At 48.1% G+C, this 144,179-nt stretch overlaps 2 protein-coding genes across 2 annotated transcripts; both read left to right on the plus strand.

The window, feature by feature from the left end:
• The first annotated feature begins 11,177 nt into the window (after nucleotides 1-11,177).
• On the plus strand, nucleotides 11,178-83,536 carry LOC144167263 (cytochrome P450 3A24-like). Its single transcript, XM_077696591.1, has 14 exons — nucleotides 11,178-11,354; nucleotides 12,645-12,741; nucleotides 18,377-18,429; nucleotides 25,435-25,531; nucleotides 30,851-30,976; nucleotides 40,258-40,507; nucleotides 43,149-43,279; nucleotides 51,631-51,691; nucleotides 57,904-57,973; nucleotides 58,646-58,754; nucleotides 58,830-58,918; nucleotides 60,178-60,318; nucleotides 77,941-78,106; nucleotides 83,355-83,536. The coding sequence occupies exons 1-14, from the start codon at nucleotides 11,296-11,298 to the stop codon at nucleotides 83,466-83,468; spliced, it is 1,563 nt and encodes a 520-aa protein (XP_077552717.1). The 5' UTR covers nucleotides 11,178-11,295; the 3' UTR covers nucleotides 83,469-83,536.
• A 38,993-nt stretch (nucleotides 83,537-122,529) lies between these two features.
• LOC144170909 (uncharacterized) lies at nucleotides 122,530-129,338 on the plus strand. The gene is made up of 2 exons (XM_077700919.1): nucleotides 122,530-122,585; nucleotides 128,614-129,338. Exons 1-2 carry the CDS (start codon nucleotides 122,530-122,532, stop codon nucleotides 129,104-129,106), a joined length of 549 nt encoding a protein of 182 aa, XP_077557045.1. The 3' UTR covers nucleotides 129,107-129,338.
• The last annotated feature ends 14,841 nt before the right edge of the window (nucleotides 129,339-144,179 follow it).

The following is a 144,179-nucleotide window of genomic DNA, read 5'->3' on the forward strand; positions in this document are numbered from 1 at the left end:
GCTGCATAACAGTACTTTAAAGAACAAGACATCTCCTCATGCACTTCTCTACTCGCAAAAGCTGTTCAAACGCAAAAAAATAATTGCTCGTATGCAATGACCACTCGTTTCCATTTGCGGTGCACCTCATGCCCCAAGTTTAGCTTTGGCACGTGAAAAACCAATTTGAACCTTCAAAATTAAAAAGACTGTAGTCATGTGGCGAAAAGGGTGTTTACCGACTGCAACACGCTTGGCTTTCTGTAGGGTGTTGAAACGGTGTGAAAAAGGTGTTCAGTTTTCAAAAAACAACAGTGCAGCTGAGGGTCGACGTAGTTTATTACGGTGTTGCTAAGTTTTGTTATGTTTGCTAAGCTTTGCAATGTTCTTTCTGAGCTGATATGACCGCGGAGGGGTGAGGCCACCTTTAACCGAATTTTACATGGCTGTTCCTGTGCTGCCCCCCCCCCCCTGACACGGGATCCAAGGGGGAAACAAGCTAGGTCGACCCCCCCCCCTATAGTGTTTCTCCAGCCGTGCACCACTATTACAAGCTGCACCAATTTTTAGCCTTTTAGAATAAAAAAAACTAGTACCTTTGAAGTGGCGTAGTAAGAGGTGCGCATACGCATACGCCCTTGTGCTCACAGTCTAGCAAGCTCGAAAGGCGACTTCACTGTTGTAATACCCTATCTGCGGTGGTGCACCCTCTACAGGGGCCGCAGTTCTTTTTCTTTGTATTTTTTTGCCAACGCCACCGAAACTAGCTCAAGCTTAAACAGCTCCACTGGCAAAAAATTATGCCAATTCATATTGCTTTAAACGTCGATAGGTACAAAACACCCCCGGTTTGTAGAAAATGTTCAGTCTACCAGCGTAAACAGGTACAAAATGCCTGCAATGTTGGAGGTCCCTTCACCTTTTTTCTGATTTGGCGGTTTTTCTTACACCCTTTCTGCTTACACCCTTTTTCTTTACGCCCTTTTTCTTAGTTTCGAAAACCCTAATTTGTAGCTTTACACCCTTCTGGGAAAAAGAGTGTTGTAATAATGAAGACCCTTTGTGAAGGGTGTTGCGGTGGCGGAAAATTTGTTTGGTATTTAATAAATTTCTATGAGTTCTGGAACACAAAAGCTTCCTCGTCATTAAGAAGCTTTTGCAAATCCGCGTGTTGATTTGTATATTCTCATAGTAAAATCCATAGTTCCAAAATTACCGCAAATATATCTGGTTTTTCGGCAAGCCCACGGACAGGATCGAAGGGCTTTTTTCTACCGAATATAAAAGCAAGAATGCACATGTATTGCAAAGTAACTATGCTCTCCATGTACTCCGTGCATCCCGTTGGTTTTGTTGCTCAATTCAATTGTGTTCCAAGTGTAACTTGTGCGTATTGACTGTAGGTGTTGAATGCTGCGCGCTCCGCCGTTCACATTGCCACGCGTAGCTGCTGCCCTGGCCACACCCTTATTTTAGGGTTTTGAGCAACCTTACACCCATTTTAGGGAGTTCCCACGAACATTCTTTCTTCATTCGTACACCTTTTTTAAGTGCGAATGCACTTCTTAAGCGACCCTGAATCACGAGTCCACCGCCGTCCGTACATCCGCACCACATACCCACTTAGGGCGATTGGCCAAGAAGACTTTTTAAGTGCGAAAGCGACCCCACCACATACCCACTTAGGGCGATTGGCCCATAAGAGTTCCTTTGCTACCCATTCGGCATATCTTCGTGATACTAACCACTTCCCACGGGAAATTAACAACATAAAAATCCCTGATGGCGCCTTCCTTGAAACTATAGATGTAACTTCTCTGTACACAAATATACCTCACCGAGATGGGATTGAAGCCCTGGTTGAATCCTATAGCATACATCGGGATCACGAGGCGCCAAGCCCACAAGTCATTCAAACTTTGACCAGGCTAGTGTGGAATTAAAAAGCTTTTAATTCCACAATCAGTATTATCTTAAGCGACCCTGAATCACGCGTCCACCGCCGTCCGTCCGTCCGCACCACATACCCACTTAGGGCGATTGGCCAAGAAGAGTTTTTAAGTGCGAAAGCGACCCCACCACATACCCACTTAGGGCGATTGGCCAAGAAGAGTTCTTTCGCATCACCCGTGCATTCGCACTTCCCCGTGCTCCCCTTCGGGGAAATGCGGGTGAACTTTTTTCGCCAAAACACCTTTTAAAGGTGTTCGCCATGGGACAATATTCTTACACCCTTTTCAGCCAAAAAGGGTGTAACAAAGTTTAGTGTGTATGTTAGTGGAGATGGCCCGAGATTTCTTCTGTGTGGTTATCATGATTAAGGGGGCGATCCCCCTTGGGAATAAATATGACGTGTTATAGCTGAGCCAGAGGCCGACGAAAATGAAGACCAAGAAAGATAATGCAAATTTCCGGCGAAGAGGGTGGACTAATGGCGAGGTGACGCGATGGAGGCGCGTGGAGTAAACGAAGCCAAAACTGACGACTGGGCGAGTTGGTACATAGTCTTGCTTGTTAACAGCGCAAATAACAGCTTGTTAACAGCGCTTGTTAACAGCGCGTGGAGAAATAACCAATGTCGTGGTGACCCGTGCGGTGGACACGTGCACAGCGAATGCAACAGTGCCACGACGGCCGGGCAAAGACTATTTAATCTCGGGGCACAGGCCGGGAGACAGAGAGATCAGAAGACCGCCACAGCAGGAAGGTCAGGTGGCACGAGTCCGAAGAACAAGCCGGGGGTACGAGGCCACTCCATCAACCAGAGCGAAGTCAGCCTGGGCCAAAGTGGAGTAACGTGGCATCGGCTCCTACATCTGCGTCGTACCACCAACCTGCCCTTTGGTGGCCCCAGCGGCGACGTTCCCGGAGCTCCCCGGTGCTACCTGCTTCCACGGCGTCGGCCCCGAGGCCATGGGTTGCTTCCTGCGACAAGGGCTACCACGAGGGGTAGCTGAAGAGCGGTCCACCGGGTAACTACCGCGCACAACTACATCGGTATCACCACCACCGGCTCCGCTGCAGCGGACAACTACGACTACCAGCGTGTCACGGCCACGCTATGGGCACGGCATATCAGCGCCGGAGGCAGCGGTAGGCCCGTACGCAAGGGACTTGGTATTATATGACTATTGTTGTTAGGATTGTTAACATGGACGTTATATAGACTGTAACTTGGACGGGTTTCTTTATTAAGGGACTTCATTGTAGTGACTTTTGGTTTGGTTTTTTGTGAAGCATTAGTAATTAGGAATTTTTTTGGTTGAGTTCTGTCTCTGCTTTGTTGTTTATTTTGCTTAGGGGTAGGAGTTGTGCATAATAAATATGTTCTGTGGTAAATGTGCCAACGATTATTATTATTATTATTATTATTATTATTATTCTCCCGTGTCCATTCTTCTGAGCTGGTCGCGACGTGCCACAAAACGTGACAAATATTCGGCGAGCCTGCCAGGATTCATTTATCCGCATCAAGGGTATTGCTATCGGGCCCAGTCACGTGTCTTACCAGCTTGGAGAATGGATTTGGAAAGGTTGTTGGCGCCGCGTAACACGTTAAGTTTGACAAAAGAAGAGGGCATGGTTATGATAGACAGAATAGCACAGGAAGATGAGAAAAAGGCTGCTAGGGAAAAGGAGCTCTAGAAATGAAATTACGCTTGGCGGAGACTGCTAGTGAACCGTATTCCCGTGGGGACTTGGAGCATACTTTGTCAGGGGCGGTTGCACCGCTTGCGAAAGGCATATGTCCTAGGAAACTGATGGCCCCTTTCGATGATAAGCGTGATGATTTGGGCATCTATTTGCATCGCTTTGAAAAGGTTGCTGTAGGGCAAGGGTGGAATCAGAGCGAGTGGGCTGCGGCCCTAAGCATGTGCTTGGTGGGCGAGGCACTCAGTGTATTTGGTAGGATGCCCGCGGACGAATGCAGAGACTATGACAAGGTCAAAGTAGCTTTGCTACAGAGGTTTCGGCTAACGACAGAAGGTTTTCGTGAAAAGTTTCGAAGTTCGAAACCCGGAGACTCAGAGACAGCGATCCAGTTTGCTGCACGATTGGCCAATTATTTTGACCGGTGGGTAGAGCTGTCGGGGACATAGAAATCCTTCGAGGCCCTCAGGGAGCATATGGTTGCTGAGCAATTTTTAAATTGTTGTAACCCCAAATTGACTGTGTTACTTAAGGAAAGAAAACTGAAATCGCTCGCCGAAACCATAGAGCTAGCAGACAGGTTTTTCGAAGCGCAAGACATGAAGAACTTGAGTAAAATGAAAGACTCGATGCAGTTGCCAGACAACCAGAAAAAATGGACGAGGTTCACGGCAACGGGCCCCATCGACATCCTTTCTATGCAAGCGCGCAGGGCATAAGCAGCCGATCGCCGGGTGGGATTCATCCGGGGTGCCACTTAATATGCAGTGGGCAAGGCTTGTAATAAGAAGGGACACCGCACAGAGGACTGTCGGTCGCGCAGCCAAAACTAAGTGGCCTGCATGCTGTGCCCCAGAGATAGGCCTACAGCGCTTCCTAAGCAGGAAGACAAAAAGGTCTAGGTAGAGGTGGTGGCAGAGCATAATGAGGACCCAGCCACGGACACAGATCCGCAAATGCCGGTCGTGTACGGAGAAATAAGGGGGCAGCGGGTGTCGGTGTTGAGCGACAGTGGCTCTAATACGGTAATTATACGGAGAAGCTTGTTGAGGGATGAGGACTTAACTGGAGATAAGTCCGTTATCATCATGGTAGACTATACAGAGAAATGGCTTCCAGAGGCGGAGATTGAAGTCTGCACTCCTTACTACTCAGGAAAATTGGCGGCCAAGTGCATGGAGGATCCATCGTACGATCTTTTATTGGGAAACATCGCGGGGTAAGGAAGATGTATGACCCAGATTTCAATTGGAAGCCTCAGAGGAAGTTCAAACAGCAGAGAACAGAACAGCTTAATGAGGAGTCTGAAGTGGAAAGGAACGAGATGGGGGAGATAATATCGGCAGTGCAAAGTGGAGCTAAATCTAAAGAAAAACGGACGAGAGCCCTCCAGACTCCCGTGTCGCGAGTGTTGACTGTGACACCAGATGAGCTGGCGGAGCAGCAACAAAAATATGTTTCGCTTAAAGAGTGCTTTGAAAAGGTGGGAGAGGAATTTCGGAGAAAGCGATGTCGTACGGTGTACGAATTTCTGCTAGTGAAGGGCGTCTTGTTTAGCCGATGGGTTTTCACCTCTTGCAGGAAAGTAAGGCAGATTGTAGTGCCAAAGGGTCTTAGACATTCCCTGTTTAGCCTAGGCAACGACAAGTTTATGGCGGGACATCAGGGAGTCAAGCGGACAATTGCCAAAATTACTGAAGAATTCTTTTGGCCGCGTCTACACAGTGACGTGCGGGAATACGTGAGATCATTCGGAGCATGTCGGAGGGGCGTGGATAAGGGGAGAATTGCTGGTGAGATGCAAAGGCAGCCTATCCTAAACCACCACCGGAATGAGACATCGTGCACAGGTAGTTGGCGTGGGCATAAGGGAAACAGAATGCTCGTTCAACCACTACACAATTCTAAAGGTAATATGGCAGAGTGGTGTGTTTGCGGAAGAGTGAGGATGAAGTAAAAAAAACTGGGTGAAATCATGGAGATAACGTGGACCGTAATAGGACCTATAACGATGATGAATACGTTGTGAGTATGGTGAAAAAGCAAGGTTGGGGATCTAATTGAGTGAGTGACAAAGTTCCAAATGAGAAATAGGGATGTCGAATATTAGAAAATTCATGGGTTTGATTTGCTGATGTGATCGAACAGATTGTATGAGTAGAGTCGTGTCAGTGCATGAAGTGTAGGTATAAAAGCCATTGAAAAGTGCTGATGGAGGAGTAGCAGGAGGAAAAGACGTTATTAGGTGTGGATTAGGAAAGTGTGTTGTCCGATAAAAATAATTGAAGTGATTGATTGCAGTGATGTGTTGGAGAAGAGTTTGAGTATTTCGGTGTTTGAGAAAGTGATGTATTGGTGATAGAACGGGAACGTGGTGTGAACCAACTGTGCGTGTTGTGTATACATGAGTGAACTACAGACAAGTGTGGAAAAAGTGAAGGTGAAGTGAAGTGTGAAGTGAAAAGTACGACGAAAGAAGAAAACAGTGGTGGTGAAAAGAAGATACATCGGCAACAATTGAGCGGTTTTTGGGAAAGAACTCTTGAAGAGGGGACCCATTGTCATGATTAAGGGGGCAATCCCCCCTTGGGAATAAAGATGAAGTGTCATAGCGGAGCCAGAGGCTGACGAAGATGAAGACGAAGAAAGGTGGTGGTGAAAAACGTTCTTTACTGAGCTCAAGGGGTAGGGAAAGGGGTGTGGTCAGCCTCCTTTGTCCAGGAGGCCGCGGGCCTGCGCTGCATCCGTGGCTGGTTGCACCAGCGCGAGTTGACGCTCCGGCGCCGACCTGGTCAGCGCAAACTCCCACTGCTCAGGGGATGGGGATGGGATGGGGTGAGGGTGGTGGGGACAGGAGTATACTAGGTGGTAAGTTGAGAGTGGGATGTCACACTGTGGGCAATTGTAGGGGAACAGAGATGGGGAGATGTGGGACAGGATGGTGTGGTTGTAGTATGTCTCGGTTTGCAGTCGCCGGTAGATATACGCTTGATGGTTGGAAAGAGTGTGATGCGGAGGTGGGTTTATCCTTCTTGTGTTTGTGTAGTGAGAGAGAATGGAGCTGTATGTGAGGTCGAGTGGGGTCAGTGCCTGTGGGACAGGTGGGGCTTGTCCGGTTCTTCCTGGCCTTGCTGTTGGGAGTGCCCGGTTGAGGAGGTCGCGGGCTACGGCGTGGGCCGCCTCATTCCATGCAAGGCCGGTGTGGCCTGGTGTCCAGATGATAGAGATGTCGATGTCTTCGGGGAGGTGTTGTAGGATCTGGATGGCTTGAGGGGGTGCGAGGCCGGCTTGGTATAGGCGGCAGGGTTGTTGGGAATCCGATATGATGTTCAAGTAGGGTTTTTGTTGGTGGATAGTGGTGGCGTGAGCGATGGCTAGCGCTTCGGCCGTTGCTACAGGTAGGTTCTGATAGGAGGCTGCAGTTGCTATTTTACCAGTTGAGTCGAGGACTAACAGGGTTGTGTGCTTGTGGTCTGTAGATCGAGCAATGTCTGTGTGCCGTGTGTGAGGGTCTGAGCTGTGTCGTTTTTCGAAGAGAATGCAAATTTCCCCCCAAGAGGGCGGAATAATGACGAGGTGACGCGATAGAGGCACGTGGAGAAATAACCAATGTGGTGGTGACCCGTGCGGCGGAAACGGGCGCAGCGAATGGAACAGGACCGCAACGGCCGGGCTAAGGCTATTTAATCTCGGGGCCCAGGCCGGGAGAGAGAGATATTAAAAGAATGCCACAGCAGGAAGGTCGGGTGGAATGGGTCCGAGGAAGAAGCCGACGGTACGAGGTCATGCCATCTACCAGAGCCACGTCAGCCTGGGCCGAAGTAGACCAACGTGGCATCGGCTCCAACTTCTGCGTCGTACCACCAACCTGCGGTTTGGTGGCCCCAGCGGTGACGGTCGGGCGCGTGCGTACAGCGAGCACGCACCGTCAACTAACGCCTTGGCGGTTCCCACGCGACGACGTTCCCGGAGCTCCCCGGTGCTACCTGCTTCCACGGCGACTGCCCCGAGGCAAGGGGTTGCATCCTGCTACGAGGTCTACCACGAGGGGCAGCTGAAAAGAGGCCCACCGTGTGACTACCGCGCACAACTACATCGGTATCACCACCACCGGCACCGCTGCAGCGGACAACTACGACTACCATTGTGTCACGGTCACGCTATGGGTACGACACATCCGCGCCGGAGGCAGCGGTAGGCTCGTCCACTAGGGACTTGGTATTATATGACCATTGTTTTCAGGATTGTTAACATGGACGTTGTATAGACTGGAACTAGGACGGGTTGCTTTAGTAGGGACTTCATCGTAGCGACTTCTGGATGGGTTTGTTTCTTAGAGATTAGTATTTAGAAATTTCTTTGGCTGAGTTCTTTGTTTGCTTTGTTGTTTATTTTGATTAGGGGTTTTAGTTGTGCATAATAAATGTGTGCGGTGGTAAATTTGCCAACGATTCTCCTGTGTCCATTCTTCTGAGCTGGTCGAGACGTGCCGGAAAACGTAACAGTGGTTCACATTAAAAGGACAATTTCCGTGACCCTGCAGTGTAGCAAACATACACCAATAAAACTTCGGGCTCTACCACTAATTTCACTGCCACCTCCGACATCGCGATTTACGAAAACCTCTTGATTATTTTGCTATACTTAGCATCTATTTCTTACTGGTAAAAGCGGCCGTTGAAATCTTTTATTTCATTTATTTCCCCGGTACGAAACGCAAGTTCCCCGCTTCGCCAATGCATGTATGGGATCTCAGATGATAACTCATAATTTGCATCGTTTTGATTAAAAAGAAACAAGCAACAATCATCGGTCCTTGCTGTCGCTTGCCAATTCTGAGGCGAAAAAGTGATGATGTATGCCGATTCTGCTGCTGTCTACTAATATACGAGAGAGGAAACATACTTAGAGGGTGTTACTTTAAACGGGGGCCTTCGGGGTGGCCTGTATTCGACGACTCTCTCGGTCGTCACTGCTCAGACAGCCCTCTTTACCAGATGCTGCTAGCCAGCGCGGGAAAAGCAGGAGACTGCGAGTAGCAAAAGCTGACATGAAAGAAAATTGTTAGCGGGGGAAATAAGTGAACGTATGTCATCCGCCCATCAGATGATAGTGATGTGGAGTACGTGAAGTAAAGGTAGTACTATCTGCTGGAGGTATGTGGGAGGCGGGTTGTTTGATTCATAGTCCAAGCCTAGTTGCAGAAGTGATATGTATGAAGAGAGGGGGAGGGGGGTTTGTTGAGTTCGCTAACGGTGCGTGCGATGTCATAATACAATATCAGAGACAACCAAGGTGAAGGCTTTTATCCCATATTCCGTGTTAGTAAATTTCAAGGCGGAACTGTTACAGTAGTTTGCTGATTTCGGGAGATGTGCACATAAATGCCTGCCTTCCGTGTTGTAATAGCGTGACGAAAATGGGTCGCCGTATTTTCGGGCAGAGGTTAGGGCGGGGCCACACTCGTCCGTATTCGGGATATGCAAAAACATATTGCTATAAGAGGTGGTCTTGGTGAACAGATGCTGTAGGGGGCAGATAAGACCCGGGAGGTGTACTAGGGTCAGACAGTTGGAAGTTGCGGAATGGCGTAATGGCTGGGGGCTGAGGTGAGAGTCACAGATATATCGCGCAAAGAGCCAGTTGGCGTAGTGAGTTTGTGTGACGCCAAGCATCTGCTTGTAGTCTTCGCAAAAGACACGTATCAAGCTCTTCTTTTACGTAGGAGTGCGCTGTGGTTGGGCCACTGAGGATAAAGCCTATGAAGGCAGCAAGAAAAGGCTTCTGAGAGAAACGTTACATAGGTTGAGTACCGCACCCTTTCCTGCGACGTAGTTTCCAATAGGTTTGGGTCCAAAAACTAGTCCCCGGGCTTGATGTTAGGACAGGAATTATTTACACTAGCTTTATGCACGCAGGCTACATTGCATACAGCTGAGATTGAGGCAAATGTCAGAATGTTTTAGGTTATCGAAGCCTTCCTTGAAGACCAACCAACGACCGCTGTTAGAGAATGACGCCGTGTGGAGCCAAGACTTGCCTTTAAATTTGGAAGACGCCATCTTGCGGAGACAGGATAGGTAGAGATACATTGTCCGAGTATGAGATATCAGGTCCTTGAAGGAAGTCTGAACTAAAAGTCTGAAATAATTTCGAGGCGAAAATGGCCATCAACAATAGGCATGGGCCTCGCACAATGGACGTGTGAACTGGTTTAAGTCCGAACAGAACGAGTAAAGAAATTGAAATAGTCAATAAATCTAGAATCAGACCCTCATGTCTAACATATGTGAAAGGCCCGCCGCAGCTTTACACAGACGTGGACAAAACAAAAGTGTAACCACAAACTACAGGATCGCATGGCTTACTTTACCGAGCAAGGAGATGAATACGTAGACCAACCAGACAGGCAAAACTGGAACCGAATATTCGATCGCTTACAAAGAACGCCTACTACTCAAACAACACGAACAACTCAAGGTCGCTCATCACGCATGTTGAGTTCAAATCCCCGACTGGCTGATACATAGAGTGCCCCATAAAAAAATCTTGGATACTGAAGACGATTTCCTTAAAACTCGTCGGTCGACAAGACCAAATTACCGTAGTTTCGTACCCCAAATACAGCAGACTTCGAAACCCTGACCCTGACTTCTCTTTTACTAGGGCCGAGTGTATTCGCCGAGTGAATGCCGAGTGTAGGGCCGAGTGACTTTGCTCTTTTGGGCTAAGCCCAAAAGAGCAAAGTCACATAACGCCAATGCTGACTTAACTGTGTAAAAAGCTTGTTTTGTGTATGGAAACGTCTCCAAGGAAGTTTCAACCGTAAGCGTTTGCTGAACATATTTTAAATCAATTTTTATCCTTGCACACACGAGGCGCACAGCTCAAAACTAATACCATGTCGACATCGGAATCAGCACGGCACGTAGAGCGCCTACAATGCCGCCTTGTACCAAACTGGCGACATCAGGCCTGCGCCATAGCCAGGCCTTCCTTAGCATGCCTAAGGAGCTGCCTGCTGTTCCTGCTGTAGCGCGGCAGCCCCTGGTGATGACGTAACAGTTTTGGGCGTGACGTCGGGCTGCCTAGGAATGTGCCACTACAGGTGGCCTGAACGAGCGCGCTATATCGAGCGAGCCCGCTCCCTCGCTCTGCGGCGCTAGACCAAACCACCCATCTGCGACAACAACAGTGACGTCAAGAGCCCTGTTTTGTCATGTAATACTAAAGGCCGTGGATGCGCATTAGGTGCTCCTGACGGAAAATAATCCTTTTCAGTTCCTTTCGAGGGCTGCTCTTTGTGAACTTCGCCCCGGAGGTGTTTAATTTAAGTTAAACTAGAAATCTCTACATCGTTTTTATTCCATTCGTTACAGTAACAAAGCTCCTAACATCCGATATACAGCCTCGTGGCGGACGGTCCTAACGGACATTTTACATCTGGAGCAGAAATAATATTTGAAGTAAACAAAATTTAAACTGCAATAAACAAACAAAAGCGACAAGGCAGCTGCTTTTGTGGCAGCAAGTGTGCTCATTTCATGGTCGAACCTGACGTTTATCTCATGGTGCCCGCCATGGCCTTGATTAAAACATCATATATATGTGATCCGGCTTTGCCGAATAACAAGAAACCAGAACCCGTCGTCCAGGAGGGCAAACATGATGATCGCTTCCTTGACGGTGCTGCTATCGGCGCTTCTGTTATCGCTGTGGTACACGTGAGTGATTTACTGGACCTTTTTCATAGTAATAATTTTTTGTCTGTGCGGGAAGTCTGAGCACACTAACTGCCTTGTTTGCCTCCCACTAAAGCCTTTCTGAGAACTTCTGCCAAAGAGGTCTGCGGAACGTCGCGGTGTAGAAATTAATATAGGCTTGTAAGTTTTCCAGCTATCCCGAATGCATACGTAATGATTCCCCAACAAACTTTTCAGGATGCTGTGACTGATGCCCATGTTTCAGTTACGAACTTTATATTCTTTCTGTCTTTTTGTATAATAAATCTACCTTAACGTCGGCGTTCCTACGCACTGCGGTGTTTGAGGTATTGAGCGGAAAATGAAAAACTGGTCAAAAAAACGGAAAGGGCGAAGTCCCCTGAAACGTGGAAGAACGATTCACGGAATAAAGGTTTTTTTAAAGCTGAAGAAAGCGGACTTGATGAGCTTATGCGCAAGTTTTTTTTTGCTTTTCGACCTTAAAAAACGTCGAGTTTTAATAAATTTGCTCCCCTGAAAGGGGGCAAAAATTTCCATGCATGGGCAAAACTATTTTTTTACGGTAGTCCCTGACCCTTTTTTAATTATGCAGTGTCGTTAGTAGTCTCAAAAACAGGTTCGAAGTTCTCTGCATTCTTAGGCGCATTTTTCGTTTACTTTATTTTTAATAAAAGCCGCTGGCACATCATGAGTTCTGAACCCCCGAGACAGGCCCAATCTTTCCAGAGAGGGAACCACAACATCGGCACCTAGGTTTGTTTTCGAATGAAAGTGTAAGATCAGTGTCCGTTCTGCAACGTGTACGGCCCCGAGAATCCGAAAGTTGTAAAGAAGATTCCGAACAACTTCAAAAAAAAGTTGAAAAAACTCACAACTGCAAACTGCGCCGCGTTCAAATTATGCCGTTGCTGCCGCCTTCACGTATAACCACATATTCACTTCTTACTTCATCATGAACATACAATCATATACTCACTCCACACATACCATTGTGGACCTTCGTTTAGAATGACAAGGCGACTTTTTCGGCAGATATACATGCAATGCTATGTTCTCAAGGCCCATGTTGAGAGAGGCCCTCATCCCACGTTCACGAGCTTAGAACGGAGAGAGAATAAATGAAATGTGTCTTCCAGGTGGCATGAATGCCTTCTTGCTGACTTGCTTTTTTTATTCCTTCATTTGTTCACCTATAGCTTGTGTTTTCGTATTAATGCGCTCACCACTTTTACTAGCAGCAATGAACTGTCCTTTGTTTCAAGCCTTAATATTGCATAAAACGTTTTGTAGTTGGCGTCGAAGAAGGTTTTCTCTCTTTGAGAGACTCGGAATTCCTGGACCAACGCCAAGTTTTATACTTGGAAACATCTACGAGATCAAAACGAAGGTGAGTACAAATGCGTCTGAGTATGCGTCTGAGAATGCGTCTGAGTACACGTCTGAGAGGTTATAGAATAGTGTCGTCCCTAACATTCAAGTATAGCTCACAATCCATAGTCATACAGGGGTTGTCTGCTTCCTGGATAAATCAAACACGTAGAAACAGACTTAAAAAAATAGAAGTCTCCACTAGAGTAAAACCGCGTTTATTCGGCCCCGTTAATTCACAAATTCGGATAAGTCGGGGTTTCTACTCCCTCCCTTGAAAAATGTAGAATGCTTATGCCGTGGACCTTCGTTATTTCGGCGCAAATTTATGCGCTGACCGTGGAAAGTGTACCAACGCTTCAGCAACGCGCCGTCTTTCGCACACCCGTTCTCTCCCATTTGCGGTGGTTAGAATGCGAGCGTGCATCGTGGTGAGTAATTAGCTGTAGTGTAAACAGCAGTAAACTGTAAAGTTCGCGGTTTTGAATACATTCTCCTGTGCTAGTCTGTGCAATACTGTATCTGCACACGGAGTGTCGCAAGTCCGAAAACTTCTCTCCACGTCGTAATCCAATAAAAGACAAACTAGCATAAACGAGTCCTTCGAAATCTATAGGCAAGCATAAATAGATTATAAATGTGTTGTTTTTGTTGTTGTTGTTGAGGCGAGAATACGCATTCGGATAATTTGTAGTTTTTCTGCTTCCCCAGAGATTCGAATTCACGAGCTTTCATTGCGCTTTTTTAAGAAACCCCAAAGGAGCCCTATATTATTAGTACTGCAGTTGCAAATAAGTACAGCAAATGTAGACTCAACTGACGTTGAAGCACCACCCGTAGGAACGGGTGTTTTCAATTTGTAGTGAATAAAAAGCGAGAAACCAGATGGTGCAAAATATCTTGGCAAGTCCAATACCTCCAGATTCTCAGAGAAGTGACAGATTATCTACGCGCATGGGTTTAAAGCATGAAGTCCACACAAAAGTAGGGAGTACCGTACACTGTCTTGAATATTTTTCTAGAGACGACGTGAAGCTTTCAAAAAAAAAAAACGTTGCACACTTAATTAGAGGCAATAAAAACATTTTTCGCCCTATTCATGACTCTGCCTTACGCTTAATTCTATTAAGCGCTGACTCCCTGTGACGTCCACTGTTTCGAAAGTAGCCAAGATGAACACTCGGTAATGTGGTTCGCCACAACCGCACGTGATTCTTCCAAAAAACCTTGGCCGAGTACCCCACACGCCGGGTCAAAATCTCTTTGACTCTTCGAGATTTATCGCAGCACCAGCCACTCCCCAAAACTGGCTTCGTAAACGTAGCACTTCTAAAACACTTTTTTTGTCGCTGGAAGCGTAGGCAATGTCGTCAGCATAATCTGGGACCATGACGTCACACTCAATTAGAAGCCCGTAACATTTGTATTCTGAATTATACTAAGTCATAGTGGTCGGAGGTATACGTGAATAATAATGGAGAGAGTGGGCACCCTTGCCGAAAGGCAGATTAAAATATAGGCCGGAGCAGACAGATCCCTAATAACACTAAGGCACCCGCTGCGGTGGCTCAGGGGCTAAGGCGTTGCGCTGCTGAGCACAAGGTCGCGGGTTCGATTCCCGGCCGCGGCGGCCGCTTTTTTGATGGAGGCGAAAAGCAAAAACGCCCATGTGCACGAGATGTCGGCGCACGTTAAAGATCCCCAGGTGGTCAAAATTATTCCGGAGCCCTCCACAACGGCGCGCCTCATCGCCGGCGTTGCGTCGGCGCGTAAAACCCTAGAATCAATTTAGCTAAGGCTTGTGGTACACTTTTTATAACACCACCTCATTCCCTCAAGCAAAACATCCCCAATGTTATGTGGTCAAGTCGAGAAAACCAAAAACCGCATCACACTTGGCCTACCGCGTCTGCGACATCTAGTTTGTACTAGTGCTACTTGATTCATTTATCTTAAATACACTTTAATAGTGAAAGAACAATATATATGTTCCTTTAAGCACTTCGGTTTGGAATTCCACTAGTTTGCTAGTTGATAGGCTCCATTTAGGCTATTTATAACAAGCTGCACACTAAAAAACGTTTAGCAGACATTTTTAATGATCATTACACAGAGAAATTAGACGATATCCTTGGACAGTTTTCAAATGGTTTTCTGTCCAAGGTTTTGGTAGTACTATATTATGAGCAACGTTAAACATAGGAGGTAGGGGATCAACTTCATAGGCTTTTGAAAAGACTGCCAGCAAAACACGTGGAAGGAGCGTACAAAAAGTTTGATAGAATTCGCCATTGCGGCCGTCTGGACCTGGCAGTCTATTAGTTTTCAGCGCCTTCATAGCGGCCTCTACTTCGCTAAGCGTGATTGGCTGTTCAATGAGAGCCTTCTCCTCCCCGCTAAACTGGGGTAAATGATCACGAAAAACTGAAACCATTGCTGCAATCAAAAGTTTTTAATAGTCGTCATGGAATACCTGAAGGATTTTTAGCTATCATTAAAGGTAATCCATTGTATTCAATTTCCAGAATTTCTTTCACTAGTGCAGATTGTCGTTTTTCGCTGAACAGACTCTTTGTTGGCTGATTTCATAAAATCGTTGGGTGCACTACCGCCTTCAAGGCGACCGGCATATGTCTGTGATGTACTGCTGCTTGTAGTCTTTAGCATGACTACGATCATCGACGTACGGCTTTGGCTCACTTTTTACGGATATGTGCAGACTTGTCAAAGTTCTGTCCAGTTATTAAAAGTAATGGGAGCACATTGAGAGCAGTAGAGTGAGAATTGTGATTGTTGTTGCTCTTTTCATTATGCACATGCCCCCTTCGGGTACTAGCCTGGATACGGTAGCTGCGAGGGTATAAACTGGCCGCTTCATAAAATTCACAAAACTATGAAGTCGAAACGTAAACATTGTAGACTAGTGTCTTCCGCATGACACATGAATGTGGGAGCCCATGAGTAGAACACGCACAACTTCGCCCCTGTAGAAACATATTTCTAGAGAAGATGTGCCGTGTGCCAGTCGGCATGCTGACCTACATTTAACAAAACAGCGCAAAGCACGGGACAAAGGAAAGAGAAGACAACGCAAGCGCTTTGTCCCGTGCATCGCGCTGTCTGTCAAAGTTATGTAGCAACTGGCCCAACTACAAACCCTGTTGCTGACTTGATTCGTGCGGCAATGCGAAGAAATGAAAAAGAAACGTAAAAACACAAGGCGTATTATAAATCTACCGTCAAAACACGACGGCGTAAATGCCCAGGGGTCGTTTTAATTTTTAAGAAAACTTTTCCCCTCGCAATGAGCCATCCATGCTTTCATATAAAAATGAGTGTCACGGCCCAGTAACTACACCGGACGCAAAATGCCTAGTATTGAACAGTTGTTTGCTGTTGTAACAAAATGAGCTTATGTGGGCTACTAGCATCGCTGAAAATTAAGGGTATCATCCAGAAGTTAGGTATGTCAAAGAGTTTGAGAAATACATCTAAAACTAACTTTACTACAGAAACAGATTCGGTTCCTTCTACTGTTTCATGTTTACCTTCTCACCGCTGAGTCTGAATAAAGGACAGCGATTCAATTACTTTAAAACCAAACTTTTTTCAATGAAACCATCAAAACCTATATTAAATGCACCTACGAAATCACATCGGATAAATCAAGTTAGTAAACTGATGGCCAATTCACGTGGAACCAAATTTAAACAGTACGAATCAATAAAGGCGCACGGGGCAAAGGCATGTATATCAGAAAACGTTATGTACTCTCGAGCTGTATAATAATGTTATTTCTCTATTAACTGATGAACATCTCTGAGTGTTCAGGGCCCTCTCGTGTAGTCGAAGAGGCTACACACAAAATATTAAGATGTTTAGAATCAATTTTTGTGTAAACGGAGGCTCTAACCTATTATCTCGACATCGAATTGCAATAACACTTGTCGCGCGGGTACAAATGAATACCAAGGAAGCCTGTTCAATACGTCCATACACTGTCACCTGAAAATTTCATTCCAAATAATTTTTCTTTAGAGTGAGAGTGTGTGATGACAATTGGGTGCCTTTATATGCGTGTGCAGAGGTGTGCATATGTGCGTGCGTGCGTGCGTTCGTCGGCGTGAGTGTGTGCGCGTACCTCTGTGCGTGCGTGCACGCAGCGTGGCTGCGGTGCGAGTAATACGACAACTCGCTGGAACAGGGAGACGGCTAGAACGCACAGTCTCTCAAAATCGAAATCAAGGATCAGAACCGGCATCGCTGGCATTGTGTTGGAAAAAGGCAAGGCAAATCTGCACTCGCACCCTCATTTTATTTCAAATATGACATACCTCATTAACTTAAACATACGAAAGGGACCTGGTTGGACGTAAAATTAAGTAACTCTTCGATTGTATTCTGAAACTTCATACCTCTGGAGAGAACCAAGACAACCAAATTTCAGTAGTAGTGCAGTGATAAGAATTTTCAGCCCATGTGTTTCATAGAGTTAACGCAAACGCGCCATATTTCCCATGTCAAAGGCGCTGCGCCAAAGCTCACAAAATAAACTTTTAATCTACTATCCTAAAAACGTCGCTTCAGAGTATTCTCACTCGATTGAATGCGTAATAAAAGACGTGGTTTTTAACGAGAAATTCCAAGTGTGTCATGTGTTTCCTTGCATTTGCCAACCGAATGCAAACACTGCATTGCTTTGTTTTATACTTCACTTCAGAAAACGGTGGTTAGCGCTTTTATGCAGTTAAAAATGTTTTCTGGTGCCGCCTGCGGCACACAGGTTCTCTACACTACCTCCATGAAATCTGCACATGTACATGCCACTTTCACAAGGTGGTTAAGCGCACAGTAAAAACTCGCAGGTTACCTATGGCGACGCATTGCTGATACCACAAAATTGAAAGGTCTGAGTTGGAGTTGAGTGTTTTGTTGACTTGGAAACCTTTGCTACCTTTTTATCCACACCAAGTTCATGTAACCATGCTACCTCATTCTATGCTTTTTTTGTACCACTCCTCTCTGTAATGCCTTTGGCTCTGAGGGTATAATAAATAAATAAATAAATAACATATCACATCTTGCTAGGATGGGTGACGAAAGACAGCGTAGTACAAGTTCTAGAAAAAAATACGGACGGACGGCAGCGGACAGGCGAAACGACAAAGCTATGAGAAACGACATTTGCATCGCAGTCTGGCATGCCAGTTGAAATGAGCTTTTAAAAATGGGCATTGAAATCCAGTTAGACGCACCTGCTTCCTCCACACTTACATACAAGCCGTTGGGCTGCAAGCTAGCTCGGTGAATTTTTTGTTGTTAGGTTGCCAGCTTCGCTAGTTTGGTATGTATGACAACATCCCTGAGTTCAGACAAACAAGTATGCGATATAACCACCGACTCGTTGTGTAACAATTGCATCTTTTACGTGCTGGCCACCAAACGCATCTGCAAGAAAGTGGGTATTCTGTGCTTGTTTACACATGTGAACTCATTATAAACTAAGCTTACTACGCGAAAAATCCCTGAGCCAGAATCTTGATAACTATGTTTCTCGAAGGGGCGAACATTCAAGTAGCACATTGACTGAGCTGTTTCATTTACGTTGAAGTGCACTAAAGTAATTCTCGCGTTTTTTGCCTTCACAAAACCAGGGTGCCGCACGTGCGTTCAGTGACTGGATCGAGCAATATGGCAATATTGTTGGGTGAGTGTTTGTCACATAGTTTGCCAGAGTAGGGGAACCGAGAGAGAGATAAGAAAACTATATTTATCCAGCAGAGGCTAATTCTGGGAATGATAAACGTGGGCGCGAACATAGCGCAATTTCTAAACTCGCGAAACAGTTGCTACTGTTTTTTGTGGTGTACAAATAAAGGTACACCCCGCACAAGTGCCTCAGGATTATATTTTGCACATAGAATGCGTATTCGAATCTTCTTAGCTCTCTTTTATGCTGACAACAAATATGTCTGCGTACCTTCGTAAAAGTAAGCTCAAATCGCATTGAATTTGTGTTACCTGTAGGAATTTGCGTAGAGCGCACAGTGTTATTTGAATTTAAGGATAACCAAAGTTCAATAAATCCAAAATGGGAACCCGATTATTTCAGCTAATTATCTCAACTCGAAGCAAACAGGCAACTTTGGGCAACGCACAATGAAGAACTCCTTAACGTGAAGGTTGCCGCCACGCCATTATGTTGACACAAAGAAAAATTTATAATACCCGCTTCGACTCATTTTAAGTAATTCAGTAAACCTCATATTAATTTTCGAATAAGTTTTGCTTTTGAAATTATTATTTTTATGTACGACACTGCCATTTTATTTTTCCTAATTAATATTTCTTCTGGAATTTGGTAGTGGTTTCTACTTAACTTTGTACATTTAAATACCGCTTGTTGCTTTCCTGAGTCCAGTGGATGGGCCACACGCCTTCGTAGATCTGCCCGTTTATACAGAATTTACACGTGATCTCAATCCGCACCCCCTCCCCTCTTTGATTGAAACAAATATATGGTTCCTACCTGTTATGAAAAATGTTTTTATTGTTAACCGAAGCAAGTTGACAGTCTCTCTTAAAGCGAAGCTTTTTACCTCTACCCCCCCAAGGGTTCTCTCGCGACCGTTGGTGTCAACAGAAAACTCCTGCGAACAAATAAAGTTACTGGCCCGCTAGGAATCGAGCCTGGAACGAATAGAGAAACGGAGTGACGGACCGTTGTCTTACCGATTGCGCTACGGGGCAATGCGGAGACGAGGGAGACAGACGCTGCATTCACCAAGCACAACTGCGGGTTTACACCCTGCCTTCTCACCTAACATCACGTGATAGCGTCACAGTACCTCTCGCGCTACTTTGTGCTCCCCTATGGCACGTGTATGAGCCGTATGAGCTTTGCGTACGCGCTAGGAGTTGGTAAAAATTAAAGGAAGCTCACATCAATGCACGGCCTCTCACTTCTCCCCCGTCTCTGCCGCCAAAATCGTCGCTTCCGTCGGTGGCGGCAGAGACGGAGAAGTAAGATCGCCTAACACCGGGTTTGAGCTTCCTTTTACTATATAAAAAAAAAGACTTTCCACTCATGTGCTGCACCACTACCACTCAACTAACCAAAGAATTGATTTAACCTTAGCAAAGATTATCATTTTGACGTAATAAAGGGTATCAATAAGTGTATTTCGCTTGTCTCTGGTTTCGCTCTTTGGGGAGAAACGTGTGTGAATTCAAGTGACGTCGCATGGGTAATCGTTGTAGGTGTCATAATAGCTTCGTGTTCTAACCATCTTCATAGGTGGATTGGCGCACAAAGTTTTTGTTTAGAAGCAGCTATAGAGGTTTGGAGGTAACTAAAGATATACCCTGTTTTTCATGCATGCCTATATGCCGCGGCTGAATTGATGTTCTTATTAGAAAAATTCCCGCAAGATCTGCCACAATGGCGGCATATTCAAGAAATTTCATATTTTTTAAATGCGCTGCCTGGGTGAACTGGTTGTTCACAAGGAGGAAACAGAAACTACAACCGGTACGGGAGAAATAAGTGTTGTAGCGGGCATTTGTGATGATTACCACAAAATCTAAATATCCAACAATTTTTGTTTGTCAAATTTCAAAGTACAAATTATGAAGTACGCCACTATTACCACTTCAAGCAGTCGGGTAATTCTGGCACAGAAACACGAGTGCCGTAATGCAGTCATCTGTCATACAAACCTACGAGTCTTGCAGGATACTAGCCAGACGAATAGCCTTTGATAGAAATATGGGGAATATTACAATTTAGAATCAGTGTGTCCAGCAACTCCAAGAATGTCCTTAACCGTACACTGAAGGCTAATGGCATGTTGGTTTCAAACAAAAATCTGGTTTATTCAATATCAGTTTCAGTGTTGATTCGGTGCCAAAAGGTTAATTGCTCAGAATCGCTAACCAAACGCTGATCAAACGTGACGCAACAGCGACTGCAGCCGCTGCTTCCGTCACGATAAACCAGAAGTGAGTGAAGCAGCGGATATATTACGGCGAGATTGAAGCGACCGAATACAATGCTACCGCGTACCGACCGGTTTAGTAAGTTTCGGTCAAATCAATCGTGATTTCCGGAACTCCAACCTCCTTTGTAGGTCTAAACCGCTAAGCAAAACGTTCGTTCATGGTAACCGTAATCCGCATTGCCACTTTGTTGAAGAAAAACATTGCCCTTTTAAGACCTAGCGAGTGTTGGCGTAGAGCAACCGCTTGTGAGTAGTTAGCACGCTTCTTTGAAAAGTGGCGCTAACATCGCTTAAGATAGGAACAACTAGCGCAATCCAGCGGTAGCCAGGAAAGGCGTTGCGCAAGCCAGACGTTGTCAGCACTTTCGGTGCAAGATGCGTTGTAAGGACAGTGGCGACGGCAGCTGTCCACGTTTCCGCTATTCTATACCATATTAAAAAGATACACCTGAGAGCGGTATATTCGTGTTTTTGGTGAGCGATTCTATCGAACTAGAGGAACTTTCATCTTGACTTCACTGTCCCTTTGACATTGTAATCGATCAGAGCACATTCAAAACAATACGAACGGTGATGTCACATACTTTTCATTATACCGTCCCAGAGAATGAGACCGAGCGTTCAGCTTTGCTTATTGAATAGTTTAAAAGTTGAGCCACCGCACTTTCACCATACTAATAATTGCTACTCTTAAACCGACACTAATTTCGTAGGCACCACATATTGCGCCTTGTCCTGGAGTTTTCAAAAGACGCGCCCTCTGTAACTGTTGGTGATTTGCCCGCCGTGGTGGCTCGGCAACTAAGGCTTTGTGCTGCTGAACTCAAGGAGGCTGGTTCGATCCCCAGCGTGTTAGCTGCTTTTCTGACGGAGGCGAAAAGACAAAATGCCCGTGTGTCGAGATTTAGGCGCACGTTATGGATCCCCAGAGGTTCAAAATTATAGGAGCCCTCCACTAGGCGGACCTCATAGCCAAGATATACATTCAACATGTAGAACCCCACAATCTATGAAATAGACTGTACGTGATTTGGCCCGTAATATTTTTAAAATGTGCTCCTCTTGCGGACCTTTTGCTGGTATATCCAGTGAGGCTAGGTCCACCTGTTCTATTAACAGTTGGCTTCCTGACTCAATTAAAACGCAGTAGTGTATAGCCTTCGAAGTCCCATTAAAACACAAAAGAACCTCCCATGTTACATGAAGAATATTTTGAGAATTCGTTCCATTTTAACTTGGACAGAATGTTTCTAACTAGAAGGCGAATGGTGGTGCGTTGTCGACGTCGGATAATAAGTTGTTCCGCATTTTGCAACGATACGTGGCCGCTGTTTGCCGTGTAAGTGAGTGAGTGAAAACTTTATTGCATAACAGCCAGTAGTCCTAGACGTCGGCCAAGAGCCCTTGGGCTCTAGAAGCGTCTTCGGCCAGCTGAATGGCCCAGACTTGATCAGCTGGGTCGGAGCTGAGCAATACGGTCTCCCATTGCTCTACAGTAGTGATGTTGCGACCTAACGTTGTCGCCTGTGGACAAGCCCACAGCATGTGGGCTAAGTCTGCCCTGTCCTTACACCGGTGGCACTTGTCAGAATATTGCCCAGGGTAACAGTGACTGTACGCAACCGGGTTGGGATACGAGTTGGTCTGTAGAAGTCTCCAAGCCACGGATTGCCATTTACTGAGGGTAGGATGAGCCGGGGGGAAGCGGGTCCGCTCTAGCCTGTAATGATTAGTTATGTCCCTGTAGGACACAAGGCGATCCCTACCCGAACAGCGAAGTGAATGAGCGTTGTTGTCGTCACCAGATCGGTCAGAAAATCCTCGAGCGGCGTCGTGCGCGCATTCATTCCCAGCCAGGCCGTGTACGTTTTTTTTTTTTGTGGGGAAAGAATTATGTTAGTAGATGATATGCACCCAGGACACTGAGAAGATGGACAAATCAAAGAGTTCAAACGCCTATTGTGCCTTACAATATAGTTTCCGAAGAGCCCCGCTTAAACTTGTAATAAATTAAAGTTTAACGATTTCCTATCGGTACTTGATGATTGAAGGATGGTGCTAGTTTTGTAGAGTTCGCACTAGAAATCTGTATTTCCAATCGTATATAAATTCCTTGTGTTTCATCCCATAGTTTATATCAAATTAGCAGCGAATAAATGACATATTTGTCTTCGAACACTGCGCACATCGCTGCAATTGGTTGTAGCGAGACATAATATACCAACCAAAGGTTTTTATAGCCTTCGGTTGTATGGTTTTATAAACAGCATATAGCGAAAATAACGCCTGAGTGTTATCAGGAGAGCCTAGGAAGAAGAAAAAGGTTATTTCCACCTATTTGGATATCACCCACGTTTGTGAACGTAGTACGCGAACGAAATATGGTGCATGTAAGTTTCCTGACGTTCAACATTAACTTGCCATCTTAAAACCATTACAAAACGTTTGAAATTTGACAAGTCAGAATTCAATTTAAAATCAATTTCTTCAATGCTAATTTCGTAACTGTTAAGGTTCAGTTTTTAGCATCCAACAAAATGCCTTAATAGTTGTAAAACGCGCAAAGAGAAGCCAGTGTTCTAAAAGTAATTTTAAAGAGAAGAGCAGAAGTGCGAACACGGATTGTTGAGGTACGCCTCCATTCATAGGCGGAAGCGAACATTTATTTATTTATTTAAACATACTGCCAATCCCTCACGGGATTCTCTTAGGAAGGGCATATACACAGTAAGTGTCAGAGTTTTTCGAGCACTGTGAGGTTGCACAATCGGTGGACTGTAGTACAAATTATACACTGTATCGACATTTAGTATGAATCATTGCACATGGAATAAATTTAAACAAGGAATGAACACATTTTACAACAGTAACATACCGTACAGGCTTTGATACTACAGGTTGCAATATTCCTGTGCGTACGGGATTACTGTATATTACTCTTCATTACAAACCTTTATATAAATTGATGATTTCGTGACAAGATGATACACAAAATGAGTTCATACACACATTCACATGGTGCTAACAAGTTATAGTCACATCGTGTTAATATTCTTTTCTACCACTCTTAAAAACTCTGCTAAACTCGTGGTACCAGTGATTGAGTGGCCAAAGAATTTCATTCCCTTATTGCTAATGGAAATGAATCATACTTGAAACAGTCTACGTTGGACTGGTATTCCGTTAGCCTTTGGGGATGTTTTAGTCTGGTTAGCCTTCTTCGATCAACGGATATATAGTTTTAGGCCTCTAAATTGAGCCTCGATTATAGACGATGAATAGGCCAGCTTGTTTTATTAGCTCTGTAGAAGAGTCGCTCATTTTATATCTGTTCTAGATAAACCTTACCGCTTTTCTTTGAACACCTTCCAACTTATTGATTAATTCTTTAGTAAAAGGGGCTCAGACGATATTGGCGTATTCAAGTACGGACCGGACATACGTTGTGTAGGCCAATTGCTTTACGTGAGGTGGTTTCTGTCGAAGTCGTCGTCGGAGCGTAAACAGGCGTTTCAAGGCGAAAGACATGATGTTGTTAATGTGAGTTGTATTTGACAAGACTTATATCCCTGCTACACTAGCATCGGAACCTCATTCGAACCAAACGCCCTTCGACACAAATACGAAGTTCTGACGCTCCTCTGGGTTTTGAAATGCCTTTGGGCAAAAATGACATTTGAGCCAAATAAGCACCCAGAGAGACATTTGGGATTCTCGAATGCATTTTATCGCAGTCTCGCGCACAGCGTTCCAAGTCAGCATAAACAAATACATTACTGGCGTACTTAAAACAAACAAGTTATTCTAAATTTTGGGTGTTGTTTAACTCACTTTCACTTAAATCATTATATCATCGGGATGTAATATTTTTATATCTCAGCACCAGTGCGAGCAAGCGACAAACCAGTGACCAGACAACCCAAAATAGCAAAAAGAAACCTCGATCGCGATTCAGAATTGAGCAAGAACCGTGTCACAGCTTACGTTATTCATAATATGATGTCATTTTATTGCCAAAGACTGCCGCTAAATTTGATTGTTGCATTATTGTGTAAAAAACGAACTTGACAGGCGTAGCGCCACGTTGCACGGCGAGTGATTGTTAAAGCTTTCAAATGCCATTCAAATTGCAGTGGAGAAAGGCGGATTACGAATGGCATTCAAATCCACTCGTTTGAGTGGAATGGCACTTGGTTCGAATGACATTAGGACGTCATTATAGCAGGGGTATTAAAGTAGCCTTGAAAGATTTTTTCCCGAAAGCCAGAGAATTTCTTTGAGAGAATTCGATGATTAAGAGTATCCAGTGCCTTTTGGATGCCACGTCGGCAAAGAATTTTGCACTCTTAAAAGCAGATCTAACTAATCCGTTAGGAACAAAACTGGTCGGCGTCAAAAAGTTAGGGACGTATACGAAGTTTGGTACTTCCCTGTGAATTTGGGGATTTGTAGTACAACATAGATATAATATTTATTTAACATAGTGAAAATCTTGTGTCAATATCTAGGTCGGTCTAGGGTCTTGACTGTGTTTTTATGCCGTGATGACCCTTGCTTTTTATGATGGTGTATACGGCAAAGTAAATACGTAAAGTGCGTTCAAGAATACGTAGTACGATAGAGTATGAAAGGTTGGTTGCTAAGCTATGAATAAACAATTGAAGGTCTGCTAAAACCATATGCCGTACTATATTCAAAATGTTCCTTTCTAGGTTCTTTAATGGAGCGGTACCATTCCTCTTGGTCAAGGATATGGAGCTATTAAAGAAAGTACTCATTGAAGACTTTCACGCGTTTCAGGACCGCGGGGTACGTATTCATGGTTAATAACTCAAAATCAGAAACTAATTTCAAACTCCCGTAAACACAGGTGTTCTCACAACTTGGAACTACGCAGTGTGACGACCTTAAATGCAATGAATTATTCTGGGAAAGATACCTTGCAATAATAATGTTAGTTTAACGAGGTTCAAAGTTCCGCTTTCAGAGTCAGTCCCTAGACAGAATCTTAGTTGTTGTGCTAGCCGAAATAACTGTAAGCTTACTTCATCTTAAAAAATAGCAGTTCACTGTTATGAAACTAACTTCATGATATAGCCCAAGTTTATTAAAAGCACTGACGCAAGCGAGCGTTGATGTAGTGAGGGTATGATAACGTGATCAAAAGATCCTTCTACCGGTTCCAAGAATATTCTTTGGTCACCCTATTTTACGACTTACAAACAATAAATCCCATGTCGCCAGCTGTAAGCGTACCTCTGGAGGTATACTTAAAGTGCAGTTCTTCAAATGCACATATATTATTGGAATGTTTTGGCCTTATTCTTGAGAACATTTTGCATCTCGGTGACGTTGAAAACGCGGTCTACCTAGCAGGATGCATATTCTCTTTCAAAGCGCTTTCAAAGTCCTCGCCCACAGCCGCCTAACCAATTCTTCCCGGTGTCATCCATTCCTTGTTTCCATTCTTATTGCCTCGTTAATTCACGGAGTCTTCAGTATTCCCGTACTTCTATCACTCGTGTTTTTATTTTTCGCTTCGTTCGATGTTATATCTTGTCACCGAGTGTTTTTTGCTCAACGTCTTTATTTTGTGGCGTGCCTGATTCACAGCACGGGAGTGAAGATGGTTGCATGCTATCGTATGGGCTTAGCCATTCCAGCCTTTGTTTAGTTGATTGATACAAGCACAAGCGTAAAGATCAGAATATCACAGCCAAATTTCTTTCATTTTAACTGGTAAACTGAGTAGAAAGATGTTTCCTAGAGGTGGCATTGCGAAGTCATCTGTGGATTATTGCCAGCTAACGCCTGAGCGTTCAGAACGTATGTAAGGTTACGCCACCGGTACAAAAAATTTCACGTTATTCATGTCGCAGTTAACCGCGAACCTTTGCTGAGCTTGAGGGCAATTTTGACCTAATATGGGGTCCTATTCTCGGCATCACAAATTCACAGGGAATTCTCTATCTTTTCTTGTGTAAGCAAAACGTAAGCAACCAATTAAGTCTTCACGTATAGCTATGACGACATGTGATCTAATTTTACGCCTCGCTTATAAAGATCACCACCAAGCTATCACATATTGGGCATAAGAAATATGGGCAGCTGAAGCTGGCAACAAAAACACTCTTTAGGGTTACAAGTGACGCCAACACCACAAAGTGATCAAGTAACGTTAATCCAAAAGCGAGCGAAAGGCGCTTGTTGAGCTAATAGCATCCTCCATAAACCGCAGGCCGGTGTGCACCCGGGCGCACAAGAGGGCCTTTTTATTGTGAATCAACAGCACCGCTGTGTGCCATCTGTTATCGATAAACCGTGGCGCACCGTTGCGGGGCAATTTTTGTTTTCTCCGTTCGCGCTCTGCGAGCGTCGACGGAGCGCCGGCGTGCAGTCCCAGGGTGTATCTGACAGGACTTCGAGGAAGCGGCTTCCTCGGCTGTCTGCTACAGCGACGACACGTCAAACACTCTTGTGATGATGGAATCGGCTGTATATTGTTGCTGGCACGAACGGGTCACTTACGAATTCATTGGAGAGCGATGAGACGGACTCAGAACGGGTGCTGATAACGACCGGAGGTTACATTTGAGAGCACAAACATTGTACTCCATGTAGTAATTTCGCGTACTGCAAACAAGGGTGCATGGCTAACCAGTAGGAGTAAATATTGGAGCTTTGCATTTGTTTTGTACGAATGAGGCATCCCGCACAGTTCATGGAGTGCCTTGACCGTCAAGGGTCTACATATCTTGCGTTGCTCAGGAACAGTCCGTGACTGCTGGCACTGCGGTTTGTGTGGTTCTCGGAAGACGAAAAGCAAGTGGCTCTATAGTGGGAATACGTTGTCCTTCATATATGAGGGATATCGGTTCTATATTGAGTTTCGATAAACATGAGTTTGTAGCAGCGCTTTGTCATATCGAGCTGCTTTATTGAAATTTGTCAACGCTTTTATGAGTTGCTCTTTAGCACAGGAAATGGCGCTGGTGTAGTTCCTCACAGTTTGTCCTCGATCAACGGTCTGTATTTGTGCGCACCGTCGTGGGGCACTGCATTGCGCCGCTTTTGGGGTCAACCCGGGCGCGTGTTTATCGAGAACGCTATAAATAACATCACACAATCTTTTTGACGAATCTATTTCTTTCACTACGATTAAGTAATATAGTTGAGCTCACTGCTACAATGCAAATTTTATGGCGTTATCACCTTCCCGGCCGTCACCACCGCCATGCTATCGCCTGCTACTATGTTGCGAGTTTATGGCATGACCACAGAAAAAATTGACATCCCCACCGGTTGTATGACGCAGTAAGGGCAGTGAAACGCAACGCCGGAAAATGCCACAGAGTACTGATGCTGCTCCTTCAATCATTCGTCAAGGTAAAACTCAATCGGCGTAGCAATGAATAAAACAGTCGATTTTTTCGTTATTTTTTATCCTTAATTCGATCGTGGGGCACACTAGCTTACTACGAGGAATGTGGACAAATACCATGCGTTGGGTTCTTTGCAATGTAGATATTTGCGTCGCCCTCTTGTGTTGTTGCTACACCAAACAAATAAGTGCTATTTTATTTCCAAACATAAAGGAAACTACGAGTCGTTATTTTTATGCTACGTTATCGCTCACTTGGAAACAGGGAAAAGTCTTGTTTCTTTCGCCAGAAAACAGTTTTAAACCGCGCATCGTGCGAAACTGCACCTGCTGCAAATTCGCGGAATTTTCACGGTGCCGAAGATCAGTGAACGTATTTGTCCTATTTCATGGCGCCGGTAGCCGCCAATTTCGGGCTGTTTTACGTCTTACTGTTTCACGTCCCTTTTACGCAGGCCGATGATTCCAAGGCGTGATGTGAACGTTCCACCAACTGTTTATATTACGTCATGTCTTGTCAGCCAACCATAGGCAGGGCATAACTCACAAGTCATATTACTTTTGAATAGTCATGCCCGCTTCATTTAGTCTAGTTTTCATTGCCAGCGAAGAATTAGGTGCTTTCAGCAAAGAGAAACAGGGATAACTTTAAAACTGGGACTGGTAAACAACATGGACCCCCCGCGGTGGCTCAGTGGATAAGACGTTGCGCTCTTGAGCACGAGGTCGCGGGATGGATTCCCGGCCGCGGCGGCCGCTTTTGTAATGGAGGCGAAAAGCAAAAACGCCCGTGTGTACGAGATTTCGGCGCACGGTAAAGATCCCCAGCTGGTCAAAATTAATCCGGTGTCCTCCACTACGGCGCGCCGCATCGCCTGCGCTGCGTCGGCGCGTTAAACCCTACAATCAACAATCAGTAAACGCCATGAAACATCACAGTGTGAAAAACACGCAGGGCCGCTTTTTCATCCCGAAGCACGTGACAAAAACTGAAAGCCAATCAGAAAAGACTTCCGGCCAATTCCCAGTTCACAGTGAATTTATGAAGTCGATAGTAGGGCCCATGTACAGGCGATCCGGACGTTAAATGGAGCACGTCAGCGCTGGCCAAACTCGGGAAAACTGCCTGCGAGCATGATCTATGAGTAGACGTACCGCAGATAGCGAGAAAGCCACGGCTAATCCGCATCCCGCAGGCCTATCTTCATGTTCTGCCGTTCGCCTTAACGCCTGCTATAGCGTAGCACCCCTGCTACGTTTCGGAGTCGCCAGGGGCGCTTTTAACGCTTTATACAAGCATTTCTTCGCCGCTTTGTAAGAAAAAAACTTGGCAATCAGCGGCGTGTGTTTTCTACTTCATCAGTAGAGAGCGGGTTATAGGCGTATGCCTATTGTGTTTCTGGCGCTCATATCTCGCCGTGTTTATATATGAGCATAAATGAGAGGTTAAGAACGGCTTTTATGGTGTTTTGTAGTGCGTATAAGTGCCTATTTTGAGTGTCTATGCCTATATGCATAAAAACGCATATAGATGCCTATTTTCTATGGATACTTTCTATGCCTATTTTCAATATGAGCGCTATACAACCACTAGTTATTCTTTAGTTTTACTTTTGGGTGCACTTTCAGATCGTTATTCACGTTACTCGAGAGCATTGGCTGTTCAGAGTTCTATAGGTTTAACGTGTTCCTCTCGTTCAGCAAACTCTGGGAAAACAATCGCTAGCTGCAGTAACGCTCATTCTCAATGACAAAGGCACAATTTTCAATAAAAAATTTGGTGATAGCAGTAGTTTGCTATTGTTTCCAAAATGTTTACAGTGATTCTTAGACTACATTTCGCGTGCACTCTAAAGAGATTTCTTCAAACGTGAGCAGCCACATCCTCGTTTCTGGAAGTATACTCAAATGCAACTGTATTTTCTTCGCAACAGTTAACCATCGAGCGCTCCTTTGTTAGCAGACCACTCCTACACGGAACAGCCAAAGGCGAAACAGGACTGCGCAGCTACATTTTCTTGTGCCTTAAAATTAACACACTGGCGATGGGTTCTGAAATGCGCTTTCCCATCGAAAATTTGTCCCGCTGTAAACACCTGTTGAACAACACTCTTCAAGTGTCTGGAAGAGTATTTTCCAGCGTTGCGACCCCTTGATTGTTCAATCGGAAAATTATTGTATCTGAGAAAATTGATACAGTTGTGCCCCCCCTGTCGTCATGAAAGAACATAATAATGTCAGAATGTATTGTAGTGTCTCTTGCGTATAATATTTGTATCTGTTTCTGTTGCGTCGTAATAAAATTGCTTCAGGCAGACATCAACCGCAGTTGGGTACAATTTAAGAAAGACGACGGAAGTTGCCACGGTGCCTGATTACCGCAGCTGTCGGTTCCTTTATGCTACGCAAAGCACGCCTTATTGCGACCATTTCGAACATTACGCGAGTCATTTCAGTGATTTTGGCCATGGAAGGCAAGGGCAACGTTTTGCATTAAACTGTTTTTTCAGTACAACTACTCAGTTCGACAACCCTTCGCGACATCTATATCAAGAATGGTGAGGGTCAGCTATTAAAGAGGCCAAAAAATATGCAATTTTTTAAGTATTGGGTAGCTTAGCAATACAAGCCTTAAAAATGCCCTACTTTCACATTGAATCCTCTACATTCGGCATAAATATTTTTATTCGGCTAAAAAAAAGATATTTGAAGATGTGTTCATTCACCCCTTCCCATTTTCCTTGCAGTCGGTGCTAAGCGTCCTGCCCGCGCCGGTAAACCCGGACGCACTGCTATTCACAGCACGTGGGTCCACCTTCAAATCTCTACGGCGAACCGTCGGCCCGGCGTTTACGGCGAGCAAGCTGTCGCAGGTGTTGTAATAGCTTTCCCACCCAACGTGTTTTCCTTTAATATGTGTCCTTGTGATTTTCAGTGGTCGTGGCCTTTTAATTTGCGCTGCCGGGGCCATTCTTTTGGTCAAGTCGAATACCAACGCTTGTATTTTGAGCTCCCAGTAAAATTAAATGCCTGCAGGGGGTAGCTTTCAATGTCCCCCACCGCTGAACCGTGCTCGCTCCACCATCAGGCTTGATGGCTAAGGCGGGATCTGTACATCAGCTTTTCCCACATGTCATGAGAAGTGGGAGGGATTTGTAGTGTAAATCACTGTTCTTCGGTCTTTCGAGGATATTGTGCCTGAGTGTACCTGACTGCGGGCAAAATTTTTATTGGTCCATGTGTTGATAGCGGAACACCAATTGCAATTCCTGTTGCAAGGGGTACGTATTTATTTGGGTGAGTCTAACTGTGTTCTTGGGTCTGGGTTTTGGGTGGGACAACGGAAGTGCTTTACAGCTGAGTCTGTAATGTTCTCTACTTTTCTCGCTAGCAGTTATGTATTAGTGTATTCGTGTGTGAGCAGAGATCGAGGTACTGCGCAGGAGAGCGTTAGAAGCCTGTGCGATATGTCGGGGCTCGTCACAGTGCGAGCGCGGTGATTGCACTCGTGAAGCAGATGGGTCTCGCACTGCTCATTGTGGCATTCAGTTTGCCGGTTTCCAAGCAATTGTTTGATGATTACAAGAATCCCTAATGCGAAATTTCAGCACAGCACGAAATGCATTTTTCTCGGTCACGGCGCATAGCAGCTGAGTCTCATAAAGTCATGGCGAGGTCAGGGAATGCATGACGGCGCACATTGCTTAGGCGTTAACTCCCAGAGCGTCGCCGCCACCGAGCCTGCTGTTGTAAACAGTTTTTGGACCTGCCGCGCAAATGTGATGTGGTTCCGATGAGCCACGCAACGAAAACGACGAAGGCCCTATGTACAGTCATGATCAATTTGAAGGTAGTCGCGGAAGCGTCGAATTGCGGGCCTTTGGAGCTGAATAGTGTCACAAACCATGTTTTGGGTTTGTTTGTTTATATATTGTTCTTGCCGACCGGCTGCGCCTGCCTATGTTATCTGTGTCATTCGTGGGCCGAGTGAAGCGCAGATTTTATTGTTTATGCCGCAAGTGTTATCTCCATCACAGCGAGAGTGCTTCGAACTTTGTCAGCAGCCTAGAATAATCTTCATTGATCTACGGTGTTCCGGATACAATTCGATTATTCGAGAAACCCTCGCGCCGACTGATAAATGCACGCAGAGCAGATGACGCGGCTTTGGACCTGCCGACGCTCGCCTGCACACGTCACTTTGTTGACTGCTGCTTCGCCGCCTATGTATTCCTTGAATTCTTAGGGGAGCACAAGTTCGCTCTAATTAACGCGTTTTCCTTCGAGACAACTGCGTCGTACCGCAGTAACCATATCGTGTGTCTTCACAAGAGCGGGAAGCCATCCGGACGCAAGTCGAAGACATGCTCAGCGATGACATTATACAGCCACCGAAAAGCCCCTCGACTGCACCGTTCGTACTCGTAAAGAAAAAGGATGGCACATTAAGGTGATGCGTTAACTACCGGCGACTGAACAAAATTATGATTAAGGGCGTTTTCCGCTTGCTACGAATCGACGACGCCCTCGATCACCTGTGCCACGTGAAGCACTTCTCATCGATGAATCTGAAGACAGGCTACAAGTGAATTGAAGTAGACGAGAGAGATCGAGAGAAGACTGCATTCATAACCCTGGACGGCTTATACGAGTTCAAGGCGATGCCGTTTGGGCTATGCGCGGCGCCAGAGACGTTTCAGACTCATGGACACTGTTCTAGCTGGCATGAAGTGGCGCACCTACCTTGTATACTTCGACGACGTTGTGCTATTCGCCCGGACTTTCGACGAACACCTTCCAAGGTTGGAGTGGTCCTCGTGGCCATCCGTACGTCGGGGTTGACGCATGAAAAGTGCCGCTTCGCGTATGAGGAACTGACGTTTTGGGGCCACGTGAACGGCGCGGGATTCCTGCTTGCCGCACAAAAAATTCAGCCACAGCTAACTTCCAGAGACAGAAAGATAAGAAGAGCGGGCGAAGATTTCTCCGACTGTGCGCATACTACCGGCGCTTCGTCGCAAACTTCGAACGCATGTCAGAGCCACTCACGCACTTGACGAAAGATAGCACTCGTTTCAGCTGGGACAATGCCCAAGAAGAAGAATTTTGCGAGCTGCAAGAACGCCCGCAAAGCCCGCCCGTGCTCGCTCATTTCGACGAAAACACCCAAACGGAAATGCACGCGGCCACCAGTGATATTGGCTTGGGTGCCGTCCTCGTCAAAACCAAAGGGGATGCGAAAAGGTAATCGCATGGGCCAGCCGTGGCCTATCAAAGGAGGAGAAAAACTACTCTGCCTCCGAGAAAGAGTGCGTCGTTATTTTATTGGCCATTTCAAAATATCGCCCATACATGTATGGTAGACCGTTCAAACTTGTGACAGTACACCATGCGCTGTGTTGGCTCGCCTATTTGAAAGACCCCTCTGGCCGTCTTGGGCGATGGAGCTTGCGCCTACAAGAATTCCACGTTACAATCGCTCATAAATCAAGCAGGAAATACTCCGACGCGAACTGCTTGTCCCGTGCCCCCATCGACCCACCACCTCAAGACTCCGAAGAAAGCCCGTCCTTCTGAGTCGTGACGGAGCGCGACCTAGTCGCCCAGCAGCTTGCTGACCACGAGTTGCACATCATGATCAACTACCTCGGAGGACGCAACGTCGCCGTGCTTAGGGCTTACCAAACGCGACTTACCAGCATTCAGCCTCAAAACCTCCGTCCTCGTGAAGAAAAATTTCAACCCCTGAACGAGAACGACTTATATTTTAGGTGCGAATGCACTTCTTAAGCGACCCTGAATCACGCGTCCACCGCCGTCCGTCCGTCCGCACCACATACCCACTTAGGGCGATTGGCCAAGAAGAGTTCCTAATTTCTTTAGCACATACCCACTTATGGCGATTGGCCAAGAAGAATTCTTTCGCATCAGCCGTGCATTCCCACTTCCCCATCGACGACTGCTGCTTCGCCAGGAGCGGAAGTCGGGGCGAGTACTGCGGCGTCTACCTCGTCGGTCACGTCTACGCGAACCTCGTGTCGCATGCCGTGTCCACCTCGCCGGTCAGGGACGAGTCGCCGTACAGTGCCGTCTACACCGACGCGTACTCGGGCGACGGAATCGTAGTCGTCACCCTCTTCCTCGCGCCAAACATCTCGCGCGACGACGTCGTCGAATACGTGGACGCGGCGATGGAGAGTGTGGCCAGGCGCGTAAAGCCCTCGGACCCGGTCGTGGTTGTTCGGGACTTTAACGTGAACGTGCGAAAGGGCGGCGAGTGGTTGATGGAATACATGCTCGCCAACCACTCCAAGACGTGCCTACCGCTAGAGGCTCCCACCACCATCAACGGCAACTACATCGATCTGGCATTTGCGAGGAACTGTCTGATATGCGCGGTCTTGCAACAACTCTTGACCGTCCATTTCAGTGACCACAAGGCGGTCATAATGACCCTCAACTACAACGACAACACCAACAAGTGCTGAATAAAGAATACTGTCGTTTCACTTTACTTGCGTGTGTGTGTGATCTCCTCGAACATACACTTTAATTCACCAAGATTTCCAGAGAACGACTAACGGGGTGTGTGAATCCCCACTGGATCACGCGGGGGTGTTAAATGCAACTAACGGGCGAATGCCAACACAGTTCAACATAACTCCCCCTCATAGCATCACCCGTGCATTCACACTTCCCCACGCTCCCCTTCGGGGAAATGCGGTTAGTTTTTTGTCATCCCTGCAGACCTTTGTGACAAAATTTTGGAAGCGTCGCCCGACGACTCGTCGTCTGGACATCTCGGCACGGCACGTACTTCGGAAAAATCAAGGCAAAGTACTACTGGTCCCGCCTTACAACCGATGTGTCCCACTACGTCCGGAGCTGCAGAGACTGCAAGCGACGAAATCCGTCGCCGACGATACTGGCCGGAATTCTGCACCCGATCGCCGTCCCATCGGGGCTCTCCACAAGATACGAATGGACCTTTGGGGCCCGTTCCCTACGTCATTATTCGAGAACAAGTGGATTGTCGTGGCGACAGAATACATGACGCGCTATGCAGAGACCACCACTTTTCCGAAGGGGCCTAATCACGGACCGAGAAACGGCCTTCCCTGCGGAACTCATACAAGGTATTTTCTCTACAGCAACATGGATCACCGAAGAACGACGGCGTACCCCCCCCCAAACGAACGGACTAACGAACGTCTGAACAAGATGATCGCGGATATGTTATCTATGTAGGGCGACGTGCAACATAAGACCTGGGACGAAGTCCTTCCGTATGTCACGTTTGCGTACAACACGGCTATCCATGGTACTACGCAGATGACACCGTTCGAGCTTGTCAACGGAAGACGGCCGACTACGATGATTTACGTCCTGCTTCCGCACGTACCAAACGATTACCTCAACGCAGACGTTCAAAGATACCGTCAGCGTGCGGAGGAGGTCCTCCAGCTAGCTCGAGTTCGCACAACGGACAAGCAGCTGGTGCATGCCGGACGCTACAACCTCCGACGCCGAGACGCCGAGTACCACCCAGGGGATGGTGTTGGGTTTGGACACCCATCCGACGATGTGGACTCAGTGACAAGATTCTGTGACGGTATTTCGGACCCTATCGAATTCTACAACGTGTTGGCGAACTCAACAACGAGGTAATCCCCGATGGTGATTCCGGAACATTACGACAACGCATGCGGCCCGAAGTCGTCCACGTGACTCGCTTAAAACCTTACCAGGGGGATGAAGCTCCGCCGTTTTTCTGTCCCGTGACTGCAGCGATCGTAACGTTTGGGGGCTGTACTACATGCGAGCATAAATGAACGTTGTTGTTGCATCTTATATTTAATACTAGGTTAATTATTAATTACGAGGTTTTTAATATGCAAGTAAACTTAAAAGTTGCAGTTCGAGATTGCGAAAATACGAGCGCCACCAGCAGTGGAAAACAGGAACCGCGCCTTTCTGCTTCGCACCGCTGAAAAGGGGCGTTTTTTGTCGCGCCCATAGGTATGCTACGATCCACGGTGTTCCGAGGGCCGTTTTTACCAGCGTAAAGTCTGTTTCATCGAAACAGACGGATGAATGGATTCGCGCCGTCATCACAGATCGTGCTGTACTGAGTGGTGTCAAAATTCTTCACGCCAGGCCGGCATAAACTTCCTTTGGATCCCGGCGGACGAAAGGTATGGTCTGCATGCTGCTTGTTTTGCTTTTCTACGCTTGCACGAGATATCAGGATGCGGTTGCAGCAGTAGCTGTATAATTTAAGTGAGCATGAACGTGCACTGTCTATTTATTACATTCTGATTGTCTTCTTTGACTCTTTACTGAAGCATAAAATGCGCGGCAGAGCATCTGGTAATTAATCCGATCACTACATTAGCTACACACGTTCTTTTATACGTGCGTTATTGATTTAATGCGCTTCGATCGTGTGTTTTGCATTTTAGCGCAAGTGAATGCGCGGTATGCAGCAAAGTGTATATGAGGCAACATATACAATAACTAATGGAACAGTGTGAGCTTATCTGCACTATTTTTATTATCTTTTGATTGCCTGCGTTTAGTTTGTTTTCGTAGCATGCGTTGCTGTTATTAGTATTAATATTATTGTGATTATTATAATTATTACCAATATTATTGTTGTCGTTATTATTATCAGCCTGTTTATGTCCACAGCTGGAGGAAGGCATCTCCGATACACTTATGGCTCAAAGGCAGGGTCCGCAGGTTCATACCGTGTTGCTAGCACTATGTTGACTAAGTAGTGACTACATCAATTATTTTATTGCGTTTCAATTGTGTGTTCTGTGTGTTCTGCATTTTGTCGTCACGTGAATGAACGGCACATAACAGAATAAATTTGTAGCAATAACTATACAAAGTAAGCAATTACTTTATATTTTTATAATACAATCATGACTATAATTCTGCCACTTATAATTTATAATTTAACCTTCGTGCTTGCAGTTTCAGCTTTAGCACAAGAACGATCGATGTATTCACAAGAACCCAGTTACAGCTATAAGCCGATAAATAATTAGACAGTGCAGGCTTAACCTTTGCTAGGAATTTATTAGAAGTTTTGAAATAAGGTTTTTATAACCGGTTTATTGCAGCGCCCGAGAAATACCTGATGAATACATAGGGCGCCAAAGTATATATGCATGAATACTTGCTTACCGATTCTGGTGTGGGATGGCGGCTTTTGTCTGCAGAAGTGTATTTTGGATTAGGAGGAAAGGTGGGTCGTTGCCACCGAACATTATCATCGCACAAATAGAAAAACGTATCTGCGTCTCTTAATAATATAGGCTGATTTTAATTAAAAATTTGTCTTTACGATTGGTCACAAGTCGTCTCTGTAGCCAAAATCAATTTAAGAAAGAAAGATTCCTAATATATCAGATAACGTTTATTCCGAATACAGATGCTTGTTGAAAGCAGCAGTAAAGCTAGTATTCATTCTAACCCAAATATACACACGTGCTTGTTGATGTTCCAGATCTCGTGCTTGGCTCCAGTGTGCGAGAAGGCAGAACCTGGCTCATTTACCACCTCGACAGATCTACAGCAGCTACCGGCTGTGTCCTGCCCATTTCACCACCAGAGACTACGAGGACCTTGGACAGACAAGGCACTGGACAGCTATGCACTGGCTAGATACCTAATTAGCATGCGGCCATGTGCTATACACTTTTGTTTGCGACTAAAAGTGTAAAATATCCAAGTTGTGTTTTTACTGTATGAATGGTACATTTAGCAATAAAAATGAAAATACCAGTACTCTTTATCCTTGTCTAGATTGTGTGTACAAATAAAACAAAACAACGTCGTACTTAGAATAAGCGGTGCAAAAAGAAGTGGACGCGTAAAACTTCATCAATCAGAACAAAACAATTGCCGTTTCGATAATGTGGCTGGTTGCGCGACAGAGAAAGGTCGTGCGCTGGCCATCTGAATATCTTCCACTCGCTCAATTTACCTTCCATGTGCGTCCCAATTGAATTTGGCGCTAATTTGCCGCCCCCCCCTCCCCGCTCGGCTTTCCAGTCCTCATCAAGATGGCGTTTCCCAGTGCATGTCTGCAACACGCCGCCATGTTTTTAGTACCGCCCCCAAACACCAGGGGCTTGTCCGGCGCTTCGATCGAATATCGCGTCCAATGCACGGTATAGGAAGTTTCACTCCCCTGAACTTACTGCGCAAGATGACGGGCTTTTTTTGTTGTTTGTGCGGACTGTAATTTATTTTAGCATTGGGTCGATGCTCTCTTAGAGGCTGGGGAGGGGGGGTAGTGCCACAAACCTTGTGTTTGCTTTGTTTTTTATGTTTTGTTTTTGCCACCCTTCGGCGCCCGGCTATTTTATCTGTATTATCTATGGGGCAAGTGAAGCGGATGTTTCATTCTTTATGCCGCACGTGTTATCTCCATTCAAAGGGGAGTGCTTCCAACTGCGTCACCAGCCAAGAATTATCTTGCTTGATCTGTAGTATTCTAGATACAATTCGACTATTCCAGAAACCCTCGCGCCGACTGATAAATGCCCGCAGAGCAGATGCCGCACCTTTAGACTCGCGGACGCGCGCCTGCACACGTCATTTTGTTGACTACTGCTTCGCCGGTAGTGTATTCTTTTAGTTGTTAGGGAAGCACAAGTTCGCTTCAATAAATGTGTTTTCCTGCGGAAACCCTTCCAACTCATTTCATGCAACATGGGCCTGCCCTATCATCTGGCCTTCAGGAAACAACACCACAAACACGGTCGCGCTATGGGAGGCAGCTCTGACCAGCTCCAACTTCAGGATTCAAAATGACCTAATTCTTCGATCCCAGAGAGGAGCAGAAGAGTCTGGGGCCCTGGAAGAATGGCACCACCCCTAAGACAATCGGGAGACCTCCTTTTTTTCGAATAAGCGTTTATCTCTCGCTCTCTCCCTTCAAGTATACTGCATCGTCTTTGGCTTCGTGACAATAGGTAGAACTGTGGAGGTAAAGATAGCGCTGCTTTCTTTCCTCCGTCGTCTCTTGCACGATACAAGCATTATACAACCCGTAACATGGCCCTTCTGCTTGTTACCTCACCATTCGAGCGATCTGATTCAAATTCGTAGCGACTACGTGCAGCCCGCAGCGCATGCGGATCTTCTGTGGCTTTTTGTGAACTTCAACAGACGCACGCACAGGCACACAACCCCACGCATCCACATGCACATACACGCATGAAAGAACAAGACGCTAGTTCTTTATTACTGCCTAGTTTTGCGCCGCCTCGACATACTTCCCTTATACTCACAGTATCGCCATACTTTAATCATCTGCTTTTATGTTCGCTCTGTCTCGTCGACCTTCGGTGTCGTCTTTACTGTGGGTTACATAGAGAGATTACGGCGACGCAAAAACACAAGTGGGGATGCTTAAGAGCTTGCCCTATAAAAAGGCGCCTCTAGACGTGTTGAGCGCAAGACTGATCTCCTGCTTGTGCACTCTTGCTGTTGACAGTGTATGGGCCTGCCTGAGATAGTTACGTGAAGTTATGTGCGGATGTAATACGGCTGAGGATGAAAGCCTGTATGAGGCGTAGACGACCAGCGTCTTTTCGGACACCATGCCAGTTGGGGGTACGGTAATGAGGCGTAGTGTGTAGCGTAGTGCGTAGTTTTAGAGTTTTAGTTATTGCTTCTGGGGATTAACAGACGCGGCCACTGATACAGGGAACACGGCGAGCGTTGCCGCGCTTCTGGGACCATAGGCGGGCTCCGCGCGAAGTATGCGGCGCAGGCGGATTCAAACCCAGAGGCGGGGCCCGGCTGCGCGTCGAATGCTACGGCCCTCCCAATTCGCTACACGCGTGGTTTGTGTAGTCTAAACCGCGCGAGCAATCTAGCTTTCTCCGCTCGCGGCGAAGTGGGATGAGCCGTCGCAGGCGATGCACATCTAACTACGCCGCTAGCCCTGATTGCGCTTGCGCCGCAATACTTCCTGTGGCGACCGAAGTGGCGCTCCATGGAGCGCGGCCAGCCGCTCCGTGCTCCCTGTATCAGTGGCCGCGACTGTACATTCAGACCGATCACCAGCACTTTGTTTCTCTTTTATGAATGTGCGTTTGTCGGTTTCTCTGATGCAATTTTTGTTTTCCAGGCGTTTCGTGTTTTTAAAACTTCCTCTGATACAATGGCTGATTGTATCGCAAAAATAAGTTCCTCAGGAAGACCGGTCGACGTCATGCTGATGATGAGAAGATACGCGTTGGAAGCTAATATGAAGGCAGGCTTCGGCACTGACATGGGTGCTTTGACTGCTCCAACGGGTGGTCCCCTAGACCTTCTTACCGAAGCAGCTGTGCGCTTATTGCCAAGCGTCGGACTTGAAGGCATTGCGGTTGTGGCGAGTATGTTCTATTAAATTTTTATCCGACTACATTATTTACGTACTCCGAAAGTAGGTTCATTTATGTTGAGGAAAATTTCAAGTTGGAACAAAGTGTTTCATTTTTCCAAGGAGTGTTAACTCGTATGCCATCACTGAAGCGCTTAACATGTAGCGTGCCCAGGTTTTCGTGAGCCCTAGTAAAAATGTGTTAAAGATTGAACTCAGCAAACCAGGTTTGAGTTGTAGCAGAACAAAGCGTTTTTTTTTTCTTGCAAACTGCTATTCTCGCCCACATTTCTGTCAGCATTAGGTTACTCGAGCGGGTGAAGCCCTTGATAACGGCTTCCAAGCGCTTTTTATCCTGCTTTATGTATACTCCACGCGAACTCCAGGAATAAAGATCTCCAGATATTCAGAATAAAGGCCTGCAGAATAAACATCTCCAGCGAACGATAAAGACCTCCAGGAGGACAAAATTAGTCTGGAGCTCTCACTACAGCGAGCCTCATCGCCTGTGTAGCGTCGCCATGTTCAGCCTAATAATCAATCGATAATCGAGTTCCTTAAAAATGCTCTTCCAGTACAGTTTATTGAAATATTACTCGGGACACGAAAATCCGTATACGTGCTTTGAATGCGAAAGCGTTGTGGCTCTGCGATTTGGTGAATCAATGGCAAGTTGCTGGTGGTAGCTATTACCCTCACTGGCCATTTCCGATAAGTACGTATGCGGAAATTTTCGGGAAGCACGTGGATGTCGCAGAAAAATGGCCGTCAGTGAATCGGAGGTGAGATTCGGGCGCAAGTTGTCATCGCCATTCGCCATTGGTCGGCATTCTTGAGGGTGTGTGTGACCGGTAAGAAGGACATTCTAGCTTTCCATTGTGAACCACGAATAGGTATATTGGTAGCTTCATAGAATCAGTCTCACCCCCACCGATGTAGCAGTAACAAAAGAAGACATAATGTCTCCGCATTCAAAGCAGGTAAGCAGACATGAGTTTACGATGACCGCCACGCTGCTTGCAGCGAAGGGGCTGAGTATTGGTGCTTAGCTTGATTCGAATTTCTGCCATTTTTTATGGAGAATGCTCTATGTATGACGGAACGTGTGAGATACTAAATATAGCTGTGAGGTGCACAAAATAGTCCATAAAAAATCGTAGTTCGACGAGCCGGGAATCGCAAGCCGAGAATTACGCCGCAGGAAACGTAGGGCGCCGCGGACCGTGAGCCCATGATCGCGGCAGGAAAGGGAAGAAGTAGTGCAGAAGCATTGTCCCATGTGTCACCCTTTGAGAATGAGAAAGGGTGACACCGTAAAAACGAAACAGCGGAAAGGGAGGGTAGGCTGCTACCGCACGTGCACAGTGAGCCCCATTGAAAGCTGAGCGTACATACCTTGGCGAAGAGGCTGCTCCTGGTTATGGGCAACGAGCGGAACGACTTCGGAAGGCACTGTCAAAAGAGCCTCCAATACTCTTGTTAACTTTTTTCATAAATCCTAAATGCTTCCAGAACGTACTCAACAAACACGTCGATTACTAGAATAGGTAGTCACCAAGTACCTCAGCCAGATATTGCTGCTCTGTGCCCGGTACTAGGCATCCCCTGTAAGTTTTCCTTAGTTTCAGACGCGCAGAACATTGGAATCATTCGCTGCTCACAACGAAGGATTTCTTGCCTCACGGGGCACTTACTGTGTCGTGTTAACCGCACTTTATTTATTTCCATTTAAACTAGTACGGTTCATTAGCTGTTTTTATAGCACGTGCATTGTTGGCTTACCTCCGCAGGTTTCGCACAACAATTCTGCAGCCTGTTTCTTGAAATTGTTTTATTTATCGTCTACGCAGTAAGTGCCCCGCTTTATCGAAAAGGCAGTGCAGTGCGGGGTGCAGACAGGAATAAAACAATTCTTCATTCATTGGCTTCTTTCGCAAAACTTGTTGTGCGAAGCCTCTTTCGTAAAGCTGTCCGTACTTTCCAGGTTGTATCCCGCGTTCCCAAAAGTCAATCCGCTGAGTATCGTACAACAGTCCGACCTGCAATGTGTATGACGTTGTTTAAGGCGTAAAACTCAACTTGTAAGTAACGTGACATTAGGCCTAGACATGGGTCGTTCGGCATAACGCCAGACTTTGTCGTATTGGAAAACTTTCTGTGGGGGGGGGGGGGGGGGGGTCAAGCGGTCAAGCATCGGGTACCGCTCGACATTGTAATGCCTCAAGGCAAAGCTTTAGACCTCATGAAGCGCATACCCGACAGTTGCGTTGTACTACCAAAGTGGTACATACCTACATAGTAGCACATATTCCCATTGCTTGTTCAAATGGTGCTGCTTAAGGTTGCTGTGGGCCCCAGCATAGAAGACGTAATCAATAAACTACCAATCTATTACTTTGAGCGTAGGCGCTTCCAGGTTCGACCACAATAAATCAGGAGCCGCGCCTACGCACACTGAATTAATAAACTGCCCTCTGTAGACAGCCCTGTGTATTGCTGCTGTACGGGCAGTATTCTGCTGCTGGCGCAGCCGCAGCTGCTGTCTCTGCACAAAAAAATACCTAGTTCCATTTCTGCCCTAAAAATGCCTAGTTCTTGCATTTATGGGTAATTTGGGAAAGCAAACTGTAAGGATTTCTGCCTTTTTTTTTCAGATTGTGTGCCAGAGCTTCGCTGGCTATGGCTATGGCTTGTAAATATGACAGGGTGGCTTAGTGATTCTTTCGTCGTAATGCTTCACGCCCTCATGAAGCCAATTGTCGAGCAACGGCGCCGCAATATTTCAGTAAGCACGTTCATTTCTTCCTTGCGCATTTAAAATCCGCTGCTTCGGGTGGTGGCCCACCTTGCCGCCGACCTTTCGTTAACGTGTGTGTTTTTCGGGTGGATTTGAAAAAATGAAGATACTCCGGAGAAAGGCAATGAAATTTGTGAGCTCCAAACCATTTAGTTCCTTCCGAATTTGACGGATCTTTCCCTCTATAGTAAGGGATAAGTGCGTTAATTTGCACTCGAACTTCGCGCCTTTGCACCTGTAGAAAAGAAGGTACGAATGCGCTGTAATATTTCAGGGTTGATGTTGAATAAAAGAATAATAGTGCTTTATTATAACGGCCTTCAGTAAAAAATATTCTACATTTATGTTAATACCATATTATTACTAATTATAGTGCGTCTTGATATAGTCGAAGAAAAAACGTACTACGCAAACTTTGACCCAGAAACAAGGAAACATACACGCATTACGTCTTCTCATGCCTTTAATGACCTTGGGGTAGCCTAAACAAGAGAAAAATCTGGGCAAGTTCGTTGTGCATAATTTGTAATAGCGCTGGTCCTGTGTCTTCCCTGTCTCGTCGTGTCCTCTCGCGTGGTTAGAAATGACCGGGGTATCTGGGCAGGTAATAAGATGCAGCTCATACATCTTACAAAAAAAGTGGCGCAGCTTGCAGTAGTCGCGCAAGGCTGGAGAGACAAGAGAGCTCGCGTTCGACCTAGCTTCTCCTCACACTGGCAGCGGATCCCAGGTGAGAGGGAGCAGCCGGACCCTAGCAGTGCAAAGCCGTTTTCGACAGCACTGTAAAGCAAAGATCATTGAAGTGTCTACAGTGTTTTATTCAACAGAACTCGTCGCCATCCTTTTCGCCATCGTCTTCCCACGGCATAGGGGCGTAGGGTAAATCCTCTTGTACCGCGTTTTCGTCTCGCAAGACCTGCACTTCTTCGTGAGCTGGTCCGGTGGCCATGTCCACGTGTGGATTATGAAGGGATGGCTTGACAGATTTGCCGTCATCGTATTCGGTGCGGCGGACGCGTGGCACACCGGTCACTAAACGACGACGATCACAATAAAGGAGGGGGGGGGGCGAAGAGATGATGATGATGATGGTTTTTTGTTTAATGGCGCAAGGCCGACGAGGGCAACGAGCGCCAGAGAAGCTATTTAATGAAAAGAAGTGATTACCACAAAAGGTAGGTATAAAACGTGTAAACTGGACATAGTAAGATCAATAAAGATGATGGTGATGGCTGGTGTATAGGGCCAGATTTCATGATGCGTGATAGGAAATGAGGTTTAAAAACTTGACGTCTGACAAATATTTAAAAACGCGTTTCACAGAAACCATGGCATCGTCACCTAGAAACAGGGATGGGTGTAGGGGAATATGTTGTCTGTACAGTTGTCTGACGTGTTTGTGTCGTGTTGTGTCAAGTGCCTTGCATTGTATGAGTATGTGGACTACGGATAGGCCCTCCCCACACCTGCTACACACGGGTCTTGGAGATCCCGTGAGCAGGTGCGAGTGCGTCACATGTGTATGGCCTATCCGTAATCTAGCTAAGGTAACTTCAATGTGCCTGTTGTGTGAGTCAGTTGTGTATTGTCCCAAGTGTGGTTTTATTACGTGTAGTTTGTTGTCTGTCTGTTCGCTCCAGTCTGCTTGCCAAGTTTTACGGAGTTGTTGTCTAATGTGTGGCTTGAGGTCTGTGTACGGTAGTGTTGCCATGTCTACTGTGTTTCGGAGTGCAGCATTGGCGGCCATTTCATCCGCCACTTCATTACCGCCAATGCCAGAATGGCCTGGCACCCAACACACAGTCACCCCAAGGTTTGAGGAATAAGCTACCATAATTGTTTTGAAGACAAGATTAATGACATGGTTTTTTGATGACTTTCCGGATGATAATGCACGGACGACGCTCAACGAATCTGTATAAATGACGGATGTAGGAATACGATGTTCAACTATGTGACTTACAACCAGAAATATGCCATATCCTTCTGCCGTAAAAATACTTGTATTAACATTCATTGTTCTACATGCTTGAAAATTGGGCCCATGCGCAGCACAAGACACCGCAGTGGACGTTTTAGATGCATCGCTGAAAAACTCTGCAGCCTTGTATTTATCCTGTATATACATGAAATGCTGCAAAATCCCACTTTTTGGTGTCCTGTTCTTATTGTATTTTAAGAAAGACAAGTCACATGCAACAGGACGAAGATGCCATGGTGCTACAAGATCGGTGATAGATGACTTGAATGTGTCTACAAAGGAGACCTCATGAATAGTGACCTCGTCCCTTACTCTGAGCGAGAAGGGAACAGGAATGGATGGGCGATTTAAAAAGAGCTTTGATGTGGATGTATCATTAAAAACCGGTTTAAAAGGATGGTTGTCCATTGATGAAATTTTAGAGGCATATAACAAGTCAACTTAGGTTCGCTGGTGTGATAAGCACCATTTGTCACACTCTGCGTAAAGACTCTGTACAGGGCTCGTACGGAATGCGCCACAAGAGAGGCGAAGCCCCAAGTGAAGCACTGGGTCGAGCATTTTAAGTGCTGTTTTAGTGGCTGACCCATACACAACACTCCCATAGTCCAATCTAGACCCCACTAGGCTTCTGAAAATACGTAACAGGAGTTGCTTATCCGTTCCATATGACTGGTGGGACAAGATTTTAAGAATGTTGAGAGCCTTTAGACATTTATGTTTCAATTGTTTAATTTGAGGGATGAACGTAAGCCTTTCATCCAACACCACACCTAAAAACTTGTGTTCCTTCCTCACAGGAATCGATACGCCATTAAGGATAATGTCTGGGTCCGGATGGATCCCACGCCTCCTGGAGAAGACAACACAGGTGCTTTTTTCTGGGTTAAGTTTAAAACCGTTCTTGTCTGCCCAGCTGGCAAGTTTTTTGACACCGAGCTGGACTTGACGCTCACAGATGGACATATTACATGATTTAAAAGATACCTGGATGTCGTCTACATACATTGAATAAGAAATTGTAGGTGGCAGTGCCTTCCCAAGGGAGTTCATCTTACCTATGAACAGAGTGCAGCTTAGCACTCCACCTTGCGGAACGCCGTTTTCTTGCACATGAACTCTTGAGAGTGCGCTACCTACTCTCACGCGAAACGTTCTTTCGGACAAATAACTAGCAAGGGTGTTGAGCATATGGCCCGAAACACCGAAAGACTTTAGGTCACAGAGGATCCCGTAACGCCAAGCGGTGTCATAGGCCTTCTCAAGGTCAAAAAATACCGTTGTGCAAAACTGCTTGTGAATGAAGGCGTCCTTTATATAGGACTCGAGCGCGACGAGTTGGTCGTTGGTGGACCGCCCCGCCCTGAAGCCTGCCTGGCAGCTCTCGAGAAGACCATTGTACTCAAGAAAGTACATGAGTCTCCTGTTTATCATCTTCTCGAGGAGCTTGCACAGGCAGCTTGTGAGGGCGATGGGCCGATAGCTAGCGGGAGAGGAAGGGTCCTTTCCTTCCTTCAGGAAAGCCACTACTATGGCCTCTCTCCAAGAGCGAGGAATGTGCCCCGAAAGCCATATGTTGTTGTATAGATGTAGGAGTGTTTCAAGAGTGTCTGGGTGTAGGTGTTGTATCATGGTGTATGTGATTTTGTCTGCACCTGGAGCTGAAGGCTTACATGCGTTCAGAGCAACCTTCAGCTCATGAATTGAAAAAGGAGAATTGTAAGAAGTGTGCGAATTGTTGTTATCACGCAGGGACTTCTTTTCTACAGATGTCTTGTGTTTCATGAAAGTTTTTGTGTAGTGTGCTGAACTGGACACGTGTTCGAAGTGTTGTGCAAGTGTGTTAGCCTGTTCTTCCAGTGTGTCCCCTGTTGTACTAACAAGGGGCAGGCTGTGTGTCTGTTGTCCTTTTAGTTTTCGTATTCGTGTCCAGACTTTGTGTGTGTCGGTGTATGAGTTGATGGAAGTGAGGAAGGTGCGCCAACTCTCCCTTTTCGCCTCACGACGCACTCGCTTCCCAAGAGCCTTTGCCCGTTTAAACGAAATGAGGTTATCTGACGTGGGGTACCGGCGAAGGACACCCCACGCCTTGTTCTGGGCCTCTCGCGCCCGCCTGCAGTCCTCGTTCCACCAGGGCCTCCTTGGGTTGCGGGACGCACTGGAGGCCTGGGGCATGGGCTTTTCGGCGGCGTCGACTATGTGCGCCGTGACGAGTTGGGCTGCTTCCTCAACGTGTAGGTGTTTCACGGTTGTGTGGTGTAGTTTAGATGTTTCTGTGAATGTACTCCAGTTTGCTTTTGATTCATTAAACCTGTTATGGGAAGATGGACTGCATGGGCCTTTACCTATGTATGTTAGGCATGTGGGGAAGTGGTCACTACCATATGGGTCCGTGCCCACGCCCCACTCAAGACATGGAAAGAGAATTGCAGAACCAATAGCCAAGTCGAGATGTGAGTACGTATTATGTCCTAAGTTATGGTATGTAGGCTGTTTTTGGTTGAAAAGGCATGCTCCTGAAGATGTAAGAAATTTCTCTATCAGGCGACCTCGGGCATCCGTTCTGGAGGAGCCCCAAAGAGAGTTGTGTGCATTAAGGTCGCCTGTTAGGATGTACGGTTCGGGCAGCTGGTCGACCAGCGCCTCGAAGTCAGAGCTCAAAAGTGTGACATCAGGAGGAATGTATATGGAGCATACCGTTATCAACCTATTAAAAATTATTGTGCGTATTGCTACAGCCTCAAGGACGGTGTTGAGAGCGACAGGGTGGCATGCTAGGGATTTCCGGGCTATTATGGCTACACCGCCCGAAGAGTGTGTGCAGCCATCCCTGTCCTTTCTGAAGACCATGTACCTATTTAAGAAATTTGTGTGCTTGAAATTCAAATGCGTCTCCTGAAGACACATCACACTTGGCTGATTAGCATGCAGTATTTCGTATACATCGTCAAGATTTTTAAGAAGGCCTCTACAGTTTCATTGAATTATGTTTTCTCTTCCCATTATTTAGTGTGAGAGCTACTGGAGTGTGTGTGTTTGTTTATGTGTCGTCTTTCGGGGCTGTGACTCTCGCCTTTTTTGGCTTGTCGGGAGGCTTTGGCGTCGGGACGCGTTCCTTGCGCTGCGTTGCAGGCAGGAACGGCCCGACATCCATCTCGTCGTCGGATGTCCGAGGGGTGCCCGACGGACCGGGCCCCCTGGACTTGGCCCCCCCTCGGGAGCCCTTCGTTTGAGCCGCCACCGCCGAGGGCGTCCGGGGCGCCAGAGGTGGCACAGGCGGTGCGGTGGCGGTGGGAACCGGTGCGGGGCCCGTGGTGTCCATCACCTCTGTACCCTCCAACGCACTGGAGGGCGGGGAGACAGAGGCGGGAGCGTCACCGGTCCCGATGGAAGAGGTTGCCACCACAACCGCTGCTGCCTCAGCAAGCGGCGTGGTGGCGGGTTGGGCTGCCAGAGGCAACCCAGGGGGGGGCGGGCGAGGGACCAGGTCAGACTCGCTGAACTGGGTCCCTGTGGAAACGAGACGCCGCTCCGCCCCCCGGCGAGCCGCGTCGGCGTACCTCCCCAGGGGGAAAGAGGCGAACCTCTTTCGCGCCTCTGGGAAGGTGATGTTCTCAGTTACCTTGATGTTGATGATTTTCTTTTCTAGTTGAAATTTTTCGCACTTGCGGGAGTATGCCGCATGCGGCCCCCCGCAGTTTACACAAGTGAGAGTTTCGGCTGAGCAGTTCTCGCTCGGATGATCGTGCGCCGCGCACTTTGCACACGTCGTTCGGCCACGGCAAGAGTTTGTACCATGCCCGAACCGCTGGCACTTAAAACAGCGCCGCGGGTTCGGGATGTACGGACGGATGGAGCAACGGATAAAACCTGCATATATATGTTGTGGGAGAACTGCACGGTCAAAGGTCAAGATGATGTGCTTGGTGGGAATCTCCTTGTCGTCTCTACGGATGGTGATGCGTCTCACGGCAGTGACGCCCTGATCCTTCAAGCCGGCAAGGAGATCCGCATCGGTTTCGTTCAGGAGATCTGGCTCTGATATAACACCCTGCGAGCTGTTGAGGCTCCGATGGGGTGTTACCCTGATGTCTAGATCAGCCAGTCTAGTCTGAGCTAGAAGCTTTGTGGACTGCTGCTTGTCATTTACCTCGATGAGGAGTTCACCAGTTCTTTGTTTTTGGCCTGATATGATTTTCCTATTATGGCTTCAAGATACTTGGCGATCAAGAAGACTGACTGAGATGCAAGAGGGTGGGTTGGATTCAGGGACTCCATGACAAGAAATCGAGAGTAATGATCTGGTTCAGGAAATGTCAAAGATGGCAATGGGGGAAACGGTACTTAGGTGCGGCCCCTTTTAGGGGGCCGATCACGGTTGGGGGGGGTTTTAGACAATACCATAAAGCATAGTATAAAAGCAGGGAGACGGGGGTACTTTCTCCTTTGACCTTACCCTGGTAGTCAAAGAGGTCCCGGAGCTCCCTGCCTGGTAGACAGGCAGGGAGCCCATCGGCCGGAGCTTGACCAAGGCTCCGACGGCCACCGTTTACGGCTTCTACCCTTCACCTTTAAACACCTCGCCACGGTTGGACACGGCTTATGTTGGGAGCTCGGGGTCCGCGGTGTCGCTGCTCACCGTCACCATGAATACTCAAGGTGCCCCGTGCGGGGGGGGCTAAGAGCTCCTCATGCGGCGTAAGCCACTGCGCAAGCCCGGACGACGCCGGGCAGTTGCAGCGACGTGCGCGCTCACGTGCGTTAAAAGTTCTCTGTCTACGCCGCACACATTTCTTTCGGACTATACAGCTTTCCTGTTAAAAAATTTTAGAGGACTACACGTTCCTAATTTTATTTATTTGAGGGATTTAGCGTTCACAAGCTACCGTTAGGTTATGAGGCGCGTCGTAGTGGACGGTTTCGGTTAAAATTTGACCACCGCACATCATGACTGTGCACCCTAATTTCACACAGGGGCACTTTAGCAGGGCGGCTCGGATACTGAGCCACCGCGGCCGGTACTATAGGCACCTCCTGAGCCTTCAAGAGTAAAACCGGCTTCTGAACAAAATTATTTTCACGCTAATGTTCGGGCCTGCTGTAGAATTCTGACGTATGTTGATAATTCGCAAGCAGTGGGAGTTTTTGCTCGTTGCAAGCCCGGCACGTACCCGTGCGCAATTTTGAGGTGTGAAGTTCCAAGGCATACAGCGTCCGTCGTGAAGCGTTCTCTTGAAATACTGTGAAAAGAAAGCATTTCTGTTCAAAGGCATAGGTTACTACGCAACTCTCAAATCCGCGTTCCCGGAACGCAAATTAGGCAACGAATGCTACGCAAAATGGCCGGTTGCTCAAAAAATAAAAACAGTTGAACGAATTTTCTAAATGACGTTTCCTTGAACAACGTAACTAATTGAGGGGAGAAGAAAGGTAAATTTTATTCTTCATGGGATTCCGTCCAGGGGCATCCGGAATGCAAAACGAGAACGCGACGCCTGGATAACCGCAGCGAGACAGTACTACCTCACTAATGGTGAACATAGTAAATTGGTTGTGGCCTTCGAGTGGCAAAACAGAATATAGACATCCGCTGCGGACAACACGAGGAATCTGGCGGGTAGTTGAGCACGCTTCCGATAATGGCGCTAGGTTGGGCGACTGGCCAAGCCTCTTAGCGGCAGTAACGATAAAAGGAAGGTTTAGATGTTGAGGGCAAAGAATGTTGGTAATTATTAGGAGACAGAACAAAAGCCCGCCACTGGAAAAATGACGTTCAAGCAGATATAGAGATGGTTCCACCATCGTAGGCACTGCCTCATGACTGAACGTAAAATTAGTTCGTTACCTTCTATATGACGTTGGTTTTTTGAAGTTATCGGTGTGGTGTATGCGGCCATGGACTATCGACCGTGTACATTAAGAGCTTGTGTAAAAATCAGTTGGCCGAGTCAACGCAACGCTGAAGATGACTGGAAGTGGGGAAACCTGGCGAAGGCAGACAAATCAGCAGCCAACCCAGTGCCTATGCAATTGAAATTCCCCACCACGAAGAGAACAGAGAGCCCAGCTCCAGATAGGGCAGCACATGAAGCTATTGCAACAGACAACGAAACGTCCGCCTCAACAGCAACTATGAAATATCTGCGGTCATACGGCGCTGCTCCAACATTTCGACATTTAGACCCAAGCGGTACCTCATACAAAACGAATGAAACAACCCTCCACGTCATCCCCAATACAACGGGGTAGCGCAGACACTGGCGTTAAGGTCATTCGGTGATTCGACACTAATGTTATCGCATTCAGTTCATTATAATGAGCGCTCAGATATCCTTTTTTTCACTTCATTCTCTAAAAGGGCAAGAAGGCTGACCTCTTACAACTCCTCCTGGACAAAGAAGACGTCGGTGGCTCTGACAGTGAGCATACGTTTTTTATTCGCACCTCTGAGTTCTGCTCCGTAGCCAACCTATTATTTGCGAAACAATAAGTCGTTTTATAGATATTGACTTTTATACAGGTGCCTATGAAAGAAGAATCCAAAGCTTGGTTAACATCAACTACATTTTTCAATTCAATTTATTGTTCTTTGTGGCGCTACAAAACATACGCGAACACTGTTTGGACACATAGCCAGCGGCTAGTACGGGGTCCAATAAAAAAGTGCAAGAATTGCAGAAAACACATGTCAGTACATATGGTCGGCACTAAACTTAAAAATCATTAAAAAGCACTCTAGACACTAGTTAGAGCCCAGATTTATTGAATGAATACAATTATTAGGGCCAATAAAAAAAACAAGAGCACGTTGAATTCTTACCAGCAATAACTACGGCAATTGCATTTGTCACTAGGGTTACAATGAATACATCATATTAAAGCACAAGAATCCCTTAAAATGCAGTATGTTATCACATTGTATAAGAAGTATTACGTCATTCGATAATGGGGTATAAATGCGGGAGAATGTACAAATAATAGCTGCAAGCGTGAACTGAAAGAGCGTCATTCATTTTAAGGTAGTGTGTTTTTATCACGACAGAAAAATTGTTAGCAGCTTTTACGTCATGCGGAAGGCTGTTCCAGATCTTGACAGTAAATCCCAACATACGCGCACCGTAAGCATATCTTTTTGCGGCTAAGTTAAAGTTTACAAGGGTATGGCCCCGTGTCACGCGTGCGGGATTATTAAGTGTAGACGTACCAAAAGGAAGGTTGCTTGTTATTATGTTGTGGATGCATTCAGCACTTTTTTTAATCACGAATTAGATCAAATGGTAAGACGCGTAATTCAGTAAACAGCGCCTTGCTGGGTTGAGAGTATCCAAAAAGCGTAAACATTCTCAGAGCTCATTTTTCCGCTCGCCTCAGGAGCTCTAGGTAAGTATTGTATGTCCAGCCCCACGACTCGATGCAATACGTAAGATGAGCGTGCACTAACGTGAAGTATAGGACTGGCAGAACAGCGGCGTCGAAGTATTCACGTAATTTAATTAGAGCAAAGTAGCCAGACGCAATCTTCCCGCAAACCGCGTCGACGTGATGTTTCCACGGTATAAGCTTGTCTAAGATCACACCAAGGTACGTAAAAAGGTTGGTTGATTCAAGCTGCGCTTGGCAAAAAGCTAATCTGATGTCAGCCAAACCGAGTGATCTGTTTCGTGAATGGAAAAGTACATAGTTGTTATTCTTTGTGTTGACTGTCAATTTTTTTCCTCAGATACCACTCTGAGATTTTTTTCAGCTCTGCGCTTAAGATACTTTCGAGTTCGGTAGTATGATTGGCAGTGATTATAATGGCCGTGTCATCAGCGTACATGATAGAGTTGGCTGAGGTTAATATCTGAGGCAAGTTATTCACGTTAAGGGAAAAAAATTATGGACCAAGAGTATAGCCCTGCGGTACCCCTGTTCGCAAGTACTGCATATATGACGTAACATTTTTTATTGACCCAACTTGTTGACGATTTGTAAGATAGCTAGCAAAAAATTCAAGCACCCTATGACGAAACCCGTATATTATTTATTTGTTTAGCAATATGTCATGGTTAACCATGTCGAAGGCCTTCTTTAAATCTCGAAAGATAACAGCAGCTAGTTTGTTGGTGTCTAGCGCACTGTTGACCGACTGGCTGACTGGAATCACGGCCAAGCTAGTTTAATGCTTCGAACGAAATCTATGTTGCTGTGGAAAAATAATATGATATTTATCTAGGAAATTGTAAATGCGTTGAGGGGAATTTTTTCGAATGTGTTATTAATAACGCTTAGAAAAGAAAAAGGTCTGTAGCTGTAAAGGCCCGTTCACACTTGCGACGAAACGACGCGACAAAGCGACGAAGGCGAAAGCGATCGCCACCCTTGCGATTCACACTTGCACGTGACATCGAGCGACGGGCGACGACAATTTTTCGCTTTTCTTGTTATTGTCTCGTGCTCGGAGTGAGACTTCACGGGAGCTTCGCCGCTTGTGGAGACACAGTATCCGGGTGCTTTGGCAGGATATGACGTCAAGAAGTCTCGCCTCCTGCTTCCGCTTCAAAAGCGACGGCGCGATGGAGGCGAAAAAAATTCGTCAAGACCGATCGCTCTCGTCGCGCGACGAAAGCGACGGAAATGTCCGTCGCTTTCGTCGTTTTCGCTCGGTTTCGTCGCAAGTGTGAACGGGTCTTAAGAGTCAGAAGTATCGCTATCCTTATATATCGGTGTAACTCGGGCTATCTTGAAAGACGACGGGTATGTGTATTCAAGCAACGAATGGTTGAACAGACGGCACAAGGTTGGTCCTATGATTTCACTGATTTTCTTGATTAGTTTTGCAGAAATGCGGTCCGAGCCAACTGCTTTATTTGTTGACAACTGCGCAACAACCCACAAGACTTCGTTGAATTCGATTTTCTGAAGGGCGAAAGAGTTAGCAACTGGCGGTAGAGGAACACTGTCCAAACTTGCGACGGGAAGCTTCGAAGCCAGTTCAGGACCGAAATTGGTATAAAAAAGTATTAAATTTGTTAACGGTGTCTTTTGTATGACTAGGGGTAGGGTAGAGCATTTTTTTTAATTTCTCGTGACCTCGTTAACCACTTCCCACATTTTTTTTTATTCCCTGAGGCATCTTGAATGTGGCGAGTAAAATATTCTCTTTTTCCGCTTCTAAATAAAGACACTGATTTGGTATGCGCCAATTTGGACTGGTAAGATAATATTCGTTTCCCTTGTGATGTCGCCACTTATGATACCGATAGTCCTTTTTCCTCAGTATGCTTAGAATTTCTTCGGTCATCCAGGGACAAATCGGTTGATAGCGTTGCGACGATGCTACATTTCGGCTACTGCAGCCTATAAGCTCATTTTTGGTAGTAATCACGTTCAAGACCTCTGTATTTACGTCTTCATGGTAGATATGGTCTGGTCTGATAAACAACTGCTTGTTACAGAATATTTCATGAGTTATATTGGTTCTGTGTGTCGGCATAAGCGTTTCTACCATAGGAAGGGTGTTAATCTGTACGAAAGAATTTGGCAAGTGGTCCGAAATTGGTTTTTGGTAGACGCCTCTGTTTACACCTGTATCACTGTTTGTCAGCGCATGGTCGATTGATGTTGCCGAAGACATGGTTATACGCGTCGGGGTGGTGGTCAGTTTGCGAAAGTTCTATGATCGAGGAAACTGTGTGTAATCCATGAAATTGTTGAAAGCTGTATCAGTGTTCATATCTCCGGCAATTATGACGCGAGTTTCGCTGTTCTTGGTTAAACGAGACATGATTATTCCCATTTCCGGCAAGGCTTGAATGCGGAGGTCACTAGACAACACCCACTGCGCGCCCACATTCGAGTTTCATAAATAATGCTTCAAGTGCCGGCCAACAACAAGAAACTGATGATAAGATGGTGCATTGTAAACTATCTTTAACGGACAATGCCACACCACCCCCACGGAACTTGATTGATTGTAGGGTTTAACGCGCCGACGCAACGCAGGCGATGAGGCGCGCCGTAGTGGAGGGCTCCGGATTAATTTTGACCACCTGGGGATCTTTATCGTGCGCCGAAATCTCGTACACACGGGAGTTTTTGCTTTTCGCCTCCATCAGAAAAGCGGCCTCCGCGGCCGGGAATCGAACCCGCGACCTCGTGCTCAGCAGCGCAACGCCTTAGCCACTGAGCCACCGCGGAGGGTCACCCCCACGGAACTGAGAGCCCGTGGCTGCGATATTGTCATGCAACCAGGAATTGTTATATTTCATGTTGTCTGAGCCATGTTTCAGTTGTCGCTATGATTTTAAACGACTCGTCTTGCCTAACGATAAAATAAAGAAGGGAGTTCAGGTTTTTATTTCTGCTGCGGACATTACTGTGAAGCACGGATATGTTTTTTCTGGGAGCAATCATGGGCTAGAGTTAGTGTGGCTTGCTTCGTTTTGTGGCTGAATGCTAGAATTGCCAGTAATTTTTAAAGATCTGCTTCACCGGTAACGTGGACTACTTTTGATTTTTGAGCTTTCCTCATCAGCATTTTTCCATCTGAGACCAAAGGAATCTCCCAGCCTTTAGCGGGCTTTGTTGCGTTTGCCTTTCCAACAAGATTCTTATTTTCCGGGCCTAAATGTTCATTAACAAAGATGGGATCGGCCTCTTGAAATCCAAGCATCGATGCGTTCAGACGTGTTTTCTTTGCTGCCGACAAAAATCTGTCTCGGATAGTCCGGGAGGCAAACTGAACAACAATGTTTGGTGGTCCTCTAGCCTTTGCAGGCACTCGATGTGCAATCGGAATGTCGTGACTGGGCAGTCGTGTAGGCAAACGCAAAGCGGTTGCTTCAACTACCTTGGAAATATCCTCATTGTCAGTAACAGGTATGCCCTTCACTTCGAGGTTGCTTCCCCTGCGGTACTGCTTCAGAGCAATTAGCTGTTGATTGGTCTCGTCAAGTTCTTTGCGTAGTGTTCGGTACTGTTTCTTTCATTCGAGGACGAAGTGTGTTGCCTCTTTCAGGTCATTACGGAGGTTGATAACTTCGGTTTTGAAAACTTCGAAGTTTCCGTTCATAAAGTTCACTCCCTCTTTGACTAACGCAACTTAGTAAGGTAGAGGTCTGGGCTAGCTGGTTCAACATGTTTAATTTACAGCGCAATAAAGTGACACACAAGTACGAGTAAGGGACTTACGCAACGCTGACTTACAACTGATAGTTTATTGACAATGGCAAAAACATTTGTTTATGCAAGATATGGTGACACTACAGCATAAAAGTGGATAAACAAGATATTAAATGCACCATACTTAATCTGCCCGCTGAAGCAGACGAGATTGTAGGTTGGGGGACGACTGCATCAGTGTTCCTTCAAACTCACTAACTGCAAAGGAATTGCCTTACTTACACGAAGCACGTGTTGGCACTGGACGGCAACGGCAAACGGTTATTATTTCCGCCAGGGACGTGTGGTGCACACATTAAATACACTTGCCGCCTCCCTGTCTCTTTAAATTTTAATGTGTGCGATCTTCCTTCACCATAGACCACCGTGCTTTGTAAATTTATGTTAAATTTACGAGTGTTTTTTGTATTGCAATGAAAGCCTTCAAGAGCATTACGAGTAACTTCAATGCAAACAATTTCGCAGCTTCACAATTGAGATACACAGACTCAGGAAACAACAAAGCTGGTGAGCTTCACGAGCTTAAACATTGCTTTTCTTATGTCTACCGTTCTTATCGGTAGATCAGACACTGATGCCGCCGAGCGCATGCCGTCTCTCTCAACTAAAGACTGCAGAACACCTGCACGTCAGAGCTTACATCATCACTAGCGCAGACAATTCCCGACGCGCCCGTCCTCAGCGGGACTCCTCTGCCGCGAAGCGCTCCCCATGTTTCACGTCCGCACGAACCAAAAGGGAACGCAGAGGGCCGTAAATGCGATGATAGCGCAATCGAATAGACGCAGATTCAGAGAATGACACTCAGACGAATACTAATACGTCGATTCAGGATGCATCCCTAATTCCCAACACAATTCGTCGCCAAATGAAAATCCTGCAACCAGCAGGAAACCTTCAACCTCATTATATTAGAGTGCAATAATAACCCAGCCCTACCACCCATTCGCCCCTCATCTGAGCAGTGTTAGATACGTCTGTCCAGCTCCTTACCTGAAGATCAACTTTCGAGGGTTGAGAGGGCCATTAAAACCAAAATAAGGAACCACTCCGCAGCTAATACTCAATTAAAAGTCTCTCCATCTCTCTCTCTCTCTCTCTCTCTCTCTCTCTCTCTCTCTCTCTCTCTCTCTCTCTCTCTCTCTCTCTCTCTCTCGGTGTCATGGCACGAGGGATTCAGGTTCGATTCCGACCACGGGAGGCGTTTGTTTCCTTGAGGCGAGCACAACCCACCCATGCTGCTCGCTCCCTGCTCGTCACCGCTTTCCATCGCACTTCTTGGCTTAAAGTTCCTGTGCTGTCCTCTTTTGAGCTTTTACTTCTGAGCTTTTGAGTTTTAGCCACGCCAGACGCGTATGGCACAATCTTAAAAAGCTGCCCTTTTTAAAGAATTCTGCTGCTGCACCGGTCATTGGATTCAAACGCCTGCATCTATGTGCGCTGAAGTAATGTCACTTTTTTCCTTTAGAGCGACAAGGTGATGTGCGGCTTTCCCCTAGAGAAGTACTGGTCAACGCCTGCGTGTATTTGTTCGCTGGGTGAGTTGCTTATTTTAGTTATTGCTCAAACCAGTCGCACACACAACTCTCACATTTGAAATACAAAGAGCAACTACTGCAAAGCGGAAGCGCAGAGCAACGCATGGCGGACTGCCATGAACGGTATTTGGTCAACCTCTCAAACTTAGTTTTGTGGTATAGTCTGAACCATGAATAACTGCGAACTGGACGCAAAGAGTAATTAAGTAAACATTTTCGCAATAAAATAGCTCAGGACAAAACAGAAAGAAGTGCCTAGAATAGGGCTTCTTTGAGCATATGCAGTCCACATGACTTCGGGACTTGACATATACTCCTTTTAAATTTATGCTCCGAAACTAAGGAGGCCTCCCACAACGGAACTAATATTCCTCCTCCTCCGAAATGAACTTTGACCCGAAACTCTTGTTGGATGGCAATCTTTTCTACACTTTTTCAATTTGTTTTCGCGACACTTATAAGGGATTCATTGGAAACGCCAATCAGGAATTTTGTGTAGTTGTCAGTCAAGCGAAGCTGGGAGAAAACAACAACGTTTTGATCTTTAAGAGGCAGAGATTGGTGCTTTCTGTGGCTGTTATCTATATAGTGTACAGCAGTTTCGTAACCAAATGAGGAATTATTTTCTCTGGCATTATGTCATGTCTCACTGTTTATAATAAACTGCTGCAGGCTGGACGGCACTGCCCATACGATTACAGCGGCTCTGTACTTACTGGCAGAGCATCCAGATATCCAGGAGAGACTCAGAAAGCATGTTCGTGCCACCAACGGAATAAACGTGAGATGAAAATAATGCCCCTACCGCTTTCGCATACATTGTTATTTCGCTGATTTTAAACCTTTTTGCTTTCAGGGAAACCTCAGCTTTGAAGCCACAGGACAACTGAATTACCTAGACATGGTTTTAAAAGAATCTATGCGGGTTTATTCTCAAAACGTTAGGTGAGAGAGTAATTTTCAACAATTTTATATGAAATATTAATTGTTAAAAATCAAACATTTTTTCCAGGCTTACAGGAAACAAGCAGCTGATAATATTTTTGTGGTTTATTAAAAAAAGAAATTTATTGGGCTCAGAGCAAAGCTCTTAAGTTGTATCGCTCCCGATCATAGTATTCATAATTAATTTTTACGTGCTATTATTACTGGACAAAATAACGCACTTGCGGCCATCATATAAATATTGTTATGAGAACACGCTCTGAATACTGGTGTACTCAGAGAAATTACCTTAGCAGTGCTAATAAAAAGCTCGCAATCATGATACAGCTTCTCAGCATATGTCCGATTTTAAGTCTCCGGACATTTTAGGCATTACCCTCATCGTCTTCAGCTGCCAGTGCATGACCCAGCTCTCTTGCGGAACACCCGAGCTGGATTGCAAATCTTCTCGCACCGTAGTTTCCCTAGTTTCCCTGTCACTAGTTTCCCTAACCATGGGTAATTAGGAAGCACGTGGTAGCTGGAAGAGTGGAAAGATAAAAGGAACAGTAGCGAGCCTGTTTTCAAGTTGCAATATGGTAGTGAAATATTAAATTGTTTTCGCAACACAAACGCGGCCATGTGCCTGCATTGGGTGTTACAGCAGCATACACGTTTTAAGAAATAAGACTTCTAAACATTAATAGCAGTTCGTTTGCGACGTTCGCGATGATAGGTATAGTTAAAACTTTGTGCGCCTATTCTTGCATAGAAACTAAACGTCCTGGTTTAGTATTGTAATTGCTATCCTATGAGTGTTATATAAAACTTGTAGGCCGCGCAATTACAACAAAATCCAGAAAATATTTTGCCCGCCTTTTCAATGAATGTTTTCCCGAACACTTCACGGAACATTATTTAATAAAAATCTCGTATTGGCCCTTTAAACTAGTATTAGGTGCGCAACTCTGTAGGGCAATAATATTTTATTTTACCTGCTTTTTAGGAAAAGGTTGGCTTAAATAGAAGAAGACATTAAGCATGCAAAGGCCTCCACATTCTGCCACAGATGATATAGTTGTACAATGCTTCTGTAATACCACATAAGATTAATAGCACATAACTTTTATAGCAAATAGCAGAAATAAATAGCACAAATAACTAATAGCACATAAGAAAAAAAGTTGCTATTTCCAACGCAGTTACATGAATGCACAGGGACACTGCTAAACTTCGCCCAGTCTTGGTTCAAGCACATGTCTCTTTTGACGTTATTCCAGCTTTATAGCAAGGCGTGCCGTAGAAGACTACGAGTATAACGGCATTCGAATTCCCAAGGGGCTAAGCATTTTGGCTGCAACAAGCTGCATGAACCAAGATCCTGAAATTTGGAGTAATCCCTCTCTTTTTGATCCTGAAAGGTAAGAGCACTTGATTCACAATACCACAACGAATATGAGGCTAAAAAACAGAAACGTCTCCAAAACAATGTCTTATTGTATCTTTCGCAGCTTTGCGTTGCATAGGCCTTGGGATTGTTTTCCGTACCGTCACTGGCATTCCCCCAGTTCTAACGTAGCCGTAAATGGCTCTTCTTGCCATATTATCTTCTGTAACTGTACGCACGTGACAAAATAATTTTTGAAAAATACTTTTGACTAAACACATAACATAGCACACAAAAGCACCTTCTCAATCCCAGGAAGCTCTGCATTTCACCGGTTCGATTCCACAGAAGTATGGTTACACTCAGCGGATGCGAGCCTTTTAAACCGGAAATGTATGATATGCGTGCAATGCAGTAAATTCAGTCTGATCACCTTGATTAGATATTCACCGTTAGCTGGAAGAAATTAGTATCACCATGCAGCTGGAAAGAAACACTCAGGGTTAGTCACGTTTGTTGCCCATCGCTCCTGCGCACGGTCCGTCCTATGCGGTGTTACAATGATGCCCCCCCCCCCCCCAAACGGGCGCTGGTATTTGATCGTATTGTAGGCTTTAACGCGCCGACGCAAAGCAAGCGAAGGCGTGCCGTAGTGGAGGGCTCCGGATTAATTTTTACAACCTAGAGATCCTTACGGGCGGCGAAATCTCGAACGCACTGTATTTCTTGCTTTTCGGCTCCATGAAAAAGGCGGCCGTCGTGGCCGGTAATCGAACCCGGGGCTGGTATGCGGCTGCTGGCACCACCTAGAGCACAAAAAGCACATTTCTCTAAATTACCAAGTACCCACATGCCCAGGTATGGTTTCCTCACCATAGGAACCACTAATATCCGACTAAAGCACCCCTCACAAACCGCAAACCTGTGAACCTCGCTTCTAGTCCAGCATTTCTGACTCCTAAGCAAGTCCAAGACAAAAAAAAAATAAATGGCAAGAACAGCACCCTCCAGCTACACGTGAGGTGCCTCTGTGCCCAACATATAATCTAGAAGCCTTACCTTCTTAACCCCCGAATTAACACTATCGCGGATCCGAGCGGCATCTCCATCAACAGCTTCCATTGCTGTATCTATAGGTGACAAACGCAGAGGCTGTCAGCCAGCTGAAACCACCCTGCCCATTCAAGAGAACGTAGTCTCAATCCGAACTTTTTTAAGCTACTGACACCCTCCCTTGTTGCCGCCATTAAGGAACAGGCCACCTTCATTGTTCAGCAATGAATAACCAAACAACCACATACATAACCACGTATTCCAAGCTGTACTATAACATAGGCTCGCACAGCTACAATACATCTTCGCAGAGATGCACCGTGTCATGTACGATGTGAAGAGCAACTTACATAAAATAAAGGATTCGTAAATTATTTTCACCTTACACTGTTCATTCTTTGGTGACAACTGCAATTTGTCTGGCTGCCGAATTGTCATGAATGATTACATACTGCCTCTTCAAAACGGCACGCATATTTCTTGATGGAACTTTTGAGCATTAACTCGGACGAAAGCAGAGCGCTTTAGGCGTGTGGTTTACTCCCCTCGAAAACCACCAGTTTGATATTACACCACCCTGAACCAAGTGAAAAGGCGCGTATCTCACTACCGATAGGACATGCCCTGTTCGCGATTAATACGAAGCAGTGTTGTACACGTTCCTCCAAAATAGGAACGAAAGCTCGTTCCTCGTTCCTTGCCAATTTTGAAACGAGTTCCCGTTACAAGTTCCTTTATTGCGAAAGGAACGCGTTCTAGTTCCACTTCGAAAATTGGAACGTGTCGTTACATTAACGTTACAATTAGGTTTTTAAATTAAAACATAGTGTCGGATAATCCTGGGTCAAAATTAAGTGAGACATTTAAAACTCACGTCGAACTACGTAAATTAAACGAACATTAACACCACCGGCAGCAGATTATCTGGAAATAAAGATAATCAAAAGAAACGCTCCTAGGCGAATTTTTTCAGGGAGCACCGGACAAACTCCAGACTGCTCGAGGACATTTCGGTGCAGGATATTTCGGTGCGGAAATTTCGGTGTACAGACATATCGGTGTACGGACATATCGGTGTACGGGCGTTTCGGTGCACGCACCTTTCGGTGTACGGACATTTCGGCGACCAAATTATCCGGTGCTTGCCTGTATGCGACTGCCGTTATATTTTTATTTCCGCTTAACGTGGGTTATGGGCAACAATCTGGAGCAGTGAATTAATTTTTTTATTGATGCCATGTTTGATCTTTGCCAGGTATTTTTAGAAATTCTACATTTATATATTTTTGTTTAATACCTCTTCCTGGGGACACCTGTTGTGGAGCCGATTGAATTCTTTAGCACACGTTATTTTTTTCTATTAATAACAGGTTGTTAATTTATATTCGCTCTTTTTCAGCTAAGACAATTAACTGGTGTTTACGATGGTCTACCGCCTCTTTTGTATTTTTTTTAAATTACACACTCCCAAATTACATAAATTACATGCACACTCTCAAATAACCGAAAAGCAACAAACATTAGCTAGCCCCCCAGAAAGAAGAAAACCTTATGAAGAGTATTACGTAGGCTGGGATGCCTTGCTAAAATGAATTCGCGAACACTGGTGTAGGACATTGTCGGGGAGGAAAAACGGGCCTTTTCGGAATCAGCCGCAGGTTCTCTAATGTCCTAAATGCTGATTAAGCGCTTACCGGTTCTGCATACAAATTCCACCCATTGTGTTCGGGACAACAAACCTTCGTTTAAGGTTTACAAGCCTACATTTACCACATTTTATATTCTTCGTTCTAGCGCCCCCCCCCCTCCCACCTCTCACCTGTACGTTCGAATCTCGACCAGATTTCTTTTTCAGCCATATTATTTTCGGTTTCCCCTGAAAATCCTACTGGCGTGGTGGAGTTCACGGTCTCCGAAGCGTCACCGCAGTGATTTTTTATTTTTTATTTAGAACATACTGCTAGCCTCTTAGTGGAGGCTTTTGCTGGAATTGGGTGATACATTCAGAACAATGACAGCACACTTCGCGTTTAAAACAGAGAAAAAGCTTTACATTCACCATGAGCGCACGAAACCTCTATAATGTGACACAAAAAGCCACCCAAAAAGCCGCTGAGAAAAGAATGGCCACTATTGTTTACTGGCTACGCCCTTCCGCGCATCGCGGTCATACCGACGGCGCCCCCACTCAAGGAATCGCTCTTTCTGCGCCTTCAGTCGCCCCTTTGGGAATTAACTCATCAAGTCGCGCATATCATGGACACCCCAGGTATACATCGCTTCCTCCCATTATAAGGAGCAAAAAAAAATGAATAGGCTACTGTGACGAGAGCGGCAACAGTCGTCTTCAAGTTTTCGAACTCCGGTCGACGCAATGGTGAAGCACAAGTGACACCCCTCTCTCTCTCTACTTAGGGGGAAGATTGCCGGCGGGGCTCAGCTTTCCCCTCCCCTAAGTAACGCCACCGTAAGTGCGATCGTTGGTTTGTTAGTTTTAAGTAGAACTGACACCGAATGCAATGACGGCGAGATTGATTGCGAGAATAATTAAAACGAAATGCATACGCGCTTAATCGACCTCGTTTTTGTGTTTGTTTTTTTGCGGAAGTTTTGCTGGGGGGGGGCAATAGACTAAAAGCAGCAGCGTCTTGCAAGTTGGGTGAAGTGAAAGGAAAGTGCTTTGGTAACTTTTAAAGTATTAGGGTTGTTCACATAAATGTTAAAATAACAAAAAATGGTTGAACGGATCCAAATTAACAAAGTTATTTTTACCATCTACTACAGAAATTGGGTTTCACGTGGCAATGCTCCTCCAGGGTTTAGCGTTTGTTTCCACGAACGGCGGCGCAAGCACAAGTCAAACGTAAAATCATATCAAGTCACGAAATTACAGTATTAAAGCTAAGATGTTCAAAGAATGCCTGGAACATCCCCTCACTCAAAATGTCTGGGCCAGGACGTCGTGCACCAAAATGTCCATGCACACAAATGTCCACACCGAAACGTCCTGGACCGAAATGTCCGACACCGAAATGTCCGGATCCCATTTAACAGTCCGTCCGTTTCGTTGGCTACGTTCTTACCGGGTTGACCGGGACCGGTCTGCTCCTGAAGCGGGATTCACACGACGGAGAAACCCTCTCACGGAGACGGGCGGATACGTGACGTCAACACCACGTGACCGGATTTTCCGTCTTGGTGGCGCATCCACACGTGCGGAGCTGCGCGGAGTGACTAGCAGACGACAGCGCGGAGGAAGCGAGGGCGAGGCTCGCTTCCTCCGCGCGAGCCTCGCCCTATGTGCCAAAAACTGGTTCCATTCCCTACGGAGGGCCGCCGCCGCCGAGCGAAAACACGCGGTGGCATTTTCTTTCCCGGAGCATCCGCGGGCGATCCCCACCGAGGGGCGGAGCCTAAAACCGGTCACGTGAGCGGCTCCCGCGGGCCAAAAAGAGAGGGGTTCTCCGTCGTGTGAATCCCGCTTGAGCGCGCGGAAGGGCGAGCAGGAAGGGTGCGGAGGTGCGGACATGGCGAAGGGAGGCCCGGGGAACTAATCCCCCTACCGCGACGAATGCCCAAGCTCCCAGCCGGGTCCCGGTCAACCCAGTAACAACGCATACGACAGAACGGACAGACTGCTAAAACTCTTTATTCTTTCCCCGCCAGGGAACAATTCTATCGGCCAGACGCGCATTCTGACCTCCCCAGACAAACGATGAAGGGTGAAAAGCCTTCTCACGGCTACGCTATTCACCAGTCGAACGCCGCGTAAGCAACCAGCACGAAAGCAAGCACAAGCTGCGGCCTGCTGCGTGGTTATTCTTCTGCCTTTGACCTTTGAGGAAGCACGTACGGCTCAAGGGCGGGCAAATTGACCAGCTTATAGGAAGAGAAACGCAGTAGCGACTTGTGGATTTTTGTACTCGAGCCTTGGCATCAAAAACAGCCAAATCCCAGCGATGTAACGGCAGGAACGTCGTTCCTGCCGTTCCTTTAAAAACGTAACGAGTTACAGTTACAGTTCCACCGACCGTTAATGGAACGGTGCCGTTCCTCCGTTCCTCCAAAAAGGAACTAGTTCCAGGAATGCCGTTCCTTGTAACGCCGTTCCGTACAACACTGATACGAAGGCACAAAAAAATTGACCACCAAAGTATAACACGCAAAATTGGTACGACCTGCTTCCCGCCCAGATGATAATCGGGAACCCTCCTGCTAAACCCCTGAATTCACACCACTATCAATTGATTGATTGGTTGTTGAGCTTTACGCGCCGACGCGAAGTAGGCCATGACGCACGTGGTAGTGGGGGGCTCCGGATTAATTTTAACCAACTCGGAATCTTTAGCGCGCGCAGAAATCTTGTATACAGGGGCGTTTTCGCCTCCATCAGAAAAGTGGCCGCCGCGGCCGGGAATCAAGACCGCGTCTTCGTGAACACCATTGTCGAGTCATCAGCCATTGTCATATCGTGCGCTATTCGATCCATGGGGGATGAACTCGAATAAAGCCAGGCAGTTCCAGCCATTACGCCAATTACCACCACTTACAGGGACACTGAAGTGAATTGTAAGTATATTGAGATTACTTCCGCAAATTAACGTATGGATTTACTGAACCTTGTTTCGATCACTGTTGGTGCGTTTACTGAAATCTATTTATTGCGAAAATGAATTTGAAAGAGTTATCTATCTGTCTGCATATTTTTTGCCAATTTCGTATAACGTTTCCGCTCAATATTGCGGGCATTCGGCCAGTCATTCGGGACTGCATAGAATGAGACATGCTGACAAGAATCGGTGCTGATTTCATCGGCCCATTTCTGCGTCACCACATCGCAATAGTGGTAATGACGATTCCTGAAGTATCGCCAATAAGCCATGATAGATAGCGCCAGCAGCCCTGGACATGTCGCTCCAAAACAAACCGAAACTGCTTTTAACAACTCTAGAAAAATAAACCATAACTGCATTCCGGTAGAACGTGACGTGCTGGCAAGAATCGGTGCTGATTTCTCCAGCCCCTTTCTGCGTTACAGCATTGCAATAGCGGTAATGACGGTTCCTGACGTATCGTTAAGGCGCGTTCACAGATAGCGCCGGCAGCCCTGGTCATGTCGCTCCAAAAGGAAACCGAAACTGCTTTCAACAACTCTAGAAAAACAAACCATAACTACATTCCGGTACATATGCTTGTTGCCAAAAGTACTAAAGTCTTTTCTACTGAAAAAATTCAAGATTACCGCACACGTCTCTGCATATGCATGAACTTTAAATAGGATCTTGGACATCGTCCAATCGCATCGCGAGACGAATACGCGTCATTTCGCCTCACAGCTTTTGTTGTGGCGGCCACCGCAATTTTGTCAGGGTATTCTTGCTTCTTTGAGGCTTCATCAATCACATACTGCTTTATTATCCGGATAAATGATTAAAAGTGCTGTATTTGAGCCCGCGTATGCGATGAAAATACAAACAGAAGTTTAAGAAACTCACGTCACTGTCCCTTTAACAAGTCTCCAGCAAAAATGTTTTTACGTGCTTGTAAACGTGTCTATTTTTCGCCATCAAAGGACCTGCTGTCTTCCTTGTGTACAAATATACAACACACCCGATACAGCCACCTGTTGTGCAGGTGCAAGCTACCACAGAACATCACCACCAAGTGCCACAGGGCCATTTTTGGCATACCCACTCAATTGAAAGTGATTATCAGCCTCCACCTTAAAACTCAGTGTGGATTTCTCGATGCAACAGTCGAAGTTCAATCGTGAAGAACACAGAGTCATGAATACATCCGCAGCCGCAGCAGCGGCTCGGATACCCCTTATCTACGGCCCCTACGCAACCGCAGCCGCGGATTGCGTGGCAACGGGAATTCCGGAAGGCTCCGGATTCCAATAGCGCTCTACGTCAGGCGACGTAGAGCGTTCATACTCCAGTTGCCGGGCCAACGCAGATGCTGAAGCCCCAAACAGCGCGCCTCTCGTGGCAGTCGGCCCGCAAGCGCCCCCCAAAAGTGGAGGAATATCTGCCGACGGAGCTTCTATCGCGAATGCTCTCGCAAGCGCTGTGCAGCAGGCGCTGCAGGTGGCGTGGTCACCCGATCCCAGGGTGCAGATACCGGTGCCGACGTCAGCGGTTACAGTGATCACTCGAGTTCCTGCCTTCCTACTGGCTCTGAGCCATTACCACCAGGCGATCCGCATCAGCGAGAGCTACGTGCTGTGCAGAGTCCTGCCCGCAGCCCTAGTCGACCAGGCCGCCCGGTGGTATCGGATGATAGGTCATAGGGCGTGCACGATGAACGACTTTCGAACGATGTTCAGGGAAGGATTCCTGCCCATCGGCAACCCACCCAGAATGCGTAGGGAGTTGGAAATGCGCCCCCGAGCTCCGGATGAATCGCTGGTCGAGTACGTCCATGCGATGCAGGAGCTTTACGAGTACGCCGATCCACATGCCCCGAGCTCGGAGCGGGTCGATCGAGTCGTCATCAATGCCACCCCACCTTTGCCTTGCACCTAAGAAACTGCAGTTGTAGAGATCTCAACGAGCTGGCGGTCTAAGATCGCCGTGTGCAAGCAGCAGTCGCGGCAACACGCGCGTATCAGCGACCACCGCCTCCGGTGGAAACACTGGAACCAAGTAGTGCTTGGAGTGGCATTACGGGCAGCGGACGGGCCGAACACTGCTCTACGTTGATACCCTTTGCTCTGCGGAGGCAATACGGCCGGAGTTACTGCCAGCTCAAAACTAATATGTCGACGAACGCGCGCCCATTCGGTCGTCGCTAGACGGGATCGGCGCTGCCACGGTTGCCAGAACCCGCTCACAACTCGCTCACGGAGAACCATATGCTTCCAGTAGGTTGTGGAGCGCCCGAGCAGCATCAAACACCGCGTCTCGCAGCACGGAGCACAACAACCCCGGTTTCCCCACCTGCATCCTCTGTGGAGAGGGCCACCGCACCGGAGAAAGTGGCTGCCCTAAGCGCTTTCAATCTCGCCGGCCACTGCTGAATACCCTCACTGCCCTCACCACCACCCTACCCCAGACCGGACCATGCCACCCACTCACATCCCAGACTACCAACAGACGGGCCTACAGTAAAGTCATCCAGGGTCAGGTGAGCGCAGTGCTGCTCCCCACCCTACCCCCACGTCCCCTCGACACAGACTGGCAGACAGAGATGAGGCAAATGCACCAGGAAAGGCTACAACTCTGTCCTACTCTGTCACTGTCCTACGTGCTGAGAAAGAGTATCTTGCCTTTAAAAATCGACTGCTCAAACAACAACTTCATCACCCCACGCCCTCACCCCCTCCACTTTCGTCAGACACCCAGAACCCCATTCCGTCCTCTGCAAAGAGACGAGCACTCCCCCCGCGTCCCGACTCGCGCTCACCCTCTTCATCTGCCATCACGTCCCTTCGCTCGGATATAGAATCGGCCGCCAACTCTCCCCGCCTCTACACCGAAGCCAAAATCCAAACTCTGCAGACAAACGTACATTGCCTTCACCAAGGAGTTCTCCAATGGATGCAAATGACTGCACTACCATGGTTCCACTCCCACCCACCCCATCCTCTTCTTCCGAACATGACCCAGACCTCTAACCCCTTTCACATCTGGCAAAGGATTGCCAAGGCTTGTGCACCTAGCAGGTACACGTACAGGCCCACACTGCCAACACGGAACACCCCCTGCCCTAATTGCCCTCCAGGAAACCAATCATCCTGCAAAACGCAAAGACTACGCCCCCTACTCCCCCACTAAATTCCCTCAAATCGCCACACTTGTTCAACGCAACCTCGCAGCACAGCACACCCCTTTTACGTCCCCCATCCCTTACCTCCTGACGACCCTCGTTCTCCCCAAGACTGCTCCAAGTACTCTTTATATCCTCAACATATACAGCCTCCTCCCCAAACGAAGCACAAATCCTTCAAGTACTTCTTTCGCCAAGCTATCTTTGCAGCCAAACGGATCCCCCTAATCATCGTGGGTGATTTCAATGCCCCACACACTCAATGGGGCTATTCAATCTCCACCCGCAAAGGTCGCCTTGTGTCGCACTTGCTCTACACCCTTCATTTTACCCTCTGCACCAACCCCTCCCTCCCTACTCGCACAGCAAATAGCGTCAAGCGCGACACCACCCCTGACTTGACCTTCAGTGCCAACCTTCCTACACTCACCGCTGCCCCCACCCCCCAAAAATTAGGTAGCGATCACTTCCTCATCGAAACTAAACTCCCTGTCAAAAGCCCCCCAGAAACCCACCACCACCATCCCCCTACACACACGGAATGGGGTCTCTTCCGCGCGGCATGCCCCCTTCCTCCCACCAACGCCTCCGACGAGGAATTAGTGGACTGGACCACCCAACTCCTCACTGCCAAAGAAATGGCAACGAAAACTCCCGACCCCTACCGCCCTCTGAATTCTGAATACGTCGACACCCACGTCGGAAATCTCTGGAAAGCCTACACTAGTCTTGCATGCCATTGGTGCAAACACAATCACCCCCGAAACCTCAAACTAAAGCTTACCACCCCTCACTCCAAACTCGAAGTGCACGCGGCCACACTGTTTCGAAATCGCTGGACTAACACCTCTGATGACACGCATGGCCAACTCTGTACCAAGAAGGCTTGGGGTTTACTCCACTTTCTACTAGACCCCACTACAAGCAAAACCCAATCCCACCACCCCACCACTCAAATCATCCATGAATCCAAATTAGTCCCCGCCGTTCACTGTGCCTCCCTCAAGGATCTCCACATATCACCACCCTCCCCTCATTCAACCGAGTCCCCCATCTTCACTGGCACCCCACCTCACAGCTCGACGTCCCTATCACATAATTCTGAACTCCGTACCGCAGTCCAAGCACTTCGACGTGACACTGCGCCGGGCCCTGATAAATAACTAACACTCTTCTCCGCAACCTTACCGAAGACGCGATCGAACGTCTCGTACAACTATTCAACCAGCATTGGGAACACAGAACCCTTCCATCTGCCTGGAAACATTTTGGTCAAGATACAGTGCTTTTAAATTCTGCCCATATTTCAGGAAAGAAGGTAAACACAGGAGAATCTTCTTGGGAAGTTTCAAACGCTTCCAATTCTCCTGAAGGCACCGGTAGGTCGTTAAGTCCTAATCAAAACCCTGCATACTCTAAACCGGTCGAAATAGTCATTCATCACCTGGAGCGCATAAAGGAAAGCACGAAGCAATTGATAGCCAATATCAACGCCATTATTGACCAACAGAGTCAGCTCCTTCAAAAAAAATCTTCTTCGCTACTACAATGGGAGATAATAGCCAGTCGTTTGCAAAACCACCTCGACCACATCAAGGGCAAGCACCATGGATCCTTCAATGGAATTGCAGAACATTCCCTCGCAAGAAAGCGGAACTCCTCATCCGGCATCGAACATGGACACGACCGACCATTTTTCTCCTGCAAGAGACGCGATATTCCAACCTTGCAGTACCCGGCTACGACACATATCTGCGACCCACAATACCATGGCGGCAGCGCATGTCACGCAAGCCGGTGGGAATCGCGTCCATGCAGCCTGTCACTTACGACGGTAACGCAGCGGTCTTAGTCGACAGCCGTTTTCCACATGTCAAGCTTGATCTTCAGCGCTGGTGTACATCTCATCAAGAAGTTCTTGGAGTAACTTTGCAGGTTCATCAGCAAGAGGTTGTGGTAGTGTCCGTCTACGCCCGCCCCTTGGTTCGGCAAAGTGCTCAAGTTGACTGGTCTTGGCTGGAAAATCTCCGGAAGACGCGTCCTGGCGCTTTCTTTGTCATTGGCGGCGATTTCAATGCGCACCACACACATTGGGGAGCCAGAGCTGACAAATTTCACGGCGCAAACATACTTCGTGCGATGGAGGACAATAACTTCACGTTTATAAACGGCATGGACTGTCCCACACGTATTAGTCAACATGACCGTCAAGGCGATAGAACAACCGACCTTACTTGGACGAATAAGCCCAAATCCATCGCTTGGGAATTAGGTGCGGATACTTGGGGAGTGGCCATTTTCCCATTTTTCTTCGACTTCGTGGCCACGGCAGACAAACTGCAAAATGCGCTAAAAGCGTCGTTTATTGGGATAGGTTTCGGGAAACGTTAGAGGCTACACTCCTCGATACTATATACGACCAGCAAGAGGAAACCCGCCTGGAAAAACTTCTAGAAACGATTAGCAAAGCCAAACAGTTGGCCACACGACAGTTTTACATTACGGAGGGCTCCGCGGCGTCAGATGTTCACCTCGCCATCTTATGGAGCCAACACTTCGATGCACTGCGCGAATACAGAAAGAACGGAAAACCGTCTCGGCTCCGCCGTCGCCTCAACTGTATATCGGCTGAGGCACGTGATTATGCCGCTAAGCTTGCCTCGGACATGTCGCCTGACTTCTGCTCTCGTTTTAATGGAAATATGTGTGGACCCCAAATATGGCGCCTTTTCTGTAGCTGGCAAGGAAAATCGAAGAAACGAACCGCTGCCCAATCAGTCGCCCTTCGCCTGCAAATATCGGAAGCGCAGTTGGGCCTCCAGGCAGGCGATGTATTTTTCCCCCAGCCAGCGACTTTGCCTGATCCGAAAATATATTCTCGGAACTCAGTACCACAGAAGATTGACGATCACCTTTCTACAAGTCTGGCAGACTTAGATAAGCCTTTCTCTATGACCGAACTCCACGCAGCTTTGGCAAGGGCTAATCCTCGTAGCACTCCAGGCCTGGACAACGTCGCCATCGTAGAACTATGGAACCTACCAGAATCTTCCTTACACCTTCTGCTTGACAGGATTAACTTGGTTTGGAGGACCGGCAGGTTTCCAGATGCCTGGCGTGAATCCCTTGTCAAACCCCTTCCAAAGCCCGGAAAATCACCGAACGACCTTGCCAATCTGAGACCCGTATGCCTCACGAGCAACCTCTGTAGACTGGTTGAACGCATGGTTCTAGAGCGCGTCAATTGGCACCTTGAGAAAACTTCTACGTTTTACTCGCATCAAATCGGCTTCTGTCAATGCCTAAGGACGCAGGATATCCTGCTCATACTGCATCACCAGGTCCTCAGTGCTCAGTCAGCAGTAGAGACACGGACTGTGGTGGTGGTGAATGTCCGTAAAGTCTACGACTCCGAAACCACACAGAGCTGTGATAGAAAGCGCAGAGGTCGCTGGAGTACGGGGTCGTGTGCTTACATTCATCAAAAATTTGCTGTACAATCGAACGTACAGAGTGCAAGTAGGAGAATACATCGGACCATCCTGCTCAAAACAGGGTTTGATTACCCCAGGGTGCAGTGCTCTCGCCTACTCTCTTTAATCTCGTAATGGCACGCCTCCCGCCATTGCTTGAGAAAATTCCGTCATTAAATTTCGCCATTTACGCTAATGACATCACCATTTGGGCTACAACTGGAGCACCTGGTGAACAGGAACAAACATTACAGCTTGGCATAGATGTCATTACGCGTACCTTCAGACAATGGGAATGACTGCGTGTGCTGAAAAAAACAGAATATGTGGTAGTTCTCAATGGCCCATTCATGAAAACCGAGCCTATCCGCAACTATTTTTCCCTCTCCATGGTAGGCCAACGGATACTCAGGCAACCCTTCATCAGGGTTCTAGGAGCATATATTGACCAAGACGGTAAAAGCACGACATGGGTAAAGAAAGTGACCACGCAGTGCAAGTCCTTGCTGCATCTCGTTCGCCGAGTTAAAAGTATAAATTGGGGTACGAGAGATAAGGAGACGCGGCAGCTGGTACGAGCTATAATCCATTCCCGCATTCTCTACGCTTACAACTACCATGTCCTTACCCGCCGGCAGCAAGAGCAACAAGAGAAGATTAACCGGGAGGCCATAAGGGTTGTTACCGGGTTGCCGAAATACACACCCCTAAGTGAGCTTTATGCGCATGGTGGGATGAATTTGCGGACGGAATTAGCCGAGCAAGCCCTCTCAGCCCAGAGGGACCGCCTTAGCAGCACTAACTCGGGACTTTCCATCTTAGACGAGCTTGACATATTACCCACTATGACTGTTGGGCCACCCTCCTCTCTCCCTCGATGGACTTTCAGCATTCCCTTGACGAATGGCAAGCCGCTTCCTCGTGGCATGGGATCTCTGCCTCGAAATTCAGCAAGCCGACTTCGATTTCCCAAGGCGCACAATTTCAGCGTCGTGCACAAATCGCCCGTCACACAAACCGTTGTCTATACCGGCATAGGGGTGACTTCGGTGCCTCCACGAAATGATACTGGTGAGGAGGACGAAAGTGGCCTACTGCACGTTTGTGCGGTGGCCTGGGTTGACACCACCCATTGCGTCGCTAATGCGGGTCTCCTTACCAGTACCGCCAGCGCCCACACAACGTACCCTGCGTTACTTACACTTCTCCATGCTGCACGGTGGGCGAGGAATACTTTCGAACCGAGGGACGTACCCCACAAGCTTTTGCTCTTCACTGATTCGGCTTGCGCATACTACATCTGGACGCGAGTGAGCGAAGCCTCCTATTCATATCCGGGAATCCTCTCGGACGTGGTCGCAATTTTCCTGGAGTTACATTCTAACCTCAACATAGCCGCCTCCATTGCTTGGGTACCCACCCATTCGGGTATTGAGGGCAATGAGGGGGCTCGCAGCGAGGCGCGAGCTGTGGCTGGACAGCGAACCTCTCTGATAGTATTGCCCATCAGTAATGCAAGCCCGCACGATTAACTGTCAGGAAAGCACTCGCACAACAGCGACCCCGACAGATACTCCGGTGTCTTCGTGAGGATAGGGAAGACCGCACCGAAGAGCATGAGCGCCCTGTTCCTCCCATGCCGGAGAGGTTACCGCGGGCCACACAGACGTTGGTTCACCGCCTTGCCACCAACACCGCATTCTCACCTGCGCTCCGCCAGAAATGCTACGGCAATGACCCCGGCGAGGGACTCTATCTGCAGTGTTGCGTGCCTGCAACGGCCGAACATTTGATGTGGGACTGTAAGTGTTATACTCTCTTCCGTGCTCGCACGCTCCATGCACTCCCCGAGGACATTCGCCCGACGACGTACTTCGACTGTGTGCTCCCGTTAACACGAAACGTCACCACGCTCCCTTTGCTATGAACCTCTCTTGCCGCGTTTGTCTATGCCGACGAGGGTTCAGGAGCCGTATTAGGTACCTACCACAGACACTCCTACCATCGCAACCACCTTCCCTGACGACTCAACCACCCTCACAGGCCAGCACTGATGCAGACAGCAAGAGTGCTTTCGCACAGGCCTCAGATAAAGCACGTCTTTCTCTCTCTGTGGAAACATTCCAATATCAAAATTATACCTAAGCCTTTCAAACGCCATTCCATCCACAACCTCCGCCCCATTTCCCTTACATACTATTTGGGCAAGCTCTTAAAACACGTTCTCGAAACCACAATGAACTCATACTTAGAGAGTACGCAGGCCTAACCACCTAACACGATTGGCTTTCGCCCGAACCTCTCCAACCAAGACGCTCTCCTTAAACTCCACAACGACTTCTATCTTCACCCATACCAATGCGATCGCACGTCCCTCCTCTCCCTTGATCTCCAAAAGACCTTCGAGAACATCTCACACCAAAGAATCTGATAGGCCATCTCACGCCACAACTTAGGCACCCATTTCTACCACTATGTATACAACTTCCTCTCTACCCGCACCGCCATGATACGCCTCGGTCACACACAATCAGCTCCTTTCACCATGCCAAATTGAGGCACCGCGCAAGTGGCTGTTTTATCCCCTATGCTTTTTATTCTAACATTAAGACCCCTCACCCGCATCCTCCTCACCATTCCCACTCTCCGCAGCACTCTTTATGCAGACGCATTAACCTGTGTGTGCACTCCGGCTCCCACTGCCATATTGAGACAACTCTGCAACTTGGCCTCGACACAGTTTTCCACCACATCAATCCCCTTGTTCTTAGCTGCTCTCCCCAAAAAACCTCGCTTCTCATATTCACCCCGCCCCACCCCAAACCACCACCAAGCCCTCCTATACAGCTTACATCCGGTCCACCCCAACCCCCCAAGTCTCGCAACTTCGCCTCCTGGGGCTTACTCTTACCCGCAACCACTCCCCAGCGCCCCACCTCCAATACATTAAACACTACACCACTCAAACTACAGACCTCTTCCGGCGTATCGCCAACAAACAGCAAGGCCTCAATGAACAGGATCGTCTACGGCTCGTGCACAGCTTTCTCATTACCCGTCTTATGTATCACCTCCCCTACCTTCATCTCACACCCACCCAACGTAACACACTTGATGCCCTTTTGTGGAAAACCTACTTCTTCCCTACAGCCCCGATGACAGACTTCTAGCCCTAGTTGTCCACAATGGCATCAGAGAGCACCAAGACAGTCACCACACGCCGCAACTCACGCGTCTAGCCTCGTCTCCCACAGTGTCCGTGTTGCGAAGAAAAACCCCTACAAACTCTTACAAAGCACCCAATTTTATTCGGAACTTCGAACGAGGCACAGTGGGAGGCCGTGATGCTCAGCCCCACTAGACCAGGTGGCCACAGAGACCCATACGAATGCCGCCGTCACCGGAAATACACCGAAGTCCACCTGAAAAATGTCCCACGCGTGGCTACATATTTCACGAAGTCTTCGAAAACGTCAATAAAGGACGAATGCAACAGGAGTGTTGTAAGCCAAGCTCCAAGGACCGTAGCTAGAATGTCATGATGGTAACCGGCACGCATGTTTTCACCAACGCGAATTTTAGCACAAGGCACTGAACATGCACGTTTGCCGGTGCTGTTTTCACTCTCAAATATGCCGCATCTGTCGAGCACACGACCTATCGTAGGAGGAAATGTGAAGGAATAAACAGTTATGGAGTCTGATGTCGTCAAGCTGCTGACGCGTAAGACAATATGCTTCTATGTCTGGTAGCTTCACACACCTGTTTCAATGATCCGAGATCCTACTTGGCTTAGTCTGCCTGCATTCTACACATATTATTATGTCTTGAACGAAATCTTCGCTCAGCTGGTCAATGGTGTTAACAATGCCGAAGAAGAAAAACGCGGGGTGTAATTTGAAGCACGCATGGCTTTGACTTTGCCACGCTGTAAAGTACTTCCTTAACGGATTTCAGATGTATAGTCACTCGTGTTTCAATATAAGTTTCCTTACTATAAGAGTGGTGTTGCGAAACTTTTTGCCATTACAGCGGCTCTCTCGTCGTGTCCTAACTTTTCTCGAAGCAAGCCGCTGCTCATTGTCTTTTTTGTATCTTTAGGCGAGCCAGGGGCAGTATTTTGGGCATTATTTGTGCCTGAAATTGTTTAAGTTGTCAGCTACGAAAACCCACATAGAGAAGAGAAGCAGCAAGGCTTGTCTGCTGCCTTGCTGCTGTTTCTTAGTAATTGCTACCAGTGTTCCCGACGTACGTTTGCAATGTTGCCGACCACGAAAACCGGCTAGTCATGCTCCCTATGGGAACACGAGACGTCATTCACATTGCTTCGATGCTCGGTAAACGAGTGGTAGTGGATGCTATTTTCTTGAAGATAAAACATAACATACCTGTCTCTGGCTGCCCATCTGTTAAAAGCTTGTTGAGCGTCAGGTGTGAACCAAACCACAAACGATCAAAATTTGATTTTGATTCCTTTCTGGTCCGCATTGAGATTTGGTCCTTTTTATGGTAACCGTTCTACCAAAATGCTCCTAGAAACAGCTAAAAGCAATTCTTGGCCGTGCACTCGATTTAGAAAAGACAGCCCTCTTGAGACCCTTCCCGATACCATTCCACAAAATATTTGGAATTAGCTCCCTCTTCTGCTCTACCCTACACATTACAAAACGTTCTCTGGGCGTTCTCCTGCAGCCTATATCTCCACGCGCTATTTTGAGCTAACCTCCTCTACCTAGGTTACCTGGTATTTTTGACGTGCGATAAAAACCGACCAGGGTCCACATGTCTTTGAAGCGCGAGGCGTTGGGAAAAAAACGTCGGCGTGTGCAATGTAGCGCGTTGTTAGAAGGTGATTTGGAACTCAACACTATACGTCTCATAACTTTGATAAGCATTTTCATCCTGTTTAGAAAGATGCATTATTTTCAAGATATAAACACGACTTGGACCTCAAGCTTGCACGTCTCATCACTTGGATATGCATACTGAACAGATTAATTTTCAAGAGCTCCTTTTTTTCAAACTTGTAGAGTACAAATAAAATTTTGTGCGTGAATGTGTCCGCCTTAGAAATGACTTACTTCAACGTTCAAGACAAAGAAGGTTTTCTTATGCCATTCTGCTGAACTTTGTCTTACCTATATGTCGTGTTCTAAAACGCTCCGCCGTTCCCTCTTCGTCATAGAGAAGAAGGGACCAGGATTTTTCCCCTATTTATTGCCCATACTTTCCCTAAGCCACATATTCTTTCCGTATTAAAAAAAGGGGGGCTTTGCGTCACCCCCAGGTTTTTTATTCTTCAAATAAACCATTAAAATACGTACATACTTTAAAAGCCTGTTCCCTGTTCCTTCCACCAGGTTCAATGAAGACAACAAAAACAACATCCATCCCGCCTGTTTCCTGCCATTTGGAAATGGGCCGCGTGCCTGCATAGGCCGTCCGTTTGCTGTGCTCAACGTGAAGGTTGCCCTAGCCACGCTCGTGTCGAGGTTCACCATACATGTCGACGAAGAGCGACACAAGGTACGCTCGTTTATTTTTCTAACTTCCAAACAACCCAAAACTTCTTTTAAAAATGAACCATCAAAAAGCAGAGCTTTAAGGTTAACAAACTGAAAGAAAGACGCAGTAAACACAGTAGGAATTCTGAAAACACACTCCAAACTAGAATGCCAACGAGCATCCTGGCGGCAAACGGAAAATGAAGTGAGAGTATGGGCTATACCCTGCTTACTGAGTGGCGGCCTGGGCCGAACGACGTTAGACGATCTGGCTTTACTCGGAATCGCTGGCCTTTTTGGACGTGTTTCTCGCCGTGGCGTTCAATGGGCCAGGCGCATTAGTGAGCGCCGGAACGCCTTTATGGACGAATTGGGCAAATATCGGGTCGTGTCCCAATAAATTTGGACTGATCGGATGCGTAGATATTGTGTGCCAACCTCAACAGGCCAATTAGTCTCAAAAAATGGTCTATAAATCTTCTGAAAATGCTGTTGTGACTGGCGCTTATTGCAAAGCGCCTGCTCACGCGATGCATAGCTGTTTCACGAAATTTTTGTATTTCTACGCGCAAAACAGCCAGGTATATCAAGGGTTGCAACCTGCGGCCCGCAGCCCGAACGCGGGGAAGTATTATGGGGACCCCCGCACGACGCCAGACCCCCGCTCCCAATATCACTTCAAAAGGTTGACATGGCAGTCCTAACCTCCAATGGGGTTACACAGGAACAAAGCGAGATCAATGCCAGTTGAAATTGGCCCCCGTCTTAACCATTAGTCAGGTAACGTCTTCACTTTTTTCTCTGCACCGGCTCAAAAAGCCCCCCGCCCTTGTGTCGCTTGCGTCGCTCTTCCCTTTTCCGAAGCACGTAGAACTCCACTGGGAACCCGCACGTCGAACTCGATAAAAAGATACAGCTCTACGAAGTTAAGGCAGCCATCGCCGAAAGCAGAAAAAGCGGTGTCCCAGGACTCCTACCAGGTCACCTACAAAGTTCTGGCAAACTTAGACGAGTAAGCCCTTGAAACCCTCACGGACCACTTCAACAATTTTTGGACTGAGGGGAAGCTTCCAGAACAATGGAAGATGGCGCAAATCCGCTTTATACCAACACCAGGGAAGTCACCACACATCAAAAACTTGCGACCAATTTCTCTTACGTCCTGCGTAGGCACAATTATGGAAAGATAATACTGAAGTGCATCCAGAAACACCTCGACGAGACCAAGCACATACCGGACACAATGTTCGGATTCAGAAGACACCTCGGGACCCAGGATGTCCTAATTCAACTGAAGGAAGAGATCCTCGTCTCCACCACTCGTCACACCCCGCGGGCCATCCTCGCACTTGAAGTTAAGGGAGCCTTCGACAACATGGCAGACGAGGCAGTCCTCTGGAACCTGTACAACACAGGCTGCGGAAAGAAGACATACGAATTTATTGTCGACGTCCTGTCCAACCGAAAAGCCGTAATCAAGTTCGGGGACGTCACCTTGAACCCCATCACCCTTGGCTGTCGGGGGACCCCTCAAGGCTCAGTCCTGTCTCCGCAATTGTTCAACATCGCGCTCTTAGGCCTTCCGGGTGGGCTGGAGACTATACCGACCGAAGAACGACCAAATGATACAGCGGCTTACAAAAACATCCGAACCGGTTCTACACATGATGAGAAGAGTCACCAACCGTTAGAGAGGCATGAAAGAGAAAGACACACTTCGTCTCGTCCAGGCTTTCATACTCTCCAGAATAACTAACTCACTGCCGTATGCAGTTTTAAACATGAGAGATACCGACAAACTTAACACCCTTATCAGAAAAGCGACAAAACAAGCTCTGGGCCTTCCAATGAGCGTGTCCACCGACAGGCTATTTCGCATTGGGCTACACAGTAAAGTCGATGAGCTAATCGAAGGTAACCTGTCAAACCAAAAAGCTCGCCTCGCACAAACCCAAACGGGCCGGAAGGTACTTGCCCAAACAAAATTTATGCGAGTGGGGGACGCTGTCTCAACAAAGGAAATGCCGGAGAAATGGCGGAAGCACATCGTAATCCGTCCACTACCGAAGAATATGCATCCCCTTCACCATCAGGATAGGTGAGAAGCAAGAGCCAATGCTCTGGACAAAAAGTATGAATCTTTGCCCACAGTGTCTACACAGATGCAGCCGCATACCCCAAAAAACAAGCCAAAGTAGCGGAAGTGATAACGAAGACAGACCTCGTCGTCGGAGCAGACCTCTTCCCCATTCCCAAGAGCAGTGGGAGACGCTGCTGCCCAGCTCCATCTTTTGCGATCAGCTCCTGCTGGTTGAGAGAGCGGTAGCATCAAGGACGGCACATGGCTACCCATAAGAAGGCTCCGCTGTCACAAAACTCTAGCTGCCAAATAAAAAAGTTTATCTCTCTCTCTCGCTCTTTCCTGGCCCCTATTTTCCGTCCGGCCCTTGCCGTGTCAGTTCCATGAAACTCGGTTCTCCGCTTCAAAAGTTCGCCGACCCCTGATATAAATGAAGCGGGTTTGCACCACTGGTTGCTAGTTTACCTGATGGGCATGTACTGATTCGTTCTACATGGTAAAAAGTGCTCTAGACGGGGATAAAATAAAATACAGTGACACGGGACGAGCGCTAACGACAAGTGACACGGGACGAGTGACACGGTTAGCGCTCGTCCCATGTCACTGTCTTTTCTTCTGTCCCCGTATAGTGCGCTTTTTCCATGTCAAAGTCGTATCACCAACTAGCCAAAAGTCCTTCTCCGGATTTGTTCGCATACGGATTATTAACAGAGTTGGAAATGACGTCAAAGCTGCGGCTTCTGGAACAAGGCAGGTACCGCTACTCCCACTACGGCTTAGCCTGGTTGCGCCAACCTGCATGATACTGCCATGCAGTGCAACGAAGGAAATGCGATGCCTACTGAAGTGAGGTAACAGGTTTCTGCGCTCGTCACGAGTAGGAAAGGTGGGCTAGCGGCAGCGTGGAACGGTGGGGCTTCGAGGACGCCGGCAATACGATGAAAGGCGTTTGGTGCGCTTTAAGCAACCCGAGATTAGATATTCTAAGCGTTAAAAAGCTGATGCGCTAGCGAAAACTAGAAAAGAATCCTGCAGTCACCGCTCTGATCAGCTAGATTAAAGGGGCCATGCAGACAAAATACATGTTGGTTTTATTCATGCATTCGTGTTTTATAGTGCCTCCTGCGTTTGTCAGGCACCAAACGATACCGTGTTCACTTAGAAATGTATAAATTTTGGATAGAATTTTGACTCTCCCGCCAAATCGTTGGTCTCGTGACGTCTGCCATGAACTCACAAGAGCGGGCATTCAAACGATCTTTCAGAGATAGATAGATAGATAGATAGATAGATAGATAGATAGATAGATAGATAGATAGATAGATAGATAGATAGATAGATAGATAGATGGATGGATGGATGGATGGATGGATGGATGGATGGATGGATGGATGGATGGATGGATGGATGGATGGATGGATGGATGGATGGATGGATGGACGGGCGGACGGACGGACGGACGGACGGACGGACGGACGGAAGGACGGACGGACGGACGGACGGACGGATGGATGGATGGATGGAAACTTTATTATTCATGGGATGGTGGGGCGAATCAGCCGCCTCGGTCCAGGCAGCCGCTGAGAGCCCTGATGATGTGGGCCGCCAGTTCCCGTTGCTGTTGGAGACTCGCCGCAACAGCCAACCACTCTCCGGTGTAATTGTGTGTTTGGGTAGGGTTGTAGGGGCACTCCCACAGAATGTGGTCCTGGGTAGAGGGAATAAGGCAATGAGGACAGAGTGGGACAGGGGTGTCTGGCGTGCGTTGGAACAGATGGAGCCGAGTGGGTGTGTGCAGTGTGTATGTTTGCGCCTGCCGAATTACTGCTTGCTCGTGACGTGTAAGCCCCGAATGGAGAGGAGGGAACGTGCGGGCGCCATTAGGCTCTGTAGCCTTGCTTGCCGTCAGTCCTCCCAGATGGCACTGCCATGCTGAGCCACTGATTCGCGGACCGTTCTTCACGGTTACTTCGTTTTTGGCCGTATTTGCACCCGCCTGATTTTTGCTACGGTAGAAAGTAATCGTTTCGTGACACACGGGGCATGCTCGACAAAAAGGGTCACGTAATAGTCATACTTCAAACTGCGTATTCGGACGGGACAAGGAAAAGAATACACAATACGAGCGGAGTCCTGTGTCCGTCTGCGCCCGTCCTGTGTCTTCTTTTACTTGTCCCATCCGAATGCACAGTTTTAGGTACAAATATGAAATAACTAGCCCAACAACATGCTTTGCTGATTCACGTAATGAAACGTTGGTTACGCCAATCGGCCAGTGTCGTGTAAAACAACTCAAAACGGCAAACCGCTGTGCACCTAAAACAAGCATACTGCGCTCAGTACCAACAGCACTGCACATCGGTACTTCTATTTTTAAGCGGATTTTCGTAAGTTTTGTTGTCCCCCCATTTGTACTGCTGTTAAATGAATGTGCATTACATTTAAGCCCAAAAGCTCATTCGGCAAGCTCATAACTTGTGTCGAATTTGAGTTTGCTTTTCCCGGCCTCAGCCAATCGCACAGCTGGGCATACGATATCATCGGTTTTGTTCCGAGAAATGAGCTAGCGGGTCACATGGCCATTTAGCTGGTCACATGGCCATACAGCATAGGTTTCAGCACAAGTTTTAGAAAACAAAACAAGCATCAAAACCGCATTGATGGTGATAAGGCTGCTGTGAACAATTGGACCTCTCTACGTGTTCCTGGTGAAGAACATGTCTCCTTATTATGTTTGAAGGATAGGCAGGACTAGTGTAACCAAATAGACCAGTAGCCTAAGACGCCGAGCGCATGCGTTGGGTAGGCAGGCCCCAACAACTGCCGCCAGAGAAACCGTACGCAAGCGACAAGCCCAACAACACTAGAAACATCTCATGCCCTCCCCCACCAGCATTTGTAGTGGTTTACAACTGCTTCGCTTGAGGTCCACTTTCACAGGCCGGATTTTGTAAAGTGGACACGCTTTGTTCCGTAAAAGTTATTCCGCATTCATTATAACTATGAGCATGCTTAAATATTTGACTGGATGTAATGGCATTTTTGAAGTTTTGACCGTAGCACCAGTGTACGGCTTTTCGAACATGAGAAGCCTAAACCTCTTTCACGAAATTAGCATAGGCTTGTAGAGCTGGACGTAGCCAGCAACCGGTGGCATTTATGCATGTCTGATGACGGTTGTATTTTGCAGGAACCCATCAAGCTACAGAGTGGCTTTCTAACAACAAGATTCCCAAACTCGATGTGGCTAAAGTTCGAAAACATTTCGGGAGACCAAGAGCTGAAGCCTGAAAAACCAACATAATACCAACGCACGTCGCAGGAATTGCGCTGCCTATATTGGTTAAAATTATATCTTCCTATAAAATTCTATATAACCGGCAAGAGATTTAAAATTAGCTGTGGCGTTAGACAGACACGAGTTTCAAATCTGTACTATCGTAATACATCAAAATACGAACAACGGAGCGCGTGGCTTTCAGTACTCGCCACGCATCCTGTACGATGCGCGGCTTTCACACGAACCGTGTATGGGCATCGAGTAAATGGAGCTTTCAATAGCTCCCCGGCACCACCGTAGTATAACCGGTTATACCCAATTGCAACAGTACAAAAAAAGGGCGAACCGGCAAAGAGAATTTTGTCCACTCGAAGGTGGAGAGAAATTAACGGGAAAACTTTCTTGCGGCCCACCGCCAGGGGGACGAGCCCAGGGGGAACCTCCCTGGTCCCCCCTAGGAAAAAACCGGATAGGGTGGGTTGCTGGGAACGGGAACTTGGGCATCGGGAAGCATTATGAGAAGAAGGGTGGGAATGGGGGGAGCAATTTTGCTCCAATCCTTTTGTCTGACTCTCTTCCAAGACTGACTGCTCAGCGAGGGCATCAGACAGTGCCAATTGCCAAATATGCGGTCCCTGCCACGGGTTACCGCTCACCCATAGGGTCCGATAACTGGGCCCCAACTGTCGGCGACAGGAAGTACCCTATTTAGTGGCGACGATCGGGCCCCCCCGACCCCCAGCTCTGCGACCTATGCGTACTAACGTCCTCGATCAACTGTACCGCACCAGGTACTCACGAATCACCAGTGAAGCTTTCCACTATACACGGGTACTTGCAACACCTGCTTTTCACGGTATCCGGACACCGGAAGTTTGTATGCGAACGTTAACTGAAATCCACGTTCGCAAGGCTCCCACGGGAGGGGTTGTGAGAGCCCTGTACTTATGTCCTCCTCTGTTCCTACTCTTTCGCTCAATGGAAGAAGAGTCTTTTGGCATTGCCGCGGGGTTAGCGGCTAGGCAGAGGACATCGGTCCGGGCCTACTAGCCGTTACTAAGCCAGGAGAGTTTCCCCGGTCTGTGTACTCACCTCTACCTTTCCTCGTTTTCCCCGTGCGGGACACCAAGTAGCTCGTGAAACTGCGCCCCATCGGCATTTTCGGGTGACGAGGTCGCAGTGACCTAAGCAAGAGAAGATCAGTCTATAGGCCCCTCGCAGCAAGGTTACAGGTTACAGGGGGGCGCGACCCCCCCCCATGTACAATGATGATGATTCGAGAGGTATGTTGAAGGGACCACTTCTTCCTCCTTGCCCTGATTTCCAACATCACGGACTGTACAACCTCTACCCCCCCGGTGACGTTGGGTTACAGGGGTCAGTCACTCCCCCCAGCTTTCTGAGATAAGGTCGCTGGCCCCGCCAAAGCTTGCAGTTACAAGGGTCGCCAGTCCCCCGGCCCGTAATGGTTTCCCGAATTTAATCGGTATTCCCAATACACACGACTGTACGCTTGCGGCACTTGCTACCTTCGCAACTTGACACGCCGGCCTCCTCCCACGCTGGATTACAGGGGTGCGTTACTTCCCCCGGCCAAAGAAAGTCATAGCTTGTCGATCTCGACCCGCTTTCCTGCTTCAATCGCATTGCCAAGTGCCGGGTTGACACCCGACCACCCGACCTCCGCGTAGGACCTGATTCAAGTTGACCAGGAACCTCCGCAGTGCGGCCGTTTTGCACGCTCCCTGGGCAAGGATTCTGCGGCCTCCCCGATTCCTCGAGGAGGTCCCATGGAATTACCGTACTTTTACGCTCTGGCCCCTATGATATTGGGTTACAAGGGTTTGTCACAACCCCCGGCCTGCAGTCCAGTTTGCAAGTTCAACAGAACGAGCCCCAAGCTATGGTTACAGGGGTGTGCACGCCCCCGGCTCGGTAGTGGTCTACCCATTGCTTCAGCAATGGTACCCAACACTACGTGCGAACTGTACCACGTGAGCGCAGTGATTACTTCGCAACATTGACCCGCTGGCTTCCTCTCACGCTGGATTACAGGGGCGCGTTACCACCTCCAGCCTTTGGCCTCCTCCCACACTGGATTACAGGGGCTCGCTACTTCCCCTAGCCAAGAGTCATAGTTGCTCCACAAAACCATCTTTCGGGATACAAGGGATCCTCTGAGGAACTCCCAGTGGCTCTGCACTCTCGCCCCCAAGACTGAAGGTTACAAGGGCTCATCAAGTTCCCTCGGTCAGCAGACCAGTTCGCATTAAAGGCCCCTTCCATGCTCCGGTTACAGAGGTTCGCTACACCCCCGGTCTCGTTGTGTGTACCCATGCTTCAGCATGGCACGATAAAGCAAACTGTACCGCATGTACCCCTATGGCTTGGGTTACAAGGGCTCGTCACCTCCCTCGGCGAGCAGATCAGTTCGTGTTTATAGGCCCCTTCCTAGCTGCGGTTACAGGGGCTCGCCACTCCCCCGGCCTCATAGTAGCGCTCACATTGCCTTAGCAACCGTGCACCACTATAACACAAACTGTACTGCTTGGTGCAGTTGCACTTCGCAACATTGACCCCCCGGCCTCCACCACACTGGATTACAGGAACGCGTTACCACCCCCGGCCAAAGAGAGTCATAGTTGATCCACAGAAATTTGCGACCGCAAATTTTGATCGAATTACCATTCCAAGCACCAACCTCGATAGCCACCCAGGTAGTCCAGGTCTGCGTCCGCATCACGCATCGGTGTTCTTGGAACGCACTTGCCCTCAGAGTGCCTGAGAGTTGCTCAAGCTCCCATGGGCGTTGAATACCCAATACAGTGGGCCTGGCACACCACTGACTCCTGCCATTGCGACGGACCAAAGCAGGACAGTCAAAACCGACCGACACAGCCCAGTCCGCCGGCAGGGGGGGCCACGTGCAAGCCGGCAGTAAGATTCCCCCCCCCCCCTGCGTATGTGCAGTGAGAACAAGTTACAAGAGTTTGTGTCCAATCTGGGCATGTAAAGAGCATCGTTGGGCGTGTGAGCATTTTGCTTTCTCTTCGCGCCGTGCTCGCCACCCACTCACGCGAGCATTGTGTAACTTCGTCGCTGAGTTGAGTGAAAACGGCACCCGCAGCTATAATTCTCTATTTTTAATTTTTTTAGAGCGATTTATCGACAATATAAAGACGGTGGTCTTCTTAAACCAAAGTTCTTCACGCGCTCTGGTAACTTGTTCTTCCGCATGCGCGGCCCGTCGTCATGAAGGCTCAGAATGTACTGAAAGCCAAGCACGCCGTTCTTATTTCAATGTATTACGAGAGTACCCATGCAAAGTGGTGTCTTGAAGGTGGTGTCTTCATGACCGACAAACACTAGAAAACATCACAAGTTCTTTTGAGCCTGTTGGATGATTTTTAACGTTTTACGCCCATCGGAAACAGTGGTTGCAACCGCTTGCTTTAGGAAGCTTTGGTATAGGCACTCATTTGAGTGCAGAATTGCAGCTGCAGTGCCCAACAATTTGGCTGCCAGGCTGACAGCGAATATCAAGTGGACAATGAAATTTGCATTAGGAGCGCCCGTCTTGACAAGTCAGATAGCTACCGCATATCCCCATAGTTGCTGTTAAGAAATAAAGATGCGCAGGCAGGGTGCGACAGTAGGAAGAGGAGGAAGAGTAGGATCGGAGGGGCGCTCACTAACTCGCTAGTGGAATCTATCACCAAATCGGAAGCCAGATGCTGGTCTTCTTTTGCTACACATCTTCTGGTGCTGTGAAACCCGGGAACCGCCGCAGGAGCGAATCTACGTTCGACGGCGTGGCGGCTCCGAGGCACACAAGGCTTGGATACCTTCGTACTGCTTTATTCTGGAAGCCTTGCCCTCGGCCGCCGCCCGTTTCGGCTCGTGCCCAAACCCGCCCTTGTCCCCTTGGTATTCGCAACCCCAGCGTCTTGCTTCATCGACTGGTGCCATGGACGCTCTTCGTATTCGCCGAGATGTCCTGCTAGCGACCGTCTCCGGCACCACGACAGTCCTCGACGCCTTGCTGCGGGGCCAGGCAGCAATGGCCCTTGACAGACAAAATGTCCTCGACCTCATGTTGCATGATCAGGTGAGCCTGCACAAACTCGAAGCTCAAGTTCAGGAGGACCTGAAGGATGAAGAATTTGATGCCGACGCTTTGGAAGCGATCGATTTCGACGAGCGTATCTGCACCCGGCGAACGCGTGTACGCTTCTCCGCGAGCCCAGACTCTTCCGCAAGCCCCGTCCTTCAACCTCAGGCGGCCCTGTTCACCACCCGCATCGCAACCTCGACTATTCGCTTGCGTCCCGAGGAGGCCCGGTAGACATTGGTCCCGGGTGACGTGCCACCCGTACGGGAAATGACTGGCGCGCGGCTAGAACAGGGAAATGGCGACGGAGGCGCTTCGGCCTTTCAAGACCCCAAGAAAGACACCGAGGTGCTCAGCCAGGGAGAGAGGCTCCAGGAACTTCGCAGTCCTGCTGCTTCCGTGACTGCAGTTTTGGGGAAGCCTCAAAGGGCACTCCCGATACCTCGACATCGCTGACGCGCCTATTGTTTCTGAGACGGCCGAGTGGCCCTGCCATGAATCTAGCCTAGTCAAAGAGACTTCTGCTTTGGAGATGTCCAAGTGACACCAGACGGACGCTGGCATCACGGACGCGATTCTCACTTCCAAGACGTCACTACAGCCCTTCCGCATCCCTCGCTTCGGCGACTTGACTACCACTTTGGAGACGTCTGAGCCGTTCTGCCACAGCCCTAGAGTCAATGATGCGACTCTTCATTTGGAAACCTGCGAGCTTCCCTGTTGCGACCTTTACGTCGGTCAGGTACCTCTCGTTTCTCCAGCAGTGCAGCAACCCTGTTTCGAGTCAAATATGTTTTCATTGGGTTCAGTAACAAAAACGCGGTTCGTGCAGAAGATGGACTCGCGTCAGGGGATAACGAAGCGCCTTCTCCTCCGATGCTCCATGAGCGAGCTTCGACGCTGGAAGCGAGCTTCGTCCGCGCTCGTCCAGGACCCGTGGGGAGGCATCCTGGTGGAGAAGCAGAACAAATGCTTCTATGTTGACGACCCCTACTTCAGCAAGCGCAACTTGATTTTGAACTAGCCTTTGCACCGTGTTGGGTCTGGCGAAAGCGAGGTCCTATGGTTCCCAGAGATAACAGACACACCGCTGGAACACAATTACTTCACGGAAGGCGAATCAGATGTGGACGCAACGGCGATGCCATTACGCTCGCCACATGATCTCTGAAAATTTGACCGTCCGAATCAGCTGTTCCCATTCGATCCCGGCGGCTGCCTTCTGGCCGAAAACCTAGAAAATGCTGAGGTGACCATATGAACATTCGCAGACTTTTAGCCCTACGTCACTTTGGTCAAGCAACCCAGCCAGCGCTCGTTACCCATTATGCTGGCTATGGACTTGTGCTGCCTCGCTGAATTGACAACTCTGTCTACATAGATCGACGGAACCGACACACCCTGCCAAATGCTCCACTGCATCCCCCCGCCAGCTTACAAGCATCGCTGCTCTGGAATCATGAACCGCTCTGGAAGTCGGACAACTCGTCGTAGAGTGACAAGCACTTTGCCACTGCCGGGAGTATGTTAAGAAATAAAGAGGCGCAGGCAGGGGGCGACAGTAGGAAGAGGATGTTCGGAGGGGCACTCACTGCCTCGCTAGTGAACTCTATCACCACATCGGAAGCCGGACGCTGGTCTTCTTTCGCTACAGTTGCTACAGTATCAATTTCACCAGCTTTTTATAAAGCCCACACTTTTGTTTTAGTATTGCAACAAGCCCAATTTTATAAATTTATTTGGGACCGAATACAGTTCAGGAGAGTATAGGTTTGGGCGAGTTGGTACATCTGGAGTATTGAAGCGCAGCATAGACGAGGACAGGGGCACAGGCGACGACACACACAGCGCTGTGTGTCGTCGTCTGTGTACCTGTCCTCGTCTTTGCGGTGCTTCAATACGCCAGATAGACCAAATACAGGGCTCGGATAAGCGCATGGGAAGAGGTTCCTCTCTTGACATAATCGAAACGGAGTATTATGACGAAAAACAGCGCGTTGGCGAGGTTAAACGACGGAATGCGAAGACACAGCGCTCGTGGATTTTAATTCATCTCTTCACTATCACATACCCACTCTCTTTTGTAATAATGCAACATAATCCACGACCCAAATTTGAAACATTTATTAGAAGCTTAGGTACACCCAGGGATCCGTTCTATCGTGCCTCCTGCTAATGTGGAACTCTTGGACCTGCCCAAGGGGCTCGGGGTGGTCAAAAACGTGGGGCAGCTGCTCTGTGCCGACGAAATGTTTTTCAGGATGACGCAGGTATTTCCCCATAATCGACTCAAGACACGCTGTAGGCAGCTGCAGAAGTGGTTCACAAACACCCCAAACACTGCGCAGTTTTATTTCGCCTCAAAAGTCTACACTGGTAGTAGTACGACCTCAGTTGCACAAGAAACATCAGAAACATATCTATGTATCCTATGGGGTGAAGGAATCGTTCTCGGCACCAGCGTTAAGATTATGGGCCTAAATTCTTTGGAAAACAAGGCAACTACATCCGTGCGCAAGCTCAAGCTCACATCCCAACAGATCCTCCACATACTTCAGCGGGTGTGAACTAGGCGGAAAGGAAAGAAACTGTGAGGCTAGGCAAGGCCTCTTTGGCATCGAAAATTTGGGGCACTACACCCTATCTCTTGATGAACCAGGGTTTGTAGAATCGGGTAAGCAATAATACGCAAAGGGGTTAACCTAGCCATCGAATAATTCAGGAGTTCGTCGACGAACAACACAGTGCGGTGGACGAGCTGGTCCAGGGCAGCTATCCAACCAAATACAAGCTCAGTCATACGAGGGCGCGCAGACGTGTACTGAGAAGAATCGGCTGAGCCGTGGCAGAGCTGTCCGATCTCCAAACGGTGGAGGACATAAGGCTAGACGCAGTCACGGCCAAAACTCTCCTCATGAAAGTGAATCAGATGCGTGGTTCCAGGGTTTGTGTTCTAAACAGGCTCCTGGGGAGTAAATACGGTTTCATTTTCGCGGATGCCTCGGGATGAGATGACGAAAGAAAGGTGACAGAGACAAGCAGGAGCGATACAGAGACAAACGCGTCCTCCAAGCCAAAGTCTGGGATTACGTGGAAGAATTGGCGATTGCCCCATCCTTTACCCTAACCGGCATTACTAAAATGGTTACAGACTCCCTGCTGGCGCAAAGAAGCTTTCAGTCGCACTGGGTGTCCCGACGTGTCCCTCTTGTACTCAGCGTAAAAACACCTCTAAAGAGGCAGGTGGAATTAGTCTGGGTTCATCTCCCCTCCTCGCTGGGACGCCCTGATTTTACCAACCCACATGGCCGCGGGTTGATGTGCGGGGCTACAACAGTGGAGGAGGCTAGAATTCAACCTGCCATCCCCTACGGGGCGACAGTGGCGCTGTATTGGGAGAATGGTCCGAGACTTCTTCCCCAGCCATACCCAAAACTTCCATGGTTGCAGCAAACTTTATCGGCGGAGACAATCAGGGTCCCTCCCTGAATCCCACTTACTCAGCCGCCTGCTTTATAATCAGTACAACGAAATGCCCAATATGTGTAAAGCTAGGTATCCTTGGTCCCAAGGTAAGCGACTGTATTTAAAGGCAAGAACACTCACAATTTATGACATTTCCTCTCGTAATTATACCATGTTATGCCATGGCGAGCTATGGGACATCTTTCTATCCAGTCACCCCCTGCAGCATCATCTTCGGTTGATCACAAGAGGCGTAGTGGTGTTTCGGAATAATATTGCTATGCTAAGGAAGCCCCTTCGATTTATGGCGTTTCGCGTTAACAGTGGCGTAGAGGAATTTGCGAACATGGTAGGACTCCGATTCCCCGTTAGAAAGACGGAACTCCTCTTAGTACATAACTAGGGTTTTGCGTTTTCAGAGTTTATTTTTGAGCAAATTCGGAGGGCGTTTTTCGGAGTTTGTTTATTTTTGCTAATTCGGTGTTTTTCGGGGGGTCCTTTCAGAGTACACAGAATTTGGAGTTGTTCAGATTATTAGGGTATTGGAGTATTGACCCTTAACAAATGTCATATATAACAATAAAAGAAATCAAACAGCACAGACTTTTTTCATTGCAAAGTCAATATTTGCAACCTTTGTTGTGATACTCATTTACAACTTGTAGTATATGCAGGCATATTTTGCAGTGTTGCTGTCTGTCCCCGCAGCACGCTCCTTCCGGCTGACCACGCGAAACATTCAGAGTCCTCCTTCGACATTCGCACTAGATATGGGACGACCCACAAACCCACTGCGCAACGTGAAAGGGTGGGCCAAAATCCTGCATTCATCCGTGAAAACTGTAGTGGCTCCACAATATCCTTCAAAACGGAGGCCTGATACGCCAGGAACTTCTTTCTAGCTGGGTAATATCATGCCCTCACTGCATGGCCACCGTGAAAAAAAGCTTGTAGGTCTCGAACATCTGAGGTAGTTCTGCCTTCACGTTCGGGTTGACGATGTGCACCCAATACCAAAACGAATCGCTGGTGTATTGCAAGTTATCCGCAATATTTCGTTGGACGGTCTGGCTCTGCTTCTCGGCTACAGCACCGCAGCACTCATAGAAGCTGTCAACAGGGTACAAGCGCTTCTCCTGGTCAACAATGTCGAGCATGCAGTCGACATCCCCGCCGAACTCCCCACTGAGGCGTCGGCCCATTAGCTTAACAGTGCCTTCAGGCGCGCAGCAAGTAGGGAATAGACCTCATGCACTAACGTAGATTCAGCTTAGGCTCCTCCCCTTTCCATTTTTTCTTTTCTTCGCAGTGTACCGTTCCGTATAAAATCGGGCGTCACAGTGAAAATAAACGCGTTGATAGTAGCGCCGTGTCCCGTCCACTTCGTTCGTCCTTGTTCCTTTGCGCCTACTCAAGCGTTCAGTCTTTAGAGAAATCAGGTCATAGAAGGGCGAATGAAATTCTAGGAAAAGAACATATTCGGGGAAAAGGCCCGAAGTGTAGTGCAGGGAAGGTGAGAAGGGTTTCACCTTGGTTCGACAATTGTTGGGGGGAGAGATCTTGTTTTTTTATGATAAGGGTCCCAAGCGACTCCCTTTGTGAAGCTTGTGAGCCTAAGTGGAACGAACAAAAGTTAAAACATGAAAACAGAAGAGGAAACGTTATTCGAGGATGCCAGGGACAGATATAGGGTAGTCTGGTTTTCACAGGCGGCGGCCCCTGAATTCGAAGTTTTTCGGATAAATCCGAATGAGCAAAATTTTTACCGCCAAGTGTTTTTCGGCTTTTATCGGATTTATCCGAAAACGTAGAACCCTATACATAACCCACAAAAGATGCCATGCCCTACATCGCTCAGACAACATAAAAAACTGGTGGAATTGCGGCGTACCACCAAATTTCTTGGACTTCATATAGCAGAAGGATCCAGACATGGAGCGATCAACCACAACCACCTGCTCAAGAAAGGGTAAAAAACGTTTCATGTGACGAGACGAGTCACTAAAAAGATTGGGGCTTGAAGGAATGAGATCTTTTGATGCTACAAGACGCATTCATCGTCCCTACATTATGGCACCAAATACCCTAAGTTAATCTCACTAAAAATTTGAAATGCGTCGTCATATTCTAGTCTGTAAACCCACAAAATCAGCATTAGGCCTTCCCTTCGACACCGACAATAATGCCATAGACACCACGGGAACATTGCACAATGTCCACAAACTCACTGCACATCATAGTATACTTAGTTTCGCCGGCTCAAACCCACGCAAAAGGGGTGCCTCATCATGCCTGAATTAGGCCACAATCGAGATCGGAGGAGCCCATGTGGCGAAACTTTCATTACCCGACAGATTTTGTGGCACCTCACAAGTAGCACCATGCCACGACATGATACGCAACAGAGCCACACCCATCGAAACGTTTGAGCAAGCTATTATGGCATAAATTCGCAAGGGAATCCGATAGTAAGCATATTTTCACCGACGCAACGACGATAGGCAACACATGTGCGATTTCTTAGTTGGCCACCAAAGGCGAAGGGAAAATTAATCCTCGCTCACACCTGCCACACATTGAAGAGGCAGAAAGTCTTGCCAAAGATATAACAGTGGCTCAATATTCGAATCCTATTAGAATCGCCAATATTTTCACCAAATAAAACAACGTGCATTCTTTCGTGCTAAAACCCCATTCATGTATCCAAGCGCATTACCCCTTTTTTCTCGGCTACCCAAAGACAAGTTTGGGGGCACCGTATTCGTGGGCACGCTGGTAGAGAATAAAATAGCCAGCATGCTCGCCAGCAAATCTCTTCTACAGGCGTACGACATCATTGACCAAATCCACAAGCCTCATCTTACCATTACCACACTCGACACCTGTTTATCCGATAAGCAGCTTTTACCATCACTCCTTGGGAAAAGGTAACCCTATGGCAGGCACGTGCAAACAGCTGCCCACACACGCTACACTTTACCTCTACAGAAAAATAAAGGCCACCCAAACCTATTGCGCTCCCTCCAAACAGACTTCCCTTCAAAGCAGTCTGCGTCGCGCAAAACCGCAGGATAAAACTGAAATCCTATAGGACTTCCCATGTATAAAACCTTTTATAGCACACCACACTAGAGAGTGGCGGACTACTGTAATCCAGTTGGAAGAGCGCCAGAGCCTGGCGTGTTTCAACATAACGATCTCCAGGAGCTGCCTAGAATCAAGTGGCTTTTACCACTTGATTCTAGACAGCTCCTAGGGACAAGGGACACCCTTGTCCTTTGTTTTTTTTAGGGCGAAGCCCTTTAGGACCACGCAATGTCCGTGCCGATGTCTGGAGTTGTCCGTGCGCAAGGGGCTCTACGTGCGCACAGCATTGTACGCCATCTATCAAGAGCGCCGGTAACTGAAGTAGCAAAGAGCGCGAATTTCAAAGAGTACAAAAGGCAAAAGTACAGCAAAACTCCTAATCACTGTAACAATAATTCGCGGCAAAACACACCTTGAACGATGCCCAGGGTGCGAAGTACTGGGTCGCATATTCTCTTTCGTGTGGCGCTTGTCATTTACAGAGCATTTACTGCACCTCAATATTATTTAAAACTGAGAGTGCATCAGCACGCACGTACGATGATGCTCATCACACAGGCAATACACAACTTGCGTCCCCGTGCTTCGCACCCTCGGCATGGTTCATGGCGCAGAGATGTGTGATTTTTTTCACCTGAATATCTGGATTGCGCTAATTAAAGTATCCTCACTTTAAAGAGAAAGAGGAGTAAGCTGGCAATTCTAAATACACGATTCCACTGGCCTTCATGTTTCCTAGCGCTTCACTGCAAGGCGCCCCAAGTGACTCGTCACTTCGCACGATGCAGAACGTTAAGTAAATGGGGTCATAGGCTGCGCCCCGAGCCTGTAGAGCGACATGAAACATACCAAATCGCCATTATTGACAACCGTTTGGAAACACGCGGCAGGGTAAAAGGTGCTCAAGGTGGCTTCTCACTTTCTTTCTGGCGTGTTTTGTGATTGGGTGTATAGTGCGTGTGTACTGGCATCTTCGTACCGTGTGGTACGCGTCCGCACTCTCCTGGCAGGCAGGGTAAAAAGGAAAGATACTGTGGGTATCAGGACTGTAGTTTAGCCAGTGTAGGCTGTGTGTGTGTCTGCAGCCTCCAGACATGGTACTCTTCTTCCTTAGTGAGGTTTTTTTCCAGTAGTGGCTACATCCTTCTATTGAGTCTCAGTATGTTAAGATATTCGGCGAAGGTTAGGGTCGCCATTTTAAGGCAAGGGGATTGGTATAAAGGTGCCAGGACAAGAAGACTTCAGGCGGTGGCATCGCTGGCTTCGTTCCCTTTTGACCCGTCGGTCGAGCTGTCAAGATAAGCCAGATCCACTAGAGGAACTTATCCCATCAGAGCAAAAATTACAATCAGTCCAATATCTACAAATCTGCAACATCTAAATATTGCCAAATGGAGGAGGGTCACGCCCCAATCCCTGGTGAGACTATGGTGAGACAACAATTGAAACACCCTATACGTGGACGCCGCCAGACTTCAAAAGGGAGATATGGTAGCGGCAGTCCAAAAATCACATGAAGAGACGTAAACACGGCTACACTAAAAACAAAATTCGCCATTCAGGGGAAATGGACAGCATCGCGTTTACCATCGCTACCAGCAAACAGAACGGCAATAATATTAACTTACTCGTAAGAATCCTGTAGACACTAAATGTGAGGCAACGCCTACAAACTCACACACCAAATCGCAAAAAAGTATTTCTCAATCTCTAGAAAAAAAGCTCCGCTTTCTCACCCTTCGTAATTTGTTCGAAAGATGGCCGGGGCGTATGAGTACGCAAGTAGCGTAATTTTAGCAGCATGACATTGGAAATCATCAAGGTCGTTACTTGTGATTCCCCTTAAGCAAAAAATCTCAACATATTTTTAAGTGGAGAACGTAGCATATGTAGAGTAGATACCAAACAATTAGGTATCTAAAGGTGTTACCCAAGCTTCGCAGCGAGCCACTAGCACACACAATTGCCGGGCCATAGAAACTAACTACTTCTTCTTCATCCCTCTGGCTACCCATGACAATATATATTGACAGTTTATTATCAATATACATCTTCCCGCGACAATATATACAAAGCAAAGGCGGTGTATAGGGCACCCCAGGATAGAAGACGGAACACAATGTATTCACACTATTCCAGTATTTACTGTAGATAGGAAAAAAAGCCGGAGTCTGACGTAATCCTCGTCTTCCTTCCGGAGCACAAAAACGTCCCTCGTCATCGTCGTCGTCATTCACGACACCGACGGGCAACATACCCCCCTGGACGAGGCGCCGTCCCGTCCCGGCGCACTTTACATAGCTGTTAGGCTGGGGCAAACATATGGCTTGAGCCGGATAATCTGCACAATGTCTGTTGGGGAATGGGCAGGCGAGGGCTGGTGTGCGGATATCTCGAAAGTCACGTCAGTGACTTGGCGCAGGACTCGACAAGGGCCACAGTAGCGAGGAAAGAGTTTAGCGGAGAGGCCCACACGACGCGTAGGTGTCCACAGAAGCAGAAGGGTACCTGGATAAAATTTGGCTGTGGAATGGTGCTTATCGTAGCGAAGCTTGCTGGAGACCTGGGATATCGTAAGACGGGTGCGTGCAAGTTGACGAGCCACGTCGGCTTTGGCGATGACGTCGCGGGCATATTCAGTGAGGCTTGCCGCCGAGGGAACGATAGTGTCCAATGGTACGTTGGGGTGTCGACCGTACAGTACGTAAAACGGGAATACCCTGCACTGTGGTGGCAAAAGGAATTTTACGCGAAGGTTACGTACGGCAGAGCAACATCCAAATCAAGGTGGTCGGGGCAGACGTACATAGATAGCATGTTGGTCAGCGTTTGATTGAGTTGCTCCGTTAAGCCATTTGTTTGTGGATGGTAAGCAGTTGCCAATTTATGCTTAGTCGAGCACGAGCGGAGAATGTCAGCGATCACATTAGAGAGAAAGTAGCGACCCAGGCGGCACAGAAAGTGTGCCCCAAGAGCGGCCCGTCTATGGCCGCTTTCTGGCATGTCCGGCCAGCATCCAGGTTCTGGCAGCCACTGATCATGCGTTGAACGGCCGACATTCGGCAACCAGCGCTTTGGTATTTTTCCGTCCGCCCATGTCTGGACGTACAACGGCAGCTAACCGGCTGCCAGATATTCAGTCCTCTTACGGCTGCCGATGTTGAGAAAGAGAACGGCCGAAGTACGGCCTTATGGCATCCGTTTTTTAAGTGCAATGCACTTCTTAAGCGACCCTGAACCTGCGTCCACCGGCGATGTCCGCGCACGTGGAGATGGGCGCGCGCAGCCTGGCCGCTGACATGGCACATACCCACGTGGGGGATTGGCCAGGAATCTCCTCGTCTTCCTTGGCAACGTGGGGAGATGGGCGCGCGCTGCCTGGCCGCTGACATGGCACATACCCACGTGGGGGATTGGCCAAGAATCAGGCGTGAGAAGGGCTAATGCACCTGCCTAAAGGAGCACTGACACGAAATTTCAAAGCTGAGATCCGCTCTAGCAATCAAGTCCAACGACAACACAAATAGGTGTCTGTGAATAAATTCATCTTTCTTTCTTTGTAGTTGTGTGTGTGTGTGTGTGATCTCTCTTTCGCGAACATTACCGAACCGCGCAAATTCAACTCGTGCATTCGCACTTTCACATTCTTCCCCTCGGGGAAATGCGGGGAATTTTTCTTCGGGAAGCGGTAATCGGCCGAAGCACGGCAAGCGACCGGCCACAGAATATGTGTATTCTTGCTGCAGTTGGTGTTCGAAAGGAGACCGGCCGGAGCGCGGCTGCCGTGCATTCGTTGTTTCAATGGTGAACCGCGCGTCCGGCGGTAGAATATTCGTTTTCTTCGGGCAACCAGTGTTATGAAGGATACCGGCCGACGTACGGCCCCAGAATATACGTGTTTCATTCGATTAGCTGTCCTCGGCCGAATTACGGCAAGCGAATGGCCACCGAATATTTGGCAACCGGTGTCCAAGAGGAGACCGGCCTACGTAAGGTATCTGGTTATACGTCATCTTTTCGGCAAACGGCATACAGCCGAACAACCGCACGCGCCTGGGCGCCGGGAATTCATGCACACACGTGTTTGGAAGGAGACCGACCGGTTTTTTTCTGTTGGGAGAAAAAGCCGTTAGGGAGCCGAACGACGGGGACGCGTTTTTCATCCGCTCCGTGTTTCTACGTTTTGAATGAACGAACATCGTTTGTCAAACAGTAGTGAGTGTTCTCGGTGAACGGGCATGGTGCAAGGATTCACTGGACATTAGCAGGGAACCTTTTAGGCCATCGAAATGTCATTTATTGCCACAAGAAGACTGTGCCACACCGACGGGTGAGCTAAGCCTCGCCAGACATCGCCGCTACCACGCCTCTGCCGCCTGCTTCGTCGACGCTTCAGCTCGAGGCTATTCGCCCCTTCAAGAAATGGAGAGCATTGGAGACATCGACCCGGCAGAGATGTCCGATCCGAGATGAAGATGGTTCACCAAAATACCTGGCCTTCAAGGGCGTCGAGCAAGCGGCAACCACACAGGAGCTAAGCCGCCACCATGTCAAGGACTCCGCACCAAAGAAAGGCAAGTGCGAGCAAAAGCGCAAGTTATTCTGCTTACAATTAAACTGCGACAAGCAATGTTGCACTATGTTGTTGGTGATAAACGTAGAAGAGACTCGCCCGTGCATTGGTAGGATCAACTTCATGCCCTGCACTATGTTACTTCATGGGATTTTACAACTGCCTATTTAGAGAAAATTATTTTAAATTTGCGATAACAACAGAGCCTTGTCACTGACGAAGCCTAGCTGTTAATTTAGTTCCGATGTTTGAAGGTGAGCTTAGCTACTCCTGGGATATGACTCATTTGGTTAAACATAATCGCCAGCATCCTAGCAAACACGGATTTTGTCAGGATTTTCTTGCTCAACGCAGATTGTTGAGTTCACGCACGATTTGGCTCTTGCAATAGATAAGCTTAAAGTGGTTGACTGTATATTCTTGGGCTGCAAAAAAGCAAATGATGTTGTTCCATATCACCTTCTGCGTAGTACATTTCATCCTATGAACTGAATGAATCGAGTTTCGCATTGTTATTACTATTGCCCTATAGCTTTGTTCAAAAGTACTGTGTAGTTTACCGGACTATAGCGAATGAACGTGATTCCGTATACCTGCAGCTTTATTCGAATTTAATAACATCCTGGTGTGCTGATTCAGAAACGTTTTTGGATGTTAAACAGTGTGTTAACGGCACCTTTACAAGAAAACCTTCATTCCAATTGAATACGTATGCCGTATATTATGCTGCTGTGACAACCGCCGAGGAATATAAATACCTGGGAGTTTATTTAGGGAGTGGTTATAGGGTAAATAAGCAGGTTCACACCATAAAAGTTACGGCTGCATGTGTTTTTGACTTTCTGAGACGAAATTTCATTGAACCTTCATCTAACTGAAAAGGACAACCGTATTTCACTCATGTGCGCTCAATCTTGGAGTACGCATGTGTTTTCGTGGATCCCTACACCAAAGAGCTGGTTGATACGCTCGAAAACATACAGAATAGGGCAGTTCGATTCGTAATATGTATTGCCACGGTCAACTTAGGATTAGGAAAAGTAAAAGTAAACTTAAATGGTAAGACGGGAAAGATCGATGACGAAACCTGAGTTTGAAATTTTTTCGTAATATCTATCATTCGAAAACTGGAATAGAAGGGGAGAAGTATGTCCAAGCGCCATTCTACATATCCCACAGTGGGATCGCTAGCTTGAAGCAAATTATTAACTTTCCTTCAAAGGTGACGCCTTGGGCGATTCATTTTATTTTACATCAATACTGCAGTGTAATTATCTTCCACGTATGATTGCATTAACTGTTTATATTGACAATTTTCAGCGCGCTTTGTAGAATTATTTTGTTATTTTGTCTCATATTTAATGCTTAGTGTTATGTATCTCCCTTCTGTAATGCAAGCAAAGGCAAGCAGGCATCAAATAAATAAATAAATAAATAAAGCAATGAATTAATAAATGAGTAAAAATAAATAAATAAATAAATAAAAACTTCCAAAGGCGCAAGTTTGCCTCCGACGGGTTGAGAACCCTACGCATTCAACCTTGACCAATGAAATAGTTATTGCCCTATTCGTTGCAGTATGCAAGGTTTCCTGTATGCATGCTACCATTGCTATGTTATTGGTTTGAAACAAATTATGTAACTCTAGTTTTACGCCTTTCCTTGCGTGAACACATAGGGTTACAACTGCATCCACCTGAAGCATGGCGTCATTCGCAACGCGTCTAGAATTTCTGAACGTAGTATGACATTAGAAGAAAATTAAGTTCTTTTGGACTATTAAGGGGTGTGGACGTATACTCATGAAAACAACATTAAAATAGATTGAAAATAAAAGTACCTGTTCGCTCCTTCTTAGGATCAGCCTTGCGCAAGATCATCAGAAAAGTTGATCGAGTAGAAAATGTATTTGCAAGAAAAATGGGCAAAAACTGGACATACTTTTTTGTGAAGGATATTATAATAAATGCTCCTGAGTGTTTTGTTGAGAACCAAAACGCTTCGTAAAGGTATTCACGCCGGTTTTATACACATCAAAATTGGTCAAGCAACTGTTATAAAAATAGTTTATGTAGTTATAGCATGAAAGTGTTCCGGAATATTGCTTTATAAGAAATTGGCTAAAAGCGGCGCAATTTATCTGTCTGAATTCCAACCCACTAAAGAATGCGCCCTCCGCGCCCCCCCCCCCCTCCCCCTCCTCTTTCCCCGTTTGTTACACGTAAGCCACCCCACAGAGGATATCAGGACCTGGACAATACATCTATTCAAGCTCTACAAAAAACTGAATATTTTCTGTGTTCGGCAGTAAAAAAGGCACAGCAATTAAAGGAACGACAGTTTGTGAGCACAGTTTAATAAATTAATTTTGGTGTCAACCGAGCCTGGTACAAGGCTGCGCTGAAAGCTTGACGGCTGGTGCTTGCGCGCGAGCTCACTTTGATGCGGCTGCATTGGACCCCAAATGCTGGGTTTGTGCTGCTTCTGCAATGCGCGAATGAGTCACCTTCTTGCTCGACATGCAGTGACCGGCCTCAGTACAGTTAACGTACTGTGGCTGAACTCCAATGCCCGTAGCACGGCCGTATTTCCCGTAGCTTCAGTCCGCTGGAGTCCGACGACCGCATGTCGGCCGTCCTCCGGCGGCCGTACTTCGGCCGTACACGGGTGGCTTTGGAATGGCCGGAGCTCTACGGCTGGAATCTGGCCGTATGACCGTAAGCCGGTCGACTGGCCGACGGACACTGGCCGTTGGACAGCCAAGGAGTACGGCCGTATACGGCCAAAAGGCCCACATTTGGACATGGGCCGAACATGGCTGCCGGAAAACGGCCGGACAGAACAACACCGGCCGAAGTACACCGGCCTGTTTTAGGCCGAACAGTCCTGTGCTGCCTGGGGACCACGATCAGTAAGAAGCTGCTTAGGGGCTCCGTGAACGAGAACGACGTCGTTGAGCAGAAAGTCTGTGACGTCGGTGGCGCAGCTGGTAGGAAGAGCACGGGTGATGGCAAACCGGGTCGCATAATCAGTGGCCACCGCAACCCACTTGTTACCTGCTGTCGATGTAGGGAATGACCCCAAGAGGTCTCCAGACCTACTCGGAAGAATGGTTCGGATGGCACGTCCAATGGGTGAAGGGGCCCCGATGGGAGAGAATTTGGTGTTTCGCAGCGTTGGCAGGTGTCGCAGGTGTTAACGTAACGGTTCACACCACGGTATAAACCAGGCCAAAAGAAACGACGCTTGATACGGTCGTAGGTGCGAGCTACGCCAAGATGTCGAGCGGTGGGATGATTGTGGAACTGTTGAAGTATGTTTAGGCGAAGTTGTTTTGGTACGACCGGTAACAGGTCAGGTCTATCGCAGGAGAGATTTCGTCGATATAAAGTATCGTCTTGGAGGTGATAAAGGCGGCACAATTGGTCCGAGAGGTTAGAGGAGGGAGTGTCGATTAGGAACCGTAAGGAGTCGTCGTTGCGTTGTTCATCGGCTAAATGGTGCAAATTGGAGATGGCGAAAACAACGGCGTCGGTGTCATGGCAGATGATGTCGGGCTGATCGGCGGGATAATGGGACAAACAGTCTGCTTCTTGGTGTAATTTTCCGGGTTTGTGCACGACAGAGAACGTGTATTGCTGGAGACGCGGAACCTAATGTCCGACGATAGGCAACACATGTGCGATTTCTTAGTTGGCCACCAAAGGCGAAGGGAAAACTAATCCTCGCTCACACCTGCCACACATTGAAGAGGCAGAAAGTCTTGCCAAAGATATAACAGTGGCTCAATATTCGAACCCTATTAGAATCGCCAATATTTTCACCAAATAAAACAACGTGCATTCTTTCGTGCTAAAACCCCATTCATGTATCCAAGCGCATTACCCCTTTTTTCTCGGCTACCCAAAGACAAGTGTGGGGGCACCGTATTCGTGGGCACGCTGGTAGAGAATAAAATAGCCAGCATGCTCGCCAGCAAATCTCTTCTACAGGCGTTCGATATCATTGACCAAATCCACAAGCCTCATCTTACCATTACCACACTCGACACCTGTTTATCCGATAAGCAGCTTTTACCATCACTCCTTGGGAAAAGGTTACCCTATGGCAGGCACGTGCAAACAGCTGCCCACACAGCTGCCCACACAGCTGCCCACACGTAGGTGCGAGCTACGCCAAGATGTCCAGCGGTGGGATGATTGTGAAACTGTTGAAGTATGTTTAGGCGAAGTTGTTTTGGTACGACCGGTAACAGGTCAGGTCTATCGCAGGAGAGATTTCGTCGATATAAAGTACCGTCTTGGAGGTGATAAAGGCGGCACAATTGGTCCGAGAGGTTAGAGGAGGGAGTGTCGATTAGGAACCGTAAGGAGTCGTCGTTGCGTTGTTCATCGGCTAAATGGTGCAAATTGGAAATGGCGAAAACAACGGCGTCGGTGTCATGGCAGATGATGTCGGGCTGATCGGCGGGATAATGAGACAAACAGTCTGCTTCTTGGTGTAATTTTCCGGGTTTGTGCACGACAGAGAACGTGTATTGCTGGAGACGCGGAACCTAATGTCCGACGATAGGCAACACATGTGCGATTTCTTAGTTGGCCACCAAAGGCGAAGGGAAAACTAATCCTCGCTCACACCTGCCACACATTGAAGAGGCAGAAAGTCTTGCCAAAGATATAACAGTGGCTCAATATTCGAACCCCATTAGAATCGCCAATATTTTCACCAAATAAAACAACGTGCATTCTTTCGTGCTAAAACCACATTCATGTATCCAAGCGCAGATGATGTCGGGCTGATCGGCGGGATAATGGGACAAACAGTCTGCTTCTTGGTGTAATTTTCCGGGTTTGTGCACGACAGAGAACGTGTATTGCTGGAGACGCGGAACCTAATGTCCGACGCCGCCAGTAGGATCTCGTAACGACGAAAGCCAGCAAAGTGCATGGTGGTCAGTAACCACGGAAAAGTCTCGGCCTACAGGTATGGGAAGAATTTAGATACGGCCCAAACAAGAGCCAGGCATTCACATTCAGTCATTGAATAGTTGCGCTCCAAGACCGTGAGAAGGCGGCTGGCATAGGAAATCACTCGGGTGTGACCGTCCTGTTGTTGAGCGAGGACAGCTCCGATACCGTAGGCGCTTGCATCTCTGCGGAGCTCCGTAGGGGCAGAAGGGCCAAAATGGGCCAAGATGGGGGTGTGGTTAGCATGGCGATAAGAGTAGAGAAAGCGTCTGCTTGCAGAGGTCCCCAAGAAAAGAGAACGTTCTGTTTCAGTAGTTTCGTTAGGGTCCGGCAACATAGGCGAAGTTCTTAATGAAGGCCGACAAAGGTTGGGGAAAGCCTTGGAGGGCACGGATTTTAGCAGGGTCCGACTGAATGCCAGTGGCGTCAACGAGATGACGAAAGATGGTAAGCTGTCGCCGTCCCAAATGGCACTTTTATGCGTTACGTTGAAGGCTGCCAGAACGAAATATCTCGAGAACTGCGGAGAGGCGCTGAAGATGGCTTCCGAAGGTTAGGGAAAAAGCGATAACATCATCAAGATAGCACAAGCACGTATGCCACTTAAGGCCATGAAGGAGCGAGTCCATCATGCGCTCGAAGGTTGCTGGCGCATTGCATAACCCAAAAGCCATGACTTTAAACTCGTAAAGTACGTCTGGCGTGATAAAAGCGGTTTTCACTCCGTCCAAATCATCCACAGTAATTTGCCAATAACCTTAACGCAGGTCGATCGATGAGAAATATTGGGCACCGTGAAGGGAATTGAGGGCGTCATCGATGCGGTGCAACGGGTATACGTTTTTTTTTTGGTTATCTTATGCAGGTGCCGATAATACACACAGAATCTCCAGGTGTCTTTTTTCTTCACTAAGACGACGGGCGACGCCCATGGGCTAAACAAGCGCTCGATAATGTCCTTAGCGAACATGTTGTCCACTTCGTGTTGAATAACTCAGCGTTCGCTTACAGACACACGGTATGGGCGTCGACGGATAGGGGTTGCGTCGCCTGTGTTAATTTGGTGCCTCACTAGGTGGCCTGGCGTAAGGGATGGTTGCCGAGGTAGGAAATGTCGCGATAACGGGTCAACACGCGGCGAAGGTTTTTCGCTTGTGCAGACGGGAGATCTGCGGCGATCATCTGGTCAAAAGGGTCGTCAGAAGAAACAGAAGCGTGTGGACCATGGAAAGATGACGGGGCCGCGGACGCAGATAAACTGAAGATATCTGAGCCTGTCAAGGGACAAAGAGTTGCAAGAGACATTTCAATTGGGAGTATTTGGGGAATGTGGCCGAAATTGAGAAGAAGGATGCAGATTTTGTTGTTTTGAACAGTCACAATGGTATGAAGAGTCACGTCAAGTGAGAGCAAAATGTCCGTGATAGGCGAGGTAATGCAATCCCCGTTTTCAACTGGAGGGAAAGGCAACGAAGGGACGCATATGGCAGCTTGTGGCGATAACCTAACGAATTTTGTGCAGCGGAGGCGGGAGGGCATGTCGTCGACTGTTGCAGCGGCTTGCGGAAGTTCAAGGCGCACGAGACCCGAGGCACAGTCAATGAGGGCAGAGTGTTCCCCCAAAAAGTCCAGGCCCAGCATGAGGTCATGTGGACATTGCGGCAGCACATGGAACAAAAGGGAAATGGGACGGTCGTCCATTGTTACGCGTGCAGTGCACATTCCTAGTATAGTAGGGACTCGTCCGTCGACGACACGCACCATGCGAGGTGGAGCAGGCGTAATAACGTTTTTAGGTTAATTTCGAAGTCGTGCACTCGTGACAAATAGGTGCGCGCCTGTGTCAACTAATGCTTGAATCGGGACGTCATCTACTTTTACGTTGAAAAGATTGGGCCGGGCAGGTTCAGTGGACAGAGGATTTGAGGGTGGGGTCGTCCATGCAGCGCTACCTCTCGGCGGTGCACCATTTAGTTTTCCGACGATGGGGGGCTGTTACAGGCGGCAGAAGGTGAGCGGCGAGCTTGCGGTGAAGGCGACTGCTGGCGGTGAGGAGACGGAGAGCGGCTAGATCGGGATGTGGAGGCATCGGCGGGAAGTTGTGCGCCTGGTAGGACGGAGATCGATGAGAGGGAGTTCCAAAAGACCGATAAGTGTTGCAAACGACCGAAAAGTGTTCCAAAAGACCGATAAGTGTTCCAAAAGGAGTTCCAAAAGACCGAATATTTATGTGCAATTATAATTGCGCGATATTTATTAATAAATGTAAACATGTTCGCTGTGTGCTTATTTGTCATCTTCACTGTCTATTGTATTCTTACATACATTGTGGCTAACGGCCAGAAATTTCTGTTGCGTGCGTTAAAGGTATCTCTGTGTTCAAATTGCAGTGGTTCATTCCACTTTTGTGAGGGGCGACTGTTGAGAGGCGGTCGACAACAATGAAAAGAAAAAACTGCAATAAGAGAATTAGTTTTGTGATACCCTGCTTGGAAATAATTATACAGCTCATTAACCTTTGGTGTTTGAAATTGGCATTCAAAATTGTTCCTTGCCGCTTGTGCTGCCAAACTTTAATGAGCTGTAAAATTGCTGTTGGGATCTCATGTAGTCACGGTACTAAAATACCAGGACACTCGTCCTCCAGTGCCTTGTGCTAAAACGCCTCGTGCTTCAAAGACACGAGACTTCTACAGCAAAGCTGTATACCTATACCCCCCAGTTTCATATCCGTGGGCAAAATTGATTTATCATGGGCTTTAACAATCCGACGCTGCACAGGCGATGAGGCACGCCGTAGTGGAGGGCTCCGGATTAATTTTGACCACCTGGGGATGTTTTACGTGCGCCAAAATTGCGAACACTAGAGTTTGTGCTTTTTGCCTCCATCAGAAAAGCGGCCGCCGCGGCCAGGAACTGAGCCCGCGCCCTTGGGCTCGGTAGCACAACGTCTTAGCCACTGAACCACCGTGGCGCGCTTGTAGCGCCCTCTGGTTGGCGCTCTGAGCGGGCGCCTTGGCGCCGGCTATGAAAGACGAGAATAAAGATACGAGCGCAGCGTGCTTGGTGCCCCCGCACGTACAGTTATTTTGTCATTCGGGGTGAAGGAACTGGGATTCTGCCACGGGGATCTTTGCAGTGCGTTGCACTCATTCATCCTGGAATCAGGCCGTCTGCCGTGCTAGACAGCATTTTTCTTTAATGGATTTTCATGTCACGAATATGCGCGCCAAGCTCACTGCTTCGTCTGTACCACTTTCTTCGTGTTTCTTACTTCCAATTTTCATTAAATGGTGTTCGTTTTTGCCTTCTTTTCTTGCTCTCTCTAATCTCCTTTTATTTCTCTATTCATCGACTGCTAATCCATCCTAATAATTAAAAATTTTTCTTTCCCTTCAAAAATTACTTAATTTTTTTCGGTAAGCCGCCCATTTCCTGGCCAATCCCCTGATTGGGTACGCGCCATTTCACTGAACCACCACGGCACGGGCAGTTCGATTCCGAAAGCCTGCCACGCTGGTACTCACTCTCTTGCGCTACGCTGCGACCCCGCGGCTCCCGACAGTGGTGACTCCGAATTAAGACATAACCGACCCCCACGACCTCGCGCCCTGGGGCTCTCTTTTGCCAGACACTACCTCGCGGCCACCGGACGTCGCAGTTATACAGCTCCGTCTGCCCACCTTCGTGCGCAAGAACCCACAAGTTTGATTTGCCCAGGTCGAAGCCGTCTTCGATCTGCACCGCGTCACCTCGGAAACTACTCGGTTTCGCCACTTGCTTTGCAACCTGCCTCCTGAGATGGCTGATAAAGTGGCAGACGTCATCGGCGCACCTTTGAAAGATGCTCCGTTCCAGCAGCTCAAGCAGAGTATTCCGGACTGAACCACGGCGTCCGAGCGCGCGCGCCTGCAGCACCTGCTCACCCACGAAGAGCTTGGAGATCGCCGCCCTTCCAAGCTGCTCAAAACCATGCGACAGCTCGTGGCAGCGAGCAACGTGGACTCGAACGGTGCACTTTTAAAGGTGCTCTTTCTGCAGCGCTTGCCGCAGTCCACTCGCATCGTTTTAGCTGCTTCCGGGGACTTGACCCTCGCCCGCGCCGCCGAGCTTGCTGATAGAGTTCACGACGCGACTTCTCCCTCAGTCGCCACCCTAGCTTCGACAGCAGTCATCGGCCGTTTCCCGCTTAGAGACTCGGATCGATCAACTCGCCGCTTCCATTGAAGCGCTACGGACGTCCTCTGCGCCGATGCCGATGCGGACGTCTTCTGATCGCCGTCGTTCGTCTTCCCCGGGCGGTTCTTGCTCGCGCAGCCCTCGAAGCTCGTCTATATGCTGGTATCAGCGCACTTTCCAGCACCGCACCCGTCACTGCACTTCCCCATGCAGCTGGCCGGGAAACGCGACGCGAGATCACTGAGGGCGGCATGTGACCTCGCCTTACAACCTGGCCGTCTTTTAATCGTCACGGATCGCATTTCTGGTTTGCGCTTCCTTGTAGACACGGGTGCTGAGGTCAGTGTATTACCAGCCACCAAGCATGAGCGTACTTCTAAGTCACGTGGGCCTACGCTTCGTGCAGCGAACTCTACCTCTATCGCCACGTACGGTCTGCGGTCCCTCACCCTCGACCTTGGTTTTCGACTTGTCTTCCGGTGGGTCTTCGTAGTAGCCGCCATCAATCAGCCCATCCTCGGCTCCGATTTCCTGACCCATTTTGACCTAGACGTCAGCATGCGTCACCATCGCCTGATTGACAGCAAGACGCGCCTTTCCATCCTGGGTGTACTGTCTACTGTCCCTTCAACTGGCATCCGCATGCTGCTTCCCTCATGCCCGTACGCAAGAATCCTCGAAGACTTCCCTGAGGTTACAAGACCCTGCGACTTAAAGCAGCCGCCCAAGCATAGCGTCACCCACCACATCGTCACGCGTGGTCCACCAGTCGCAGCTCGGCCGCGCCGCCTCTTCGGTGAGCGTCTGGCGACTGCTAAACGTGAATTTGAGTACATGCTGGAACTAGGTATTATACGCCCGTCGTCCAGCAACCACGCGTCTCCACTGCATATTGTTCCAAAGAAAAGTGGAGACTAGCGCCCCCGCGGCGATTACCGGGCGCTCAACGCTCAGACTATCCACGACCGCTATTCCCTACCCCACATCCAGGATTTCACAAGCCACTTAGAAGGGTGCACAATCTTTAGCAAAGTGGGCCTTCTCAAGGCGTATCACCAAATCCCCGTCGAGCCTGCCGATATCCCGAAGACGGCCATCACTACACCTTTCGGCTTGTTTTGAGTATGTGCGCATTCCCTTTGGGCTACGCAATGCAGCTCAAACATTTCAAAGGTTCATTGCCGAAGGTGACGCCCGGCCTTCCGGCTGTATTTGCTTACATTGAAGACATCCTCGTCGCGAGTCCCACTCTACAAGGTCACGAGCGTCAGCTCCGAGAACTCTTTCAACGCCTACAACAATTTGGCCTGGTTGTCAACGCCAAGAAATGCGTCTTCGGGACTTCCGAGCTCAAGTTCCTGGGCCATCAGATCTCGGCGCAGGGAATTCGCCCTTTACCGTCTGACGTTGAAGCCGTAAAGGACTTCCCAGAACCTACTAGCCTCCGCCAGCTTCGTGAGTTCCTAGGCCTGGTGAATTTCTCGCGACGCTTTATACCCCACTGTGCCGACCTTCTGCATCCACTGACTGAGCTTCTTCGCACAACCAAGAGCTCCTCGTCTGCGGTTTCCTGGTCTCCGAAAGCTCAAGCCGCTTTCAACACTGCTAAACAAGCCATCGCCGATTCGGTACTTCTCATCCACCCGAGAACCGCTGTCCCCACTCGCATCATGATGGATGCTTCCAGCGTTGCAATCGGCATTGTTCTCCAGCAGAAAATCCACTCCGAGTGGCACCCGCTGGGTTTCTTCTCTCGGAATCTCGAACCTGTCGAGACGCGCTACAGCGTTTTTGGTCGTGAGCTGCTCGCCATTTATGCCACCATCCACCACTTCCGGCATTTTTTGGAGGGCCAGTCTTTTCACGTTTTTACGGACCATAAGCCTCTGGCGTACGTTTTCCATACGAACTCCTCCAAGTACGTCGCACGGGAACTCCGTCAGCTAGCATATATTTCAGAATTCACGACGGACATTCCGCACATCAAAGGTACCGACAACGAGGCTGCTCACGCGCTTTCCCACATTACCTCCATCGGCAGTGCTGCATCTGCTATGGACTGGGAACGCCTAGCTCAGGCGCAGATTGAAGACCCTGAGCTGCACGCCCCACGGGACCATCCGGGTTCCCTTCGTCTACAACTTGTGCCTCATCCGTTCGTCCCTGGCTCACTGTGGTGTGACATGTCAGCGGCGGCGCCTCGACCCTTCGTTCCAGCTGCCTTTCGTCGTGCTGTGTTTCACTCGCTCCACGACATCTGCCACCCCAGCATCAGAGCCACGCAGCGCCTTATTGCACAGCGGTACGTCTAGCCGAGCATCAACACTGATGTCCGCCAGTGGGCCCGTTCAAGCCTCGTTTGTAAGACAGTCAAGGTGACCCGCCACATGAACACCCAAACGCACCTTTTGATCTGGTCGGACCATTTCCTCCCTCCGTTGACTGCCGGTACATTCTCACAATGATTGACCGCTTCACCCGCTGGCCCGAAGCCGTACCAATTCCGGACATCACAGCACAAACGGTCGCAAAAGCCTCCGTTTCGACATGAGTTGGCCGTTTCGGCTGCCCCGGCATTGTTACCACGGATCAAGGCAGGAAGTTTGAATGTACTGTGTTCACTTCCCTCAGCCGCTTGCTTGGCACTAAACACTGCCGCACCATGGCATACCATCCCTGTGCTAACGGCATCGTTGAGCGGCTCCATCGCCAGCTAAAAAGTGCTCGCAATGCTTGCCTGGATGGAGAGCACTGGGTCGATCACCTTCCTGTTGTTCTTCTCGGTCTGCGTGCCATCCTTCGTCGCGACCTCTTCTGTTCAACTGCTGAACTTGTCTACGGCGCACCCCTGCGGCTTCCTGGCGATTTGTTCGTCCCTACGGCCTCCTCGCCCCATCCGCTTGAATACCTCCAATGCCTGTAGGACTGCATGCAGCACCTGCGACCGGTCCCACCTCGGTCTTCTGACCACTGCATCTTTGTGCATCCCGACCTGGCGTCTTCGACACACGTTTTCCTCAGGCGGGACGCTGTAAAGGCGCCTCTTATCCCCTCCTACGATGGGCCGTACCGTGTCCTTAACAAGACCCAGAAACACGCCACCATCCTCTAGAATGGCCGCGAAGAAGTCGTCTCGTTGGACCGCCTGAAACCGGCCTACCTTGAGACGCCACCCAACGAACTCCACGCCGACATTGCAGGCTTAAACACTTCGCTGCTCACCCCCAAAACCAACACCCGCCTGCCTCGCCATCGTTTCACGTTCGACATTCCGTCTGGGCGGGGGACCCTTTAGCGTACTCTACTCAGCGCTCTGAGCCGGCGCCTTGGCGCCGGCTATAAAAGGCGAGAATAAAGATACGAGCGGCGCGTGCTTGGTGCGCCAGCACGGCACGGGCAGTTCGATTCCGAAAGCCTGCCACGCTGGTACTGTCTCTCTTGCGCTGCACTGCGACCCCGCGGAGTACGGTGAGCCTGGTGGAAACACCTCCCCACAGCTCCTCCTGTTCGAACCAGTAGGCGTACCCGTTGGCACTAGCGGTTTGCCATTGTGCCACTCAACCATCTGACCGGATGGCCTGGTGCGCTGGAAGATAGCTGCAAAGGCCCCGCTCTCCTTCCAGGAAGCACCGCATTAGGGGCTGAGCTCCATCCAGAGGACTTTCCCAGGGATGGAGCAACAAGACTTTCGCCCAAGACACCACTCAGAGGACTTGCCCAAGAGTGGCGCAATGGAACTTTTGCCCGAACGCCGGCCACAGGACCTCCCCAAGGCCAGCGAAGCGGGACTTTTGCCTCTAATGCGGGCCGTTCGGAGGACTTGCCCAGGAACTGCTTTGTGCTTCCATGGTTATAAACAGTGTTAGGTACATTATATATTTTTCGCGGACGTTGTGGCGGAGCATCTGACGGCTTAACACCCATTGCAAACTCTGCCTATTTCAAAAGTACACTCAGCCACACCAACCGACGATTGGCGTTTGGCGGCAATTTAGGAAGACCAGTCACAGGAGGCATGTTCGCATCAATGCAGAGAGAACTGACACAGGACGCAATGGGTTTGAAGGCATGTATATCTGTTCACGCAGTTATAAAGCAGCCTAACCTTTCAAGAGGGTTCAGAGGGGACGCATTGGCATTTCTTGCTGATGACTGGTGTTAACTCCTAGAACCTAGAAGTTTCTTTTTGTTAGAGCTCAAATGCACGTCTCTTTGACAGCGAAATCTATACGTATGGGGTCGCTTCGTTAACAACCACGTTTAGGGGGTCCCTGTTACAGTGTTTGCTATTGGTAAAACTGTCCGTGATTTTTGTCTACACGTCAGTGCGGATCGTCTTGGGTCATCATTTTTGGTTATGAAACCTCATGATTATTAACACTTTATCTCTATTGCCATTATAGCCGTGCCGTAATCCTCTCTGGGAGTTTTCCGTGATGAGGCCGCACAAATTTGGCCTAAGAGGAGTACGTAGGGGTTCAGAAGTCTGCAATGGCTGGTGTTTGATCTCTGCTTAAGAAGCTGTTTTTCTCACGGAAAAAAAAATGAACACTCGGAGCAATTATGTAGCCCCAGTTTTCATGATGTTTTGTCGCGGAATCTGTATTTCTGATTAAAGACAACCCAGATGCACTAAAGCCCTTTTGGCGGCAGCAATCACCCTGGAAGTGTATGCGCTCTTCCTCTGTGGTCCTGCACCGAGAGCAACTCACCAAAGCAACTACAAGAGATCCTATACGAACCACGGTGTTTTGCACACCGCTTCGGATAAACGACAACGCCATCCACTCCAAAACTTCTTTTCTCTGCGCCCCCTACCCCCTTTCCCAAAAACACCAGTCATTACACCACGGCATCGCACTCAGTTCCTCTTGCTGCTAGGCACAATCCAAAAAAACGCCTCAGCTTCCTTGGCACAAATATACAACCCAGTGAAATCGGCATCTATGAAGGTGTTACTCGCACACCTACACACGTTGCCACTGCGTCGACCTTTCTGGAGGATTGTTCGGTACCAGTCTCCCAACTTTTTCCCTACCGCACGCCTCGTCGCTGAAGCTGAACTTCTAGCCATCATTCATGCGCTAGATATTATTATGGAGGACATGTGGTGCCGCATCCCAGCCACGATACGTGATCTGACGCGGTCTCCTTCTTGCTGGACTCGAAGCCAGGGCATGAGTCGTCCTCCCGAATGAATCATGCATACCACATGGTTTTGTCATCCTCGGCTACTTTACGATCGATGGTTCAATCCAACTTGGAGCCCCCCACTAAATACGCTTTCAGAGACATCACTTCTCACAGCCATCCGCATTCATGAATTCAAGGAGGGCAAGGAACTTTTATTTCAAGAACTAATGCTCACAGACCATATAAACCCATTGCACCGCTCAACCGATTCACCAAAATTTCCATGGGCAAATTATTGACCAACGCCTTTTGCGCACCCGAAACGTACCGCGAGTGGTAGAAGCCAACTATGGCACCCACATGTTCCTATTTCCAGCAATTCACCTAAGTAGATCTCCAGCACGTCATTTCGCACTGTCCTAAATTCACGGAGTATAGAAACTTATCACCCCCAACCTCCGATCCCAATATCCCACCACTATCGACCCCATACTCTCTACAACCACACTGTACACGCTGTAGGTGAATTCGTATGAACGAGTTGTCTCACACGGGAATCGTAGCTCGCTAAAACCTACTGCTCAGTTCCATCCGTACACTCCACCTACGGATTGCCGATGGCGTGCAATAAACCCTCCTCAAGGCCGATAATTCAGTCCCCAAAGATATGAACCTAACCTACCTCCGCACTGTTCCCGTCCTTCCCTCATTACCTCTCTGCTTGCCAATAAATGTGTTACAACAAAACCATCCTCTAGTCGTCATCAAAAAGGATTAAATAGGGTCAATACCGAGTTGAAAAGAAAACGATAGCGGGCGTTGCCCGTGAGTGTGTGTTTTAACGAGAGATCGTAAGTTTAACTGTGTCGTTTAAACATTCAGAGTTGACAGCACCCAAACTTGCCGACTGCTTACAGAATTAAAAGCACTAACTCATCGCTCGAATTTACACGCAACACTACTCAGGAATGTTCCCGTAAAGAAAAGTACTAATTCAGTTGATTTGACAATTGTGAAAACTTTGCGCTTGGGGGAATTGAACCATGGTCCTATTGACCATGGTCCTTCATGACCGTACTATCTCAATGATATTGTTACGGGGAAGAGATTATACTTGGGAATATTCGTACAGCGAGATACGCGCACCGGGCAGGACTAATAAGGCTGAGTGCGCGAGAGAGAGCCGTGATGATAATGACCGGGCACAATTATGGTGGTCACAGTGAGCCGCATTGATTGTCCACCTTATATCATGTATACTGTTCGCCACCAACATAGCCACGTTTGATAACGTAATTCCCCGCTGGAAAAGCGTCGTCCCGGATCTAAACTGCAGCCTACGAAGGCCACAGTGTGGCTTGAGGCGGGACAGATGCACAATGTTAACCGGCGCCGTTCTCTACGAAGGTGAAAGGACGACGCGAGTGATCTCATACGTAAAGTCCGTGACAGGGCGGAGAACACGGTGGGGACCGGTACAGGGCAAAATAACTTTTTCAGAAAGACCCACACGATGTGATGGTGTGCAGACAAGGATCAGGGATCCCGAAGGAAAGTGTACTGGCCTGTGGCGCTGATCGTATCGATGCTTCTGAGAGGCTTGTGACGCACGAAGATGGTCGCGGACAATCTGCCTTGCAAACGTAGCTCGGGTGATCACATCATGAGCGTATTCGGTAAATAAGGGGCAGGAGGAGGGGCAGTAAGGTGTCTAGTTACAAAGCAGGCTCACTGCCATAAACAAGGTAGAAAGGGGAAAATCCCATGGTGTCGTCACGGCAACAATTGTAGGCGAATGTAATGGAGGGAAGGGCGATGTCCCCATCGCGATTGTCTGCTGAGATATGTGCAGACAGCACGCCTTTAAAGGTTCGGTTGAGTGGTTCGGTGGGTCCGTTTGTTTGCGGATGATACGCTGTCGAGAATTCGGGTTAGTAGAGCAGGATCGCAGAAGTTCACGAGCAGTTTGGATAAGAAGTATCGACACGATCGGTGAGCAATTGACGGGGGTTATGTGGTGCAGAATGACGTGGGCTAGTAGAAATTCGGCAACATGGGCTGATGACGGGTGATTACAAAACGGGTTGCATAGTCTGTCGCGACGCCCACCCACTTGTTTCCAGACTTGGACAGAGGAACACGGCCCAGTAAGTCCAAATCTACACGGGAAAATTGCTCAATGGGAATTTTGATAGGTTGAAGGCGACCGGCGAGAAGCGTGGTCGGTGTTTTCTGCAGTTGGCAAAGGTCGTAGGCGGTCACTTACTGTCGCACGGATTTTTATGGGGCCGGGCCAAAAACCTGACGCCGCGCACGCCTGAGATGGCAGCCGTTAGAACATCGGGAAGCTGGTGCAAGATGACCCCACGCAAGTGTTCCGGTATAACAAGGAGTAATTCGGGGTCATCGGCGTGGAAGTTGCGACGATAGACGGTGCGATCACAAATTGCATGGGCATGAAGAGAAGGTCAGGTATTGCGCACTCGAGACTGTCGAAGAATACACGGCGCTGTTATTCAGCAATGTTCAGGAGAGAGGAGATGAAAAAAAGGCTGGTATCAGAACTTGCTCCACTCAGGTCTGGAGGGCTCGCAGGATTGCGTGACAGGCTGTTGGCGTCCTAGTGTAGGCGGCCAGATTGGTGAGTTAGTACCCGAGAATCAAACGGCTTACTCCCTCGCCTGTAACGGCGTGGAGTACATTAGGATCTCCCAATGTCCGTTCGCATATATCTGTGCGCACACCACCATCAAGCGAAAATCAAGCGAAATTCGATTTGAGCCGTGAGTTACAGTTTCATTTATAGGATAGTCAAGGTGCAACTCATGGCTCAAATCGAATCACGGTCGAGGCGAAAATCGGATGTCACTCGGGGTGCCACTTGGATGTCATTTCGTGTCCCCCTAATCTGCATCCTTGCCATCATCCACACAGTGCAGATCCTGCCGTTTTTTTTTAATCTCTCAATCAGGAACCAACTCGCCCAACAGTCCACCTTATAGAGCATATTAATATGTTAGGATAACTCCAGGTTATAAGGAAAAGCGATTATCGTTGCCGCTTCAGAAACAGAGTGGCGCGGTTTTCATTCTACGAATATCTCAGATAAAGGATACAATTTATTTCAGGATGTACTCCGACGGGGAAGCGCCGTGATCCTGACAACGGGCACACGGCAACGGACGCACACCGGCGAAAAGTAGACGCGACAACAAACTATCTATAGCTGTTGCTGTTGGACACTGCTCGTACTGTCGCCGCCAGACGTGTACTTAACCTATTTTCGCAAATAAAGGATTTTGTCTCTCTTTCTCTGTCATTCTCTGGTCACACGAGAAGGCCCGCCTTCTGTTGGGTTCTACCCACGGCACCCACAGCCTCCAAGACGCTCGCCCAGCAACAGGATATCACCTAACAATACCACATCCTACGAGGATATGTCCTTTCTTTATGCTTTACTCACCCACGAGGCTGCTAGCCGCAGGTGGCACCTCGAACTTTCCTTCACCGCATCAACCACATAGACCATACCTTCACCTCTCTGGCCTCAATTACTCGCATCAGACATTTGCTGTCACTCTCTGTGAGTGACAGACGGATAAACAAATATTAAAGACGATAGCCTTTCTTGGGCTACTCAAACCAAGAGAGAGAGAGGGAGAGAGATAAAACTTTATTTGTCATCTTTGCTCAGCGTAACCACCCGAGAGGGAGGTTCTGGATGGGCGCTTCGTCAGACGGCGGCCAGGATCCCGTGGACCCTGGCGGCGTCTTTCGCCAGCTGGATGACCGCAGCTTGTACTTCGGGAATGCAGCTGAGCAGCGCGGCCTCCCACTGCTCGGAATTACTGATGTGGAATCCGGGGTTGGCGGACTGGGGTTTGAGAGGGCAGGCCCAAGGCATGTGGGTCAGTGAAGCAGCTGGCAGTCCACACCATTTGCATGTGCCCTGGTACCTTTCTGGGTACTGTCGATGGCAGAGGGCGGGGTGAGGGAAAGTTAATGTCTGCAGCATACGCCACGCTACTGATTGTCCTATTGTGAGGGATCTGTGAGCTGCCGGAAGTTTCAGGTGACTCAGCCTATAGTGCTGGGTTTTTTCCTGATATGTCCAGAGCCGATCCCTCCCCCACGTGTCAGATGGCACCTCTTCGGACTCGGAGTCAGCCTGGTTGCAAAATTCTCGGGCTGCCTCGTGTGGCATCTCGTACCCCGGGAGGGACGAGTGCGCTGGTGTCCAAACCAGACGGACTTGTCTTGATGTCGTCTCTGAGCGGGTCCATAGTATATGCGCTGCTTCCGTAGAAACTCTCCCTCTTCCGTAAATGCGCATGGCGGTGTTGGAATCCGATATGATTACGCTGGCCCGTGTACTCGTGATGGCGAGGGCGATAGCCACTTCTTCTCCCGTATCTGTGCGGGACGTGCTGACTGAGCCCGAGGATACCGCATTACCTGGGTGGTCAACCACCACTGCCGTTACCGCGCTTCGGCCAGGGTAGCTTGTCGTGTCGACGTAGCAGACCTCTGGGTTAGAGTGGTACTGCCTGTGCAGTGCCATGGCCCTTGCTGGTCGGCGCTCCTGGTGGTGTGATGGATGCATGTTGCGGGGGATCGGTGCCACACTGATGTGCTCCCGGATTTCCCGATGTAAGGTGGTCTTGTGTGTGTTCATGGGCGTAAGGAATGCGCAAGGATTCTATGATGGTTCTCCCGGTGATGGTAGCTGCTAAACGATTGCATTCGGCCGTACGTTGGGCTTCAATGAGCTCGTCCAAGGTGTTATGAATGTCCATCTCTAGCAGCCGGTCTGTGGCTGCGCTGATAGGGACGCCGACTGCTGCCTTGGTGGCTTTTCGAATAATTCGATTAATTTTTTCCTATTTCTGCTTTCTGAGCTTGCGATATGGGGCGACATACGTAATTCTACTTATTATAAAGGTCTGTACAAGGCGGAGGAGGTTGGGCTCCTTGAGGCCATGCTGTTTGTTTGCAATCCTTGTTATTATTCTGCTAATCTGGGCACCTGCATTGGGAAGTGCTTGAATGGTTAAACGCAGAAATTTTGGTCTATCTGTATGTCTGTCAGCCACTCGATTCAGCCACCCGGTCAACGTAAAATTGATATTGCGCAGTAGTCTTATATACTCATAGCCAAATGTAAACGTCTAAGCCCGGTTTATATGTTCATATTCAACTTTGTTGAACAAGAACAGGACATTACGCAAATATAAGACAGAAAATTAGTACGCAAGGGATATTTACAGTGTTCTTTTATTAAAAATTCATGGATGCTTGGTTTTTCGATAACAAATGATATTCTACATCTACTGCAGAAAACCGCCGCCTCCTGGCGGCATACGAAAAATCACGCGGCAACAGCAACGAAAGGTTCCACTAGCTAGGTTCCACGTTCTGCTCGGAACGCGCGTGGAGCACGGCCACGCGGTTCTATAAACCTTGTAGTCCGCCACCTCCATTCACGCCCGTCTCCGCCGTACTGCAGTGCTGGCATCGAGGAACCCGGCCTGTAGCAGTGGAACGCGGTAAATACAAATCGCCTTGACCAAACCTTTAGTGTGTTTACCTTGGGATGAGCGCGACGGTACAGGAACCGCATGAGAGGTGAGCGGGAAAGCAAAGGGGGGCATTTCTTTGGCAAATGCCTACAAAGACTATCGTCTTGTGACGACATTTGCAACAATATGAGCAGATACGCGGCCAATTTTTTTTATTGAGAATGACTCGACACTGCAGGGTAGAAGGAGTGGGTTAATAATGTCCGACCAATGCTGCCTCACGAACGATGTGCCAGAATTCGGAAGACGTATCTTGTTTCCGATCACGTGGCCTGATCCAGGTCTTATAGAAGAGGACCCAGGCACGACGGTATTTCGCGCAAAACTTGTCTGGTGCACCACACTACCAAACAAGTTCGCGGAATGTGTGGGGGTGACGTCTGTTTTTCTCTCTGCATGTGTCTTCCAAATCATTCTTTTCCCTTTATCCTGCTCCTCCCATGCGGAGGAGGCACTGGAAAGCTGCAACATGGAGGGTCCAGTCAAGCACTTACCAGTCATGCACTCAGGTCACGGAGACTATTGTATCCTCTGCCATCCCTCTCCCGTATACCCCATTTTTAAATAATGTTACCATGGTGCTCCGGAATGTAGGACAATCATAGAATACTTAAACCATGGGTTGTGGCCTTAGACGCACAAACATGTGTCACAGACCTGTACTCTATAAATAAACAAGAATTTGAGCTCTGGAACAACACATTGCCCCCTGTTGTATAGCTCCCTGAGTAAGCTAATGAAATTGTGCCCCGTTGTCCCCCGTCGTCCAGGGTACTCTAAAGCCGCTCGCTGTCTACATTTTCATACGCCGCTTTAATGTCAAGAAAGGCTAACCACAAAGGTCGGTTTCGCATCTTCTCCACGTCTATGCATTGGCTTACTACAAATAAGCGGTCGTCTAGTCTTCTGTCTTTTCAAATAACAATTTAAAGTTCCCGTAATGTCTTCTTTCCTTCTACCCACTGCTCTAGTTTGAACTTCACTGCCTGCGTCACTCTCTTCAAGTGGCGGATCATAGGGGCGGGGGCATGCACTAGCGCCGAAGGCTCCGGCCCGTGTATTTCGGGTTCTTTGGCCAGGCAATGAAACATAGAGTTCAATGAAAGAAACTGCAGCAGGAGAAGAATTATGATGCTCGCGGGAATCGTCCGACCAGGCCAGTCCAACACAACGAGACTGCAAGGGCATCGCCGGTACAGTGAAACTACCAGAACTCGAGCTGCCCAAGTTCGACGGAAAGAGCGTTACCTGGTAGGAGTTCTGGGAGCAGTTTTACCAAGTTATCAACTCCAACAGCGTACCGTACTGACGGTGTTGGATAAGTTTGGCTACTTCAAGGCAGCGGTGGCAGGAGTGGCGGCGAATGTAATCAAGGGCCTTGGATGAGATTTCGCGTGTTGCGTTCCGATAGCCCGTGATGGCGTTTCTACACCCTGAATATCACACGGCCCACTTGTATGACATGTTTATAGAGTTCTCGGATTGGACCGTATTCAGCTGATTGGCTTGCTTTGGAGTCCCAGTATCCGAATAGTTCCAACTGTAGGTCTTGTGTCTGCGTCTTTGGCGCGGACTTAGATTACCAGCCGTGCCGGTGTGTGGCAACCTCCTGGGCGCGTGTATATAAGTTCAGATTTTTGGGGTGAACAGCTCAGGCCTCTGGTGGTGCCATAGCTTTCCTTCATTCGTATGACCCTTTGCAGGGTCTCCGGGATACCTCCATCACACCACACGACGACTGATAAAGTCACGTTGTCGGTTTAAGGGCTTTGTCTCTTCCAGCTTCCAGCTTTGTCTCTTCCAGGTCTTCCAGCTCCGCGTTGATCAAAAAGAAACACAAAACCTTGCCTTGGGGCCAGGCCCTGTCCGCCGAGTTGTCTGGGGTCGGAGTTGAGGTCGCCGATTGCGAGGCTGGTTTCTCGCTCTGCAAAGACATCCCTGTCGTAGTCGTAGGATGCTTCTAGAACCCGAGGCGTTACCTCCGGGGTAACTCGGCCGCGACTGGCCACCCCAGCAATTTCCATTTGCTAGGTTGGCAGCACATTTCAGAGCTAGTGAAGTCTGCAACCGGATTTTTTTTAAGGGAGGCGGTTATGTAGCTTCCTCTCCGCTGCCCATTTTTTTTAACATAAACCAACGTTTCATCTGCGATGGCGCAGCATAACCAGCACCACCCACTTTCCCTCCCGTCCCGTTCCTTGGCCATGGAAACTTATTCGGCACAGCCCCTCCCTCGAGGACCAGCTCCCGTTGGTCGGCAGAGCAGTGGCCGCGTCTATGTCACTCGGATTCCCCTGAGCCGCAGTCCGGGCGTCCCCTTCCCATCCCACTCCTCTTCTAAAGTCCAATAAATTGGGTTTCCTCACCACCCCCCCGATCTCCGATTACTAATACTGGTACGAGGGGAAAGGGGGATGAAAGCGGCGATCTTTGAAACTGCCTGCCTGGTAACACCTCACAGGTGCCAAAGATTTAGGTGCTGGGGTACCGTCATTATGCCGCATGATCTAAACTGAATGATGTGCCATTTAGAGCATATAGCCCTTCAAGACACGTTTCGCGCACAACCTAAAGATGCGTTGTGAAAACTTGACGAAGCAACCTCGAAAGTTTTTAGCTGCATTTGCACACGTTTGTTGTCTTTTTTCACGTTCACCGGATGAGCAGGTTTACTTTGTTTTACGTGGCTTTTATATATTCTAATGTTTGTTTATAGTGTTTTGTTGAAACAAATGTCTGAAATGAGAACAGAAAAGCTTCTACTTTAATGTAAACATCGCAAGGTGCAGCATTACTTTCGAAGGTACATTTGACTCTCGTGTCATTTTAGAGGGCTCCGTTCACAAAGCACACGAACGACGGTCACCCGTGCCAGGAATATAATGTGCTTCTGTGCACACGGAACCACCTATCAGGCTATAGTTTCTCTGTGGTGATACGTGGGCTTCCCATTCAAAGGGGTAACCGCGGCAGCTCAGGCCACTCACCGTACTCCTCACTGACCGGCAGGTTTCGGATCTCATTTCCCTCTTCGAAACCATCATCGACGTGGTGATGCTAGCTTTGGGGTTAGGGAGTCCCTGGTGCTGGTAAGACACTCGCTCTGCCTGCCCTACCCGCGAAACGATGGCGGTTCGGAAAAAAATTGGCGCCAATCCACGCTGTGAAAGTGATTGGAATGCGAAGCTTTAAACGACACCCACAACAAGTGCCCTTGCGATGTAACTTGAATTCACACACGTGGCTCTACGAAGAGAGAAGCCAGAGTTTCTGCAAGGCGTTAACAGGAATTTGCTGCGGCGGCGTCCCCAACGCTGCAGCATCAGCCACGGCCGGGCTAGAGCGGTGGACGCCGCCGCTGTACCCCGGCCGTGAGTCGGCAGGAAGGAAACGGAGAGAAGAGTACTTCCAAGGGTGAGACAGCGTTACACAGGAGGTGCTGTAGAATACGTTAATCAAGTCGTGGGAAGTAAGCGCGCAATGAACTCGAAGCTACGCCAAAATAGACTCTAAACTACCGTCGCTAAAGCAGACGACAAAGTCATACCGCCGACGTGCCCGTCGACGAGCAGGCATCTGCGCGCGGGGAACGCTGGGTAAACTCGCCGCGCCATCCACAGTGTGTTCCGTGGTTAAACTCCCCGCCTCGCCCATCCCTCCCCCTTCCGCCGCGTTGGGAGTTTATTGTCCCGCAGGCCGTCAAAGAACCGTTGACTCGTAGAGGCAGAAAGCTTTGCTTTAAAACGAGCTGCTGAAGCTCCACTGCGCTAGCGTCACGACTAGCCGCCTCGTTTCGGAGCTGAACGCCGCGGATGTGAATATCAACGACCACTTCGCCCGTATGCTGTACATGCAGATCGTGCAGCTCGGGCGCGAACGCTGGCCGCCGGGGCTGCGCAGATCAAGGCTTTGACGGAGAGGTGGCTCCCGCGATGCGGTGTCGAGTAGATCCCCAGGCAGCGCGTCGGCCGTGCAAAGCCTTGGCGGGGACATGAACCACGTCGAAGCATGTGGCATACTCGTGCTCTCCGAGCTCCAGTTCACCAGGTAAGCTACTGTGGCAGCAGACGCGCCTTGCACGGCAGCGAAACGGCATGTTTTTACGAGTTTTACGAAACGGCATGTTTTACGGCTTGTATGGAAGGTTATTTTACTTAGATATTATGAAGCTATAGGCGTATGTGATATGCACCCATAATTTTATCCAGTATGGCACTTATTCTCTTCCGTTTTAGTATTCATGTTTTTATTGTAAGTGCCGCAGCAGTAGAATCACCGTTTGTCGGGGCGGCAAATTGTACCTTATATTCACCGCTGACTTTCAATGGAAATTGGGAAAATACGAAGGTTCAACGCACAATTCTAAATTGGCTTCATTTTATAGATATGCATATAACGTATACAAATAAATATTTTTACATGCTGACATGTTTGTCCGTCGTCTTCGTATGTCCTATTGATACATTTCTTGCGGCCTGTCCCATGTGATCGTTTCAGTCGTGTAGTTTTGTTCTAAGTACAAAACAAGAGACTGCTCGCTCACCAAACATTTACACATATCTTGCTTACAAGCCACCGCAGTATAATGTAAACGCTCACCGCAGGCCACTCAATTTCTATATTTCAGTTATTTGTTGAACTCATGAATTAGATGGCAGTTTACTAAGCCGGACAATGCCGCAAGTTTTATTACATTACAAGGTAATCGAGTTTCTTCAGGCTGGTCCCATAGATTTTTTTATAGAACAGAGCAGTGCCCTTCGGTTTATTAAGTGATGTTTTCCTTGCAGCAGACTCCGAAGACAAGTCAACTGAGTGAGTTAAAATTTATGGGGCACTAAAGTATACTCAGGGGAAAGAGGGACGTCTAGTGGTTTTGAAATTCTTCTCTACTGCTATATCGTTGCTTTTTGCTCTTCGTAATCATTTCTTCACCTTTCAGCGCGAAATACCCCAACAGGCAGACCGGCTGCCCTCCACGCGGCAACTTCCCCCAGTCAGAGCTGTCTATCACATGCACCCATTCTACACACGTGCCAGCATGTGCAGGAGGTGCAGCGCCCGCATCGGGGTAATTCTTGTGCCATTCTCGCAGGGTGCTGGGTTAGCAGAGTTTTTTACTTAGGCTACATCAACCCAAAAATTTCAGTATATGGGATCGTCAATTCATCCACCCAGCCAAAACATAAAAGAACTCTTAAACGAGGAGTTTATGCAGGCAACACCTTTCCAAACCACTCAAACTGTTGGCCCACGTCATACTAGTCAACATATATCAGCAAACAAAATGGATAAATTCGAGGTAAAACACTAACACAGAACTTGTAATACGCACTCTTCTTTTAATTGAAGATGGACGTGCGCTTGACATTTGCGATATAAATAAGAAACACAAGTTGGAAACAGTATTTTAAGAAAAAAGTGGCCGCGTATCTGCTCCTTTAGTTGCAAGTGTTGTCAAAAGACGATAATCTTTGTAGGCATTTTCCAAGGAAATGCCCCCTTTGCTTTCCCGCTCACCTCTCATGCTCTTCCTGTACCGTCGCGCTCATCCCAAGGTAAACAAAATAAATGTTGGCGCAAGTCGATTTTAATTTACCGCGTTCCATTTCTACACGCCCGGTTCCTCGATGCCAGTGCTGCAGTACGGCGGACACGGCCGTGAATCGAGGCGGCCAACTACAAGGTTTATAGAACCGCGTGGCCGTGATCCACGTGCGTTCCAAACAGAACGTGGAACCTAGGTAGTGGAACCTTTCGTTACTGTTGACGCGTGACTTTTCATATGCCGCCAGCAGGCGGCGGTTTTCTTCAGTAGATGTAGAATAACATTAGCTATCAGAAAACCAAGCATCCATGAACGTTTTAGTAAAGGAACACTGTAAATATCCCTTGTGTACTAATTTCCAGTCTTATATTTGTATCGTATCTTGGGCACCCAACTCTAATGTGCCGCGCACGCGCAGTTTCTCTGGCAGCAAGTGCACGTGTCGAAGATTGTCACTCCAACAGCATATCTGTTAGAAAGTGAAAGACACGCCCTCTTCTAAATAATATATATGCAGTATGTGTGTATTAAACGTGGTTGTTTTCCCCCACCGCACCGGCGTGGTATGTTTGGCGTTATACACAAGACGATACATGGTGTCAGAAGTGGGATGCGGATCCAAGCACGGTTTTGATCTTCGACGGGCAGCAAAGACGACGCAATGGATTCATTGAGGCCGCCTGGGCCTTTGAGCACAACAGGAGAAGCCGGCAAGAATTGGCAAACGTTCAAGCAGAGATTCGACCTTTTCCTGCGGCATCGGAACCGAATGAGAAGCAGCGATCTGTGTCATCGAAGACAGCGCTCCTTCATAGTATCGCCGGTGAGGACGCCATCGAGATATTCAACAGGCTGAGCTTCGCAGAAGGCGAGGGCAAAACCGACTACAGGACGGTCATCAAGAAGTTGGACGACTGCTTCGCGCTTGAGACCAACGAAGTGCATGACCGCTACATTTTTCGGAAGACAGTTCAGAGCCAAGGGGAGCCATTTGAAAACTTCTTGAGAGATCTAAAGAAACAGGCGCGGGCGTGCAACTTTGGCGCACTTCTCGATTCCATGGTCCGAGACCAAATTTTTTACGGAACCAACGATGAAAAGATGCGGAAAAAGCTGCTCAGAGACTGCGAGCTGACTTTGCAGAAGGCTGAGCACGTCTGTAAGGCAGCCGAAACATCGGCTCTACACCAAGAAGCCTGGGCACGGGACCAACGGGAAGTACACGCCGTCCGCAAGGTAATCCCGACACCCGAGACAGGGCAAACCATGGTCTACAAATGCTCCAAGTGCGGACGCACGCATCGGCCAAGAAGCTGTCCCGCCTTTGGACGAACGTGCAGGAAATGCCAAAGAAGAAACCACTTTGCGATTTGTTGCAGGGTCGCTGCAATGGTGGGTGAAATTCAAGATCGCGAAGACGAATGCAGCGTTCTAGAGGTGTCTGCAAGAGGCGTAATAAGCCAACGGGGCTGGATGGTTGGAGCTCAAGTCAACAACGTGTCTGTCGAGCTAAAGATCAACACAGGATCTCAGGCTAACTTGCTTCTCTTTGGAATATACGCCGGAATTCGCCCCAGTCCTGAAATGAAGCCAAGCATCGCGGTGCTTAACTCATACGGTGAAGGCACAATCAAGCACCTCGGAATCATCAGACCGGAAGTGACGCTAGGGGATCGAACAGTCCCTCAGGAATTTTTTGTGGTACGTAAAGGTGGTCAGGCAATCCTGGGCCTTCAAGCAACCGAACACCTTGGGCTGCTGTCACGCGTTCACAGCGTATCACAGGATGGCTTCGAAGAACTTGTGAAGGACTTTCGTCACCTGTTCACCGGGACCGGCTGCGTTCAAAGGGTATATCACATGGTTCTTCGAGACGACGCCGTGCCAGTAATTTAACATGTCCGACGCGTGCCATTGGCCCTGACAGAATCATTACGAAGAGAACTCGTGAGGATGGAGCGTGCTGGCATCGTTACAAGAGTCACCGAGCCTACTGACTGGGTGAGTCCTGTGGTGATAGTTTGAAAAACGAACGGGAAAATTTGGCTTTGCATGGACCCTAGGAGAATAAACGAATGCATAAAAAGGAGCACTACATGAAGCCACGGCGAGAAGATATGGAAGCCGAGTTAGCTGGTGCTACAGTGTTCACCCGCTCAGACACTAACTCTGGATTCCACCAAATCCCTTCGAATGACGCCACATCGCGGATTTGTACCTTTTCCACCCCATTCGGTGGCTACCGCTTTTTGCGATTGCCCTTCGGCATATCGTGCACCTCGGAGGTCTTCCAAAAAACGCTGAATGAAATTTTCGAAGATCTTCCCGGCGTGAAGATATATGTAGACGACATTCTGGTATGGGGGTCGTCAGTTGAAGAGCACAATGAGCGTCTTAAATCTGTGTTGCTAGGAGCAGAACGCGGTGGATTAACCTTCAACCCTGATAAGTGGAGTATCGGCGCGCACCAAATCGAGTTTTAAGTGCAATGCACTTCTTAAGCGACCCTGAACCTGCGTCCACCGGCGATGTCCGCGTACGTGGAGATGGGCGCGCGCAGCCTGGCCGCTGACATGGCACATACCCACGTGGGGGATTGGCCAGGAATCTGCTCGTCTTCCTTGGCAACGGGGGGAGATGGTGGTGGTTTAACTGGTTTATTGAGTGGAGAGGTTGGAAGCGGATCTGCTCCCGGCTACTCCATTTCACCAATACAGGGTCGTAGACCCGGCTGTGCTGCCTGGCCGCTGACATGGCACATACCCACGTGGGGGATTGGCCAAGAATCGGGCGCGAGAAGGGCTAATGCACCTGCTTAAAGGAGTACTGACACGAAATTTCAAAGCTGAGATCCGCTCTAGCAATCAAGTACAACGACAACACAAATAGGTGTCTGTGAATAAATGCATCTTTCTTTCTTTGTAGTTGTGTGTGTGTGTGTGTGTGTGATCTCTCTTTCGCGAACATTACCGAACCGCGCAAATTCAACTCGTGCATTCGCACTTTCACATTCTTCCCCTCGGGGAAATGCGGGGAATTTTTTTGGAGATGTGGTCGATAAAGCAGGCATCAGGCCAGGCTCGGCACTGATAAACTGCATGCTGCACATGCCGACCTCAGGGGACAAGCTGGCGGTGCAAAGGATGTTAGGCATCGTCAATCATTACAGCAAGTTTCTGCCTTCGTTAGCTCAGAGAACAACTCTTTTGAGGAGCTTGATTAGGCAAGATGCCGTTTTCGAATAGACCGACAACCATGCAAAAGAATGGAAAGAACTGTGTGACTGCCTAAGCAAACAGCCCTTGCTGTCGATAATCGATGCGGCCAAAGCAACAAAAGTGTCTTGCGATGCGTCACGGGACGGGATTGGTACCGCGTTGTTGCAGTGTCACAACGACACATGGAGGCTTCTGGCTTATGCGTCACGAGCGCTTACCGAAACACAGCAGCGATACTCTCAAATTGAAAAGGAGGAGATGGCCGTGGTCTTTGGCTGCGAAAGATTTAATTACTTCGTCTACGGCCGACAGTTCACGGCTGAAACAGACCCCCGTCCTTTGATCGCTATCCCCCAGAAGGCAATTGGCGACATGCCTCCAAGGTTGCAAAGATTTTTTTGAGATTGCTGCGTTATGACGTTGAGCTCAAATTTGTTCCAGGTAAGCAGCTCCTCCTGGCCGACATGCTGTCACGTGCCACAACCGAGACCAGTGCGTGCGACCTCGACAGCAACGATGTAGAGGTACATGCTGGGAGTATAGTCTCTTCCCTCGTACGTGAGGACACATGGAGGCGGCTGCCGACAGAAATGGCACGAGACGAACAGCTAAAACATGTGCTGAGCGATCTAGAAGCTGGAAAACGGTTGGAAGGGCCATGGAAACCATTCGAGGGAGAGCTATCGCAGGTAAAAGGAGTACTGCTGAAAGTCTGCAAAGTGGTTATTACGGCTAGCATGAAACGTGAGACACTGGAAAGGATTCACCAAGGGCACCTAGGAATTAACAAGGGCAAAGCGAGAGCACGACGCCTTGTGTTTTGGCCGGGAATAAACTCGGACATAGAATCGCTCATCCGGGCATGTTCTATCTGCAAAACGTATGCGTACAGCCAGCCTCGGGAGCCTTTACTGAGGCGCCCTGTGCCCGACAAACCGTGGTATCGCGTCGGCATGGACATTTTCGAGTACGGCGGGAAGTCGTACCTATGTTTTTATGACGCCATGTCAAACTTTCCCGAAGTTGAACTGCTGTAAGACACCTCGGTCAAAACGGTAGTAGACGTAGCAAGTTCAGTCTTTGCCAGGCACGGCATACCCATAGAAGTTTGTTCTGACAATGGTCCTCAATTTTCCAGTCATGAATTCGCATTGGTCTCACGACTGTACGACTTTAGGCATGTCGCGTCTAGTCCAAGATACCCCCGTTCTAACGGACTGGCTGAAAAGGGCGTCCAGATAACTAAACGCATCCTTAAGAAAACGACAGAGGCGAAACAAGATTTCTGGTTGGGACTTCTTGCTTTCAGGACCACTCCACTTGAGTCAGGCCCCTCGCTTTCTGAGCTGCTGATGGGGAGACGGCTCCGCACAACCATTCCCGACGTTCAAGGCAACCCCAGCCGCGAGGTAATCAGGCGCCTCCAGACGGACCATTCTAGAGGACCAATGGTACCTCTGAATCCAGGAGATTCGGTCCGGATCAAGAAGGGTGCATGGGCGATGAAAGCGCAAGTCCTCGGACATTCCGGTCACCCCAGGTCGTATACAGTCGTCACAGAAAACGGCAGGGTGTTGAGACGCAACCGCCAGCACCTACTACTGACCAGGGAGCACTTTCGACGCGACGACCAGGACGACAATGAAGATGACGTCGAGGCAGGGCCCGCAGCCACGACAATGCCTGCTGAGCCTGCTGCCCCCACAAGTGTCTCATCCACACCGGCACTGAGAAGGTCACTGAGACAACGTCGACCGCCTGAACGTTTGGCCTACGACCAGAACTTCGTGCAAGTGCCTTGAACTAGTGCCTCAAAATTTCATTGGTGTTATATGTAGTTTCTTTGTTATTTCTTGTTTTTGTAACGGAGGAAGATTTATGGTATTTTGGGCACCCAACTCTAATGTGCCGCGCACGCGCAGTTTCTCTGGCAGCAAGCGCACGTGTCGAAGATTGTCACTCCAACAGCATATCTGTTAGAAGGTGAAAGACACGCCCTCTTCCAAATACTATATATGCAGTATGTGTGTAATAAACGTGGTTCTTTTCCCCCACCGCACCGGCGTGGCATGTTTGGCGTTATACACACGACGATACAATATTTGCATAATGTCTTCTTCTTGTTCAACAAAGTTGACAAGTATGAACATATAAAGCGGGCTTAGACGTTTACATTTGGCTGTGAGTATATATGACCATCGCCCAGTATCAAGTTTACTTTGCCCGTGTGGCTGAATCGAGTCACAGACAGACAGACCAAACTTTCTGCGTTTAAGTATCCCAAGGAAGACTATCCTATTTAAAATTAACCAAAAATTGACCAAAAGCTCCCGCTTTCGTTGTGCTCGTCGTCGTGTAGCAACCGGCAGGGCACGGGGCCGAACACGACGACGACGACTATCTCAATCCATCTCTTCCCAATCCACACATGAATACGACCATCAGACCTTCTGACGAAAAGGTGGCGGTCTAGCGAGGGGAGGAGGCGCTACAGCAGGATTTGCCTTACACAGCTGTGCCGTTGGACGACGACTACAATAGGGATGGCGACTATTGCTACTGAATAAAACACTCTGCATACTTTATTGGTCTTTGCTTTACAGTGCCGTCCACAGGGCTTTGAATTTCTGAGGTCCGGCTGCTCGGTCTCTCCTGGGATCCCCGGTAAGTGTGGGGAGAACCTACATCGACTTCCAGCTCGGCGGTTTCTACAGCCTTCCACCACTATTGTGACCTGCGTATTGATTTTTTACGCTCACAAGCGGCCACTCACAACCGCGTCCTAGCTTCGTCGTGTTAAGCCGGCCTACCCAGGACTTAGTTAAGGCGCGGTCAGCATGCAATGAACGGCAGACAGAGGAGGAGAATACCACGCTGGAGCGAGCACATTCTCCACTATAAGACGAACGTATACTTGGAAAGCACATGCAGCCGGCTAAACCTCCCACTGTCTCGTGCACTGACTTTGTCATTCGGGGCGAAAGACCTAGGATTCTGCCACGGGGATCTTTTCCGTGCTTATTCATTCTAAAATCAGTCCGTCTGCCGAGTTAGAAATTATTTCGCCTGCTGGATTCCCCTGTCAAGTGTATGCACGCCTAGCTCCCTGTTTCGTTAGTATCACATTCTTTCTTCGTGATTCTTACTTCCAATTTTCATTCAATGGTGTTCGTTTTTACCTTTTTATTTCTTTCTATAATCTCCTTACTTTTATTTCTCTCGTGATCTACTGCTAATCGATTCTTATATTCAAATATTTTTGTTTCCATAAAAATTACATTTTTTTGGTAAGGCGCTCATTTCCTTGCCAATCCCCCTGAGTGGGTATAAGCCTTTTTACTGGTACCACCACCACCGCCGTGCGGAGGGGTGGCGCGCGTGTTTAAAATGCCGGCAAAAGAAAGACCCTGCTTCAGTAGAGGTGATGTCACAGCCTCTTCAAAGCTATGCTTTCCTGCATAGCTTCTTCGAATATTCTGTATCGTCTTAAAACCAAAGCTCCCTTTTTCTGCGGCCGAAAACCTGGGCAACATAAAAGGTAAACGGAAACATATCGCTATGTGGGGGATACACCTCCGTGAGCCAATTTTATTGCCCCAGATCGTACACCTATTGTGTTATTAGAGTCATTTGTTACGTACAAACTTCTCCTTTTATATTTTTTCTCTATTCAAAGTATATTTCTTTTCTACATCTTGCAGGTAGCGCAGCGCTATGTAGCGTTGCCGGGGCATTTATGCGTATGTCCTATTTTGGTCGATGCATTCATCACTATCACCATCTCAAGTCGCGCATCTACCATGGAAGCAGGGGCGACGATTCTTCGGAGCTCCTCGGCTCCTCATCTTCACTGCGAACGCCAACCTTTGATGACAAGTCGGTCCTGCGTGCCACCGTCCCCCCATTCAGTCACGTCTGTTCATTCGCTCGACGCCAAGCTCTGCGTGCCCCGTCCGTTTGGTGCCTTCCCACCCCCGAGTGCCACGCCAAGTTCCTCTGCCTCGCCCCAACACCCTCCTTCTCCGGTACACCTGGGCCTAAGCCGGGGTGCAGCAGAAAGTTCAACGGATTTGCGAAGTGTTGGACGAACCAGTGAGTCAGCCGACGACGAGGAGGCCTTCCTGACGAGCGTCACAAGCTCGCTAGAGCTCAGTCACGAAAGCGGGCGCCAACACACCTTCAAGGTCGTGTGTGTATCCATAGCTATAATATTTGTGTTCTGCGTCGCAGTGCCACTCGGTGCGACGAAGCTGTTCCAAGCACTCACGTTTAAAGATAAGGGTGTGCTTGTCATGGACGACCTTGGTGCCACCGATGACACTGCCGTGTACGCACCGAAGGAAGTGACGAGAGGTGAAGGAAATCCGAAGTATAATCTTATGAGCTCTATTAAGGCCGCAGCGATGGGAACAGCACATCGCATTCCCGAAACGTCGCCCACGCCGCACTTTGCCGCCAAGAACGAAATGTACCAGCGTCACCCTGTCAACAAACTGATAGAGAGGGCCTACCCGCGGGACAGAGGCCAAATGCTGGACAGTCCTCGTGCAGTAAAACACTACTGGGCCGTAATGAAAACCCAGCGTTCTTCTTACCACCTCCAGGAACAGGCGCCGCCGGGCGCCCTCTCATCAAGGTTCCACGCTGTGCTACGCTCGCCGCCTGATCTGCGTTGAGCTGGTTTAGAGGCGTCACCCCTATATCTCCACCACGCAGCGGGCGTTGTCGACACTCCTTTGGACGATGAAAATGTACTGCCGTAACCTACTTCAACATTTGTGCCTCCGAATGATGAACTAGCCTTGATATGAAGATGGTCAACAACAACTGCTGTAGTCGCGCTTATGCTGGGAATACTGTGACGTGAAAACAAAACAATAGGAGGAAGAGTTACCTATATCCTCAGAACTAACCATCTGCGAAATTTTGGAATATCAGCTTCCCTTCACTCGTAATAAGAGCGCATTAGTGGTAATTGAGAGTAAAATTAGTTTTGGAAAGAAATCCTTCCCGGGTGCAGACTTTTTTGTAATCGCAAGGTAAGAACGTTTACCCCATTGTTCCGTAGAACGCAACACGGGGATCTACCGATGATAGGAAGACTGGGCGAGTACGCGCCTTTTACAACCAAGATGTTAGGCCTAGTCCCACGGTCTATTCACCCGATACCAATCGCCGCAATGCCCGGGTAACGGCAGTAACGCCGTCATCGCAGTAGCACTTTGTACTCGCCATGATACGAATGCGTATTTATTGTTCGGTAGGAGGTACAATATCGAATAAATGATGCAAAACAGTGTAAAGCAAATTGCCTCCACGGCAGAAAAAGAATAACCTGTTTATACCTAATTGTAAAATAAATGAATTGGGCAAGAGGCAAGTGGAGTGTGGAACACACGAGAGTGGAGAAAAAGTAAAGAGAAAAGCTACTCAGTGACCCACATCCTTGAGTATGGGCCGAGGGAGATTCCCCTGATTTCCCCTGAGAAGTAGAAGAAGGGGTTGGGTTTAAGGGAATGTAAAGAAGGGAATGGAACGGGGACCGCGAGTTTTTAACAGCGAAGCTGGTCAGCCAATAGTAATATATCGTGTCCGCATTAAAAAAATATGAGGAAATGGCCGGGCGCGCGCATTTGAGCGCGGGCACATCAACACAGGCCTCACGGCGACCGCCCCGCAGTAAAAAAAACCAGGACAATGCCTAGCACCCGTGTGTTCGCGCCTCGCGACAACCGCCCAGCCGTCCTTGCGCACATTTGTCAAGCCAAGCACACCCACCTAGGGAGATTGGACAATATTCGCGAAAAACTCCAGCGTTCGCCATCATCGTGGCAACATTTTGTCGGAACGACAACGACACGTCATAGCGACGGGGCGTCCGGTGATTATCAGATCCAAAAACATGAAGGAAGCTCACACCGATAGCAAAAATGACGGCGGAAATGTCGCTGGGGCAGCGAAGAAGAGTCAAATCGGCTGCAATCGTGAAATCAAAACGTCGTGATGGTCGTGAAGGTTGCGTATAGCTTCGCTATCTTCAAGTCTTACGCGTTGGTGTGAGCTTCCTTCATTTCTCTCCAGACACGCGCGGTCGCTCTTCACTGCTGACGGAATGCGCTCTGGCATATGAGCGTCTGACACACCCAAAATGAATAGAGGACAAACACTTAAGCTATAATGTGCAAAACCGCCCTATACGGAGCATAAATTTGGTTTGCGTTTCAAGGCCGCAATCTGCAAGAAAATTGACAGAGCAAGCATCTCGAATAGGAAAGTGTGAATTGTTGATACGATTCATTCTACTGAACTTCAGAGCACAGCGCCTATTCGCGACTTATAATCTATCGGAGATCCCGCTACAAGAGAAACACTTCGTGCGTCTCGGTATCTGAACACGTCAAGTTCAATTAATGGTACGCATCAAATTTATGATGGCACCTACTTCACAGAAGAATTTATATCGCCCCACCAAGATGCTCACGATGTTGTTTGTGGTTTTTGTTGTTATTGTCGTAACATATTTCAGCCATTAAGTATATAAACTGAAATAAAACAAAATTGCTGGCATTTTTCTTGTTAAGGAAGCCGCGGGTGAACTCAGCCGCTCCAATCGGGGATATCCGGCATTCCTGAAACTTAAGCTAAGATCTGCTTCAATGATATTTTAGCGCCTTCCGATTACATATCTACATACAGGAGCGGCACCTATTCTTGTTCATAACTTAGCACAGCTGTATATCTTCACGTTGCATACATTCAAATGAATGCTGAAGGGTAAGTCCACTCATTTTTGTTATATATTCTAAATAAACGAATTCTGACTTGCCCGAAAATAGCGCCGCTGACATGCAATCTATTCGCCTTAACGCATTTTTTAGGAAAAACGGTCGTGCGATAGGGTGGAATGAGCTAGCGCTCGACGGACGTGGCTGAGGATCTTCAGAAGAGGCCTTCGTCATGAAGTGGTTACAACCAGTATAACGATAATGATGATGATGATAATTATAACTGTCATTATCATGGTGATGATGATGATAAAATACAATTCTAGGTCCTGTATTCACCCGATTCGTTTTCACTGTAGTTGCAACAAAATATTTAAAAACCGAGGTGTTGTATCTCATGCTCATTTTTCCGGACTGAATCACTGGATATAGGCTTTAATGCGCTGAAGCTGCACTTGGAGCCGCGCAGTAGCGGAGAGCCATGTATTAATTTTTGACCGCCTGGTGATCCTTCGCATGCGCTGACATATCGACACGCGAGGGTTTCGCTTTTTAGCGTCCATCAAAAAAGCTGCCACCGCGCCCGGGATTAAACCCACGCCCTTTGTCTGAGTAGCACGACGCCTTAGCCGCTGTGCCCCTTAGGTGTTTAGTTTTCCAAACAAGCTAGTTGGCACGCCTACCCTAGGATCATGGACAATTATTTTCCTTATTACGCGTGGGATGATACAGGGTATGTTAAATAATTTTTAAACTGATTGGGGAGTCAACAGTGGCGCGCCGGCGGCGACACGACCTGTTATGAAGCCAAAAAAGATATGAGTATAGAATTTAGCCTTTTGGAACACATAAATATACATCCGTAGGGCAAGGGAAGTGATGCGGGTGTTTGGAATTATTAGGTTTCCTTGACGTCAAAAGGCGCAGGAACATTGATAATGAAGAAAAAGGAGTAAACGTTATGTATTAAGAGCTTAAAATGTACAACAAAAATTTACTAGTTCTGAGCTATTATTATTCCACGGTTATACAGCGACTGCATGGTAGTAATGCAGTGGATAGCGTTCAGCCCAATGAACCAGTCCTTGTTTTCAAAGCAGCTCCCCTGTACACAGTAGTAGGTGGTTCGGTTTGAAAAGAAAAAGAAATGGACTGGGGATGATTTTGATCCCAACTGGAGGCTCACCAGCATACAACCCAGTCCGGGGGGGTAGGAAATATAGAAGGGGGTGAATAGGATAGGGTAGACAAAAAGTAGATAGGTAAAGAGAACACCTCTGAATGGGTTGATTGTTTCCCTTCCACGCCGAAGCGATAAATACAGAAAGAAACTTATTACGCCCGCGTGTTTCTTACGCTTATGGTAGATTAAAGTACCTGCATAGGAGTTTTTACATCTTGCCCATGTATTTCATGAGGGTGCTGAATGTCGTGCCCTGAAGCGTGAATCATCGAAGTGGACGAAGTTGTGGTCGACCGAGCAGCCATTCACTGGGCGTGGTCCATCTACATGTGTGGTAAGGTGAACGGAAATCGTGTGTGGCCAACCCCTAGGACGGTCAGATGGCTGGATCAGGCTGTGGGAAGAGGAGGAAGACGAGGAAGAAAGAGGGGACCGGGTAACCGAAACTGCCCGATCAGTGGTTCGGGCCGGCGTCTTGGATGTCTAGGCCGGCGAGAAGACACGGCGTACCTCTCGTCCTCTCTTTTTTTGGGGGGGGGTCTAGGGGACGCCTCTTGTCAGTACGCCCTTCATGGTTTCACCAGAGTCCTTCAATGCCTTTCTCGTCATGAAACTTCGCCATCACGCTACGGGAGAGCTTCGTACGCTGCCGAGCCGCCGCGCAGGTGTTGATCGGAGTGTAGCCGGGGGCATGGTCAGAGCGCGTTTGCAGGGAACGGCCCAGGGAGCAAGATAAAACAGACGCTCGCCGCCTTATCAGCAATCCGCTTTCGCTTTACGTGTCGTGGGCCGCTCAAATGGACTTATCATTTTGTGAGTGGCGAAAAAATTAGGTGTGAACGGGCATACTCCTACTGCGTTCCTGCCTGCCGGTCTGGCTACAGAGCAGCGGCGGCCCCCCGATGCCCTCCGATCTGCGTTGGCGCCACTCGCGGTAGCCTTTGTCCCCGCACGAAACTTGGCCGGGAGTTTCATGACCAGAGAAGCATTGAAGGACTCTTGTTTCACTAATAAGAACAGCCACAGGAGAGCATGCCACGGACGCATTTTTGCGACGACCGTGATGGTCCCACGACCGTGACGGCGCTCTGGGGAAGTTTGACCTTCCCCTCTCCATATGAACTGTGGGTCTTGATTGCGTGCTCCTTAAGTGCTCAGCCATTCGCGTTTTGGCAACGAAACTTAGCATGCACGGAGAGGAAAGGCGGTTGGCTTCCTGTGCGCGTGCGAGAAAGGAGTCAGGTGTCTTACGCATGTCTCACTTCCTTGAATGGAGCGTGTAACGCCAACAATTTGAATGTCGCTCGTAATTAAATCACCAGATAATGCTGCACCAATCTGTTGAAGCCATAACTACGTGGTGTGACCACTGGGGCACGAATATAAACCCGGATAAAACTATGTTCATGCGCATCACTAACAGTAAACAGCCATTTATTTACCCATACAGCATATAAGGAACCCCCATCTTACTAACAGAAAGTTACAAATATCTTGGCGTAACAATCACTAGCAAACTAACTTGGTCTTATCCCATTGGAAAGATTTGTTCATCCGCACGCAGGAAATTGGGCATGCTAAGGCATATACTCAATTGTTCTCCCCCCAGTACTAAACTGCTAGCATACAATACAATAATCAGGTCTGGTTTGGAATATGCATGTGAGGTGTGGGATCCACATACTAAAAAAAATATTAACAATTTAGAGAAAATCCAAAGGTTAGCCGTTCGTTTCATTTTCAACCGATTTTGCGTGTCTGATTCCCCAACTGGACTTATGAATGCTAACAAAATTCAAACTTTAGAATGTCGCAGGAAAACAGCAACACTAAAATTTCTTTTCTATCTATCCAGCAAAAAAGTGCACTAGTCCTATCAAACATTCTTGCTCCGTTATCATCGCGTCCAACTAGATAATATCATTCACAAAACTTCACTCTTATCTTTGCTCGAACTAACAATTTCAAATGCTTTTTCTTTCCTCCCACAATAACAGAATTGAACGAACTACCCCACCACATTTTTCAATCCGGAAACGTGTTAAGGTGTACTTAAATTTTTTTGTGAAGTGACTTAGATCTTGTACCGTAATATGATGTATATTTGCCAGTTAATTTGTGCCACCTGTATTGTTCCCTTTTTTTGATCGTGTTCTCGTGTTGTACCACCCCTACTCCTGCATGGGCTATTCTTAGCCTGCAGTGTTTTCTAAATAAATAAATAAATAAATAAATAAATATTGAATAAACAAATCAACAAATAAATATTTCAGCCTTTAAAATCTTGCTATTTTTTGCCAATCTAAATCAGCATTCAATACTGACGATTATATTATCACTTTACCGTGCACCACAACTACGTTCGCGACACTGTTTCTATACTAACGTTTGACATCAAAGTCGTTCCTCAATGCAATAAATGGTCATATGAAGGTAAAATGTTTAGCTCCTTGATGTATAGACAGTACACGTACGTGCGGTGATCGTCCGAGAGAGTGAATTCAATTTTTCGAAGTCAAACTGTTAAGGGGTCCTCGTTCAGTAACGCCATTCTGCACATGCGACCTCCTAACGCCATGTCTGCAGCAGCACAACACACCAAGAAGGACAGCAAGGAAGCACCGCCAAGGCAGAGAATGAAGCCCGCCTTGCAAGCCACTGTATTTGAGCCAGTGGCCTCGCTTGACACTGATGATGGTTTCGTTGCTCGTTCCAAGTACGCAGTTAGCGCTTTATGTAACTTGCGGCTTTATTAAAAAGTTGTGGCTGTCAAGCCTTTGTACAGAGTTCTGAGAGGACCAACCTAACTTTCGGTTGCTCCGACAATTGGGATTTGTAGGCACCAGGACGTCTATGCCTAGGACTGCTATTATTTGTGTGGGCAGATGCATCGCACTCTGGTATCTCCAATAGTTGGGATCCATAGGCACGAGGACGTCAATGTTCACGACTGGCATTAGTAGTGCGGGCAGGTGCGTGCACTCGCCCGGTGTGATTCGGTGTAGGTGCTGGAGATGTGAGCAAGAAGAAGCATGAGGAGCAAAGCTCTTCCGAGGCATCATTCATCAAGGACGTGGGTAACGATGCGTGCCAATGAAGGTCCTCGATATGTTTCCATCCGTCGGCAGGATCGCCGTTCTTAGCGCTGGACCAGGACTTTCGCTGCATCTCAAGTAATACTCTGTCAGTCATATAACTGGCAGCGCCGCTTTCCCAGGAACTCGTGGAATTTAACACCTACTCGACGTTGAGTGCTTCTGCTCTTAACGCCGACGTTCTTGATGAAGACACAGCATCCACATTGAGCATACGCGCATATCTGCCCTCAGCCAACGTGTTTTGACTGGCACTCCTCACGTTTCTTGGAGGCTCGCACCCCTTACTTGGTGGTTGGCACACTAACCTCAAGGCTGGCACCTCACGTTTGGTGCTCAGAATTCTCCGTGACTAGGCGGCTTGCGAGAACGTTTTTGCTCCTGAAGCAAGGGCTTTCTCAAATACACCCCTCCAAGGCCATCGTGCAGCGTTATTCCATATGTCAGCAAATGGGGGATCAGAGACCGTGGCTTCCGACCCCATTTACGTTGAGGTCTGAACCTCTTCCTGATACTGATACTGAGGGTAGCGTTCGACAACGGTGAACTATTCCGCCAGGCTTGTGACGAGACAAGTTCGACGCTTGGAACTACGATGCTGTAAGCGGAGGCCGTTGCAGGAACCATTTGGTACGCCGAGTCCTGGCAGTCGCCATAGCAGCCACGGGGATGCAGAGCACTGCGCTCGTATTGGATTAGAGAGACCGGACGTTGCAGCATTTTCTCTTAGGCAGAGAAGGGTTGGGGCATCTTCCCTACTTACGGATACTAGCTTCGTTCGAAGTGCATCGAAAATATTAGCGCCTTTCCACTCTGTGAAGAAGGATGACCTGCAAACTGGACGCAGTCCACGGAGCGCACGAAACAAAACACGTTTGTCGTAATTTGCGATGGAGCATAATTCCTAGGCCATTATCTAAATGACGCTCTGACGGATCCAAGCTTTATTCTTGCACATAAACATGGAACTGCCTGTGTCCCTTCCGCGTCGTAAGCATCTTACTGGTTGTGTACGGCCGGGTTCAGACTGTTGCCGCAACTGTCGCAATGACTTAAAGAATGACGTTATTTCACGTCTCAGGTAACCGAACTGCGTGACATGGCATTATTTTACGTCCATAGATCACGATATAGGTTTTGCGTTGGTAATCTGAACTTAGCCTAACACACAAACCCAATCTGCTCTACCACTAAGGACTCCGGACAGCTCCCAAGGGGGCGTTTAACGTCCGCGTTTGAATTTCGTACCAGCACAACAGACATACCATCGATCAGTACGGTCATGAAACCTATATCTGCGCGTGCACGCCTTCCCTCCTCCCTACCACTATTTTTCACTACAGAACTGCGCACGCATAAACCGGGAACCGGTCATGTACGCGTGCTTAGAAGTGACATACGCCGCGACGGTGGGTTTCAGTCGTTTTAGAGGGCAGCCCTTTGGCAGCCGTTACCTGGGCTTCGCAAGAGCGGCGTCTGTTTATATCTGCGTAACCGAGTGAGCGTACGCAGCAGCGACGAAAGAAAGAAAACGAAGAGGAGCGTTTAGCGAAGGGTGAAGTGGAGTACGACAAGTGCGGCTATCGCGTCATCTCTCTCACTGCCTTTCTTTCATACATGTTTCATGTGTCGCCACCAAGGAGCGCCCTACCCCTACACTTTCCCCGGATGCTGTTCCTTTCTCCGTTAATCCAAGACGTTTGCGCGGGAGATTCAAACACAATATGCAAACCATGGTCGCTGCTCCCTTGCGTGGGGCTAATCCGAACAACGGGAAATTTGCGCGGGAGATTCGAACACGATTTGCAACATGCTGGCCGGCGGCGGCGGTGCACGGCAAGGTAGCCGTGGAGTAGCGCATGCCGTCGTACGTTCGCTAATCATGCGAACACTTTCGTAGACGCAGTACAAATGCGCCTTGACCGGGAAGGCTGCAGTTCCTGCTGCGCACAAGTTGTAATCGTCACAGCATTTTTTTACGCCCATTCGTGCTTCAGTTTATTTTTCACAATCATCTGATAGCCGCATACCGCCGTTAGCTGCCGACTGCACAACTTTACAAGGGGGCATCGGTGGAGGCGAGAAGGAAAATAGTTGTGAAAGTGGTGCCAACGGTGGGGAGGAGGAGCCCCGGAACGCCGCCGAGTAAATCGATGACACCGGAATGAAAACCGTGGGGGAGGAGGAGGCGGGCGGTTAGACATATACTGCTTTGCAGTTAAACGGGCGTGATGTACCAAGGTCGCCACTGGTGAAGCAGAGTCTGTAGAAAACAATATGGCAATGACTGCCATATAAGGCACTTACTCAGGCCGGTGTTTGCCCATCATCAACCCGCAGCGGTGGCTCAGTGGCTAAGCCGTTCTGCTGCTGAGCATGAGGACGCGAGTTCGATTTCCGGCTGCGGCGGCCGCTTTTCTGGTGAAGGCGCAAAAGCAAAAAGGCCTGTGTTTTTGAGATTTCGGCGAACGTTAAAGATTCCCAGGTGGTCAAACTTAATTCGGAGCCGACCACTACGGCGCGCCTCATCGCCTTTGAGGCGTCGGCAGCGCGTTAAATCCCACAATCAATCAATTTCCGTCAATCTCCCGTCTGAGGGAAAGGACTAAAAGCGATGTCTTCGTTGCGACCGTGTGAACGGCAAACCTCCGGAAATCGGAAGATAATGGCGTGTAATAAGGTGCTCTCTCCAAAGCAAGACGAAAAACACGGACTACCAAAGGATTGGAAATATCTCGAGCACTTATGTGGTACTCGTGTGCTTCGTATCTTGTGTTCTTCCCATAGTTCTTCTTACTCATTTGCAGGGGAAATTTCACCAACCTCATTTTAGAGCGCGCAAAGAAATTAAAAGCAATTGATCCCCTTCACCAGAACTGATGGAAAGGAATGCTAAACAATTTATACTTCACGTGACTCTTCCCGTAAAAGCACAGTATATATACTTAAAGGATGACAGAGGATTAATCATGAGCTTTAACAACTTTAATTTTCTTTTTTTCTTTTCGCGAAAAAATATTTTTATAACTTGTTGGAATTGCACTTTAGATAGATGGTCCACAGCAAACGAGTTGCAAACGTCCGAGGAGCAAGTCCACTCTTTTAGCCTCACGGCAGGTCGATGCCCTTCCACAATTCCGCCACCACCGACGAAGCGCTAGGCACGGACGCAATCTTGGCCTTCATTCGCTCAATCTGATCAGAGTTGAAGTGGTTCTTCCAGTCGCCCACAATGCCTTTCCGCACGAAGTCTCCGCTCATTGGCTTCCTGGTTGCATCACAGGAAGTGTTCTTGGAATCGTTCAAGCACGCAGCTGGAACGAAAGCATTTCGCTGCGATGAATTACATGTTACACGTGTAAAACAGTTAGGCGCTCTTGACGTTGATCAGGAGCTCACGATGAGATTATTAAGAGACTGAAATAAAGTCTGTGAATTTAACTAGCCGGATGCGCAAATGTTATTAAATAACCACTGAATAGGCGGCAATCTATGATGCACAGTGTATCGTGATGATTATTACTCATAATTTAATTACGTTTGCATTTAAATTTTTCAAGAAAAGGTGTATATTATCTAAGATATTATCACCTAAATAATAAGAGCTCCATATGCCAAGGGCGTGATTGGGTGCGTGTCCAAGTTTTGTTGCAATGTGCGGGAATTATGAGTATGATAGCGACAACACTGCGAGCCACAAACGATAAATGCAGGAGCATTACGGACCGAACTTCTGCACTTTATCACACCAATATTTATCATAGGTTGGATTCTCTGAAATGACTACCATCATGGGCGCTCTAGGAATTCCCATTGACAAAATCTACTTGTCTCACTCACCGCCCCCATGTGACAGCAGTTTGCTTAATTTCTCGAAATGAGCTAAGGAAGGAAAGTAAAAAAATGGCTTAAAAGGCTTCGCCTCTCCCGCTCAAAGGGTCGCCCAGGGTATATACAATCGCACACCTTTGTCCCCCGTTGCCTCGCGTGCATATGTGGGCGCGTTCCACAACACGTCTTAGCGTGACCAATGTTGAAACAAAGTTTTTCGTTAAAACGTGCTGATCATAATATAAAAAAAACAATGCCCATTTTTATGGTGATGCTGCTTGGGCCAATGCCAGTTAACGTACTTCCACTCATGGAGCGGAAGTCAGCCCTTCTGCTTGTCTGGCCGAATTTTCGGCTGGTTCATTAGACTATCGTAGAGGTAAAAACAAGGTGCTTAGAGAACGGACTCTCTGCTCTCGGTTGTCTCTCATCGCCGTGAATGCATGCCTCCGCGTATGGGCGGCGCTACCTTCCTTGGTGTTCTGGTTTTATCGTCTATTCGATGCGCCTATTACGGCAGTACACTGACATAAGAAACAAGTGGCGGGCCATGCTAATCACAGCAGTTCGCTGTACTGTTTCCGTTGTGGCGCGGTGGTTTACCGCGATGGTTTCTCGCTCGCCTCGCCATAAAAATAGAAACAAAACATTTCCTACCCAATTCCTAACCATTATGGCCGTTCTGAGTAGTTTTGAAACGTGCAATGACGTGTTAGTCTGTTTCCCAGAAGACAGATGGCTTACCTAAATCTACCATGGTGAATCTTCGGAACTCAGCGTTCATTTTTTTCATGGCGTCGACTGAGCAGCACTGCGATATACGGACAAAAACACATATTAAATACATTCAAGAATTCGTGTTTATAAAACCTACGTGACATCTTGTGCAACGCTGTAATGTCCACTGAAGTCTATATTGCCGCTTTGTTCGAACTTGGTAAAGAGAATGTCTCATACATAATAGAACATTCTGCAGCAATGCTATCCGGCAAAAATATCCGAAGTATGGGCCCTAGGATGCGACAAACCCCGGTGTACAAAACGATCAGCGACTCTTTACAACCACTGGTGCTTCAGAGTATTCTCAAATAAACATTTGGGAAGATTTAACCCAAATCATTTCGGTGCAAAAAGACGCCCCATGTATTGTTTTTGATGCTTTGTGGAATAATAAACATAACAATCGAGATAAAAAAGGGGTCATCCAGCAGAACGATTGGGTAAATGCAGTGAAAAACGAACATGGTAACTGTCAAGAGTGGCCATCATTAACAACTTCTGGTTTTTTGGGTTTCTGTTGAACAACGTGATAATGAGTGCAAAAAAATAGGCTTTTTTTCGAAATGATCCAGATACAGATACCGAAACTAAGTCGGATAATACTGTACTCCAAGAGAAACTCCGATACTTCCACCTAAAAAAGGGGTGGCAAGAAAATAGTTGAGATAACGCCCTGAAAACGCGTACACAGATCGTAGTTCGTATAGGAGATGGGCCAGATCCTGTTCTTTCACGGATCAGAATGAGCCAAATTAATTTGCCCAATGGGTGTTTGCTTTTGACTTGACTGTGGAGACTGTTTCGTGGGTGTTTTCGGACGTTTTTTTTTTGCTTTTTGTAGCTGACCTAATATCAATTTCACGGCAATTGGGAGATCAGCAAAAGATCTGTCCCCAGATGTCAACGACGAAGTTAACGGAAGAAGTGAACAAAATTAAAGTGAGAGATGTTAAACAATGATTTAGTTTTGTTTCACCTTACCCTATAAAATAACTGTGGTTATATTTTTTACCTCCAATATTTGCAATTTTCGTTCTTAACTACATGGCCGTCGCTTACATGCACTGGCACACCAATATTTATGTAAAGTACAACAATAATTTTGCTCAGCAAATTGGGTGTTTCAGCAGAATCGAGCCCAGGTCTCCGGAATAAGAACTAAGCCCTGTACCATCGCTGTACGTCAACAGGCTTGCAGCGGCAGAATATGTGAACATGGTGTGCTTGTCACTGCGTCATACCGCATGACTTGTGAACGTAA

The sequence above is a fragment of the Haemaphysalis longicornis genome, unplaced genomic scaffold (genome assembly GCF_048455015.1).
Source record: "Haemaphysalis longicornis isolate Haplotype H1 unplaced genomic scaffold, Haemaphysalis longicornis Haplotype H1 scaffold_2, whole genome shotgun sequence".
Taxonomy (NCBI): Eukaryota; Metazoa; Arthropoda; class Arachnida; order Ixodida; family Ixodidae; genus Haemaphysalis; species Haemaphysalis longicornis.

What these genes read in the sequence shown, in the direction of transcription:
- LOC144167263 (XM_077696591.1), top strand. Translation starts at nt 11,296, where the DNA reads ATGATGATCGCTTCCTTGACGGTGCTGCTATCGGCGCTTCTGTTATCG. An exon ending in TCTACGAGATCAAAACGAAG is followed by an intron (nt 12,742 to 18,376) that starts GTGAGTACAAAT and finishes TCACAAAACCAG; the next exon opens with GGTGCCGCACGTGCGTTCAG. An exon ending in GTTTATTCTCAAAACGTTAG is followed by an intron (nt 58,919 to 60,177) that starts GTGAGAGAGTAA and finishes ACGTTATTCCAG; the next exon opens with CTTTATAGCAAGGCGTGCCG.
- LOC144170909 (XM_077700919.1), top strand. Translation starts at nt 122,530, where the DNA reads ATGAACCACGTCGAAGCATGTGGCATACTCGTGCTCTCCGAGCTCCAG. An exon ending in TCCGAGCTCCAGTTCACCAG is followed by an intron (nt 122,586 to 128,613) that starts GTAAGCTACTGT and finishes TCTTGCTTTCAG; the next exon opens with GACCACTCCACTTGAGTCAG.